Raw genomic sequence first — 144,179 nt, forward strand, 5'->3', positions numbered from 1 at the left:
CGCGGGGCCCGAGGGCAGGGGCCAGCGGGGCGGGCGAGGGGCTCCCGGCCCGGGGGGACACGGGTCACGGCCACCTGGGCGGCACGTCGCGGTCCGAGGCGCGGTGCCCCGCCGCGGGGGCCCGCGGAGGGCCGGGGCGGCGGCAGGGCCCGGGCGGCGGCTCCGTCCCCGCTACCGGGGCTCTCGGCCAGACTTCCACCTGAATCTGCTGTGACAGCCCAAAGACCGTGTAGGCTGATGGACATCAATTTTTAGTTCATTGCATGCCAAAACTGCCAGTTATGAGGTTAAAAAACATTAATGACTTTCTGGAAATCCATATCGCCAACATCGCCAGGTATTTTTAAAGCAGCTCGTTCTACTCAGTAATTAAAAATAATCTTCTAGCATTTGAGGTCCTCTAGTAATATAAATGTTTCAACTTCAATATTTTTCTAAAGTCACAACAAAATCTTCTTGTCAGAGGTATGGAGAGGATCTTGAAAATACAAATCCAAAGTGCTAAAAAAATTAGAAGGCAAATGAAAGTGACCCCAAAAGGGGTATGAATAGCAAACCCAAAAGCAGATAGCATGGCAGTAGTATAAGCATCATTGCAAACTGGGTCAGGTTTAAACACCAGCAACACTTAATCTTAAAGAACAAGGGTGGCTAAAAGGCTGAAATACACCCCTGCCAAGAAAAGAAGGAAGGAAAAAATCTAGAAGTTGGTCATCATATGGCCAAGTTGTGAACCACATCAGAGAGGTCAGAAGAAACACAATTTAAAGCCAAATTTATGACCTGCAGAGATCTTGCTCCAGTAGGAAACACAGTAGACAAAAGTCTTGCCTAGCACTTGCAAACTTCCATGCCTCACTGATTTTTTGATGCTTTCCTGCAAACAAAGTGTGATAGTAATGCCTGGGGTTTAATTCCAAGGCCCCCACCCTCTTCTTCAGGGTACTTCAAATGCTCAGCTGGACCTGAAAGAAGAGCACTGCTGCAGAACTGCTGCTCCCTCCGTGTCCAGGGGGCACGGGAAGGAGAGGCCCTGCAGGAGGTAAGGTGTGCCAGTCCCAGGGTAAGTCACGTTGGCACAACACAGTCCCCATGGAGTGAAGTCACACAAGGCCTTGCGTTATGACTCTTGTTAACGTAATTCATTCCCTGATTTACTCCCTTGTAGCAAAACTATATCCTGCCCTTTATTCAAGGCTCTTGGCAGTCCCATAAGCGTAGGTGGCATCGAGTGGAATCAACAGAGATGATAATAAAAACTTTTTAATTAAAATAAACCACTGGACTTTGCTTTTGCAGTGAAAATTCAACAAAGGAAATCACTAGTTGGTGTCTATATTCCTCTCTATAGGGTGAAAAACCTAGGGGAGTACTTCACCCGCTTCAGTGAAGATTCTTCTCATGATGCTTTCCCTTGGAGTATGTGGTGATTTATTAGACTATGGAATAGTCAACCAAGGGAATTAGTGAGTTTCTTTGCTCTGAGACGTTAAAAACTAAACTAGTAGAATTCATCAAAAAGTCCCGTTGACAAGAGGGGACAATATGTTTATGCAAGTGGTTCCCTCTCTGTTATCTGTGGTACTATGGGTTTAAAAAGAACGGTGTACAGTAATTCCAGATTTTCATTAAGAAAGCCAAAAGATTTTGCTTTGTGGCTTATTTTTAAAATAGTATATATTCTGTTGTTACTGGCTACTTCTATGGGTATGTGGCCTCATATCTTCTAATTATCTCACATAAAATCTACCAAATTTCATTGTGAAGCTATTCTTTAAAATACTCCCTTTTTAAATTGTACAACAAAAACATTAAAACTCATAATTTTGTTAGACTAAAATGCATCATTTAACTACTGCAGGCACTGTTGGTCTGAAGTGCCTGTTCTTAATCTTCTTTTTGAATTTGCAGTTTCTTTAAGAAAGATTAATAATTGCACAGTTTGACAGGTCATGTTGTAGCTATACAGGGACTATACACATGCATGCACAAGACAGTCGTGCAACTGACCATAACCACTATGTGCTCAAGTAAAACGTACAGACATCTATCCTTACTAAAGGAACTATTTCACTCTCTCAGATAGTAGGAGGAATCAGTGTACATATAGTTTTCCTACGACTTGATGGAAGTTGCACAAATTCCATACAATAAGGTGCAAACAGCTTCTACTAGAAAGGCTGGCATCAAAATGGTCCTATACGGCAAGGTTTGGAACTGGATTCAAGCATTGCTGAAGTTCATGAAACTCCAAATCCTGGTTCATGATCCAAAATCCCCTCCAATGAGAACACCGCATACTTGGCATTTAACCATTGACATACAGGCTTATGGCAAAATACCTGGTTTTCCTAGGTAAGCAATTTGTAATGACTTCTGGCTCTATTCGTTACACACACACAGCATAGACAATACAACAAGGCACGTGTAAAGCACCAAGGTTTTAATTAGTTGGCATACCTTCATCTTCAAAACACAACTCCAAGCCTATTGAGACAATAATATCTCCATTTACTTCACAGACTACTAAAGCGTTAGGTGAAAAAGGGGAAAAATCACAAGAGAAGGAGTCCATTGTCAGCAGAATCACGGTATAAAGAAGAGCTGGGGAGCAAGATGTGGGCTTTACTGTAGATTTCATAGTAATGAGAGGGGCAGGGAGCCGAACAGGGATAAGGGTGTGCTAAATCACATGCAAGGATGGTATCTGCATACTGTCAGCTTCTTCGTTATGGTCAGAGTGATGAACTCATATGCATAGGTTTTAACAACCACTTAACAAACTGGCTATTTAGAATTTCAAGGATCGGTGTAAACATTTACAGTCAATTCAAATTGTACGGTTTTTGTCATCCAGAAAATGATGAGGTTGACCTGTCTGGGAATGAGCAATAGGTCTTGAGTGACATAGCAAACTCCAACATCTGTGTTAAATATTATAATGGTTACAATGCACTCCTCCAGGCTTTATGTTGTTTGGAAAAAGTGACACAAAGTATTCCCCACTGATTTCTGTATCCCAGTCAGAAAAGTATTCTTGTTAATCTGGGGAGAAATCCTAGCTCCAGTGGTATCAGTGTAAATTCATGCAATTGGTTTGGAGCACATTCTATGCATTGTCTTCTCTCTTGATTTTTTTTTTTCCAGTTCTGGTCCCTGTTTCTTAAAGCCAAAGTTTAGCTTTGAAAAAAGCTGCAATTATCCATAGTAAGCTTTGCAGCATGGGCTTCCCCCTTTCTGTTCCCTAATTTTCCAGAGATGTACATCAGCAAGCGGCAAAAAACAGATAGGGGCATATGTATACAAAAACTGTTCAGGAGCTAACCATGCTTGTTCAATAGCAGGCTCACAAAGCAAAACGTATTTGTATGTGCAGAAATGTACAGAACAAATGTAAGACCTAATCCAGCTGAACATTATAAATACTTCCCAATTTCTGTGAAGCAGAAGTTACTCAGTGTCTTTGAAGATATCATCAAGACTTGGCAAGATCGTCAGGGAGGCTGTGTTCCACAGGACGCCGAGTACGTGCACATACTGAAGTGCTTGGGAAACTGCTCGGAATCTTCCAGGATCTGCTTTCTTTTGAAAATCATGCTTTGGGATTCAGTAATCAACTAAATTAGCTCTGCATAGGCTTTTTGTCATTGGAAATCAGCCTTGATGGGGCTTTTCATGATAAATAAAGATTTGGTCATAGTTCAGTCTCAAATTCCTCAGGAGTACTTTAGAGTTCACCCAGTTTTAAAGACTGAATAATTAAAAAAATAAAGTACGGCTTTGTGCTGGTTATTCCCTAACTATGTTAATTGCATGACAAGTTCCAACTCAGATTTTATACAACAGAAACTTTTCATGTTTTTCCACTTGCTGGAGCAAGATTTCATGGGAAAGTTATTTCTTGTTTTCTCTCTGCAACATTTATATTTAAAACTTGCTTTTCTTATTTTTTTTACACTGAGTCTTAACTTCATTTCAGGCCAGACACCCACATGATAGTAAGGCTTTCACAACCTACTGATACGGATTTTCTGCCATCTAGACAACCATTTAAAACCTTATTCTTGACATTTCATTTTTCCAGAGTAACCAAAAGGAGGCACATATTTGATAAGGAAAGGGAATTATTTTACCAATTTAACCAGTAGAAAGAATTATCATGTGCAGATGCCTTACTCATATGCATAAATGGAAGTCCCTCAAATTCCATACAATAGAATAGAAACTACTTCTGCAAAAGTTGGCGTTATCTTTGTGGAGCAGAGCTGCAAAGAGCAAATCTCAGATAGTAAATCCTTTCTGGGAATCCTGCCATAAAAACTTTGAGCAAGAACTTTATTTTATTTAAAATATTCTGAGAGCTGAGCATTAAATGTTCCACAGGCAAGGAATGTATAGCATAGTTTGTTTCCTGCAGATCCAGCAAGCCAAATTCTTTCTCCTATAAGTAACTACCATTCTATCAGTCTTGGTGGAGCTTTGCCTGTATATACAAGAAGCAAATTTTGCTCTGGATGCTTTTCACCATTTTTTTAAAATAAAATGGCTCCTGTTTGAATGCCATGTTAAAGTTTTCAGTAAGCTTTCAAACATCATAAAAATACTGTTTAAAAATACCAGCTAACAGTATTATAGAATCATAGAATCATAGAATCGTTAAGGTTGGAAAGGACCTCTGAGATCATCAAGCCCACCCTGTTAACCTAACTGCCAGGTCCACCTCTAAACCATGTCCCTAAGCACCACATCCACACGTTTTTTGAATACTTCCAGGGACTGTGATTGCACTACTTCCCTGGGCAGCCTGTCCCAATGCCTAACCACTCTCTCTGTGAAGAAATTTTTCCTAATATCTATCTAAATCTCTCTGGCACAACTTGAGGCCGTTTCCTCTTGTCCTATCACTTGTTACTTGGGAGACAAGACGGACCCCCACCTCGCTACAACCTCCTTTCAGGTAGTTGTAGAGAGCCATAAGGTTTCCCCTCAGCCGCCTGTTCTCCAAACTGAACAACCCCAGCTCCCTCAGCCGCTCCTCATAAGACTTGTGCTCCAGACCCTTCACCAGCTTCGTTGTCCTTCTTTGGACACGCTCCAGTACCTCGATGTCCTTCTTGTAGCGAGGGGCCCAAAACTGAACGCAGTACTCAAGGTGCGGTCTCACCAGTGCCGTGTACAGGGGCACTATCACCTCCCTGGTCCTGCTGGCCACATATTGCCCAGTGTTGAATGATGTTTCCAACTGGGATAATTTCAAAGGAAAAAAGATTTTTAATACCTTGTGGAATCAAGCCCCAGTTGATTTATGAATCCACAGATACCTAGCCACTTCACTCCATAAATAAAACGGTCATAGTACCATATTAATACTTTGAACTTTAATCTTTCACCTACCCTTTCTAGTACTCAAGTGTAACAAGTCATTTTAGCTGGAACATATTTATGTTCACACATCACTCAGTTCATATGAAAGTCCAATATGAAATTTTACTTTCATGATCATTTTGGTCTGGTCAAAATAAATTATTGTTTTCTCAACTATGCCTGTGTTCAGTAATATTCAGCTTACCAAAGATCACTGTATTAAACAAAAGCTAAAGACTTTTCTGACTACCGTATTATCTGAAGATACTAACGGGTATTTGAACAATCTTAGCAACTTTCTGTAAGCTTGTACCAAATAAAAGCTTCCTGGTACAAATGGAAGCCATGACTGTCACCCAACTTTCAGAAATGATGCTTATAAAATGTCAATAATTTCACACGAGCAAACAGCATAAAGCCATTCACTGATAAGACAGCACAGAAAACTTATCAATCAAACCTGAGCTAGACTTGCTGTCACAAAAACAGCCAGCATCAAGACAAAGTCTAAATCAGATTTTCAGAGGAAATAGAAATTCTAGCAGCATCTAGAATTGACCTAAATAACTTCAGCGTAAGCAACAAAACACTGCCACCTAGTGAGTCAAAGGAAAACCCAGTAATAAGTCATTTAAATAACTGCATCATCAGTGGCAGCATAAAATTTAACTGGTGTACTCACTTGAGTCTAATTTTTTCAGTTATGGAGCCTCCTGCTCCTTTTTTAAAAATGCACTATTTCAATACATTTTCTTTTAAAACATTTTTCTTTTTCCATATTCAAAATAAGGGTTACATCAGCTTATGCTGTGGGGATCACAGTGCACTCTTTGGTGTGGCCATTGTATAGACCAACCAGTTGGGTTACCTTGCGTGCAGTTTTGACGATCTCACAACCTTGCAAGAACCAACCCTACAATATTTCACTCTACAAATTCAGTTCAGATGTGGGGAAGGGAGGGCCCTACCAAGTGCCAGTTCTACAAGTTTCTCTCTTATACTGTCCTGCAGAATTCAAGAACATGTTTTTCTGAGACAGATAACAAAAAGCCTGGTGACTACTTTTTAAGCAGTCTGAAAGCTCTGTTTATGTGCAGTCTTCCATAACTGAAAGAAACTGTATTTGTTTCAAAGAAAGCATATATGGTTTGTAGAGAAAAGTTTTCTATTGTTTTGTTTTTCAAAACTGGGAGACATACCTTGGCTTTGAATAAATGTATAGCAGCTCTACTGAGTTCAACAAAAGCTGCATCTGCATGGCTGTAGACAGAATGCAACCCTTAAAGTCTAGCATAAATTGTGGTTTCATTTTGTGTGATACTCATCATCTCCTTACAGACACTTGTGCTCACTGCCAGCTCTCAATGTCCTGCACAATTAAACTTCTAGGGACTTAAAAACCCAAATATGAACACCTTAAGTTTGCACAGAAGCCAGTGAGTGGAGGAGACATATTTACATTATGACTATTTGACAACATTTACCAAAGTAGATTTCTCTCCCTTAAAAAAAAAAAGAAGTTATTCCAAACATTGGTTATGTCATTTCACACAAAACTAAATTTGATCTCTTCTTTCCCAGACCGAGGTTGGTCTCTTAGAATGCACTTTAAATACGTAAAAACTCATCAAGAGTAAACCTGCCAACCAGATCTTTCTTCCCTAGAAACTTTTAAAATAAATAGATTCCAAAGGATGGATTCCTTTTAATCAGGCAACAATTACAGTAGGTGCTATTTTCAGACCTGCTGCATTACAGAGTTATCTTTTATGGATGATCTTGCACTTACTGATACGTCTCTCATCAGAGTTGCTATTTTTGTTGCTCTTTCCTCACTGAAACTGCTGATGCTCCTGGCGACACTGCTTTTGAAGCCATTTCCTTTTCTGCTGATGCTACAGATTCTGCTGAGGTAATGTAATTGCTGTGGTCCCTGTTAATGGCCCCGAACGGCTATTTCTCTCGCTAGCCAAAGCGCTCCTATTTTTATTCTCTGGTATTGCACCCACCGGGGCCCTGGAAAAGCCCCGGGGACTGACGGCAGGCAGGCGAGTATCTGACGGCCCGGCGTGACAACAAGCGCCAGCGAGATGACGAGGCGACACCGCGGCGGCAGCCGCCCGCCGCAGCGGGCCCTGAGCCGCGGGCCCTCCCCCGCAGCCCGCACCGCGCCTCCCACCGCCCCCTCCCCCGGCGGCGGGAAGGGGAAGCGCCGGGGGGTCACGGGCTGCCGGCGGCGGGAGGGGGAAGCGCCGGGGGGTCACGGGCTGCCGGCGGTACCCGGCCGAGTTCTCCCCCTTCTCGCCAACGTGACGGGTGCGGAATCGGTGCCAGAGGGGCTCGGGCTGGGGCCCCGCGCGCCGGGGAAGACGCGGAAAAGCTCCCGAAGCCGCCGCCCCCCGGAGATCGGCCCTGCCTCACCGACCCAGGGGGGTCGGAGCGAAGCGGGGAGAGGGAGGGCTCCCCTGCCCCAGCGCCCCGCTGAGGCGCCGCCGCCCGCGGCGGTTGCCGCCCCGCTCTCCTCCCGCGCCGCGGGGCCGAGGCGCGGTGCCTGCCTCCCCCGACCCCCGCCGCGGGGCAGGCACCCGGCGGCGCCGGCAGCTGAGAAGCGGCCCTGCGGGAGCCGAGGGCGGTGCGGAGGGGCGGCGGTGCGCACGGGCTGTCCCGTCCTGGCGGGGGCGCTGCCGCCCCGCCGCCCGCCGGAGCCCCGGCGCCCCCTTCCGCCTCCATTTCCCGGCGTGCGGCGCGGGAGCGGGGCAGGAAGTCTCGTGCGCCTGAGTCAGGGGAGGAGGGGGAGGCGCTGCCGGGCGCTGGCGATGGCGCTGGAGACCCTCTCCCCGGACTGGGAGTTCGACCGCCTCGACGACGGCTCGCAGAGTGAGCGCAGGGGAGGGCAGCGCAGGGCGGGGGGGGCGGGCGGGCCAGCGCGGGGCGAGCGGGGCCGCGGCCGTAAGCGCCACAGAGCGGGGGGAGGCGCGGGCTGAGGAGACCCCGGTCCCCTCCCGGCCCCGGTCCCCTCCCGGCCCCGCTCGCCGCTGCACCCTCGCCGGGAACGGGAGGAAGGAAGGGGGGGAGGAGGAGGAGGAGGAAGAGGAGGAAGAAGCAGCAGCAGCCGTGGGAGCTGAGCGAGGTCACCCTCCCCGGCTCCCCTCCCGGAGCCTGCCCTGCGCGGGGAGCCGGGCGCTCGCCGCGCCCCTTCCCCCGGCCGAGTGCTGCTCCTCCTCCGGCCAGGCCTGCGCGGGTGGGCTGTCGCCGTGACCTTTTTCCTCCCACCACCCGCTCCGTAGTTGTCGGAGGTTGTCTGGGGTGGGAGAGTGGCTCTTCCGACCCTTTATCCTTCGCCCCCTCTGGGGAGCCGCCTCCGGTGCCCCCGGCGTGGGAGGCAGGCGGCGGGCGGGCGGGCGGGCGGGCTTGCCTGTCTTTCCTTGCACGAACCGGGCAGGAGGAACAGATGCTTGTGGTGGGGATGGTGTTTCTTTCCTTCCCGATCGTTTCCCGTGGCTCACAAATGTTTGCAGTAGCTTCCTCGGTTAGCCAGAGCAGTCACACCGAGATAAGTTAGCTGTGTGCAGCTTCTGTTGGTAAAGCCTTTCTGGCGTGGCGTTGGGCCGTCACTTGCGGTTTCACCTTCAAAAAAAATAATTAAAGAAGACCTTGTGACGCTTAAGTCTTTGATAGTGGGTTTGTGTGCCCGTCGAAATCCACGTTTTTCTCAGCCTGTGGAGGTGACCTACTTTCTAAACAGGGAACGTATATATGGTTGTCACGTTGTAACACACACTGTAAATTGAACTGTGCCAAGTTACACCAGGTGTTGCTGTGAAAATATGTCACTTGTGGACCAACTGTTTCACATATAATGTTATCCCAAGGGATGATACTGTTTGTGCCATATTCATTTAATCTGGATTTCAGTGGAAACTGAAGCTGTCCTGAGCCGAGGTTTTTACCCCTTCTCTAGCTGCAGAATGGAAAACGTAGCTCTTACTCAAAATGCCAAATCTCCACTAGTTTGACCGTGACGTGAAGTGCAGCTGGGAGAACTTCACATGACATAGTATGCTCCCTTCCCACCATCTTGGCGATGAACAAACAGGCTGATCTTCCGTTGAGAACAGCACGCAACGTTCCCCTAGAGAAAAGCCAAAGAAAAACCCTGTGACTTGAAAAACAGTTTTTGTTGTTGTTGCCTACTTTCACTTTCTGCCTATATCACTAACGTTTAGCAATTATAATGTTCTCAACTGAGAACAGAAGTCACTAAGTAAGTGGTTTGTTGCTTCTCTGTCCTGGATACTTAAGGAAATAGCACTTGCAAATCCTGCTGTGGCAGTAAGTCCATCGAATATTGATATTGCTGATTTTATGAAAGAAGATAATCTTAGGTTGGGGCATCTGTACTGCTGAGTAGATCTCTTACATTGTTCCAATTGTTACGCTTTCATTTTATCACCTGAGGAGGAACTAAATCAACCTTTATTGTCAACAGATTATACCTTATGAAGTATGTCTGCTGCTCTGAAGAAAAAGAAAATATCTGCTTTCCGTGATTTCTTTTTCTTTCTCTGTGTGAGCCAGTTTATTTAGGAAAATTTTTCTGCATCTTAAAAAGCTTGCCCCATCTCCTAGTCTTTTTTTATCAGTTCAACACTGTCTGTCTCTGGCTAGCTAATAGCTTTCATTCTCTCGTCTCTCTAAAATAGTAAGAAAATTTTCAAACCTGTCTCTTATTTAATATATGATCAATACAAGGTGGCAAATTGATGGCTAGCAATAGTTAAGTATTTGGAAATATTTAATATCGGTTATGTTGAGCTATACGTTGTTCAAATCCATCATTTGGCTGCTGGAAAGGTGACAGTTTGTGGGTCTCTAGCAGAGTGCTGCTGCAAGATTTTGTTTGAGAAATGCTGCCTGTTTCATAGGGAATTGATTTGAACAGCAGTGCCAATTTCCTATTCTTGTATGACTTGGAAGCTGCTTCTGTTCTTCCTTTAAAGCCCCAGTATCTCTGTCAGTTTCTCTGCTCTTAGTTTGTCTTTTGTGCAAATGGAGAAGATGGGATTGGGGGAATACCGCAGCATCTGTCTGTAATAATAAGTCTCCATACTCCAGATTTTCTAGCAGTGAAGTACTGATGCTGACATGGTGGCTAGTTAAAGTCCGTTCTGCAGGGCTCTGCATCCATCAGTGTTTTACTGGTTTTCTGCAGCAAGAGCTTCCAGAAGATGCACTGGAAAGAACCTGAAAGATGAGATGAATTTGATGGAATAGAATAATATGATGATACAACTCAAGGGCTGCGCATCAGTGTCTGGAGTGCATACTGCTGATGGAGAGTTTTTTGTTCACTTGCTTATCTGTTTACATGACATTCAGTCTCCTTATTCTGACAGTGCCTGTGCGCTGTCTAGGCTGCAGGTACGGGTAGAACCCAATGGCACTAATGCAGAAGTTAGGGTGGGAGAGTTTACCGTGCTTCTTGGATAGGTTTTGCAGTCCATGTGTCCTTATGGTTGACATTGCTGCTGCCTTCAGACTGGTAGCTTAGAATTAGTTCAGGACTTCACTGCAGTCGTTTCTCCTTCTCGGTCTCAACCTTCCTGTGCATAGTCCTTCTCATCTTTTCCTTATTAATTTGTCCTTATTCATTCCTTCCCTTATGCCTGGTGCAGTGTCTCAGTCAAGTATTTTCTTTCTCAAAAAAATGTCCAAGTGATAATTGATTCAGGAGTGCTCTCCCACTGAAGTAGCCATCAACTACCATTTGGCTCAGTTATTGGCACGTGCACGAGTAGGAGATTAAACATGCAGAATAAAAGACTGTAAGTTTTTAAACTTTCTAGAGCAGCCTACTTGCTGAAATGTGAAAAGGGCATGTATGAAGCTATGTGAGAGTTGAATTCTTGTTTAGGAAAAGTTCAGTTGTTCAGCTGACTTACATTCTCTAACTTTTTTAGATAAACCTATTTTCAACAAATAGCAGAAGATCACAAGCTATTGGATTTGTTATCTAATTATGGGGAAGACACTTTAGTCTTCACATGAAAAAGGGTTATACTTCCTTTTGGAGCTTAGAAGCCTTGAGCTGTAATCATTCACTCCGTAGTTCAGATTATGCAACTAAGTCAATAACTGTATATAATGGGGGGGGGAAGGAATGTCTTCTTGTGGGAAGAAAAACGATCAGGATAGGGTGAATGCAACTTTTGTGGACCAATTGTCTTTAGACTTACTTTGCTAATTAATGCCAGTATTCTTGGTGTTTGACCAGCTGAATGTTACCTTTTGAACATAATCACCTACTTGCCCCTAGCAGTAACAGGACAGCTGTGCATTTCAGTGTCCGGGTGCTAAGCAGAAGAAAAGTTCTGCTTGAAGATGGTGAATTTGCAAGTAGGGGGAATGACTGAAAGGCAAAAACTTCCCCTGTGATGCCCAAATGATGCACTGAGAGGTAGCAGGGAGAGAGTGGAAGGGGGATTGCTGCGAACACAACTGCTACTTAGGGCGAAATGATTAGACTCATTGCCTCAAAGTTCTAATATAATTGCATATGTACTGGTTCAGCCGATGGGTAGAATCACCTGCCGTGTTACGATTTCTACAGTTGTTTCTTTGCTCAGCATCTTGATGTGATTGTTAGGCTTGTTAAGATCTTAGTTTGAAAATATATGTAAATTTAAAAAATAATTTTCTGCAAACCTCTTACATGTTTGCTCTTCTTTAAGTAGTATTTGGATTTCTTTAAAACTGCCACTGAGTTGTATGATTGTTTTTAAACAAATAAGAACTTTGTATTAAAGATGCAGTTGTATTAAAGAAAAAGGCTGCAGCAAAATGAGGAATACAGTACTACAAGCTAAATAGCAACAGTTAAATATTTTATATAACATTTTTCATATCGCGGTTTACTGAACAGTCTATAAAACTGTACAAATGTTATCAATTCTCAGAAATTCATGCTGAAGTGCAGTTGAAGAATTATGGAAAATTTCTTGAGGAATATACATCTCAGCTGAAGAGAATTGAAGATGCTTTGGATGACTCTGTTGGAGATGTTTGGGACTTCAGTCTTGATCCCATTGCATTAAAGGTCTTCATATATTTAATATGCATTGCAACTGTTATTTTCCTAGTTCCTCCTTCCCTTCAAAACCTGAGAAGGAAAAGCTTGATGCATTCGTGCTCTTAGAATTTTTACTTTTGTGTTTGAGAAACCTATCCAATACTATTTTAATTATCAAGTAATTAATAAATTGGTGCATATGATAAGAGAAGATGTTTTCATATTATTCTTTTCCAGTCTTCTGGATTCTAGTGCAAGTTAAGTGAATTTATCATTCCTCATGTGTTGGGAAGCTTAATTCCAGCAAACTTCTTCCATGTGGGTGTTGGTGTTTTTATCTGGGGGTTGGGGTTTCAGAAGAGCTCGCTAATACTTGTATAACTGCAGAGCAAACTGTGTGTGTGTATTTGTACTCGTGTTTTGACTTAATGGCCTTGGTACAGTATTTTCTGTCCTCCAGAGGTGTCTGTTTCCTTGGTCATGAGTTCTCTGTCCTCTGTGGAGCATTATTTTTTTTCCTCTTCACTGAATTTGCAGACATCATTTAAAAACGCTTTTGTTACCATATGGAACTTGTCTGTGCTGAAGATGCACTCTTAAGTAATCACCTGTCTGAATAATTTGAATAAGTTATGTGTAGGGCCCACACAGTGCTGGATGTATATAAAATGGTCAATATCATGGCTGACTTCAGTACAAAATGTCAGTGCCTGCATACAGAAACTGACTATGCATCCTATTTCCTGCATTTGGGATTCTTAATTAGTGTTTCAGGTTTCCTGAGCTGTTTTTTCTACATACACCATAATGACCATGCTTATGCTTTCCAGTTTTTGTAAGTAAATTGTTGTAAATGCTATATCGTATAGCTAGTTATTTGCCTTTCTGCCTGGAGTGAAAGGAAAGGTATTTCCATGTAAACGTGAAAAGCGAAGGTTTCCTGCAGTGTAGGTTGCTAGCAATGTGCAGTTACTGCTCTTTTACTACTTACCTTATTTGAGATTAAACTGGGGAAAAAAAATTACTTAGCTAGTTGGATAAATGTATTTTTGATGAATATTTTCTAAAGTTGTTTGTTTGTTGTTTTTGTTTTGTGGTTTTGTTTTTGTTTTTTTTTGGTTGTTTTTTTTTTTTTTAACTTTAGCTTTTGCCATATGAACAGTCCTCCCTACTAGAGCTCATAAAAACAGAAAACAAGGTAAGCACTTTATGCTTAAAAGAAAAAAAAAATATGAAAGAGTTATTCTAGCTAAAACCAAGCTCTCTAAACGTGAATCTGTTCGTAATCTGTGTGGTTTTTTTCCCCTTTGAGTCTAGGTTCTAAACAAAGTAATAACTGTGTATGCTGCCCTTTGCTGTGAAATCAAGAAGTTGAAATATGAGGTAAATTCAGCTGTCTCTTATTACTGTATATGAAAATGTTTGCAGATTGGCAAGCTGATATACAAATGTACTCTTTAGCAGTAAAGAAACAAGATATAATGTCTAAATGATTTTTATAGCATGATTACATATATCCTACTTATTAAAAAACAAATTTCTGCTTTTGTTGTTAGGCAGAAACTAAATTTTATAATGGCCTCTTGTTTTATGGAGAAGGAGGTAAGTAGCTCCCTTTACTGTAAAAGTTTGTAGTTTTACATTATTGTTTCAGGTTATGTTAAATGCTACAGTAAGTGTAATTTTATAATACAGATATCTGTTTTCTCTGTATCTTTGACTGATGAACACCAAATAATGGACTTTGAGGTTATAGGAATATATATTAGTGTCTTGTGACTGTCCTGAGTTAGCTTAAAATAACAGCAAGATTTATCTTCTACATTAACAGGAAGTTTTGTTGCAACCTTATTTACATCAGAAGTAGGGAGTATGGGCTGTAGAGATTGTATTTAATGTATAACATGTAGAAACCTGAGCTTATATACTGTAGCAGCTGTTTTTCAAAGTATGGCATTGAAAAGGTGTTTTTCATATGTGAACACATCCTAAACCAACTTATTTCCTATTGGGACTAGTTTTTACACTCGTTGTAGTAAAATGGTAAATCTGTAATTTGATAGTAATAAAACAATGAAACCATTAATAAATCACTTGGACCAAGTCCTGCCTACTAAGTCAATTCAATTGACAAATCATGAGACACTGCTTTAGGTGAAAGCTGCTTTTTGTCTTGGGAGTTAAACTGGTAACTCCTCTGGAGGGTTGGTCTTAAGCTTCCATCTTAAAGGATGCTAGTCTTGGAATAAGCACAGATCTTGGTCCTGAGGACTGAATATATTAATGAGTTGATTTAGAGACATATCATCTAACTGTGTTTTCTATTTCAGAAATTTGAGAGAAAGGGAAAAGTAGTAAAAAGGACTTTTTTTTTTTAAAGCTTTTCAAGAGCCTTGACTGTGACAGAAGTATCGGGGAATGTGAAATCTTTGAGATAGGGACTGTTTATCATTCTTTTATGTGCTATATAAGATGACTATCATGGTTCAGTTAAGGAACATGAAAAAGTGGTGGGGTTTTTTTGTTTGGTGTGTGTGGTTGTTTTTTTGGTTTTGGTTTGTTTTTTTTTTTTTTCCTCCTTCCTTAGCAGATTCTCACTTCTTATTAGACATGGTTTTAAATCTCTTAAAAGAAAGTAATATGCTGCCAAAATGGTACTAGGGGATCCCTCAAAACTTCTTCATGTCTCTAGCACGAAAAAAGTCAGACTGTTGCAGATTAGCATGTTACAGCAGCAGGTTGTTCCTGATGGGTGTTCTGCAGGGAATGCTTGAGAATGGCAGCAACTGAGAGGTCGGCCTTCGGTGGGTTAGGTGGGGTTGCAGAAGCGGGACGTACACTAAACAGGGTAAAGGTTACATAAAAGGTGTAAAGGGGAGGTGTGCAATATTTAGAATCGTGTCCCGGAGCTCCATCTTACAGTAGTACGGACACTACTTTAGTCTCTGGTGACTGCTCTAAAATAACATATTTTATGAAGCAGTAAGACCTGCATTTCTTATGCAGGTAAACCTGCAATTGTAAGCCATTTTTGCTCAAAGTGGCCCAATAGAAAAATCTCAAGTCTAGAGCATTAGTCTGTCATCACATTAAAAAGACTGTATTTTGTCAGGTAGTATTGCAACTGCTTCAGCTGACTGAAACAATTTGGCATTGGTGATGTAATTATTGTATTTCATAGTATCTTCTTAGTGTACTTTGTCATACAGGTAATGCTTTGAAGCTATGGTGATAAGCGGGTTCTTTTGTGCAGGATGATATGGAGAAAAAAGAAAATCAATTTCTTGAGGAAATTGTATGCTATGCAGCTTTCTCTTCTGATTAATGATGTAGTATATTCTTTCAGTAAATAACTATCAAGGATGTTCCTTGCAATATAAATACCTAGTGCTTTCATACAAACCTTTTAAAATGGAAACTTTTCTATTAAGTTACATAATATATATGCCTTTAAAGAATTACAGTTTGTATTCTTTACTTTCTTTCAGGTGATGGAGACTTTTTTTTTCCCGCTTTGTGTCTAACTTATAAACAATGTAATTTTTAATGACAAAGAAACTTCAAAAATAAGTCCAGCTTAGGAAAGCAAAATTTTTAGGGCTTCATCAGTTTTTCTTATAATAGTGTGCTCCACTTGTATGACAAACAAATAGCTTGGAGGGCAAGCTTCAATGTTAATTTAACAGGTCTAACACAGGCTTTTGAAAGTAGTGACAAATGTTTGTCTTTCAAGCCACAGATTCCAGCATGGTGGAGGGAGATTGCCAAATACAGATGGGACGATTTGTTTCGTTCTTGCAGGTAGGGTATGTGGGTTTTTTGGTGGTGTTTTTTTTTTTTTTTTTTTTGACAGCAATTATAATCTTAATTTTACTTGCAAAGTGGATTTAACAGTCTGCAGTATCCTGCTTGCATCTTGCTGAAAGGCATTGCAGACATTTGGTACATTACTATGTTTTGCCTGCAGACCTGTCACAACCAGCTGATGTATCACACATTGTTTTGTTTTTTTTATACTTGTCTAAAACTCTGGAAGTCTAATGAGAGAAGAAATTACAGTTTGTGTAATCAATTGTTCAAAGAAATCAGAATTTACTTAAGAAAATTTCAGTAAGAGAAGATTAATTGAGATTGTTTCGTTTGACGGTAAAGTTAGATGTCTATTTTTATGGTTTTGATTAGCAAGTTTTAGTTGTCATTGAACGTTGGAAAGGTATTAATTGTTCATACGTCTTTTTTTAGCTGATAGAAGAAACCAAAATTAAAGCATGTACCTGGAAAAAAATTGCTTGTGCCTCACTCAAACTTTCAGGGAAGAACACTCATTTCTTATACAGTTTGGTTGTTTTCAGGGTCCTTTGCATGAAAACAGGATCTGTGTTTCTTCTGAGGATTTCCTGTGTTGTTGGGTTTCAGTCTACTATGGAATTTTCTTATCTTCAGTATAGCTTAAGTGACTGTCCTGTTCCCAAAAATATTTCTGTTTTTATGCAGTATTGCTTGTAATGAAATATCTGTGTTGAAGTAGAGAATATACAGGAAACTTCCAGAATGTTTAAGCAAATTCTGGTTTAACAAAGGTTAAAATTCCTGTTCTTGCTGCGTACTAGCATGGTGGTAGTCATTTACGGAGTCGTAACAGGTTGAATGCTATAGGAAGTTGTTTCTCAACCTCTTTTACCATGCCCAAGTGCAGTTAATTGTTAGGATATCTTGGGGTTTTTTTTCCCTGTTTTTCAAGTTTTTTGTCCTATCAACTTTGTCAGTTTCTTCCTTCATCCTCTATTTCTTTCTGAGCAGATATTTGAGAGCCCTTTTAGTGGTTCTGAAATGGGGCTACTGTACACTTGTATTTTTCCAGTCGTCTCCTGCCCCCCCCCCCCCCCCCCCCCCCCCCCCTTCCCTGCCAGGATGCTCTTGTCCAGGTGGAAGTTGAGAGCAGGGTGACTGGCTGTCTGGATGTCTATGTGCATTGCAAACCCACTCTGTAGAATAAGTTTCTGTTTATTTATGGGGTATATGCTGACATGGATATTTATAGGGTAAACGCGACACAAAAAATAGAGCAGTATTGCATGTGAGCCCACTTTGTACGTAAGCTACGATGGCCTGTTGATTGTTGAGCAGCTTGGGAAAGAAGGGAGATGCAGGATGTTGCCCCAAAGGGGAGGTTACTGTGTGAACAGGGGTGTGCGTTGCTTTGGATAAAGCTATGAGGAAAACTTTTTCCTTACTGAGTTTGTTCTTTTTCAACTGTTGTGTTCCCCTGAATCCACTCAGTGGTAGTCTATATCCATAGACTGGGAAATGCTATTCTGGTCAATGTTATAAGCATATCTCCAAGGGCGGTGTGAAAATATTAATGAGGATGACAAAAGAGCTGAAATGTTGCTTTCATAGAGCTAATGTCCACATATTGGTTTATTGGCTCTTCTGAGTTCAGGATTTCTTGATTAACTAGATGTAATAGCCTCGAATTTGCTATGTCAAAACATTTTTTTAAACAGTTATCAAAATAATGCTGTGAAACACTGGTTAGGTACTCTTGATCTTGCAGTAGACAGTGTATTTGAAGAATTCTGATAAAATGATAATCTCGTCTGTATTATGTAGCTGCTAATATGCATATGCTGTTAAATTGGACTATTTCCTGGAAGTTCTAAAGAGGCAGCTGGTGCCCCTTCCCCAGGAAACATGATCTCCATTGTCTGTTAATCCATTCCCTTGGAATCTGTTGCCTTGTTTCAGCTGCATTTGATAGAGCAATACAAGTGTAAGAAGTAACAGCACTTTTGTGTTTTGTGAAAATCGGTGACTAATAGACGGCAGAAGCCCAAATAAGATCTATTTTTGATGGAGAGGAAGACAGAATTCAGCTGTTAGCCAGTCTTCTGGCAGGAACGGCAGGCTGGCTGGTTAGCCAGTGTGGGCTGTCTGCTATGAAGCCATCTGTGTACTGACTGGCTAGACTCATCACACGTTGACTTTTCCCTGATGGGATTATAGGGTGTGTTAATGAGCAAATATTATTGCAGTTAAGGGAAACTCAGATTCATTTACCCTATTGCTCAAGGAATGCCTTCTTAAAATCCATCGTATAAACTAAGATAGTCCTTTACGTGGTCAGAGTTCATCTGTTCTTACTCATTTTGTACTATGTAACTGAGCTCAAGTTCTGCTGTAGTCAAACATACCTCTCGAAGACATCGTCTAGTTTTTTGAAAGCAGTTTTCTGTGGCTAATCACTCTTAGAGTAGGTACAGGCTTCTGTGTTAATTTCCAATTTGAATTCAGCTATCACCAGCTCCCAGAGTGTGACTCTTGAATCTAGTGGGAAAATGCCCAGCCTTTGCTATCAGGGATATTTTCTCTGAAGGTACTTGGGCACTGTTGTCAAGTCACTTCTTATTGTCTTTGATAAATTGAACTCTTGAAAACTTTTACAGCAAGGTATTTAAAGTATATTGAACCCATTATGGTGACTCTTTTCTGTACCTTCTTTAAAGAATCAATATCCTTTTAAAAATGTGGCCCTGGGTATCAATTCTGGCATATGGCTTTGACACTCTAGGTACTAAAATACAAGTGTGAAATCATTTCTGTTTTCCTTATTATGCTTTTCAGTAACTTTTTAGCTTAGTCCCAGGTCCCTTTTTGGAGCTGTTAGTTACTAGGATGATGTTTTCCATCCTGCTTTGCGTCTGTCCACTGACTTGGATTAGGAATATAGTTGGAGCTTGGGCTGCAAGTTCAGTGGTTTATGTTCGATGTTTTGGAAGTAATGGCAATTTGTGTATGAGGAGGGTCTATACATATATGCATTTTATTTTCTTGTATTTCAGGAGCTGTCTTGCTTTGTTACCCGATGTTACGAAGTGGTGGTGAATGTAGTGCATCAGTTGGCTGTTCTCTATACCAGCAACAAGTAATTATTCCCTAAAATGCTATATTGTTTTTATGTAGTTAAACAAGTATGTAAAATATGAATGTTCTGCCTAAGGCATGGTCATTTTTGGAACATTATCTAGAGATACAGAGAGTGCTTTGCTGTGTAAGTTTGGGCTTCATAAGCCATTATGAAAGTGAATTTGTTTTATTTTCAGAAAAGGCAGTGCTTTTATATAATGAGATGCAAGAATTATAATTTTTTGCCATTTTTTGATAGAATTGGTGCTTCAGAGGCACTTAGTCTTTATGATTAAGAGATTGTCTTATTACTCTTTCATCCTTGCTTTGTTTGAGAGAGAGATTCCTTCTGTTGACTGATAGTGGATGCCACTAGCTTCAGAAGCTTAAAAATCAGATCACTTTTATAGTCTAATGTTTTAAATATGTTAATCTTCGTATATATTCCTCACAGAACAACCATGGTTTTAACGCCTGAAGTTGAGCTTCGTAAGGGCTGTTGGGTTTAGCTCCTCTGAAAACTCTGAGGAGAGTTTAGCTCTGAATAGAATTGCTGGGTTTAGCTCTAAATGTAACTGCAGGGCTCTTGATTCCTCTCTCTCCCCCTGCCCTGCCCCGCTCCAGACAGGATAGCATCATTCTCAGTTTTATTTGTTGTCTTACACTGCAGCACAAGGTAGACTTCCTGTGTGGTGCTGAACGAGCAAGGCTGGATGTGTGGCTTGCACATGGCTTGATTAAATGTGTAAAGCGATTTTGTACTTTTGGGCCACAAGGCTGTATGTATCAAGGCTACTTGCTGTTAGCATAACTGAATTGGGAATTGCTGATATACAGGTGCACTGAATGCAGTCAGTGGTTTGAACCAGTCACATGCTGTACATTTAAAAATGCAATATTAAATTTGATCATAGCACACAGATTTCGCATAGTGTATACTTTTAATCAGATTTTGAGAATTCTTTTGTTTTCTGAAGTTATTATGTTAATGAAGAAAAATGTACCCCAGGAAACAAAGAACACACTGTGATACAGAATTGATAAATATGCTCTGTTCCAAGGATTAAAAAGGCATTAAAATATTTATTTTGTTTACAGGAATGCACCTAAAATTATAGAGACGTCTGGAGTTCATTTTCAGGTGGGAATGACTTGGAGCACCTTTTGCTTATGTTAATATATGTGTGTCTTGATCATTAATCCTGAGAAAAGCAGCAAGAAAGTGAATTTCAAGTACAACTTTCAATCTGGAATGTCCTTTAAAGGTTTTATTTTGTTAATCAACTTTTTCTGGCCTTTATGTAGAAAGAGCTGGTATCTCCATGTCTGTCATAGTCTAGCTTTCCCAGCTGAAAGGTGTTCGCACACTCCTTTATTGTGTGCAGTATGTGCTTCTGCATGTAGACAATTTTGAAAATCCTACCTTCAATATCAGATTAGATCAGTGAACTTAAAGCTGTGCCTGTACACAAACTAATGTTCCTTTTGTCACTACAAAACATACTAAATCTTTAAGCTACCAAATGAAGAAATCTCCAGTTTAACTCTCTAGCTGATGTCTTGTTGGCTAATAATATATTGAAAGGAACTGAAATTTTACTTTCCACACATGACTGTAGTAAACTTCCAATAACTACAGTCCTTTTTGTTTTAAACAGGCAATGTACGAGCATCTGGGAGAGTTGCTCACAGTCTTAATCACTCTCGATGAAATAATTGACAATCATGCCACTCTGAAAGATCACTGGACCATGTATAAGAGGTGTGTCTTTGAAGGTGTGAAACATACTCCCACAACATAAAAAAATAAAGTGTGTGTCTTTGTTCCAAGAAAGTCAGTGTGGGAACATGGATTTTGGTAGCCCTGAGAGTTTTCCAGAAACCTCAATGAAGAGCAGGGCTAAGCTCCCACTTTGTCCTTCTAACAGCACCAGTAAGTTTTTAAAGTGCTGAATGTTACATATAAAATATGTGGTAAGCATCTTGACAAACAGAGTTAGGGTTAGTGGAGTTTAAAATACATTCAATAAGAAATCTAATTTTGCACAGAACTGATTTAAGACTATCCATATTCATCATGGAGGTGGGCATACAGATTTAAGTAAGAACACTATCTTAAGTAAAAGATGAATAGTCGACAATTATAAAGGTAGTTAAATTAGTGGAATAACTACTCTGTTTCATTGAGAACCTGAATAAATGGGCGTTACTCAAATGCAAATGGCTTATACAGACCCTAGTGGGTTTGTGGGTTTTGTTTTTTGTTGGTTGTTTTTTTTTTTTTTTTTTTAATTTTGGAGTTGCTGCTGGGCACAGATGTGGGCAATTAAAATCTATTATCAAAATAGTACAGGATATGATAACACTGTTGGTGTGTTTTAATTGTGTTGTATCTATGTGTTCCACACCTAATCCTTACAGGCTGCTAAAATCTGTCCATCACAACCCTTCTAAGTTTGGGATTCAAGAAGATAAACTGAAGCCATTTGAAAAGCTGCTGTTAAAACTGGAATGCCAGTTACTTGATGGGATGATATTTCAGGTAGTGAAATTAATGTTCCCCAGTATGATAGGGGAAACTATTACATTAAAGCAAGACTCTTTTTAGAATGTTTTGTTTGTTTTTATTTTGTTTTGTTCTGGATACAGTGATGTATAAATTTGGCTCTTGCATCTGTGCATGGGAAAAAAAAAAAGGCTCTATTGTAAGATCCTTCATTGCTCTTCTCATGTGCTAGAACTGTGCCAGGCTTTGAATGGTAGCAGTTAATGCTTACTGTTTTGCAGAATTAAAGAAATGCAGACAACTTGGCATTAAGACTGTATTATCAGTGAGTCCGGTTCTCACCAGAAATTTTAATAGTGGTCAGGCTTACATAGCATAGGCCCACTTTATTTTAGCTGCAGGTTAAAGTCTCCTCAGTCGTCTTGAAAATATGTTAAGTGTGACCTCTTGTTATATATTTTGTCTCCTTCCTAGTATTGGAGACAGGTAGCTGTCATGGGGTACCACTTCAGTGGTGCATACTCCTGAAACATGCAAGTGTACAGGTGGATGAGAAGGATTATTACTTTTTCAATGCAGTTAATTTAAATGTCTTCATACAAGAAGCCATCTTGTTTTAGCAAAGTGTGTATTTGAGACACTGAAATCAGGTGTTGTGGCATAGTGGGCAGAGGATAGCGTTGCTGAATCTGGTCACAGCAGAGTCAATTGGTCAGGACTGTTACTCAGTTCTTACTGTTACATCCTAAATGGCATAGGGAAGAAGGTTTTGTTCTGTAAAAGCCTCCAAAAGGGAAATTGTAAATAAATAATTAAACACAATTTTTCTTATTCTTTCAAAGGACATTGCTACCAGCTATCCATTTTTAATCTTTATTCCTCTAATGTTGCTTTAGTACAAAGACTTCATTATATGTTTGGAGCATTGGTAGGATTTGTCTGGTATTCATTCAGGATGTTTCCCCTCCTGTCCTGTCAACGCCCCTTCCTAACAAAAATACATTAAATATATTCTTAAGTACAATTCCATTAAAGACTATTCTCATATCTTTAGAAAATCTGAAGTGTGTCTTTTTTTTTTTTTTTACTGTTGTGTGCGTTTTGGTAATTTTTTTTTTTTTTTTTTTTTAAACAGCCACCAGTGGTGTGGGGGCTTTATGCTACAAGTTCATGAACCACATCCTACAAGCGACTTGCATAATAACTTTGTTTAGTTAGTGAACAGTTAGTAATATATTATAATTATGCAAATATGCATCTAGTTTCTTATCGCTAGCACATCATGTGGTTTCTTTAAAAATGCCTCTTAACAGAAATGTTAAGTAAATAAAAATTTTTTGAATGTTAGGTATAAGAGAGGTTTTTAATGTTTTCTGTTATACTAAATGTAAGTATACTTAAAATCTGTATGTTGTGAAGTCTAAGACTAACTTCACGTTAGTGCTATATGACATAAATCAATGTGTTCTTGTGGTATTCTTCTCTTGCAAAATCAGTATTCTTTTAAGGTTCAAAATTCATGGCATTATCATTATGCCTTTTTTTTTTTTTTCCCCTTTTTGCTCAGGCCTGTATAGAGCAACAATTTGATTCTGTGAATGGTGGAGTGTCAGTGTCGAAGAACAGCACGTTTGCTGAAGAATTTGCTTATACTCTTCGCACGAGTTTTGCAAATGTTGAAGCCAAACTTGGTAATGCAAGCTCATGATTCTCCTGCCAGCTTCACTGTCTCTAAAATTGTTTGTATTGTTTGTCTGGGAGTAGACTTCAAAAAAGGATTTTTTTGGTGTATTTGTGCAGGTGAACCTTCAGAAATTGACCAGAGAGATAAATATGTGGGCATCTGTGGCCTCTTTGTACTGCATTTTCAAATTTTTCGGACCATAGACAAGAAATTTTACAAGTCATTGTTGGATGTCTGTAAAAAGGTGAATGCTTTATTCTTTTGTCAATAATTAAGAGGGGAAAAATATTTGTTTATGCAGTAGATAATTTTCTTAGTTGTGTAGCAACTTGGGAAAAGAAAACCCACAATTTACCAAAGCAAGTCAAAAAGCAGAACTAAGATTTTTCTACTTTTTATAATCTCCCCCGCCGCATTTTCTTTTAAAGATGCTCCCAAAAACCTGTCCACTCACTTAACAGCAAGGTAAAATAACTTGAAATTACTATTAAAATGTTTCTTCTCAAGCTTAATGTCTCACTCATAACTCAAACAATTTTTTGTCCTCAGTATTGTGGGACTGAATAAATGCTTTGGGTTTTGACTTTGGCTATAAACATGTATCTTGAAAGACCTCTAAATCCAAAGGTGATTGGGGCTTTTTCATATCAGGTGGTATTAAGAAATTATTAAATTCTCTAATACTGTTTAGAATCACTGAGAGTGGTAATAACTTTGCCTGTGGTGTCCTTAGTGAACTTCTAGGGAAGAAACCTTTTTTAATGTGAACGTAATACTTTGTAGAAACTAGTTGTGCAGAAAAAAACTGAATTGCATGTTATGGTTCAAAAGAGACATAAGAAACATGCGTGGTGGCATAGTATTTGTTGTAGTTATTTACGTTTATTGCTAATTGTAGTATTCCCCCCCCTCCCCTTTTTTTTTCTCCCCCCCCAGGTACCAGCCATCACATTAACTGCTAACATTATCTGGTTTGCTGACAACTTTCTGATTCATAAGATACCAGCTGCTGCCAAACTTTTGGACAAGAAAAGTATTCAAACAGTTAAAATGCAAAGGGAGAACTTTCTACAGCAGAAGGCACAGTCACTTACCAAGTATGCTTCCTAAATATTGCTTCATGATGATGTTTGGGAAACAGTTTATGAACATGTGCGTTTCTTCATTCAGCGTACTAGCATGTTGTGTAGTGTTGCTCAGTGGTGATAAACAACTTTTCCATTTCACTGCATCAATATGTGTGTGTTAGCGTTGCTGAAAAAGTGTTGGTCAAAATGAAGCTTTTTTTCATGTCATGCTTTGAGAAAAATGTGTATTATGTCACCAAAAGAAGAAAGTTCCTGGCAGTTCTAAATATTTGATTGTTTCAGTTATTTCTACTTCCATACTTTCAACTTCTGTTTTTTTTAAACTAGTGTCTAGTAACCTGAGCTGCTTTGTTTTCTATTAGGGCTCTCTGCTTTCTATGTGTTTATGGAGGTAAGTCACTGGTAGGCTTATGGAGGGCTTTTTCTCTGCTTGGTGATGATACTTTCTTTGCAAGCATTTCTTTCTTCATGACTGTTGTAATTGTTTGTTTAATGGTCTTTGAAATTAGATATATTTGAAAAGGCTTCTCTTCTGTGCTCTGCATGTAGTTTGCAGGTCACTTCCTTCTCTAAGTGCTTTCTAAAATACATTTAAAGATGAGACGGAATATTCTTTTAGTTGTGAGTCTTATGACCAAGTGGGCTGCACTGCATAGAGAGATAACAGGGCTAAGATTTATGTTTATGTTGCAGACCAAAACAAGAAGGTGGAAAATGGGGTTTGTGGAATAGAAGTAAAAACTTAGATTTTGCAGGTTGTCTTCCAACCCTGTGTGCAGGCTGGCAGGACTGGGTTGGAGGGAGGGGGGGAAAAGCAACTCCATGTCTACGTGATCCTCTGGCAGATTATTTTCACTGCTGCCCTGTTTCTGTTTCAATCCGCCTCTTCCTGGTTTACAACCTACATCCACAGGAAGAGTCAAGAGCTCTGACTAAATTCTTTCCTGGGCTTTAATTCCTGGATGGAGCATAATTGCACTGCTGCTTTGCTTTTTTGGTCTTGGGCAGTGGTACAAGTGATGTCTTGCAGCTCTTAAGATTAAGAAAAGGTTAAAAAAATGATCCGGGTATTCACAGACATTTTGAGGATATTGTAACATGATGCAGATTTTACTTCTGCTGATTTGAATTCTGCCAATAACTTTCTTGCCTTTTTACAAGTTCTTGCATTGCCTTTTATAATTGGACTGTTGCCTCTAAATGTTGAGTACTCTTTAAAGTGTAATTTTTTTATGTCATAATCAATGACCTGAATGCATTTCCACTATAACTGCTATAATAAGTAGTATTGCAGTGTCACAGTTCTGTAGCATGGAATAAATAGAAGTTTTAAAAGTGAACTCTACTTAAACATTTAATTACAACTGGTATAATCCAAGCAGATTAACTTCTGGAGAATTATGTTATTTAAGAGCGGTCTAGTTGGGCATTGATGTAATGACAAGGTTTTTGGTTTATTTATTTATATATATATATATTGACTCTTTGGAGTATGTTTGCACAGATATAATTGCAGACTAATCCCTACCAATACAGAATTAAAATGTAAATAAGTATGAGGTTTTCATACTTTTGGGAATGGAGAGTTATTACTTTGAGGACTGAAGATTTAACATATTTCCCTTGGAAGAATTTAAGCTTTGGAAAGGAAAGAAAAGAAAATCCTCATACTCTTCTTATTTGAAGTAAGGAACATTGTTTGTTTGTTTCCTTCTCCAGAGATATGCAGTCATATTACGTTTTTGTGAGCTCGTGGATGACAAAAATGGAGTCTATCTTGTCAAAGGAGCAACGCGTGGATAAGTTTGCAGAAGATCTTTCTAACCGCTGCAATGTCTTCATCCAGGTATGCAGTCTTTTAATGTGGTGATAAAGCAAATGATGCAGCAAACTGATGTTTTGGTGCAAGTTGTTGAACAATAAAAGAAATCACAGAGGTTCTGTGATCATCAGTGTGTTATTTTACAATGTGAGAATTCTAAAACTTTCAATGTCCAGTAAGTACTCTTTTAAGTAAATCTGTAAAAGGTACTTCTATAAGGTGTGTGGGGGAAGCAAATCTGACTAAAATATTCAGTGGCTAAAATTTTGAATTTTTCTCTTAGGAAATCAAGAAAGCTTCATTTCCTCTGTAGTAAAGGTTTTGGGTTTTTTCCTTTTGAGTCAGTCATGATTAGACTGAACCAGTGTCTTAATTTAGTTTTATTTAGCACAGTACATGCTTCCAGTAAAGGTTTTGTGTTGTTTCATTGTGCTTTGCCTAGTGATGGTACTTTGCAAGAATCTTACTGCGTTCCGAGGCAGCTGGTTTTCTTTTGGCCTACTAACAGCATGTAGTCTTAATGTAAGATGCATCTTATTTCTGAATTTATTTTTTGCTAGTTTTGATATGTATCTATCTGCCTGACAGAAATCTGATGAGAATAGGTGTTTTGACGGAAGCATGATCCTGAATCTGCCATATCTAAAGACATACACGTACTAGGATCTGTGGGTTTTGTATTTGAATTATTCGCAGTGGACTTATGTAAATTTTGCTCTGTAGCAAATTGAGGTTTCTAGACCACTTGCTGTCTTTTCCTGGTCTCTTTTTTTTTATTGTTACTACTTTTCCTTTGAAATAAGTTGAATAACATTTTTGTCATGCCGTATGTAATCAACATTGTATTTAAAAGCTTAGCATACATTGATTTAGAAACTATTGCTTTTTTTACTGTGGAATGGACAGTTGTATTTAGACAGTGTAGAACTGTGTAAATACTGTCAGTGTATTTATTCCACGGAATCTGGAAGTTTTAGTTATTTTTTGTGATAGGCTGTTTTTTGGGGGATGGGAGTTGTTTGGTGGGTTGGTTTACAATAGGTCTGAAATTATTAGACCTGTGAGGCTGTGCAGTTAGTTAATTCACTGACCTATGTTTACTTTGAATGGCTCTAGAAGAGGATAATGATCAGGTGATGTGATGACTTGCAGGCAGTTTCATAATGTCTGCTCAATAAAAGGGTCTCATTCAGCTTTGGGATCTCAGGTTTGCTTATAAGGTGGAGTGGTAGGTTCTCTAGTGCGAAGAGGCAAAAGTTAGTAGTCATGTATGAAAGAAAACAGAGAGGACTTATTTGATTGATATGTTGTGAAAAGATTAATTTTCCCCCCCCTTTACTCATTTTATTTTTAGGGTTTTCTTTATGCATACAGTCTTAGCACCATCATTAAAACTACAATGAATCTCTACATGTCAATGCAAAAACCTATGACCAAAACATCGGTGAAAGCTTTATGCAGACTTGTAGAACTTCTGAAGGTAGGTGACTGGATGAAAACTGATCAAACACCACATATTCAACCTCCCCACCCCCCAAAAAACCCGCCAAACCCCCACAACTGAGTGGGGACATGTTTTTGCATGGATTCTTGTTCACGACTTGATTTGGTTATAGAACAGGAGATTTGGGAGGGTAGAACTGATCTGTTTAACTTCTAACCACCTTCCTTAGTTGGTATCACAAAATGATTGAGGTTGGAAGGGACCTCTGGAGGTCATCTGATCCAGCCTCCCTCTGCTGGCCACCTCGAGCCGGTTGCCCAGGACTGTGTCCAGATGCCTTTTAAATATCTCCAAGGATGGAGACTCCACAACCTCCCTGGGCAACCAGCCTGTGCCAGTGCTTGGTCACCCTCACAGTAAGAAAGTGTTTCCTGATGTTCAGAGGGAACCTCCTGTGTTTCAGTTTGTGCCCATTGCCCCTTGTCCTGTCACTGGGCACCACTGAAAAGAGCCTGGCTCAGTCATCTTTGCATCCTCCCTTCAGGTATTTATATACATTGATGAGTTCCCCCCTCCATGGCTGGACTCTCTCCAGTATGTTCATGTCTCTCTTGTACTGAGGAGCCCAGAACTGGACACAGCATGCCAGGTGTGGCCTTACCAGTGCTGAGTAGAGTGGAAGGATCACCTCCCTCAACCTGCTGGCAATACTTTGTCAAATGCAGCCAAAGTTACCATTAGCCTTCTTTGTGGCAAGGGCACACTGCTGGCTCACGTTCAACTTGGTGTCCACTAGGACCCCTAGGTCCTTTTCTGCCAAGCTGCTTACCAGCTGGATGGCTCCCAGTATACATTGGTGTATGGGGTTGTTCCTTCCCAGGTGCAGGACTTTGCACTTCTCCTGGTACTTTTTCCAAAAGGAAAATACTCTGTTTTGAGATAACTTCAGAAAGCGATGTTGAACAGAGCTGAATTATTTAAAAAAAAACACACCCAAAAAACCAACAGAACTTACATCACAGTCTTGAAACTTTTTTACACTCCTGAATGATTTGATTTTCTCAGTTTCTAAGGGTTAATTGCAAATGCTACTTACAGTACATTACAAAGTGAAGAGAGTCTGTATTTGCAGTGTAGATGAGTCCGCCAGCATAAAGCCAAATTCTAAAGGCACCAGTGTCATTAACTACATGAACTATTGTGTTTTGGGATTGTCTTTAGGCAATAGAACACATGTTCTACCGAAGAAGTATGGTTGTGGCAGATTCTGTGACGCACATTACTCAACATCTGCAATATCAGGCTCTTCACTCTATTTCTGTAGCCAAGGTATGTAATCCAAGTTCTGATAATTAATCTTCCTAGCTAAGTGTTTAAAAAAAGCCCTTCATTTTAAATTAAAGTATTTTTCTTACTTTTGCAAAATCTGTAGTGTTGTTCTATCATAATTGACAGATATATAAGCCTTCCAGTAGGTCAGAGCTTTGCCCTAGAAACTGTACAGCATAGATAGCTATCTATTTTTGACCAAGAATGGGTCCTCTCTTCCTCTAAACTGCTGCACCTCCTGTCATGTTCCTCTAGTGTTCTTTTTAGTTTTTATTTCTAGTGATTTTCACAAACTGACCTTTTCTTACCTCTTTTCTGATGCACATTCTTAAAGCAATCTGTTATAGCTCTAAGCAAACAGGCTGTTATTTAAATCTTTGTCTGGTTGGCAAAATAGCAGTGGTTAATACATGATGGCTTATAGGAGTCTAATGCGGGCATAAATTCACTCTTTGTGGGGTAAAATGGCTTTTGATGGTGAGACACTGTAGTATCTACATATTATATCTTTCTATAAACAAGATCAGTTTACTACACGTTGCTTATCAAATCTTGAATTTCTGAATTCAGGGCAAATGGGAAAATGAGATTTTTAGTATACCTGTTCTGATTTATTAGTGATTGTTTTATTCTTTCATCACATTCAGTAGCAGAATTACAAAGGAGATATGCTACTGCTATCAGTGCAGCTATTAAATTTTCCTTTTAATTTTTTTTTTGTTGTTTTGACCGTGCTTATGTAAATGGATTACAATTTTAACAGTAGACTTTTGTATTTTGGAAGTTTGACATGTTTGAAATTTGGCTGTAATCTCAATTTATATATCTGGTGTCTCCATATTTTCTAGAATAAGCAAAAAAAAAAAGTTGTACTTCTAAAAAGCTGATATATACACACACGCATATATATACATACATATATATGTGTCAGGAGTAGCATGAACTGAAGAAGTTCCAAGCTTCAAAGCTACGAAGAAAAACTATGTATCTTCAAACAAACAGTTCACATATATTTAGATAACTTTCATAACCTTTCCCAATGATATTTGCAATTACATTACAAATTATTTTCAAACACATAAAAATATGCTGAGACTTGTGTATTGAGTGCATATCCAAGAGAACACATCTGTGAACAATTCTTTGTATTTTGACTGCTTTCAGAAAAGGTGTAAGAGGCAAATGCTGGTAAATAGAAGAGTTCATTAGTACTAACCTCTTTTTGTCTGCTCCACGTAGTAACAAAGTGGTGTAGGGTCTAAGGCATATACCTAAGATAGCTTTAGCATATAAGGTTAGGAGCTTCATGTCGAACATACTTTCTTAGAATTGGAAAAGGTTTTCTTTAACTCTTTCATGAAACTGTACCTCCTCTGAGTTACGCTGCTACTCACAAATACACCTGTGACTTCAATTTCTTAGCCAGAAGACTTGGTTCCCTTCATTCGTTCATGCAAATGTTTTTGCAGTTAATCTTTCTGATAAATTAGGATTTGTAGAAAATTGCAAGTCACCATTATTACTGTGTTTATACGTCTTCTGGCTCTTTGGCTGTAAACTAGATTTTGTTACCAACAACAGGGAGTCACTGATTAAAAAATAACTTAAAAAATTTAAATTACATGTACCTTAGAACTAAAACTGGCATGCAGTCACATGCAGCTTGCACAGTATTTGTATACCTGACCCGTGTTCATGCTGACCTGTGCATATTCCAAGTGTATCGATAGGTAGCACCACTGAATGGACAGAGTAAGTGAATCTGGATTTGGTTAGCTCTGTTCGCAAACCGTAATTTGTTTGCAGAAATACTAAATTTATGAGAAGTCCATAAGCTTTCGAAAAAAGAGGTAAGCTATCGCTTTTGGGCTTAGGTAACTTTTCTCTGAATTTCTCTGTCTCTCTATCATCAAGAAAAGAGTAATTTCTGATAAAAAGTACAGTGAGCAACGCCTGGATGTCCTCTCTGCTTTGGTGTTGGCTGAGAACACCCTCAATGGGCCAAGTACAAAACAGAGGCGACTAATTGTTTCCCTTGCACTGAGTGTGGGAACACAGATGGTAAGTGCCATGATTGTTCCAGACCTTTACTCATTTGGTGCAGTATCTTATAAAGAAATATAATCTTGTCTTTTTTTTTTTTTTTTTTATTTGCACAGAAAACTTTTAAAGATGAAGAACTCATTCCTCTTCAGTTAGTTCTGAAAAAACTAGATTTGATCAGTGAACTTATAGAGCGGTAAGCAGTGGCACATGATATATAGAAGGCAGTGTAGTGTCACTTGGGAAGCTGGATCTTCACTGTGCGAATTGCAAAATCTGGTAGCTGCATGCTGGTGGTGATTTTTGCATGTATGGTAGACCAAGGATAGACAGAAAGAATTCCAGAGCTAAGCCTGAAGCTTGCTGCTCTTGGGGCAAGTCATGTTTTCCGTAACTGTTGCCAATTAGGTAATCCACTTCTCTGATTGTTTAGAAGTTCTGTCACTTTCTTGGATGGCTAGGCTTTGTGTTAAGCTAAAGTCTTCCTCTTAACCCAAACCCAGAAATTATGAGTTAATACCAGTCTGTTTGGGAGATCAGGCTGTGACACCATGTTTTACTGCTGCTGTAGTTTAGTGGGCACTCAATTTCTATAATGTTGGCCATCTGGAAGCCAGGTGAATATCTGGGTTCCATGCATACTTTATGGAGAGAGACAAACACCTTCAGTGGATGACTCATGGGATAAATTCCTGCGATAAGTGGTGTGCACAGGTTGTATCAGGAGAGGCCTGTTTCTGGTTTTTGACTTACAGGAGAAACTTAGAATATGTGTTTGAGCCTATAGTATAGGCTACTAATTGCATGCAATAAGAAAATGGTTATTTAGGATTTTGCTGTAATGTACGGTTTAATTCTTTTGGAGGCTGAGTAAACTTTTCTTCTGAAGCAGGTACCTTCTGTTTTTAAATAGCCTGGTGGAAAACAAGGGGAAAAAAAAGTTCTTCATTCAAGAACTTTCTTTTGAAGGACAACACATCTGGGACATTAAAGTAACCATGTAAAACTTAGGCTTGAAATGCAGTTGTCTTTAGTTTAAACACACTAAAATAAATATCACTGTGTTTAGAAGAATGGCTTCTTCCAATTCTGTGTCTAATAAGTAATCTTGTATTCTAGAGTTCGAGTACAATGTGACTGTTGTTTCTTATACTGGCATCGAGCAGTCTTTCCAATCTATTTAGATGATGTGTATGAAAACGCTGTTGATTCTGCTAGACTGCATGTAAGTAATCATGTTAGTAACTTAGTTTAACAAGCCACTGTAGTGGGAGGGATTCAGAGGAGGAGAGGATAAAGCTTAGACTGAAACTCTTAAGGAAAAAGCTCAAAAAAAAAAAAAAAAAGTAAAACCCAGGCAAGAGTTACTACTGAGGCAGAAAATTCTTCTCAATCTGAAGGATATAAAACCAGTCTTTCTTCTAAATCTAAGTATATCTATTAGATTGCTCTAAAAATCTCAGGTTGCTGTTGTTAACTCTGGGTCTCTGTCTCTTTGCTCCTTTCTTCATTCATTCTAATTTGAGATTAACACCTTTTGCTAGACTTGAACATTAAAAGTCTTTGTTCCACATTGTGGTTATGTATTTCTAAAGCACATATCACTGTGTTCAGTGATGCTGTGTGGGATAGTTGACCTGTAGCTTTTTCCACCCCCCATTCCTCCTCCCTTCTTTGAAGTGTCAAATATTTGCTGCAGAAGTGCTTTGGCATACTAATCCTGATAAAAATCAATCATCTATTCCAGTATTGTGCATGCCATGGTCAATTACAGTACTAAAATGATTATAGTGCAAATAATTTCAGATTAAATAGCTAATAATCATGATCTTCCAGTAAATGGATCAGTAGCAACTAAATACTTCAGATGAATACATTAAGGACAGGAAACTTCAGTAGGGTTTATGAAGTCTATTTTTAATAGAAGTGGGAAGACTAACAATTTTGACTTGTTTGTTAGCTTTGAACACTATTTGAGATGCTGTTGACATGTCTGTCAATCCGTTGGTTAAGCATAATGGTTTCTTTTTTCAGTATATGTTTAGTGCACTACGGGACTGTGTACCTGCTATGATGCATGCAAGACACTTGGAATCTTACGAGGTGCTTCTGGAATGCTATGACAAAGAAATCATGGAAGTGCTCAATGAGGTAATTTGTTGTGAATGGAAATTAAAGGCAGTGCTATGATTGGAATATCTTAGAGGGCAGCATCTATTGTACCAAACCTGATATGATCTATGAAAATAGCACAGAGACCTTTGAGATTGGTGTGAAGTATTTTAATAAATAAGAAAGCGTTCACTGATGATTTTGGTTATTTAAGACCTGTTGTTAATGGTATCTGTGTTGGCTGGGAGCATGACAATGCTGCACTCTAAATTACATAAGTTGGCAAAACTTCAGTTACAGATTTGACTATGCAGACAGAGGAGTGTTCTTTGTCAGATTAGCTTCTGCTTGTACGAATGCCTAAAATAAGTACTACCGTTCTTAGTATGTATGCATGGTTTTTAGTAGTGAAGGCTCTGTAAATGTAAGTGGCCTCTTCAGTGAATTATTACCTAGAATTACAAAAGGATGTTTGACAGAAAGAAAATGTGAATTCAGATTTCCCAAGTCCTAGGTTTTAACCTTTGAACCACTCTTTTTGTTTGACTAGTTCAAAATCAAACATTACATATTCTGCAGAAAATCAGGCCAAATTGCTTATTGAAAGACTCTTCCTCACTGAGTTAGGTCTTACTGTTATCTAGGTAGATAGCCCCAAGCCCAGTTCCCCTTAAGATGAGAAGTGAGAATACTTAAGTTTAAATTGTGTTAAACTCCTATGCGGAAATTTTAATCGTGTACAGAATGGCATTATGTGGCTAAACCCTTACCTTTCCTTTTCTGAGCTGTGTAGCTTTTTCTTGCTATTGTGTACTAGAACAAGAACACAGGAATTAAATACCCTTCTGGTTCCCAAGTATTGATTCACTTTGACTTGTGTGGCCCTGCTAAAGCAAAGCTGTCTTCACTAGTTTAATCAGTCTTTTATGCATCTCTGGAGAGAGATGTTAGTTCTGCTAACAGAGCATTGTAAGCGGACACTGAATGTGACTTTTTTTTTTTTTTTTTTTTTTTAACTTCCCTGAATAGCACTTGCTGGACAAATTATGTAAAGAGATAGAAAAGGACCTGCGCTTATCAGTTCATACGCACCTAAAGCTGGATGACAGAAATCCGTTCAGAGTTGGTATGAAGGATCTAGCTCACTTCTTCTTTCTGAACCCGATACGTTTTTTCAATCGATTCATTGACATAAAAGGTGAGGAGTTATACATTTTCTTGATTCCATTACTTTCATCTTTGTTACACTTTGGCTTAGTATATCTTTTCACTTCTTTCCACACTTCCCTAACTAAATAGGTAGTAGTATTATTTTAGTTCATCCTCTTATGTGTTTACAGCTTATGTAACTCACTATTTGGACAAGACCTTCTACAACTTAACGACTGTAGCTCTTCATGACTGGGCCACCTACAGTGAAATGAGAAACCTAGCAACTCAACGCTATGGTTTAAGTATGACTGAAGCACATCTTCCCAGCCAGACTCTGGAACAGGTACAGTGCCCACAGGATATCATTTGTTCCATTGCACTGTCATACTAGCTAGCTATTCGAAGGACTGAGGTGTTAAAGTACCCAAGATTAGCGAACTGTTTGGAAAAAAATGACCTTTAATTTCTAGTTGACTTCTGAGACAGGATCTCTGTCTACCTTTGGAGATGAACACCGATATCAGTTAATTTCATGTTGGACTTGTAGCATTCATTTTTTAACATAAGATTTAATAAAATTAAATTGGGCGTACAAAGTCAGAGAATGTTTTCTTGAAAATTCAGTATCAGCAATTTGGCAAGCAATACATCTGGAATACAACTGTCACAAGTCTGGAATGACCTTTGGTGAGTCTCTTCCCTGGTTTATTGCTTGCTTCTCAGCAGTTTCTGCTTAGCGATCATCAAGAGAAACTGTTTCACAGGCTGCACGTCGAGGACTTTGGGACATCCGTGCTTAGCTTAATAGGAGAGTGACTTTGAGCCTCCTAGAAACTGCTAAATGTGGTTACATATGGAGTAAAGTTACAGTTTCATCAAGTTAGTGGTGAAGGCATTCACTGTTATAGGGTTGGTGCAAAATAAATACAACTTGCATATTTCTGAAGACTTTTCTTCAAGAGTTTTAGTATCTTGGATATTTTTAGCAGTTAGCTTCATTCCCTCATTTTGGTTAGCACATTGGTGAAAGCTCTTAGAAATACAGCCTCTTTTTTTTCTAATGTTCATGATGGCTATGTTTTCCTCAGTTGAAAGAGGGCATAGAACTAAGAACTCTAGCTGCTTCTTAGTACAAAAGTGCTGTGGATTAGTTTCTATTTCTAGCTTTGGCTTTCTATTGGCAATATTTGGCCATCACGTTGTTCTAAAGAATTAAATCATTTCACAACATTGGTTTCATACCATTCATTCAGATATGAGCTTTACTTCAAAACAAAGACAACTCCCACTTCATTCCCACCCTGGCCCCAGCAAAATCCTGATAAAATCCTTGGGACAACTGGAAATAGAGTGTATAGATTAAACAGCATCCTCTCTATGCACAGTGATACTAAAGTGACTCCGCCAAGCAAAACAATTGTAAAACTTATATTGTAAACACAAAACTTCAGTCTTCTAGACAGGTTGGGCAAAAGGACATCAAAAAGTAGCTAGTTGCTTATGTCTCTGTAGAAATCTGTGTTTCTGTGGAAATCTCTAAGGCAAGATTCCATTTTCTGGGATCTGAGAACAGCCAAATCTCTTTTTTTTTTTTTTTTTTTTTTTTTTTTTTTTTTTTTTTTTAATTGGGGCTTGTGGAATAGATTGGAGGATTCCTTACTTTCAGGGGAAGTTGGAAAAAACTAGGCAGATGTGTAAATGTTGAAATGTGAGCTGAGCTGCATTCTTCTCTAAGCATTATCTTACAGACACTGAACAAAAATTGTTAAGAGATTCTTCATTTTGCAAAGCGAAAACATTGCTTTCTAAAATGCTTCGAAATAACTATAGAAATAGTATGCGTTCACCTTAGTGGTTAGGCACGACAGTAGTTTTTGAGAATTTTTGTCATAATAATTCTCAATAGATAATATTGTTTCAGGGTCTGGATGTTTTGGAAATCATGAGAAATATTCATGTTTTTGTATCCCGCTACCTCTACAATCTGAATAATCAGGTAAGGTGTATCCCATACTTTTTCCTGGATTTGGCTCTGATTTGAAGGGCTTAAGAAATGCAGAGTAGTATACATGTAAGAAAAACCCAAGCTGAACATACATAATAAAAAGCTGTAAAATAGCTATTGTTGCTCTAGAAAAACATCTTTGGGGATGCTGTAGATAGGTCTCAGAGAATGTTCTCTAACCATATTTCGAGTATGGTGTGCCAGTAGGATCACTCCATGTCAAATATTCCACTGAAGCTAGGAGAAGGCAGCAAGGATAATTGGCTGCTACATAAGGACATACTAAGTACGTGATTTTTCAGCTTGAAAAAGGGTATCTGAATATGGTTTATTAGAGAGATGAAGCAGTGAATGACATGGAGAAGATGTACAGGGAACAACCCTTTGTGGTTTCTTGCAGCGTGAGAATGAGGGGCCCACTACAGAAATGAGCAGCTTCCTTAAAGAAAAGCAAGTACTTTTTCTCATGGCACATAATTCAGTAGTGGAACTCATTGCCATGGTATATAGTGGGGCCGAAAGTACAAACGGGTGCCAAAAGAGTTTAGACCACTTAATGTAGGATATAGTCTCAATAAATATGAGAGTTTGGGTACAACATCTGCCTTGGACTTGTTGAATTACCGCTTTGCGGAAATCAGAAGAACCTACCAGGTAAAGTTTATTGTATGCATGCTGTATTTTCTTGTTTTTTTCCCTAATCAGCAGTTATTAGCTGCTCTCAGAAATAGGATATGGGCTACCTAGATTGGTAATTTATCACAGAATCAGTTTTGGGTAAATAACTTTATTTTTCCTTCCCCGCCTCCCAGATCTTCATTGAAAGAACAAGTAATAACAAACACTTGAACACTATCAATATCCGACATATTGCTAATTCAATTCGAACTCATGGAACAGGAATCATGAACACAACAGTGAGTATCTTTTGCACTGTTGTTGGATTTTTTTTTTTTTTTTAATAGTGCACAAAAGCCTTCAAACTCTTACATCTCCTAATGGTTTATTTGGGTGTGCAGTTTTAATAATGCAATAATAATGTTCTGTGCGTATTAATAAACCAAATCGGTTCTTGGACATGACACAAATCAATATCACAGTCTCTTGGGAGTTATGCCACTTCGAGTTGTTACATACAAGTTAATGAAGAGATCTAAAAACATATCAAAGAAGACAGAGATGTTCTGGTGGGACTCTGAATTTCAGTAAAGATAAATAATACTTATCAAACTAATATAGTAAAATATTGATTTCTAAGCTGCCTGCATAAATTAACATGTTCTAAGTTTCTCCTTATTGACACTTAGTAGACAGATACTTTTGCTGCAGTTAAAGCAAATCTTGAAGAAATGCAATGTTAATTTAAGTTCCTCTTGCAATCGTTAAGCTTAAGAAACATCAGCTTTTCAATTTGTGAAATAAAAGCTACAGACCTCTGATCATTTATTGGAAGACTGTGACTTCTTACTGCAATGCTTTTAATGATGTCTGTAGTGTAGGCGGTCATTTTAACCAGCTGAAGGCATTTACCTCTTTGCAAGGCAGATAAGGGCACTTCCTGTGGCATGCCTACTGCAGCAGGAATTTATCATTGTGGTTCTCAGGTTTGGATACAGTACCAAGGGTATTTTCAGGTTGGTGCTTTCCAATCTGCTGCTCAACTTCTTTCTACCTCTTTGCTGTTTTCTTTTTCCCATTCTTCTGGCCCTATCAAAAAAAAAAAAAAAAGGAACTTGCTGAAATATTGAACTTGCTCTCAAGTCATTACTTGAAAAGTGGAAAGTATTAGAAAAATAAGGTTTTCATGCTTTCTTGCACTATTGGAAATAACTTCTCTTGCACTATTGTTCTGAGAATGATTTTCTTGTTACTGGAATAGTTAATCTTGGGGACTTCAGTTAAAAAAAATGCTGTTATTCGCATTATTTACTGATGATGTAGATTTATTCACTTCAGGTTGTGAGTAAAGTTGTTTATGTAGACATGAGAAGTAGTTGAGATGTGTAGGGTAGAAGTGTGCTTCTGCCTTACGGGAGAGTGTTATAGAAAACTTTGAGGAAGTGAAAGGGTGTGTCAGGAGGTTATGCAGATTCCACAGCTTAACTGAGCAAGTTGAGCTTGTTTGCCCTTTTCAAATTGAAATGTTTGTAGTGCTTCAAAAGGACAGTTCTAGGATATTCTGGACATAAACTAATGGCTGTGTAGGGCAGGTCATCAAACTGAACTAGCTAACTTGTCCCTTGGTCCCTCTGCCCTTCCTGGAAGAGAGTAGGCCTTTCAGGAGAAGGGTTTTCTTTATTCTTTTAAACCAGTGAAATTAAAAAGATAAGTTGAGAATAACAAATGGGAGTAAACTGAGTAGAAGGTTCCATTTTTGGAAGTTACATCATCATAAATACAAGTTACTCTGGAATCTACTGAAAATGGGTTGCAATGCTTGTTACTTTGCTACCTTTCTTGATTTGACTATTTTTTTTTTTCTTCTAGGTAAACTTCACTTACCAATTTTTGAGGAAAAAGTTTTACATTTTTAGCCAGTTCATGTATGATGAACATATCAAATCCAGACTTATCAAAGACATCAGATTCTTCAGGGAAGTCAAGGATCAAAATGATCACAAGGTATAGTAATTTTTGAAGGATTGAGAGTAACTGGCTAAAAGAAGTGCTACTTTCATGTGACTGAAGGTGCACCAAATCATAAGATTTCTATTATTTAAATGTGTATCTCCAGACCAAATAACAGCTTTTGTCCTAGCAAAATGCAGTATTACAAATGTCGGTGTTCAGGATGGCTTTGTTTCATTCTGGCTGCTCTGTAAATATGTGATTGACTAAAATCATTCTCTCGGTGACCTGAAAACGATAATTTGATGGAGTCACGGTCTATTGGAGGTTCTAAACTTATGGTCCAAAACGTGCCTAACAGTTGTTGTCAGTTTTTAATAATAAGATTATTCAAATTGAATCCAAAGTGATGTGAATATGTAGCACTTACTCCAGTACGTCAAGATTTGGAGACTAGAGTCTGATTTTTCCATGCTGGAAAATTGATTTCTCAAAAACGTGAGACACAGTGTATTTAGTAAAATAGGCTGCCAGCTTCTTGTATGTCGAGTACTTATTTCTTTTAGGAATACCTTCTTGTTCACAGTAAGACTTCTGTTTCACTTTTCAGCTTGCAGAAGTGACTTAGCAAAATGACTTTTGCAAACTAATATAGATAGGCAGGTGTATAATTTATTAAAAAAAAAAATGTGAATAGAATTGTATTGACATGATGAAAGCTTTTTTTTTTAAGGGTAGGTAATTATTCTGACAAATTATTCTAACATATTTTTCTAGTACCCCTTTGAAAGAGCAGATAAATTCAACCGCGGCATCAGAAAACTTGGGATAACCCCGGATGGCCAGAGCTATCTTGACCAGTTCAGACAACTCATAAGTCAAATTGGTATGAAATGCTATCTAAGACAATGTTATAAATGGTATTAAATGGAAGAGGGCTTCATAGTCTAGTAACTGAACGCTTAGCTCAGGCTAAAACTAGATTTAACTCTAGTCAGATGGAAAATACTTCAGTTGTATCCCATTTGAAATAAATAATCTCATCCAGATACTCAGAAATGGCCCTTGTATGTCTTAATCTAAAATATAGCTACAGCTTACATAGATGCCTGTTGCCTTTTAAGCTCGTCTTTTCTTTATGTCATGGAAGTGACTTTGAGTGTATTTCCCAGTAAAAAAATAGTACTCTCTTAAGTTCATGTATTTCAGAAAAGGGCCATATATCCAGCTGCACTAACTTTGAGTGATACGTGACATTACAATGGTGTTTTCAGCCATTGACGCTGTAGATGCACAGGGCTGCCCTGAACTTGCAAGTATTTAATGTGTCCAGTAAAAAGAGTTTGTACTATTTGGCCTGTATGCTCTCATTAAAGTGAACACAGCCTTGCTAGGTGATGCATTTGTGTTTTATTTCTCTACGTAGACTTTTGATACTGGGATTCAACGTAACTTTTTTAACTTGGCTTTCAGAACAGCTTCTTTGCCAAAACCGTATGGCAACTTTAATGTACGTTTTGGAGCTTATAGGAGTTATGAAAAGGATGTGTGTGTATATATTTAAATAATTATAAATTACTTCCTTGTTTTTTCTTTTTTTTTTTTTTTTTTAAAGGCAATGCTATGGGTTATGTACGAATGATAAGATCTGGTGGACTTCACTGCTGTAGTAGTGCAATTAGGTACTTCCACAAATATTTCATTTTTCTGTTTGTTCCTTCTCATTCCTTTGCTCCCTATTAATGCTGATATTCCCTAGGTTCTTACCCATCCCCCATAAATTTTGATTAAAAAGGTCCATTTTTATGCCTTCATTGAAGTGGATTTATCAAAAACAGTGCTGGAATTCAGAACCGTACAATCATTGCCATAGAACACCAAAAATCAAACAAATTCTATGGAAAAATACTGCAAAAGTGTTAATAGAATGTACATCTAAGTCATTGGTCCTTAATTAAGTGACTAATTCCTGATGTTAATCACTTCAAGAGGGTGCATTAAGGAAAAACAGTACAAGCCTTGAGGAAGTTGGGGAAAAACATTTCTTTAATACTTCTTTCTATATGGATGATTGTGTTTATGTAAGGTCATTAAAATGTAGTGACTTTTACATACAAAGAAATATTTTGTTTTCTTTCAAATATTAGTAAACTTATAGTTATCAAGTGCAGCAAGTGCTAGAGAGAGGAGATGGTATGATGGAACTTTTAAGTATGTAGTTCAAGCCCAGAAGACTATAAATTAACTAAATTATAAATTATGGTCGATACTTCAGTGAACATAGACAGTTGAACATAATACTAACAAACAGGAAGTTTTCAGGTTTGTTCCTGATCTGGAAGATATCGTTAACTTTGAAGAGCTCGTGAAAGAAGAAGGACTCTCGGAAGAAACACAAAAAGCAGCAAGGTACCCTAACAGCATGCTTTTGAGGTCTGGGGCAGGGATGGGATGAGAGAATTGTAATTTTAAAGTTGTAAATGCAGCTGTTAATCGCATTTTTGTGTGTGCGTGTGTTAAAAGTTCAACTGATTTTTTACACAAAAATATTTGCTCTTCTTAACAGCAGAGAGAATAGAAGCAGTTGTTTTAAAAATGCTGAATGCGAAGTGGCATTTCAGGAAGTTCAGACTGAACGTTAGGAAAAGGTTCTTCGCTGAGAGGGTGGGCAGTGACTGGAACAGGCTCCCCAGGGAAGTGGTCACGGCACCAAGCCTGTTAGAGTTCGAGGAGCATCTGGAAAATGCTCTTAGTCATGTGGTTTAGTTTTAGGTAGTCCTGCAAGGAGTGGGGAGTTGGACTCGATGATCCTTATGGATCCCTTCTGACTTGAGATGTTCTGTGGTTCTATGATTGGTACTAATAGACAGTTAGAACCTGGTTTCTTGATAAAATCCTTGTGGTTTAAAGGCTAACAAGCTTTCCTCCGACGTGTCTGACATCTACTTTTAGAATGTTCAGGGCCTTAGGAGAGTATTTATAACCCTTTTTTGAGGCAATTAGATCAAGAAACATGATTCAAGGTGGCTGTAGAGGTAGGGTGTAGTCTTGGACGCTCTAGTCCAAATACTGGATTGTAGGTGCAGCCAAAGAGTGAAGAGAGGGTTGTTACCTTGAAGGGTAAGCAAGGAAACTTCTAACAGAAACTAGGTAACACATTGCCTATCTTTTGCAGGCAGTTGGACTCTGTCCTCAGTGACCTCACGCGTAACTTTGCAGAAGGAACGGAGTACTTCAAAATGCTTGTGGATGTATTTGCTCCTGAATTCCGCAGTCCAAAGAACATGCATTTGCGGAACTTCTATATAATTGTTCCCCCACTGGTTAGTATTTGCACTGTGTGTACCAGTACTTATTTTAAAAAATTGATCAGATCAGGTTTGTGTTTAAATATTTTGTGTTAGGCTGTTGGTTATCATATTCTACTTTCTTCCCTGATCATGAGTGGGATTTCTTTGAGCGTGGCTTTGCTGATAGTTGTCCAAAGCCGTGTTTTTCTTTGTTTGTATCAATTCATTAAAAATTTCTTCTCCTCCTGTTTGAATCAAATTTGGAGAAGCCAAGATGAAAAAGGAGGAGTTGGAGCAGCAAGGGTGAAGGGAGTTGAAAACCATGTTCTTCAGCACTTTCATGTGTGTGCTCTTTCCACACCACATTAGCTATCTTAAGGTTCTTTTAATGTCATGATCTAATGCAGTACAACTGGGGCATTCCCTATTGCAAGTGGACCTGCTTTTTCTTTGTTTAGAAAGAGTCCAGCTGAATTGAGGAGATGCACACTTGAGTGCGGCATTCTGGGCATTTGGAAACAGTTCAGTTTGAAGGCCTAAATGATCTAAACAGGTTAATGTGTAGCATCCCATTTTAAAAACTAATTTTGGAATGTCAATGAGCCAGAAACTTAAGACTGTGAGAGGACAGGTATGGTGATAGAAGTGAGGGGAAGTAAAGGCTCATGACAAATACTTTTGTTCTTTTTCCTTCCCATTTGTGGAGTTTTTTTCTGATAAATACAGTTTCAGGAATATACCATCCATTTTAGTTTTAAAAAGGCATTTCGATATAGTTAAATTTGAAACTGTCATAGGTTTTTGAGAAGTTGTTAATGTACACACACTTCCATAGTTTTTCACTCTTTCAGACCCTCAATTTTGTAGAGCATTCAATCAGTTGCAAAGAGAAATTGAATAAGAAGAACAAAAGTGGAGCAGCTTTCACTGATGATGGATTTGCCATGGGTAAGTTTTAGCACACTGACTAGCCTTTGGGTAAGCCAACATAAAGGATATTTGCAAGAAAAGGTTTTTTTATATTTTGTGTGTTCCCATAATTAAAGATTCCATAATTTTAAATTTGGGTTGTCTTGGCTTCAGCACAGTGGATTTGAGGGCTATTGTGTTCAGAATCTCCTAAGCAAGGAATAGCTGAGTATGGGAGCAGACAGTTTTGTCGTATGTTGGTGCTCCCCAATTTCTTTCAAAGCTTGTGGATCTCAGCAGATGAGAAGGTATGCAAGTCTTTGGATAAGTTCTGAAGTTTTCAAAAATTAAGCTTGTGCTTTATTATGACTTCTTCCTGTTTAAATTGCAATTTAAATTCTATTTGTGTGGAAATTATCAACTTAGGCTGATCCATTGAAGACATTCACAAAACGTTTTACAAATAACATCTTGACTTTGGTACATGGTTTGTTAATGACTCTAGGTGTGGCTTACATTCTGAAGCTTTTGGATCAGTACCAGGAGTTTGATTCTCTGCACTGGTTCCAGTCTGTTAGAGAGAAGTATGTGAAGGAAATAAGAGCGGTAGCCAAGCAACAGAATGTGCAGTCCACTAATCAAGATGAAAAACTGCTACAAACTATGAACCTTACCCACAAGCGACTGGAAGTTTGTCTACAGGTATAGCATGGGTCTAGTTACCTGTTCTGTATTGAGTGCCGCACTTACCTGTCACAATTCAGGTATTTGTTTTCTGATGGAGCTCTTCAAGAGCAAAAAACGTAGAGCGTTGTCTACAGAGCAATGCAAAAAGAGTATAGGACTTGAGGTGTGTGATCTGAAGGGGATGTTGTAAGTGTTCGTGGTATTTGAGTGAGGCAGGAACTTGACCTGGTTGATTGGAAGTCTTTGTCCCATGGAGTTTGAAATCTAATGCAACTAAAATGCTTAAATAGGAGAGAATAACTTTTTGGTTAAAGTTCTTACAGCAAAGATTTTACATAACACTGTGAACCCTCAGAATTGCTTGGGTGTTAACTCCGAGCTGCTAAGTTGAATGATGCACTAGCTGTCAAATAGAGGGAAGATGCATTTGAATTTTGAAGCACAGCAGTTCAGGTTTCCTCGGTGGTGTAAATGCTTTCTCTCTCTGCTCTTGATTTGAGGAGGCTTTGGGACAAATCAGTAGTTGGCTATTTGTAAATAACCCATGATTACATTCTGTAAAAGCACATTGGTTGTTGAAAGAGATAAAGCCCTGTATGTCCTTATGACTCCCACGAGTGTGCACTCTGTTTGGTCCTCTGTTGTTAAAAAATCCACGTCACACGTTGTTCAAAAACCGATCAGGCTTGTGGTCATTTAAATTATTGGCTTGCGTGATTTTCCATGGGCAAGTTGCTCCAAATTCTCCCTGCTGCTACAAACCTCATTTTTAGCCTCAGTGGACTAGAAACAGATTTATTGCACTGATGCTGCTTTGCTTAAATTACCCTTTAAAGTTTTTGGCTGACATTTGCTTTGTAAAATGCATGTGAATAAGGTAAGAATGGAGGAAGATTTTTTTCAAAAGCATTTAAGTGATTTAGATATTGAAATCTAGTTGCCTTAGATGCTTCTGAAAAATCCCATTTATATCTGTCTACAAATTCATTCTTGTGATATACTGACACTCCGCTATCTTTTTCCTTAGGAATTTGAACTCCTTTATTTCTCACTAAGTAGTGCAAGAATTTTTTTCAGAGCAGATAAAACTGCAGCAGAAGAAAACCAGGAAAAGAAAGAAAAAGAAGGTGAGTGAATGCTGTACATAGAACGTTTTGGCTCATGACAGTGTGCCTTAGTAGGGAAAGCACATTTTTCTTTTTTCCATAGCTGCTTTCTTGCTAGTGGGTTGCTGCAGTATTCCAGAAAGAGTTTTATGGGGTCAAGGGTGATGGAGGAGTCAAGAACAGCTAACAGAGGCCTTCTTTGGAATGAGTGTATTTCAAGCAGGGCTTCTCAGGGGATGGGAGGGGGAATGACCAAAAAAGATGACCACCACCACAAAAAAAAACAACCAACCCAAAAAAATCTGGGACAGGGAGAATTGCATACTTGCAGTAATATTAAATTCAGTACGTTCGGCATCATACTTACCCTCTCAATTACGAATTTTGACAGTGACAGCCTTTTCTGCACAACCTTAGCTGGTGTGAAATAAACTGGTGTTTTTCATCTGTTGTTTCCCAGCTGCTCTTCAACGTATGTAGGCAGATGATGCAGATAATATACGTGACTTTCAGATGTTTATGATATGTTTTGGTCTACCATTGAATTATATTCAAAGGATAAGATCTTAATTTGTGGTATGGTCTCTTGACTAGGTAACATGGATATTTTGTGTTTTATATTTGGGCTTATATATTCTCCCTCATGAATTCTGGAGGATTCTCTTGGGTATGGGAAAGTTCTTTTCAAAGAAATGAAAATGCTCCCAAGGGTTAAGATATAGAAGTGCAATTCAGTCAGAAGTTACTTAGGAACTCAGGTAGCAGTATATTAAAAATGGAATTGGTAAATAATTTTCCACTGTAGTTCTGACAAAGGCACAAGTGACCTGTGAGATTACAGTCACTGGAGCCAAAGATCATTTTTCTTCTGCACTAGGAAAACAGTTCACAAAGAAAGAAGTCTTTTAACATGAATTTCTATTTGATCATATTCAGTGAAGTTGCTCAAATAATTGTTCAACTCAAAAAAAACCCCAAAACAAAAACAAAAAACCAAACCAACCAAAAAACCAACCACAGGCATTGTGGTGAGTAAGAACAGACATATTACCTTGGCTTCTTTAGGAGAGCGTTCTGTAGAACATCAGTTAATTATATTTTAGATTAAAAATTCACTGCTGTCCCCTGAAAAATGTGTTTTGTGGTGAGACAAGCTTGAAATGCATACCAGGGTGAAAAGCTTTGAACATGGTGGTATCTTTGCCTTCTACCGTAATATTTGGACTTGGACTCTGCAAAATGTGTGAGCGTGTGTATGTAATCTTTACGCAAGTTCTACTGATGGCAGAAACCTCTAACCCCAAATACAGATTTCTTTATAGGGCCAGGACCCTTTGTGCTGCAAGGTCAGTTTGCATATGCTAATCATGGTATACTGTATCAAGTGTATTATGACATCAGCATAATATATATGCTAAGACTTTGTTTTTACTGCCTTGAATAAAATGTTAAGCATGAGCCATGTCTTTATTTTTTATTTTTGTAGAAGAATCTGTTAAAGCAAGCAACGGAGAGCTTACCAACTCTACGCCTGCAGACCCTGTTGTGAAATGATATGGCTGGTATGGGTGATGATTACTTACTCAAATAATCCGTGTTCTTGTCGTTATCAGTAACACTCTGTAGGGGTAAAAGCTCTAGATTTGATTTACTTGCTCTGTTAAACCCAAGAGAAAATGTACAGTAGTATACTAGCATTCAGCGAGGCTAGGTCTGTGCTTGTTTATATTTCCCGTAGAAACTCCTATTTTTCAGGAGTTTATATTATTTACAGCACTTTCTTTAGATTGAAAATAATTATGTAAAATGTTGACCTTGGAGGTAGTTATTTTAAAGTACAGATGTGCAGATAAAAAAAAAAATCTTACTAATTTTTAGATGCATTCTTGCATCTCTAACATAGCATTTAAAAAAAAACCAAAAAACTGACTCATAGGCCATTGGTCTAAGATTTGAACTGGTGCATCTCTTCAACCAGAAAAAAAAATTGAATCAAGATATTGTGCATATCTATTGTCCAAAAAATAATTCAGACATGTTCTTATGCAGTCCTGTTGTATTTAATGCAGTCACAGATTACACTGTAGGTGTAACAGTGTATGTTGTGAATGTATGTTAAAGCTATTACACAAAATGGAAATCCTTATGAATGTTTTGTTCCACAAACCCTTACTATTACTATAGATAGTATTTGCACTGTGGGAACTTAGGATCCTGTCAGGCATTTATTTTCCCCTGCTGTTTTTTCCCCCATATCAGAGAATGGGAAAACCAGAAAAGTTAATATAATAAATTACTTCTCATTTCGTACCGAAGGTCTGATTTGCATCTACAGAAGTAAGGAAATCCAGAGCCAAGACAGAACCACAATCAGCTCTTCCTTTTATGACCAGACACTGTGTGGTGGGTGTCTGTAACTATTAAGTGATCTTACACTTCATGAATATGTTGTGCCTAATTGCAAGTTTCAGCCTCAATTCTGTACTTCCTAGCCTTTGTAGGTCTGTTGTACCGTCTGTGTTGTTCATACAGTCTTACATGCCTGATTTATTAAAAAGAATTGCACTGCAGGCTTCAGAAGCTGCTGAACACTGTGAGGACTCTGTATAAATACAACATCTGTTAATGCCTGCGAGTAGAGGTTCTAGACTGTGCAAGTGTTACTCAGATTCCGAACTTAAGTAAGTAGCTAGACTTAGCTTAAAAGTAAACACTGCTTTCATTAAAAGATATAGTTGTGTTTTAATCTCCCAGAACATAAAACATTCTAGGTCTTACTAACTAGAATAAACTACTCTAGTCAGTCCAATTGAGAATTACTTTTTGGGGGTTTTTTTTGGCACTCTTAGCTGTATTTTTAGACCATACTTGCGAGCTTCTTTCATCTCTTCTAATTACAAAAAAGGTAATGTTATAATGGTTCAAATTGTTCCACCCACCCTCGCGTCACTGGTTAAGACAATTCCTGACGTACTTGTGATTTGCCCTTTCCTGCCAGTCACTTCAACATTCAGAAAGCTAGGACAAATGTTTTGTTGCAACTGGAAAGACCACGCTGACAGGAAAGTCTTTTCGTTGGTTCTGAAAACAGGACACAGAAGCTTCGTGGACTGTTTAAATCAGCTGGGCTCATGAAAGTTTTTATTTTTAATTCATTATAACTGCAGAGACTGCCCTAAAGAATGCTGCATTACTTGATTTCTGGTTTTGCTTTTTTATTTTGATACAGGATTGGGTTGGTTTTTTTTCGTAATTAGCGTACACTTTCTTTTTTGACCAAATTGTGCCCGCACTGAACACTCAGTAGCGTTGCTGAGATCAGCATTCTTGCTGCCGCTGCTTATTTCCATACTGTTGCAATTTTGCAATTGCAGTGTACATATTTCCATATTCCTATCTATCTCATCTAAAGTCATGGAAGTTCTTGGCTTGGAGTGGCCAAGCGCTACCTTTCCTTCTCCCACAGCCACTGCAGAATCACCTATGGGTGGTGTTCGTTTCCCCCAGGACGGAGCGGCTAGGTAGCTATGTACAGTCAAGACATTACCCGCGCTCTAACAAAATCTGCACTTGTATTTTCCCTTCTCCCATTTTTTTGGAAAGACACTATCTCGGATAGGTAATACTTTGCAGTTGAACATAAATGGAACTGTGCATTTCCTTAATGTATGGTGTTTAACATTCATGTGGTTCTGGTGATGGAAATTCTACAGGAAAGACATAAGCCTATTTTTATAGAACCCCATTTAATCTGGGAGACCTGAATGTATACTATATGTGGCAAAAATATATACGTACACACAAGTATGTACAGTGATAATAGAGCTATTCTTGCTAATACAGGATTGTAGTTTCTATTTCCTTCTTTCTTTTTGTCACGTAGCAGCATATACATGCAGAAAGCTTTCCTCATCTGAAATACAAGGTGGGTCCTGGGTTTGGATGTCACGCGCTCCTCTGTGTCAGTGAGAGTCACGTTAAATCCTTTTTTCCCCTGCAAGGATCTGAAAGGGGTGCAGGATTCTTGCTGTGGTGCTACTACTGTTTTCATTGCTTTTGCCCTCCTGTTCCGATTATAGGAACAAAATGGACCCTAACTGGTTGTCTGGAGGTGAGACGATGGAGCCAGAACAAAAAATCCCCCAAACTAAACCGAGCGTGCTCACTCAGAATTCCCAGAGGTGGTAAAAGGAAGGTGAGGAGGCTGAGTTTGCTGCAGAGACATGAAATGATCTCTAGGGTTTTTTTCCTTCACGTCAGGGGCAGAACAGGCTGAAGGCCAGGCTCTCTCCTTGAGAAGGCAGGTGCCACCGCTGCCCTCGTGTTCAGCCTTGTGACCAAGGCCGTTACGTGCAGATGCGGTAGCAGCCGCTCTGCCAGAGGCCTTGCAGCCTGCTTCTGACGGGGTGCGCTGCCCTTTTGTGCCAGCCGCCACCGGGCCGCCTTGCCCTGCCTCCCCGCAGCGTCCTGCGCGGGGGAGCAGAGCACGGCTGCCGCCTCCCTCCCTCCCTCTCAGCCCCCCAGCTCAAAAGGGGTTTGCGTTGGCTGCGGGTAAGCGACGGCCCCAGCAGCACCCAGCTGTGGTGGCTTCACTGGGAAGTGAACTGCTGCTGCCGCAGGGTCCTAACGTGGTCTGTAATCAGAAGTAAATTTGAGTTTTCATCTGATGTCCATCAAAAACAGCTGTTTTCAGCTTCTCAGGTACAAAGGACCAAATGTAATACTTAATGTTTCCTAACTCAGTGTACAAAAGGGTGTTTTGTTACCTCAGTCTCTTTGGTTTGTGGGTAGAGAACATTTATGTACATAAAACTGTGTTAATAAATGTCATTTTGAGAACCTCATTCTTAGTGTCTTCAGTAACATCAGCTCAGTACGTTTTAACTTTTTTAATAAGACAGCTTAAACTTTTATTTATGAAGACGTGTTTGTGTCAGTTACTAACAGTTCTTTTCCATGGTTCTTTTAAACATTCAACAACCAGCTAAATTGAATTTATTCCATGTCCAATGTTTGCAACTGGGACCTTTCAGCTGCTGTAGCACAGATTCTGCTTACAGAAAATCTAGGTTTCTAGTAAGTGTTTGAGAAGAGTTAAATTCCAGGAATTTCAGCCATTTGTTCCAGTTATCTTAATACAAGCTATACCACAGATTACCTCCCCCCCACCCCCCAACTACTGTTTATCTTGTTTATTTTTTGTTTGTTCTTGCAAATTACCGTTTCTCATGTTTTCAGATTAAACTAGAAGGGAAAAAATCTGAACTTATTAACCAAATATATCTAGTGCCTAATTTCAGGAATGTACTATGAGACTAGTCAATACATTGTAGACTTAAAATCTAGCATTTTATTGCTCAGTTTTTTAAAACCAAAAGATTGCTGGTAGACGTAGCTGTTGCATGTCACTGTAATGTTAAAAATACAAAGAATTCTTATTATAAAAGTACTTATTTGTCCTATAATTATCATCTCTGGCAACTTAACTTTTAAGTAACCTAACCATAGAAAAACTGCACACAACTAACATGCCACATTCATTGACTACTTCTGATGTTTGCATGTCAGTGGTATTTAGAATAATAAATCAAGGAGGTACATTATGTCCATTATTTAATTACAGAATGTGTGAGTGCGGTCCCCATGAAGGTAAGAGTAGGCACTTAGATTTGTTTTGTAAGCTTATTCTAGATGCAATATAAAAATAGATTATATTAATAGGAAAAATTTAGTGTTTAACAAATCGTTTTGTAAATAGGCTAGCACGAAAGATAAATCTTGTTACACTTAGACTAGACTAAAAATAACTTCATCTGAAAATAAAGTAAATAGTGCATTTTTAACCTTCATTCAGATGCACATAATCATGCAAACTATGAAAACTGACTATGGTAGGAAGTTTGAGGCCTGGTATTTGTTAAAGGAGCTGACAGCTTACCACTTGCACTCCTTTCAGTGGAACTGTAGGCTGCTCACCCTGTAAATCTGAAGAAATGACATTAACCCTTTGTGGCTGGCAGCCGTGCTGTCCCACCTACCAGCAGCAAGGGGCTAAGGCTGAAACATTCCTGAAGATTGTCAGCTTCCCAGACACTCCTGTACACTACACATTCACAAACGCAAAAAGCCTCAAAGGCCCAGTCCTGCTCTTGTTCCGTTGTAAAGCCAGAGGAAACTCCACGGCAAAGAGGCCGTGCTCTCCCTGGCGGGAAGGCAGAAGCTGGCCTCGTGTGTCCGCAGATGACTGAAAACCAGAGATTCTTGCAAAACGACTCCCTGCTTTTCCTGCTCCCACACAGGCTACAGGAAACGGGAGGGTTTTATGCTTCTGACTCCTCCCCTTCTTCATGTATGGTTCCATCCTCTTCTGACTGATCGTTCAGAAGCATGAACTTCCCATCATTTGTTAACGGCACAGACTTCATTAGCTGAGCTAGTGCTTCTGGGTCCTGAAGGGGAGGGGAAAAAAAAAAAAAAAAGAAAGAGTTGAGCCAGCTGCAGCAATCTTGGAGGAGCACACAGTTTAACCAGTACTTCTTGTTAAAGTTTTGCGAGTTTTGGGTTTTTTTATGACAACTTTTAGTCTAAAGGTTTGAAACATAAATAATCCGGTTTGGTTCAGGAAAGCCACCCTCTGGATATATATTAGAAAAAAAAAAAAAGGTCATTCATTTTGAGCCTTTATTTTGCTGTTCTTATCTGGCATCGATGTAATTACTGAAAAACAAGGAGAAAAATAACTAAGTTATTTATTTGCTATGCCTGTGCTTATTGCCTGTGACTAAAAGCTCATTCCCCCAACTTGTTCCGAAATCTTAGCAGCAAAAATATACAGCAAATATTAATGTATTAGCGTCACATCTTTATATAGATAAATTTATCTGCAAGGGGCTAGGTAACTTTGCCATTGGTTATAAGGGGAAAAACACTGTGGTTTTCCTCTCTAAGGGAGGAAGGAATAAGAGTTTCTAAAAGTGAAACAGCAATGCGTGTGATTTACACTTCATCCCAAGTAGTTTGTTTGGTTTTTTTTTTGAAAGCTTTGCTCACAGCTTCCTTTCAAACATGAACAACTAGATTTGTATAGTTCCGAATTTGATTTAGGGTGGCAAATTTTATCTCAAATCAAGCTACTGCAAAGTCAAACTGAATTTATTTTTGTATGAGCTACCTAGGGGCTGTGTTAAATGATGTCTGTGAAACTTTGGCATTAGGGAGAGTGGCAGTTCTTTTTTCTTTGCATACCAGAGGTACCTGGACAGTGCAACCAAAACCAGAATATGATGTATCTCAACACAGACACGGGGAATGAAACAAACTTACCTTCTGTGCCTCAATGATCTCTTTTCCCAAGCTAATGGCATAGCAAATCTAAAAAAAGAAGTGTATGTAAAGTTCAGTTTGGGGTTTTTTTGTTCCTTAATTGGGACTAAAACACAGACGTGTCAATGCAAACTTAGTCTTAAATACAGGTCTAAAAGCAGAGGTGTAATGGCAATTCAGCATGCTAACTACATAAAAATAAAACTATCTTGGATTCAGCTTCAAAACTCACTTAGGCTGGTAAGTCTTTGTACTCAACTCAGTTTTATTCACCAAACTTTATTTCCAAACCTAGGGGATCTTTTCCAGTGCATGCAAGAGTGTTACTGTTTTTTAAGCCAAAAATTCTCCAGCACATTCCTTATTTCTAACAGTCTGTTATTATCACATGCAGCAAGCACCCAAGTGGTGTTAACACAGCATGGCTCTCATCTGTGAAAGCTTTACAGATGTACATGTCTCAACATAGCTGGCATTCATTTTTGTTAGTGCTGGTGTTAGACACGCACGCTCTCCCCTCTCTCTTAATGATGTTGATATTAGCAATCACATCCTTTCCTCCTTCTTTTACATGCTGCTGCATTATCTTTTTAGACAGAAGCCATCAAAGGCTTGCATGTTAAGGCATGTTTTCTTGGCCAGAAAGTGAGCTGCTCTTGCTTCTGTAAGCACTGTTTCCCAGATGCATAAGCCAAGAAGCTTAAGACCTGTTTTCTAAATAAAGTATTTTCTTAAATGTTATGCAAACCTTTTCCCCTTCTGTGTTGCTCTCAAAAATATATGCACTCATGGAGTCTTCTCCCAGAGTCTCACTGAGATGGACCACAAAGCCAATCAGTCGCCTGTTATCCTGATGAGCAGCAAACTGTGTCACATTGGCGAGTTCAAACTGGATAAGTATAATAAAGAATTTATTGTTTTTAACCAGCATATGGTTAGCTTGGTCAAGAGTTCAAGTTCATGTGACTGAGTATTCAATGCTGTGGTCAAAAGCCAGATTCAAAACAAAAGTTACTTACACTTGTTCGTGTAACTTGCGTTTGAGGATCTATTAACCTGCAATTATGTGTAGGGGGAAAAAAAAGTACATTATTTCAGAGTGATTCCTAGTAATTTCAAGGAGCTTTATAATAGTAAGGCAATCACTACAGCAGTTTTACAGATGAGGAAACATATGCACAGAATCAAATGCTTTATTTGTGATTTCAGGTCAGTCGATGGCAAAGTTCAACTCTAGACCCTGACTCTCAGCTGCTTGACATGCGTAGGTCCTAGTATCTTTCTGAATCACTAATTTGATAAGCATCCTGAGTGCACGGGCTAATACACTAATACGCATATGGACATAAAGTCCAGCTAAAGTGAACATCTCATATCAACATATTCTACAGTGCCAATACTGACAACAGGAGAGCGATGGCTCTCCCGCCGTTACTACATGTAAGGAAAGAGAATCTTCCAATGCATTTTTTTTTTGCATCTTTTTCTGTGTCTTTGCAGGGCTTTATAGCCCCACTGCATCCCCGAAATTTTGGTAGGATGTTCTTACAACTTAGTCAGGAGGAGGATTTCTAGGTACTACAGAGTAAGAAAAGAGACATTTTTACTAAGTAAAGTGAATCTTGGGATCTTGCTCCCTCAAAGGGCGTATTTCTTGGAAAAACAAAACTGAAAATACTTTACTAATCACAAGTTGTATGAAGAGAACAGAATGTTGACAAGTTGAAGGTTTTACAGTACCTCAGGTTCTTGCTGGTGACCATGAGATGGGACTCAGTCATACGGAATATGTTGTGAATGGCGCGAGCAGCCAACACTTGTCTCATAGCTTCATAAATCACCTCACTTGTGGCATCTGACTGAACAGCCATAGATCCTAAAAACCGAACTACGAACATCTGCTGCAAGAGTGAATCTGGAAGATAAAAGGCGTGACTTCCTTCACTGTGCTACCTGATTTTCCAGTAGCTGAAGTTATCAGTGAAATGATTTTTTCCACTTTGGAAATTCAACACTAAACCTGGGGGTGGTGACGGAGGGGGTGGAGACTTCCTGCTATGAGCCAGGCTGTGCTCTGACCCAGTTTTAAACAGTGTTGAACTGGCAGTTTAAGCCAGGAATGGGGGGGAGAAGGGGGGGGGGGGGGGGGGGGGGAACAACAAACCACACAAAAACCCACCACAATTGCTTGGAAGCTTTAACAGTGTAACTGGTCCTTTATGCCTTATTTGATTGGCTAGTAAAATTCACTTGTCTATCTTATTATCAGGTGCACATAAACTGTGATAAGTTTATGATTGTGCACAAGCCTTGGCTTCCATTGAATTAACTCTTATCATTAAGCCTTGTACCTTCCTTGCTTTCTTCTGTGTCGCTCTGACCTTCCATGCAGCTGGTTCCAGTGAGGTTTTCATTAAATGCTTCCTTGCCCATGGACTATCACCATAAGACTCCTATTTACAACTAAGTAGCCATTAGGCAACAAAGCCACCATTTGATCAGGCTCCCTTTATGGCTAGTGGTGAGCAAGGTAAAGCAGGATGACTCCTGCTGAACGTGACTGTTCAAAGGCCAGAACAGCTGTGTCTGCGTTGCACAAGACACCACAAAGATCGTTCAGCATCAGCTTGAGCTGAGCTACGCGCATCCACTTGTGCGGACTGAGACGCAGGGCAGTCACCTAAGCACTGTCCTCTCTTCTGCGTGCTGCAGCGGAGCAGGCGGCTGCTGCTGCTGCCGCTGCTGCCGCCAGCGCGGAGGCGCCTGCTTGTCGCAGCTACTCTGCAGTCGGGCAGCTTGCAACCATCCTGCCTCACAACGGGACAGCACAGGCAAGCGAGAGTGTTCAGATCAGTAGGTTCTGCTTTGGTTCTGCGAGTATTTTTCTGACAGGGGCTGCGGGTTCCAGGCAGCGGTTGTAGCTGGCACAGAGGAAGAGGAGAACAGCCAGGGTCTGAGCCCTGCGCGTGCTGGCAGAGGAAAGTCAGGACTGCTGACTTTTACTGGCACGTCACTGGGAGGAGGGAACGGCGGCAGCAGTAAGAAACTCTCCCTCTGTTGAAAGGGACACGTTGCTGCTGCTAGCTGCATGCTGGGCCTCTCTGAGATTTAGATTGTGGATTTCAGAGTACATGTGCATAAGAAATGGCTAGTAAGCAGCCTCAAACTTGAGCAGAATTACAATACAGTCCCATCAAACCCTTTCTAAAGAAGTCAACAGCTACTTTTAAAAAAAAAAAAAAAAAAAAGAAAAAGCATGAAAGACAAAAACCAAGCAAACCATATCTTTTTGCCTTTAAAAATGTGAAATAAACCTAATTTGGAATACAGCTTGGGCTGTCAGGGAAAAAGGTGTTTGTTTTCACAGGTAGGGATGTCTAAAAGACTGGCTTCTAAAAGGCAACTACCTTCAACCGTACTATGGATCTGTTAGCACTGCTCCATGGTGTCAGGTGCTTTCATTAAGAGACACTGGATAGCTGACAGCTGAATGAGGCCTAAAATCATAACTAATTTTATCTGGAAAAATGAAGCACTAACCTTCCTCCTCATCTTTGCTGCTGTCTTCAGTTTCCCCAAATGGGTTTGCACGTCTATGAAATAAGAATAAAAACTCTAATTACAGATTCTGGTTACCACGCACACATGCTGCAATACCTAATTTTCTCCCCTGAAGTCACTCTGTTAAAGTGATCGCTCACTGCCTCTGGCCATACCTGCCACCTCTGTTCTGGTCCAGGAATTCTGTGGCGGGCAGTACAATATCAAATTGAATCGGTGTTCCAGGAGCAATGAGTTGTGTGGAGTCTTCAATGCCAGCTGATTCACTGGAAATTATTTTATTATTTTCCATATTCTTTACATTCTGGCTAAAGTGAAAATGGAAAAAAATGTTTCAATCAATCAAGAACACTCTATGATTGCTCTGGAAGGGAGACAAGATTATTCAAAAAATCCAGAGTAGGACTGAACCAGTATATATAAACATAAATAAGAGTATTTTCCTATTTACCTATTACTGAGCACTCTAATAAAATCTCCATTATATTTTTTTGTACCAAAAATTATTTAGGAAAAAAGTAAATGCTGGTATATTAAACCTGAGTGCAGAGCAGACTTTCAGCCATAGGTTGCTGTTTGCCTCCCTGCCCTCCAGTGGCCATATTTACAGCCACATTACCAGTTCAAACAGCAGAGACCTGGACTTGTGCCTACAGGTGTCAATACCAATCCTGACATCTTTTTTAAGATCTTACTTGGCCACAGGCTTGTTACAATGTGATAGTTAAGAAGAAGTGCTACACACTGGCTCAGATTTCTTCCTGCACCTTTTCTCAAAAAGAATGAAATGCTAAGTTTCCTACAGCACAGCACCCTTCTATTTCTGGAAAGTTTTCTGGTTGCATACAGATGTAAAAGTGACTTGGGAGATTAGTTGTCAATGAAATAGCTATTTCCTTTGCCCAGTGAAATAGATGACAATACTCTTCTATTTATAAATCTGTAATCGAAGTGAAACAGCTGTACTGTGAATAAAATTAGAAAGAAATGGACTGGCATTCCCCATGGCTATAGGGAATCTTTGGAATCTGTAAGCAATCATAATAAAGGGAATCATAAATCATAGTAAAGGCACTGGCCTGAGCAGCAGAAGACCTGGAAAAGGTTTGAATTTCTAGAAGTATCTGAATAAGAAATTACAATATTCTGACAAAACTTGCAGAGAAGTCTCTTCATGTTGAAGTCAGTGTGACACAAACTTGCCCTATTTTATTTATCACACTGCTTCTCAAAGCAGGATTTCAGTCCAGCACTGGGCTTGAAAGCCAACTCTGATGATGAAGTCTGAAGAATTCCCACTGAGCAAGATGCTAGGATCATGTGGACACAAAGAAACGATACAGAAAATACATATTTTGAATATAAGCATATCCTAGAGCATTATTAACACTATTTGAAGGTGGGGAGCTTTATTGATTGACCTATATGAGCACAAGAGAACCACAGTAATTATTCTGACAGCTGTGTAAGGCACATTCCTGTGACAGACTGACAGGAACTGCTTGAGGTAATATGCAGGAATATACTTACTTCAGTGTATACCGGGGACTCTGCTGTATTACCCACATTACAAATCATTCCCTTATGGCAAAGCACTTAGAAGTAAAGCATTGTGTTTGTTTCTGAAGAAACAGCAAAATCCCAATGGCAACTGCAAGGAGCTTCAAAGCTGTGATGTGGAACAATAAGCGTTACCCTCAACACTTAGCATCTCTTAACGGCTTTTTGTAGGAAACGTCAGAAGGAATTTGCTGGAACACGCAGGCTTGCAAAGCCAGGGCCTAGACAGGGCTTTGTCCCAGGTGACTGCTGCCCTGTAAAAAAGAGCACGACTGAGTGCACAGTCTCTGGTCCGTGCAAGTGAGAATGGTACCTGGGGTGGTGAACTTCATGTTTTTTCCCAAAGCTGGTAACGGGCGTCACTGCTTGTAGGGCTGTCTGATTTAACTTGATTGCAGCTGCCTATGAAAACAAGACAGAACAACTCCTTTCTACACATACTTTACATGGCCACGTAAAGCACAACGGGAAAGCAAGCTGGAAGGAACAAACTGAAAGATGGAAACAAGCTCCCACCTCTGGATTGTCAGTGAGATAGATCTGTCTGGAGATGTTGTTGATGGCACAAATCCACTGGAAGGGAAACATGAAATTGAACTCTTCAAGCTCACTTGTATACAAGAATAACAACATTAAGAAAATATTTTTACCTCCTCATATTCTTTCTTGCTTTCTGCTTGAAGGGTTATACCCCTAAAATATAAACATAGTGTATCAGTGCTAGCAGCGGACACCAGGACTGTTTGACTCCAGGTCTTACAATAACATCACCAAGCTTTGTATCTATTAACCATCAAAGGAACAAAAATCATGAATAAGCTGCAACTAAGAGATATCGCATGTGCAGTTCAGGCAGCTGTGGGGGAGGATGGGAAGGAACATGCTTTTAATTTGGAAACACCCTTCTGGAAACCCAGAAAGGCTTACTATTACAGCAAGCATGTTTTACACGAAACAGCATCTGAAAGGGTAGGCGTGACTGGCTGTCCTCAACTAAAACCTGTCTCATACGCTTTGCCTGTAGGAGTAGTGATCTGAAAGCAGTATCTTCTGTCTTCACAGTCTACAGCCATAACAGAGCAGTTGTCCAGGTCCTGAATCAATCCTCCAGCTACTGCTCCCCTTGGCTGACACATCAAGTTGCCACCTTGAGTGAAGAAATACAGTCTTTCCCAAGTTGTAGTCACCAGACCTGTTTTGCTGAAGATGCAGTGATAAAGACTCATTACTATTTAGAAATGACTCCAAACATATACGAAACTGCAAACATATCCCGATGCTAATCTGAACTTTATGTTCAACCCCGGATTTTTTTTTATGATGAGTCTCTGTTAAGAAGTAAAAGCAGGACCTATTCCTAGCAGAGACTAATCCTTAATGAAAGCTCAAGAATTAAACTAATTCCAAACATCCCACGTTAAAAACATTCTCTGCAGTACCTCCTAGTTAAGGAATAAAAGAATTATTGGTATTGAGTAACTGACATAAAATACTATTAAGCTGGATGGAAAAAAAAAAAAAAAAGTATTTTCAAGCTGAAGAGCAGCATGAGCAATTTCAGTACAAAGAATCATCATTAAAAAAAGTATCTTCTGCAAGTAGTTTCTCAGAGTCCATCTTCCCCCTAGCTATGGAGTCCTATTATATTGCAACCCAGCTCTTAGAATGCTACAAGAAATTAATAAATGTCCACTCACAAAAAAAAAAAAATTACTAGTCAAATAGAAATAAACTGGTATTTAATGAATCACATGAGCAGGGTTACTATATGCCACCAATATACATAGCTCCTACGGAAGCTGATGAAAGATTTTATTTGGAAAATCTGCAGAAGTAATGTATGGTATACATTCAAAGTTATGCACTTGCATTGTCCATAAAGCTTTTAGTTATGTAAAGGAGGTCGTTTATGAAAACACCTATTAACTACAAAATACAGCTGTTTATTTTTGTAAACACTGTGTTTTCATTACCCCTAAGAACTGGGAACAATCTGAACCCAGCCCCATCAGTTTCTAGTTTTTAGCCACCTGAATGCAGGAAATCATCCCTGTAGGTGAATCCAACCAGAAGTAAATTTCTGTTCTCAAGAAAACAGTCTCAAATGCCTCTAATTTGGTTTAAGCTTCTGAAACACATTTCCAAAGATGACAAAGATACCTAGGAGCTGAAAAGTACAGCTACCACAGTGATTCAGGAGCCTCAAACATCATTACCTGAGGAGTCTTATGACCTTAGCAAAAAACAAAAGTACCAACTCGTCAGCAACTAAACAAACCAGTGGGTAGCAACAGTCTTCTTACTTTCTAAGATTAAGGTAGCCAGCCTTCTGGATGAGATTTCTATTGATAGCAGGTGAAGTTACATCAGAATCTGGGGTGTAAACAGATTCATTAACGGCAATTAAGTCCTGCTGGGATACCCTCATTTTTTCAGCTTCAGCATCCAACTCTCCCTGTATGCTGGGGGAGGGGGGGGAAAAAAAACAACACAAGAACAAACCCAAAGCCATCATTAGTCAATTTATACCAGGACATAGCTAACATCTGTAACCCACAGTGAACACAAACACCACTTGAGAGTATATTGGAGAGTAGTGCAAGATAAAGTTTATTTTTAGAATAGACTTTATAGGAAATATAATGTAAGCCTACACGTCCAAGGCTTTCTCTAAGGACTAGATAAATTGGTGCAGTTAGGAAAGAATGGAAGGAAGAGGCATACAATGGGGAACTGCTCCCAGAAAATGTCATCTGAGCCTAAACAGACAAGATGCATATGCTCTGAAGGTAATAGCCATATTTTCCTTAAACCATTGTTATCTTTGGCAGGCTGGCAGCAAAAGCACAGCCAGGATTTCCCCTTGCTCTTTATATTGAAAGCCCAGCTTGAAGATGTTACTCTCAATATGTCTCATACAGTAGCTATGCTTTCTTTTTTGCAATTTGTACTAAATGTAGTTATCTTCTTTCCTCAAGCAGTATAGAGAGATAATCATCAGAATTATGAGATGGTTCTGTAAACCCGAAACAAGCACACATGAGAAACTTTTTTGAGAGTGAAGAGTTAAGTTTTTTGAGAGACAGCTTATAAATCCATGTTTGTATGAATTTATGCTGCTGAACATATATAGATGTTGCTCTAGTATAGCAGCACAGTTCAAAGCTGGCTTCACTATATATCTCTTAGCTTTCACAGAACTTTGTCTTATTCCTGCAACATGTGGGAATTCCTGCATGTTAAGACCACGTTTAATAGGAGCTGGCCAACCCATAGGAGCAGATGACACCAAATTGGGAAGACTGACATATACGGTAGGGTGAAAGCCTGCTGTTCAGAGGGACCTTGACATGCTCCAGAAATGGGCAGACAGGAACCTCATGAAGTTCAGCAAAGACAAATACAAAGTCCTGCCTGGGATGGAATAACCCCGTGCAGCTGTAAAGGATGGGAGGCATCTGGATAGAAAGCACCTTTCAGCAAAGGACCTGGGGGTCCTAAAGGACAAGTTGAACATGAGCCAGCACCATGCCCTTGTGGCAAAAAAAGGACAGTCACATCCTGGGCTGCATGAGCAAGAGTATAGCCAGAGGGTCAAAGGAAGTAATTATTCCCATCTGTTCAGCACTTGTGAGACTCCAACAGGAGTCTCGTGTCTAGTTTTGGTGCCCCAGCACACAAAAGGCAGAAACGAAGTCAACTGAAGAGCCACCAAGATGGCTAGGGGGCCAGCGCATGTGACATGAGAAGCAGCTGCAAGACCTGTTTTTCAGCCTCATGAAATGAAGGCTAAGGGGGGGGCGGAAATCTTACTGCTAGCTTAACTACCTGATGGGAGGGTACATGGCAGATGGAGCTAGACCCTTCTTGGAGGTGCACAGTGAGGAGAGACAATGGACACAAGCTGTAACCAGATACCCTCTGTGCCGTGTGTGAGAGAGGGACAGAGAGAGAGAGAGATGCTCAAAATTGGACTGGACACAGTGCTGAGCACTCTGCTCTAACTGACCCTGCTGTCAGCAGGAGAGTGGACTAGATGACCTCTCGAGGTCCATACTGCAGCAGCTGTTCTTTGACTTTCAGAGAAACAATATTAGCAAATATTTTATTTCTTTATTAACTTTTCCAAACTTGAGTTGTTGTTAACTGTGTCCAGGGTACTAGGAAAACTCATGAGGTGGGAACATAAGAATACTTGTCATTGCATACCTTAGAAAGTCATTAATACCTGCACCTATGCAATCAGCAACTTTCTCCCTACTTCCCGCCCAAGTGGTTAAACCTTTTGGAGAACACGAGCACATAACACAGGCTGCACACAGCAGGACCAGAGATCCATGTAGTCCACTATCCTGTCTCTGACAGTGGCAAAAACCTGCGGAAAAGTACAAGCCAAGTACATATGATTCCTCTCCTGTTCTCCTCCCCAGTCTATTGTAGAAGTTGGTGATATCCTGTAACTGTTGAAGTAATATAGAGATACAGTGCTGCATTTAAGTCAGCACTGCACAGTATCTGACTGGCCAGATGAAGAGTCATAACTCTTGCATCATGGTGTTAGTCTGTTTTATGTTAGCTTATTTCCAGCTTTTCTGCATCTTTAGAAAGCTGAGACTTCCTAAGCTCCCACATCACCTCCAAAATGAGACCAGCTGTGTGCATCTTACCACCTAGCCAAGTCATATGAGAGGCTGAGTTATAAAGGCTGAGTAATATCATCAGATCTGAATTAAATTAGACCATATTTTGCAAGCTAGTGCCTTTCAACATTATCATTAAATGTCAAAATAAGAATAATTTAAATTTTGAAATAAAATAAATTTAATTTTTTTTTTAATTTAAAATAAAATTTTGAAATAAAATGGAACAGTCCTGCCGGTTTTTACATAAGAACTACTTCAATGAATCTTTTGATCAGTCATTTTTGTTGCACCACAAATTGCTTCCAACAAAACTGCCCTGGCATTTTCATGGTTCCCAAGACTGGATTCCTCTTCCTATGGCATGTTTCTCTTCTCTCCAAAGTAGGAAGGAGAGAAAAGCTGACAATTCTGAAATTATATGCATTTGTGGCAATAAGACCAATTGGTTACTGAAGAATATCTTACTGATCTGTCCTCTCTTAGGTGTTTTTACACTGTTAGCAATATTCACTGTATAAATGAAAATACTTTTAAATATGAAGACTCAGTTTCACAATCAGTGTAAATAGATGCAAAACTGCATCACTGCTGAAATTCTGAAACTGCACAATGGGTGCCATCGGCTTTGTTGGTCCAAGAAAACAAATCTGACACATAAAAAGCTTTTAGCCTGATTAGCAAGAAGATCTGACTCACTGAGGCCTTGTGATCCCCAGCACTAAAGGAGGAAAGGAGTAGGCAGCACAGTTTTCAGCGGCTGTGCAATCTTAAGTCATGAAACCATGTTCTGTGTCAGTAATTGTTAAGCTGCACAAATGTCATTCAGAATTTTGCAAGCTCCTCTCTTGGTTTTTCCAAAGACGTCACACTCCTGTACTAGTTACATTTGAGTTGTACTTTCAAGCGTTGCTGTGTGACAGACTTAAAACAGAAAAAACAGACTCAGCAAGCCAACTGAGCAGCCTATTTTTGCTTCCATTTACTACTGTGTACTATCCAGAATTCAAATCCATCTGACTTCGGAAAACAAGGGCTTATTCTATGGTGAGGATCCAATGGCAGGATCCTCACTGTGCCTCTAAGACACAAGCAAGGTGCTCTAGCCTTATTAAATAAGGGGCACTATTTCAAGGGAGTTTAAAATCTGTCCTCCAGTCTGTACAAATGCTATGTAGACTGTCGAGGGATTTATTTCAGAAGTGAGTGAAAAAGATATATAAAAAACTATAGAAGTACAGGAAGTAAAGAATCATTTAGTGAAAGAATCTACTATACAGAGAGATCACATATAACGCTGTTCTCAAATTAACAAGTATGTGTTATTTAAAATGCCACCAGAGTCAGAATAAGTAATTCAGAATAAGTAATGATTTGGATACAGTCCAATATGAAAGGTATGAAGCAATAAAGTGAAGGACTCAGTTTAGTGTTCCAGATGATTTAAAAGAAATGATTACTGTTCTCTCTAATATGATTACATTTTAAATGTAAAGTTTACATTTACAGGGACTTAATTATAAAGAAAATGTCAACCTTCACGGGGGGGGGGAGGGGGGTGGGTGAGAAAAAATAATCATAAAATTAGGAGTACAAAAAGTGAGGCACTTTATTGAAATAAGGACTTAGCCAAAGCAGATTGAACTCAGTGGACTGACACAGCCTATAGTGGATGCAATGAATATGTTCTCTACGGAGAGAAGTTTTGTTTGCCTTGTGTAGCTACAACATTGAACGCTATAGGCCCCAAATCGTTATTTGAGAGGTTAATGGGTTTTGTTACACTATTATTACAGAAGACCCAGCAAGTATAAATACCTCTAATTCAGAATGCACTTTAGCTCTATTATATTAATTCTATTAACGCATTTCAAGCCCAGATTCCATGCTTTCTGTCCATGAAGAGACACAGGGATGTAAGAAAGCATGTGAACACTTTGCAGTATATAGTTCATGGCTATACTGTAAAAATACTCTCTGCAGTGCACTGACAGCGTTTTCCTTTACATGTACAGACATACCGCCTTTCCAACTCCTGCTTTAACAAAATATGCCCAACAATGCAATGCAAGCATGGAAGGATTCTCATGAGAAAGAAACAGAGGCACTCTTTGTTACGTGCTGAAGGTTACAGTGCTAAAATACTGCGTTACCTTTGAACCATGTCTGAAACAGATGACAAAAAGCTGTCCATTCTTTTGGAAAACATCTCTGCTCCTTTCTTAAAAAAGTTGATCTGAAAAGCAAAAAAAAACAACAATAAAAAAACCACGAAACAACACTGGAAGTTATTTTGGCTTTGGCAGACAAGTAACAGATTGTGGGGACTGTGTTAAGAGCGATCCCATTATGACTGATACTTTTGGCTGGTGATCAAACACATGGGTCAAAACAGCTGCGTTGCCTTTCTTTGTACTTCTCACTTTTGCAACTTCCAACTTTTTCACACACCCTTTTACACACACACAAGCTAGTGGCTGCTGACAGGTATGTTTCCAATGAACTTGCTAAATGACTGACATAAGGGAACAGGTAGCCTTCTCCCATACTAGCACTGTGCAGAATTGGGTCTAGTGGTGTTATGAGCCACTGCGTGCAATGCCACCATATCAAAATGAATGGGACACAAATCATCCTTTAGAATTCGTAGTCCAACTTGGACTACCAACTCCAACCTGGAAATTTTTAAACTGCTATAGCAAAGTCAGTCAAGAAAGTGATGAACTGTAGCTGTGCTAGCAGAAGCCTCCAAGGCAATCAGTTATATCAACTACAGATTTACCCTGGATTTTGTTCTACTGAAGGAGCTAAAAAAAGCTTCTAAGGCCAAAATGCACCTTTTGTGACAGAAGATGAATTCACTTAGCTGGTATGGCTCAGCAGGCACACAACAGCCGCAAAGTACTCGGTGTAGACTTGACCTTGGATTACCTGCTGTGGGGCACACAGTCATTGTTAGGACCTACTGGTAACTGTGTGAAACATGGACACAGCTAGCAAGTGTGTGCAATTAATTAGCTTAAAAAAAAAAAAAAATAAAAAAATCAGTGAACTACTCCGGAAAGAGATGTAAAAGCAAATTCTAGGCTATTAAGCAACTTACTAGCTATTTCATCCAATTTTACTTGCAATTCCACTCCTTTTCCCGAACCTTGGGATGTGGGATTCCTCTTACCTGTAACTCAGATTTCTCCAACCATGCTATTGACCACAGACTCCCTTTTACAGACAAAGGAAAGAAAGCACACTCTCTTCAAGAATGATTCACCTATTCTATTTCAGAAGCCTACTTCAGGAGGTAAGAGCTCTAAATTCCACTGATGACAGACTGACACACGTAGCTTAGATGTTGATGTCAGTTTTCAGTCAAATAAACCCTGTATTAGCCACTACTTCTTCCAAAAAATCCTTATGACCTGCTCATTTGTTGGAAACGTGAAATATGAGGCACATGTTTTGAGTAATTAATAAAGAAAATGTATACTTGGGCTGAAGGGCGGTTCACAGTATTTAACTATCAATATCAACTGACTTCTGGCTACTCAGTCATGAGTAGCTAATGACATGACAACCTAGGACTTTCCTGTATGAAGCACTGATATATGGCAGTTTTGCCCAAAAAAATACAGGGAAAAAGTTCTGTTTGGCTTCCAGTTAAGGAAACCAATGCAGTTCTTTCACTTCATAGAAATACAGCAGAGAAGCAGTGTGAACCCCCATGGTGGGTAAAGTGATTGAATTCTCATTTATTACCTATTTTATATGGGGCACGTGATCTGCAAAAGACACATGGCAATGGAGATGATGATCCACACTACATCTCAAACAGAGCACTGTATCCATTTTTTCCTGTTTTCACAGCCCAATTCTCATTTTCCCAACGCTTTCTTTCATCAATGTTGAAGCACAACAGACTCTTAAAATGGGTGGTAATGGGAATCAAGTGCTGTGAAAATAATAGTTTGTTGATCCTCCTGACATCCTGGAGAGTCAGATTATCCGTATTACTACCGCATTTTACAGACTTGAGAAATGCTCTATCAAATTGCTGGCAGAATAAAGGTTAGGAAGAGAATTTGCCAGCTTTATGCTCAATCCACTCTACTGTTCTGTCCTTCCAGTTCTCCAGTGCATGCTCTGTTCCCTATCGTGTACACTCCTCATCAGTATGCTGAACATTATGTGCTAGGAAGGGAACTGCTACGTAGGAGAGTTTGTGCAGGCAGAGTAAACAGTGGAAGTAAATGCTGCTGCACTGATAGTTTAGCCGTGAAAAAACTAACCCCAGGCTGATTTTGCACATAAGTGCATTGGATTTTTTTATCATTGGTGTCTTTCCTGAATATCTAATCATTCAAGTATCTGCCACAAACAAAATCAGTTGTTATAATCTAGGCAAGCTGAACAAAAATTCCGCCCCCCCCACCATTTGTCAGTTCTCAAAAAAAAAAATCCAGAGCTAAAATGTTTTACTTTTCCTCAGGCCACGTCTAAGTGATATAGATGCTTTGCTGTCCATACCTGTCCTCGTGTATATCCTAGCATGGGTTCCATCATTGCAACTCTCTTCCTATACTGCAGAGCATTCAGGGCACAGTAATATTGCAGAGACGAAAGGTGCTGCTTTCTTCTTGCATTTGCCACTTCTTTTGCCACTTCTGCCTTAAGCTGAATAAAAATTGATAAAGAGGTTGACAAAGTGTTACTGTGCATATGGATACATTTACTGATTATTTTCAAGTTATCTTTAAACAACTCTCATCACAGAACTTCTCCACATTAAAATGAAGGATGAGAAACTAAAAAAGCAAATCCAAACCCCAAAGAAAGGACTTCAAGCCCTTCTGTGGCAAGATACTTAAGCATTTGGGGAGCCCCTGTGACCATAAACTATGTAACTACCACAACTGAAATTCCAGATCTGATCTCAGTGCCAAGAAATTTATTTGCAGCTGAGATCACAACACAAGCCTGCAAGCGCAGAATTCAGAGATGAATAGTTTACAATATGCTGTATCACTCTGTTTGTAATGCATTTCCTTTAAAGGACCATCCTGTAGAACTGATGCGCTCTTAGGATATGGCCAATCATACACTTTTTGGCACACAGGGATATATTTTGGGATAGTAGTCCAGTGGGCAAAGAAGAAACGTAAAACAATCCCACCAGCAGAGTTATGTGTACTGTAAGTGAAATGACAATCCATACAGAGAAATTTAGCAGGAAGGTAGACGCGAAAAAATTGAATGCTTTATAAATAGCAGACACAAGGCTTCGTGACAGTTCACAATGAATTGTACCCAGTTATACAGCATCATCGCATCAGCTGTACAACAGTAGGCCTATACAAATCTATTTATAGCCACTTGGATTGCCTCTGTCTGAACAGTGCCCCTGGATCTGAAGGGCTCTAGTTTAGCACAATACTTGATCACTTGCCTAACTTGGAGAAAACAGGTGAAACTTTGCTGAATTGATGTTTAAAAGCTTTGTGCCTGCTTGGAAACGAAATCGCCAGTACTCCTGAGCTACTGTGAATTTAACTGACGAACTCTCTGAAGTTCGTAAGTGAACAATGATGCAGACAGAACAGCTGATAAAAACTTTTCCTTTTCCTTTTCACGTTCATTACCTTTTCATTTTCTTTCCTTTTCGGTAACCTGCTATACTTTGCCATGGACACGTCATGTTCTGTAGACAAGGAATATTATTTTTTTTAGAAATGTGATGTGTGTGTGCATAGATTAAAAATGTCTTCTTGTGATATAACAGGTGCACACCATTAGAAACAAACAAAACAGGGAAACATACCATTGCTAGCAAGGCCAAACAGATCCTTCAACGTGCTTACTTCTGGAAAAGAGAAATCAAATATTCAAAGTAAAAACAGCTGTAAACACTTTGTTCAACTGAGACCATTTATGGCACATTTAATGCCTAAGTCATTCTAATCCTTTCAAAGCAGAGATGCATAAGTTATGCCTGTCTTGAAAATGATAAACCAGATCAGCTGCTAGAGAAATGAATAGGCGGATAGCAAATTAAGGGTTGAGTGAGTTTATTTGATTGAGCAAGTTATCCCTATGAAAAAGATTCCTTATCTGCCAGTGTAATTTCCCAGAGAAGCACCATTTCAGTGTGCTTGTTACGACAAAAGGCCCACGACTATCATAAAAGATCAGCAGTTCTGAACAACTTCCCGACAATGCTTACGCAATACCAAGAAATCTAAGTCCCAGAGACATATGAACTAAGCCCCTTTCCTGTACATGAATCTTCATCAACATGGAACATTTTTTACTAAGTTTCTCTGTGAAAAGAACTATATATCTAACACATCTGACTGCCGGCTACGATGCTTACATAACAAACACTGGCCATGAGTTTCTGATGCAGGTAGAAGGAAGAGAAAGTAAACAGGCGACTCAACTTTCACAAGTGTTGGCCACAAGGCACTCTCAGTGTCCATACGAAAGTATGCTGCAACTGGCACAACCCTTCTCAAAAAACTACAGAGAAAGCACATTCACAAGAGCAAACATTATGCAACCGTGAAAAGATTAAGGGGAAATTGTATGATGTCATCATGGTCTCTGATTATTTGTAACAACCTACACATTAATCAGCTTCATGCCACCTTTTTCTCCCCAAAACGCTTCCTCGTGACTCTAATGCAGAAAGACAGTAATTCTTCCCAGGTGTGACTAATTTGTATCTAGAGGCTTCTGTATTCAATACATACACATAGCAAGACCAAAAGTAAAAACAAGAACGCAGCAGTTAATCTTCCCTGTTTAATCCTATGATGAAATTTCAATATGGCCAGGCCTCTACTAAAAATGCTGTTCTACAGACTGTGTCAGAGAAAAGTTGAGGTTGTGAGGGATGGATGGATAGAACAAAAGATTTTGACATCCAGGGAAGCTGAAGAACCTTTCATTTTGTGTCATGAAGCAGCTGAGGCTTTTGTTGCAGGCTCCACTTGCATTTTCTTTTTATGTCTTCTTTTATGAACCGCGGGGCAGAATCCATAAGGATGGGAGCAGAATGACTGTATCAGTGAAGCCACATTAAAGAGGTGGGAAAGTGTTTATAAAACCAAGAACTTCCCGTCCAAATACTGCTTTATATTTGACATTATACTCTAAAAAAGGCATCCACTGATGTCTTCAGTTTCAAATGAGATGCTATGATATAAGGAACCTTAACTAGTCACTATTTTGCTGTATTTGTTTTGTCTCCCATCAAAACGATGTCTTTAAAAAGTACATAAACAGGACTGAGCTTAAGTGAGTTGAGAAGTGGGCTTTAAAAAAAAAAAAAAAAAAAAAAGAAAAAGAAGATGTTGCAGTAAAAACTCATGTTTCTGTTGCATGAATAGGTTAGAGCGTCCTTGACCTTGAATATGAACTTCTTTCTTTTGAAATTACACCAAATGTTTGCATTATTGCTCTGCTGTTTAAGCAATGAATTTCCAAGTTTGTGCAATCAGGTTACTTGGAACTACCCTTGGATGGCAAGGATTTAAAGCGGACAGATTCGTTAAAAGGGAGGGAACATACTATGCCTCAGAGTTAATAAAGTCTTCTTGCTCGTGCATTTCAAACAACCCCAAACTTCTGAAGTGGGATAAATACTGTTTGCAAGCCAGATTCACTGCTAAATTTTCCTTCTGTAGGCCATTATTACATCAATGACTTCAGTAAAATTACACTAGTGTAAAAGCAGTGTGACCCAATAAAGAACAAAGCTGTGTATTTTCAAACTTGCACCATATGGTGCATAAAATGTTATGTGGTGAACTTGCACTATTTAAGTCTGAGTAAAAGCATGCACCTGTCAATGAAATTCTGTAGCAGAAAAAAAACCACCAACATAAAAAACTTTTCTGTGAATCATCAAAGAACAAATTATTACATGACATTATGTCTCAGTTTATTACAAAATAAGCAAGAAGGAACACATGAGGAAAATTAAAACTTAAAATAAAATTTACCTGTGAGATCCTTTTCCCGAAATTGTATTATTGGTAGAACCATTGTATCTGCAAGCTGTTTTGCCAGTTCAGAATGAAGAATATTGAGCTGAAACAGAGAACAGAGGAATGCCCTAAGATACAGTGTAAATTAAAAAATAAAAATAACAGCACTCTACAGCTGCTGAAGAAGCACACCTGCCATTTGTGCCCAGCAGACAAAAAAAGGACATTATGTACTTCAGTGTACTTCAGTGCTTAAAATACATTTCTCAAGATATGTGAGACAGATGCAGATTTTCCCCCAAATGCTTAATTCCTGCCTGGTGTTTTCTAACAATCCAAGAACTTGTTAGCTCCCACATACCATATTAGGGCAGTTCACTTGACCATTAATGTTAATGCTTAACCCAACAGGATTTAATCTGTTATTAGCCTTTATTAACCAGTTTTTGTTAGTCTCTACACCACAAGGTTACAGTCCCACCGCCATGACTAGAATCTTTTTCCATTCATGAGTGTTACCTGGGACACAATCACAACAGGGGGCAAACACAATGAAAGGTCCCATTCAATATTTTACCTTCAAAGTAGTTTCCTGTTCCTGTTTTGTGTAAGTGTTTCTCTAAAATTCAGTATATCGAGGCATATTTTAAAGTACTCGTATGACGCTGTTTAGGACGAAGGCAAGGCTCTCATGTCAGCGGTGGCATGCTAAGAATATTAGATGGGTTCAGGTAGGACAACTATCAATCACACTGCTCAAGCACCTGATACTACAAACTAGGAGTGCGCCACACGCTGACATGATACTCTGACCACTTGCTCACGGTACCCTGGAGGCCTCTGGGCGGAGTTATGCAGGTGAGGATGAAGTCAGTATTTCCCATGAGACAGTACAAAACTAAACCAGAACAATTCAATGCCTGTAGAACAGACAACTGAGAAACAGTTACAAGGGGTAGCTAACACACAGAAAAGGATGCTGAGGAATGGAGCAAATTCTTGTGAGGGAAAATGTGACCGACAGAACTGAACAGAGAGGCTTTCAGCTTTCTGCTCCCAAATGGAATGGTTCTCTTGTACCTGGGAAGGAGAAAGGTCTTGTTTTGATTTATTCATAGTTCACATAGACAAGTATAAGACTTGTGACAGTAAATGGTCCTTTCAGGTATCCCCTGAGAGCAGACCTGCAGCAGGAGAAGCCTAAGGGAAAAGTTAACCTTTGGGATTCCTCTCACTACATTGTAAGAGTTACCCACGGGCTCTAAAAATTTTAACTTATTTTTTGCCCCACAACACTCATATCTCCTCTCCTCTCCCAAAAAGTACAGCCTTTTGCCTTCTTAACAAAAGTAGAAAGTAGACTAACAAGAACAACAACACTTTTCTGATGGCACAGCCCTGCTCACAATGGAAAGAGTGATGTGACAAATGATACTTAAGCAATAAGGACCTAGATACTAAGATTATATTGAAATGTTATATGGGCAGGTCTAACAGAAGCATTTAGAAAGGCTCTCAGTATTCAGCAACAACCTACAGAGAGCAGAAGTACTCAGCGCACACAGCTGTAGCACCTAACCTGCCTTCAGCAGGCATTTCTGCAGCCTCCTCCAGACGTCTCTGGATTCTGCGTGATCTCACAGCAACTAAACTGCAACTTTACTAATTCACAGCTGCCCTGCATCCACCCCGGCAGGTTTTCGCTCAAACTGCAGTGTTTAAACCTTAAAAATATAAATGTCATTTTTAAATGGAATTAAATTAAAAATGGCCCCAGCCTAGATGAAACATCCTGTTTCAGTCTCTTTTCTAATTCCCCTAGTTAGGAAGTTCAGCTTTGCTCTGAGGACAGTATGTGGGATGAAGCCACAGAAACAGCTCTAACCATTACAAAAGGATATTATACTTCTTTTCCCCCCAATTACATGATTCTATAAAACCCAGGCACAACCTAGCCTTCAGTGGAAAGGCTCAGAATCAAAATGACAAAGACCAAAAGAAAAACCACCAATATTCTATATTGTAAAAATAGAATATTGGCAATTCAAATTACCTCATCCACAACTTTTGAAAAGTAATGAAGGGTGGATATCACTTCTTCATCTCCTTTACCTAATGCAAAATGCTGAAAATAGAAACACACAGTTAGTCTGTAAATCAATAAAGGTGAGTATAAAATACAACATGTGTTTTACTACAAAGGTAATGAATACTCCTACACAATGCAATAAACGATAAAACTAAATGGAAAAACAGTAACTCATTAATACATACTCTTTTACCCTGCTCCTCTTGTTTTATATGTTGTCCAAAATCCATTCATTTAATTAATACTTATTATACTAATTTTTAAGTCATAGCTATACAATAGGAACAAACTGGTTTGCATCTTCATAAATTTATGAACTCACATTTTGCACTTTTGTTTTTTTATTATTATTTTCAGAAGTGACCTAACTCCCTTGAACATGCTGGGGAATTTTACACCAGCCTTCACATGAAACCAAGTAAAGCCAACGCCCTAAGCACTTCTGAAATCACACTATCTATTTACACAGACTTCTTCACAAGTGCTGAGGTTGAAAAGAAATCAAAGGCATATGTTCAACATACCTGCTTTTCATAGGCAAGGAGCTGCTTCGAAAGCTGTTGTGTGGCAAGACACATTTCATTCTACAAACAAAAGTGACATGTTAATAGAAATAATGAAAGGTCTTTAGCCCTGCTGTTACTACTACTTTGTTACCAGCTTCCTGACTGAATCTGCAACTACTTACACAAACATTCAGTTGTATGTAAACAACCCGTCCCAAAATACCTGCATAGAGAAGCAGTAATAACAGGTACACATCAGACCTAATCAACACACAGTTTGTTTAGCTACTTTGAAAAGAGGTAGGATTTGGGGTTTAGTTTGGGGTTTGGGTTCCCCCCCACCCTCCAAAATAACAAAACTAGAACACCCTCAAACATGTAAGCTGTCATACCAGTGTAAGAATGTTTCATATTGGTTAATCATCTTTCCCCAAAATCTAGAGCAATAAAGAGAACCAGTAGATGTGCCTTTATATAATGCATTTATGCTCAGGGAAAATACTGATGTAATTTCAGTGCTTTAAGTCAACACGGGAGTACAAAACAGCACATAATTCTGTATTCTCATGGCTAAACTGGCCAATGAAAGTACACACATCCTTAAGATGAGCTTATGCAAAGCAAGACTTATAGAGAGGTTGTATAATTTTGCTTGACAGCTGGAAAAAAAAGACAAGCATTTGGATATATCAGTCTTTACTCCATGTATTCTTAACAATAGTATATCAACTCCTCTGTTCCTGATTTGTTAACAATGACTTAAAACTGGAATAAAAGAAAAAGGGGAAGGGGGGAACTGGGATCAGTCGTAACCTGTCAGATCCTTCTCTTCCTCAGTAATGCAGAAAAATAATCACTTTTCATTTAATTTCATTTTAAACCTTAACATAACCTATTCCTCTCTCCAAATACATAAGGTCATAGAAAGTTTGTAGAACTCGGAGCAATCTCTGAACTGCTTTAATAGCACCCTTTATGCTGGGGCTGGTACAGAAAACCATTAAACTGGGACAGAGTTTGTGTGCTCTCTTGTTCTCCCTTGTCATCCTGAGCGCACAGAGCATGGCACAGTCAACTATCTGGGACAGAGATTCTGAAACACCCTTTAGTTTGGCCTGACGCCACCTCTGACATACTGCATTACAGCCTGGTGCTTCTGCACCACCTTGGCATGCCAGGAAGGAGGGTTAATATGGACAGCAAGGCCCAAACTCTTAGCCAGAATCTTAAGTATGCCCAAGCACTCAGAAAGAACAGAGAGACATAGCCACAGCCTAGGTAACAGCAGCTGTGTGTGAACACATGGCAGAAAAAGGTGGGTGAGCTAATTCTGACCAACTTAAAACACTATGGTTATAATACTCACATGTAGCTGAAGATGGGAGAGCAGAGCCCTTCCAAGGTGCAAACAAGGGCTCAGAACTGAGTTAATCTCTGTCCAAACTCAGATCATGTGCACCCCGTGACTATTCTCACCTCACAGTAATGGATTATTCTTGTTTCTTGTCTCAGAGTAACTAGTAATGAACATCACACTTTCATACAATAACAATGCCAAGGATTCACATAAGGTTTGCAGGTTCGTTATGCAGACTGTGTAGTTTTTAATATGAAAAAGCTTTACACAAACACTTGGCATTTAAGTATTTCCTAAGCCAGTGGATGGAAAAGGATGTCGTGCTTTATAGTAAGTTAACAAACCTTGTTAAGGGCTCAGGCAAGGATAGGAATGAGCCTTAACTATCTGCCCCCAGGCTGTAAGAACACCTGAGAGACTTTGCCACCTTCAAAGTGGGAGCTAGCAAGCAATGACTTCATGACAGGAAGGATGAGATTCCTTCTATGTGGACTGATGGGTGGGTGGAGTCCAAAGATAAATTTAAGATTACAAAAAGAAGCAGAGGTTCTCAGAACCTAGGATCTTTTTCATAAACACAACCTCAAAGATAGAGCTGAGTAAGAACTGCAAGAAGACTAAGTCCTCACATAGCAACCGTGATGCCATCTGTCAGTTGTACAGTCGGGTCAGGCTGAGAGAAATCTTTTGAAGAAACTGAGTGATAGAAACATGCCTCTTTTTTTCCCTTTTTGTTTCAGTTCACTTATTCCTGCAAAGTCTGCAACTGTATAGTCTGTTCTGAATTTGTAAAGTAAATGCTTCTGGCTTAAACTTGCTAACACTAAAAGAAGCTTCAGAATAATGGGCTGACACCAAAGGCATCCTATTCCTTTGCGTTAGCCATCATCAAAGCTTCTACCTCTGGTTTTTAAAGACTACCAGATCCTCAATGTCCTCACCCAATATCCAAAGAGTAACAAAGAGCATCATTACTCATCTGTGTGGGACAGTTTGAGGATGGGCAATGCAAAGAGGTGTGCGGAAGAAGCATCTTCCAGTGATCACCACTCCCCAGGAGCAGTCTCCGGTACGTAACAGGGTAATGGGCGAATACATAAACCCTAAGGGTCTTAAAAGGGTGTAAGTTAACAACATCATATCAAGTATATGATCAGGTGACAACAGCCACATACAGACCCCAAGCAGACATTCATGGCATGCTACTCCAGCTACAGAACAAATTGATGGAAGGGCCTGACAAAAAATTTACTTCGGAATTTTGAGCTGATTTTGGGACAACAGTTTCACACATCACTGATATCCCATTGATGCCAGAAGGTCACATTTTTCCATTTATACGCTCGGTTCTTTGTGTCAGAACACCACAAACTTGTTAATCCCTGCCCATGTGGAAGAGTTAATCCAGGGTCCTTCATCCTCCCTCCCAACCTCTGCCAGACTTTGTTCCCATTAGGGGTATAAAATCATTCATTATATCACTAGGGAAAAAACAAACAAGCAAGCAAGCAAACAAAACCGAAACACCCCCCCCCCCCCCCCCCAGCCAAACACCTCCCCCCCCAGCCAAACACCTCCCCCCCCAAACAGTTGTAAACAAATCAAATTAAGCTAGCAAATTGAAACACAGCCACATTACATAAGGAACAGGAAGCAGGCAAAGTGCTCTGCTGACCTAGTGGTAATACTGCATTGCTAAGCACAATAATCTGGGAAAGTTTGATTTAATCCTCCTCCCATTTCTTCCTAATCAGCCTTCTCTCCCCGCCCTCCCCTGTACTAATCAGTCTCAAGACTTAAGTTACTTGCATTGCTTCAGTTGACAGATCCACTAAATCCAGGCAAATTATTTTAACAGGTTTTAATCTATTTCCAAGACATTTTCCCATGGAATACAACAACATTCACTTCTTCCATCCTGAAGTGACCAAAATTCAGCATGCCACAGCAAAAGAAAAGCTACTATACAATCCTGACTGCCTGCTCACATTTCTCCCACATTACTTTGACATTTCAGAATTCATCAAGCACTTTTGGAGCGGCAGAGCTATTGACGAGATGATGTTATCAGGCAGAAACCCAATAAAATCCTAAACAGAAATCCACGTATTCTAAATGAAGGCAAAATTAACCAGTACTGGGCAAATACTCGCAAATACATTCATTTTCATTAGATGATTTTACTTAGCAGGGAAAACATCACTGCAGCATTAACGTAAAATAGTATACTAGAAGGAAAGAAGAAAGGATGGTACGCAAATAGGTATCAAGCAATCAGTTATTATTACAGATGTGCTGACTTGTTTTTCTTTTTTAACCTTGGCTGGCATGCTAGGGCATGCTAGCCCTAGGAAAAGGTTTTTATAAAGTTCACTAACACCAGTTCACATTGATAAGGAAATGGAAGTGATGTCTTGAACCTAGCATTAATCTACCAGAAATGAAAAAAACAACTGATTAAAAAACATTGCTTAATTCTCAAGTTATTTCAGTACCTCACCCTGCCTTCAAATAAGTCAGTAAGAAAATGTCCAACTGTTATTTACATTCTAGTGCCAGAGCAAAGGCATGTGATTTTTCTGGGTTGATTCCACCTTCTTCATTATCACCTTTATTTACCAAGCTGTTCATATCATTGGAAGAGTATGATTTTTCTGTAACCCGTTTGTAATAAAATCTCCATGCTGTTAACCATTTACCAGTGACACAGCCCATCCCTTTTTAGGGTCTCTTTTTGTATTTTTCCAAATTAAACTCTGAGGGCTAATACATTGAAGTCAGAAGATATTTCTATAGACAGTCATCTCCAGACTCCAGATTTGAGGGCATGTAAAGGATTAAGTCGAGCTATAAATTAACTTCTGAAGACAGAGAGCTATTCCAGCATGTCCAATTCCAATCCCAATATAATGAAGCTTTCTGCAAAGCTACTTTCCTACTCCAGCTAAAGCTGGCATTTTTAAAAGTGTTCAAGTAACCAGCACACAGAACTGCCAAAGGCTTCTTCATGTAAACAAGCAAGATACTGGTAAAGGTATTTATTCATGCACCCTGTACGTGCAGAATGACATGTAATAAAATTTGGCTTACATCTGGGAAAGCTTAATGCCTTATAAATGACGGAAAAAAACCAGATAGGTGGTTGAAGGAGGAGGTCCATGAGGCAGTTGCAGCCTTCTCATCTTTTCAGAACTAGCAAACAGATTTACCTTCAAAACCAAACACAGCACAGAAAGAACTGTGTCTTGATACAATAGTTTTATGCAGCTCTGTCTACATGTGCATGTCATCTTCCTACAAAATAAGAGTTCTCCAGCAATCCAGTAAATGTTACAGTCCTACAGGCTTAGGTTTGCATATTAAATAGCTTGGAAACATGAAGCCAAGGGTGAGAGAAGCTAAGCCTCACCAGGGTGCTCAGGCTGCCCAGCACTTTACAAGATGAGGCTAACACATGGCTTGCCCTGCTGCTGATTCACAGCGTGGCATCCAGTCCTCACAAATGTCAACAGTTCAGCAAAGGATCATCTAATGGCTTCAAAACATAGAAGACACTAGTCAAAACTCTGCTGTAAAACAGCAAAAGCAGCTACAGTAGGATGGTTAGTTCAGTAGGGAAAGACTCATCAGTTTCTTCCAAAACAATTACTATCAGCAGTGCATCCATACATTTCTGCCTCCTTGTAGCACTCAAATCTCCAGATCCTGCTTAGTGCAATGTTAACCTGCTTCCAGGCATGGTGACAACTCCAACCTCATAGGCGGTATTAAAAACAACTCCCATGGCTTTGTAAATACATTAGTTCTCATATGATAATGCTCTGCTTACATCTGTTAGCAACATATGGTGAATATACCTCAGGAAGTGCAGAGGTGTATGATGCAAACTGACAATGAAGGTGGAACAATAACGTATACGGTGTTTCACAGAAGTCAGTGCTGACAACAATTTATTGCAAGTGTTTGTCCTATTTAATACTCTATTGAACCTTCTCTATGTGGAACTGAAAGTTTACAAAACACTAAGTTAAAGTTTATTGTTTCAAAAGGTGTTGGGAAAAAAGCCTTATGGTTTGAAAAGGCAACACAATTGCTCCCTCAGACATGAAAAGACAGCAATCTAAAGAAAAACTGCATCAGTGCTTACTTGTTAATTTAGCAAGAACTAATTTAAGAATTCTGAACACTTGGGGTTAGCTATGCAACATTAATAAATACAAAAATCTATGCATGCCCTAGAGAGCTTGACACCTATCTACTGAGTGATACCCTAGTGAAGTCAATACATAGGAAAATGAAACAAGCAGCACTGTTGAAAAATGCAGACATGAGGTGTCATGAATTTGGGGAGAGAAATAACACTGGTATAAAGCACTACCTAAAATAGCCGTCCTGTTACCATGTAATGTGGTACATATAACCCAAGACTATTCCATAATTGTCAAGAGTTTCCTTAACAGCCTGGACATAAAAAAGCAGTGAGCCCCAGAGGTTGCTGCTGCTTTGCCCGTGTGACTCTGGAATCACAAGACGACTGCTCAGAGACACAGATGCTGAACAGAATTACACTTCACAATTCCCATGCTGCTCTCTCTCTGGATATATTGATAAAGGCAACATGGGTTTCTTTTTATTCCCTTTCTGCCATCACTGCTCCTAGTATCTAGACAGATTTGTCAGGAATAATGAGATAAAATCTCTTTCCAATGACAAAACAACTGCATCTTACTTTCCTCTAACCTGCTTAACTGTTTATCCCTTCTAATAGTCAGTAGAGACACAATAGTCTCCTGAGTTTCTAAATGGCATTCTGTTTCAAGTGAAGATCACAGCTGAGCCATTTCTGTAGCATGATGAAGAACTCGAGATGACAGTAAAGCTCTGAAAACAATTTACTATGGCAGTGGGAAGTCAGGAATGTAAACTGGGCACACCTTACTCATACACCATTGCAAGAGCCTCAGCACGCAACTTAAGTAAATGAAGTTTTCTAACAGTCCCTGGTTGCTGCATTACATATTGCTCGGGTAATAAAATGTCCAGAATGATGAACACAACATTCACAGAAATCAGACAGGAGTAATGCCAGATGCATCATCAGGGCTTGCTTGCAAGGAGGAAGAACTACAAGAACAACTCTATAAGGAAGATTTCCTCTGTAAGACGACCACTAACATGATAACTACCTCAGGGTACCACAGCACAGATGGGAGAACTACAGCAGGAAGTACAATATGTACTCACACGGATATGGTTTATTTGATGAAGAAATATAAAAACGCTTCACTATATTTACACACATGGGCTTGCCAGATCAACCAAACCTCACTCCTCGAGCATGGCTCATACAGTTGGTTCCTGTGACTTCTCCTTATTCACGGCATCATACACTGCATCTGCCTTGTAGCATCGCAGTCTCTTTTTCACTGAAGAACTCCATGTGCAAAATACACATCTGGTGTGGGTGCCCACAGAGGTGAGAGCACTGTCCTGATCCTGCACAGCAACCAGGGGCTTGTCACGCATTGAAGGCCTTGCACCCAAAGGCAATCTGCTAGCAATACATCACCCAGCTGCAGCCGAGTGTTATGGGCCCTTCCATATCAAGTGGCTCCACGTGCCTAGGCAGTGTATCCACTGCAACACCCTGCAACGCCTCCATCCCGCGACAGGATGCTGCAGACCCCTCCTTCCACTCTCGGGACAAGAGCAGTTTCAAGGCATTTCAAACATCATTTACTGGGTGCATTCGTTGGGATGGGCCTCATCCCAACAACTGCCCTACTGTCATTAGAAAAGCTAAAGGCATGCAAAATGAAGTCCTGCTTAAATACATATAAGTCTGAAAAGTTTAGTACCCAGCACCTAGCAGAAATCTGTAGCTTAAGGGGAGAAAAAAAAGGAGTGTTCAAAAAGATTCCTACTTTTCTAAGTGTTTTAAAAAAACACGGGCAAATGTTTCTATCTTTCTCACATTCTTTTCAAATGCACTGATCCAAGTGTTTAGAGCAGCTTGAGCTGTCAATTTACAAACTTACTGCTGCTCTGCACACAAAGGAGTGTTTTGGGACAAATATATGCATATATCCACATGGATAATTAACAGCTTGCAGTTGGGACTAATTGCTACTCCCCTGAGACTTTGCATTACATCCATTCAGAACCATCAACTATAGTTATTTGATCACAACCTACAGTGGTTTCAATTACATGAAAATCTGAGTTTTCATCAGAAGAAACACCAAACTTCTAGTAAACTTCTCCAGAAAATCTTGAAAATATGGCTGAGACACACCTCGGAAATTATAAAGTTCAGAATGTAGTTAGGAAGAAAACAAGATTTACATTTTTAAAACTGTCCTAACTGTTTTGAAGGGGCATAAACTCTCATTTTTCAATACTGTGGACTGGTACAACCCACTGCCGTTTTGTCTGACTGCCCTGACTGTGATTCCAGCCATTTTTATGGCTGTGCAAACAGAACTTGTGTCATTGCTTCAAAGTAGGTCAGTAACTGTAATTCCTACTTTACAGAGAAGGAAATCAGAGCAGGGGATGACAACGACTTTGCAAAGACAAAATTTAAGTCAGGAAAATAAAAAGGCAAATTCAGAACCTGGCTTCTCACTACTCTCAATTTTACACTGTACTAAATCTCATTCCCTTTCAAAATGAAAAGTGTTGGTAGCACTTCCTAGTATGCCACTAGTGAGGCCCAGACAATGTGTCTCCTAACAACGCATCAGCAAAAGTTGATTTTCTCTCAAGTTGTGATTAGGCAGCAAAGAAATATTACACACAGATTTTTCTTAACTGTTCATTCACGTTTAGTGAGCAATTCAGCATTACACTTCTCTTTCTATGGCAACTGCAATCATGAAGTTTTGCAATATGCCTCTCAAAAACTAAGGGTGAGTTCAGTCAGAAAGCATGTCTTCCTTTGAAATATTCAGGAGCAGTTCCTTGAAAGGATACACTGACATTTGCAAAGCTCAGTAAAACTAGTCAGAAATCAATGTTAGCCTATAAAACACTAACATTCTCTTGGGAATTAACCACCATATATAGCTGAATTCATAATTTCCATTGATTTTTATTTAAAAAACAGAATTCTGCCCCAATTTTAGTGTGTTCGTTTAGGTCTCAGGCAAAAATAGCAAGACTTTTTAAAGCGTATATAGAATAAAAACCACAAAAAGTTTTGGTTTTTTTTTCCACTTACATAATTAATATGATCTACTTATGCTTTCTTGTTACTGCAATGTCATTTTTTTTGCCACTACTGGATCCCAAGAACACAAACCCAAACTGAAGTCACAACACACAGTGATTCCCAAGAAATTAAATGGCAGAAGGAGCAACACTAAGAACACTAACTGTTGAGCCAATGACCTTGGTAAAGTCCCTAACACTGGCCACTAAACCTGAATTTTCCTAAGTCAATGGTAGTGTAGGGTGCCCTCCTCCACATCCTTACAAGGCTTGACTTTAAACTGCTATGCACCTGCCATCTCAAAATGGCATCAAACATCTGATGAGGTATTTCAAGGAACATATCCAATATTCACAAGTGACTGAATATTTAGATCAAACTAAAGCAGGAAATGTACAGGAAGAAAGTGGCCAAGAAGTGCTGGGAAAATGAAGTAGACTCAGTTGTACTGCAAAGTACAGATGGGTAAATGCGCTGAGACAGTGAGAAGAAAGAGGAAATGTCATAACTGTGGGGCAACAGAAATGGAGAAGGCTAAAAACTGAGATGGAAAGGAACAGGCAAACAAAAGCAGACAAAGCATTTTTTCATGAATCACAGGCCAGAGTAATTGCTTCCTAAAATGCCATCCTAAAAAGGCATCAGCCAGGCAAAGGGACATGTAGTCCACAAGCTGGACACTTAATAATCAAGCCATATTTATCCTCTGATTTCCTTCTTTCACCTATTTCAATCCTACCTGCTCTTTGGTCTCAGATTTCTACCATCCCACGTGCCCACACTTGCTACTCTTAAAGCTCAGTGACGCTGCCAAAACGCCCATCACTGACTTTCAGTGCTGATTTCATGTCACCTCTCCAGCCCCTGGCTATGTGCTGCATTGTTTTCTAAGTATCTGAGCTGTGCTCTAAGGCTCCGATTGCTCTGCATTTGCACAGGATCCAGGACATGAAGACTCTGAAGCTCTTCAAAGCTGGATCTTCCACATATAGGTAGCTAGATCCTTGGCAGACGGCTCTTTCTTCCAAGTCACACTATCTGTCACCCAAAAGAGCAACCCCACCAAATGGACATACACTTGCAGTAGTTTTATAGCTGAACTGATTCCTGATAACATGAGAATCAGGCACTCAGTCTTCCAGTAAATTCAAAATACCCCCATTCTCCTCATCTCTCTGTGTCCTCTGATTTACTCATTTAAGAATAGAAAAGCTGTTGTTTCTAAGGAACTCCGGTATGTAACCTACATAAATACTTGCAAACATTCCATGAGATACTGTGTATGTCTTTAAAGACCTAGATATGGTATTTTGAAATATCTAGTTTTATGCACATGGGAATCCTAGCTTCACTGAAAATCAGTCAGATTTATAATAATATTTTCCAAAGCACTGGATATGATTTACCTTACAATTTTTACTTTCAAAGGGATTTAGTCATCTAGATCATGAAAGTGTTTAGAAAGGGTTATTTTTTCTCTGCTCCCGCTCCCGTATTTCTCACACTGACTACTTTAGGTACTCAGCTTCAGTGCAACTCAAAGCGTACATTCTCTCTGTAATCAATGGACATAGACAGTTCCTTCCAAATGGTGAATCTCAGCATCTAAGATGCCTAAAAAGTCAGTGTGAATACCTATCTGTGTATTGTGTCTACGTTTAGGCAAGCGGTTTTGTCAAGGCTGGCCTTCCAATGTACCATAAAGCAAGGACATACCACGATTTTTCTTTTATTAATTGTTTGGAGATAGACAAATCAGGTAAGGTTTTTTTCATGCGTATGACTTCTCTGAACATCAAGGCAGGAAGGAGCCGAGATATCAGATGCAAAACACCCACAATTCCTCTTAAACCACAAGAGGTGCAGGTACTTGGCAACTTTCATGTAAATAACAGCATCATAATAGCAATTTATCTTCTACTGCACATTGAACAAAAGAAACACAAATGAAAAGTTACCTGAGCACCATAGACTCGTTGCATTGCCTGAAGCAACTGGTTTGTATATTCAGTAAGGGTTCCTGCATCTTCTTCAAATACACTGAGCAAAGACCGAGTCTTCAATAAAAGAAAAAAAGCAAATGATTTTAGTCCCAAGTGAAAATATTAAGAAGATTCATAAATGACTGTAAATAGATGGTAGCAAAAAATACAAATCATTTCAGAAATAATAAGCCTTTGGCTTTGCATGACTCTGTTTATTCAGAATCTCAAAACATGTAGAAAATGGTCCTTCTATTATGGATAGGTAAACTGAGGCTTAAGGAAGCAAAGTGATAAAATGCTGTGGCCAAATCCTGACTCCCAGTCTCTTGCTCTAACTAATAGACATTTCTTCCAATATAATCAGGAATGTAAAAAATCCTGAATATCTGCCGGCTGACTACAGTAATCCAAACCACGTTAAGGACTCTGCGTCAAACACCACTGCTTGCTCACTTTACTTCTCTAATGTCAGACTACATTAAAAGCACCCCTTTCCATGAGATAATTTACAGAGTATTATTCACTCTCAACTGTCTTGAGCAACTCTTAAAGGGCCACTGCCAAAGCTAGCTGACGTAATGGGACCAAACAACTGAGTGTTCATCTACAACAACAGGCGGAGAAGTATACACCCACTGAGAGATACCCTGTACTTTCTCCATTCTGCTAGCTCATCCTTGTCAGCAAATGGGCGGAAAAAAGAGCGTAATGACTCGTGTTATCTTAAAGACACGAATTCCTTTGGTTTGTTTTGGTGGAATCATCAGGAACAAAGAATTATGTTGCTGACGCAGCTCCTGAGATGGGAAACAAAGATATCTCAGTATAATGCCGAGCTCCAGAATTTGCTAGATCAAGACAATAATGAAAGAGGGAAGGGCTGTCCCTTTAACAAAGTCATGATCCGTCCTGACTCTTAACTCTGGTAAATCCAATCTATTTGATGCTAACTAGCAATGTCTTGCCATCTGTACAGCTAATTTATATGACATTAATTTGTTTCATCTGCTTACATGAGGGGCACGCATAAACTCCAGTACTTCCATAATCCTTTCATAGTCCTGTAACAGAGCAAGTGCTTTATCTATCCTCATATTACAGAAATCTCTAAGGTACCTGAATTATTGAGGTTCAAATCTAGGAAATTTATTTCAAAGCTTTAAGATAGTTTTAAGTTGTTCCGCTGTTTTAACAGAAGGCACATGTACTTCCCCAAGGCATTTATTCTTCTCTGCAAAACTCTCTGCCCAGACTTTATGTTTGTCCCGAAAAACTCAAAATCAGCATCCTTCAAGAACCCTGGCGTAAGATGAACTATCATTTCATCTCTGCCGAGAAGTACCTAAGCCAGAAATTAGTGTTGCTTAGCAGTTAAAGTACATGACTTGGGAGTCAGTCCTCGGGTTCTGCTCTAGACATTGCACGGGAGTACTTCCATACTTTGAGTAACAATAAAGCTCTCAACATTTCAGTCTGCTAATGTGCTAAGCTGCTACAATACTTCCTACCTTAGAGACGCTGGCACTCAATGCATTTGGGAAACTAGTTTGAGATCTTAGCATGTTAAGGAGATACGTAATACAACACACTGTTTTCAAATAAAGAGAACATAAAAACCAAAGAATGGCAAGAAGGTCAAGTCAATGAAATGGATACCGAGAACCCAAACTTACAAAGGATCTTTGTGCAGAACTTCCCTACAAGGACAGTGGCATGATTTTGAGAGTTTTCCACACTAAGCTATTATTTCAGTAATTGAAAACATACTGCTTTTCAAAAATATCTGGGTTTAAATGTTTTATCCTCAGTGATGCATTAAAACAAGCAGAACTAATGTCAACAAACTACCTTCTAGCTATACAGTGCTCATCTTCCTTCTTTTGTGTTACAACAGCACATGAAATGCACAGGGTATGAAGATGGTTAAAAAATATATCTAGGGAAGGCAAAAATGATAATACTTGACACAATGTTTATCAAGACAAATCTCAAGCCAAGACCAAGAAATTATAAAGAAATTGCCTGAAATAGGCTACAAATCACACATTTCTGCATGCTGGAAAAGGTTTCCAAACACAGGAATGTCAGCTACATTCCTAAATCTTACTGAATTTTTGCAGGTTCAGTTTTTCAGATGTCTAAATATGGGTTCAGGTAGAACAGCTCTGGGAAATAATTTCTGAAAGTCTTGGCCTCAGTTATTAACACATTGTTAAAAAGAATATAAACAATAAATGATTCAAGCAAGTTTGGAAGTTATTCTTGGAACCTTTTATATTTAAGAACACCATTTTAAATCACGGCAACAAAATACCAGCATGTGTATATTTTCATTGTTACTGTTTTGACAAATTCTGGAATAGCAGCTAATGCTGCTGAAATATATCAGTAATCCAAATATTAAGTTAACAGTTAGGAGGCTTCATTAATAGCACCATTATCTTGGCTTCTGGAAACATAGGAAAAAAAAAATTTCTACTTTTATGTACGTATTTCCCTTGGTTTTAACATGACCGCTTACGTAAATTTCTCTCCTGTTTTGTGGCCAAACACTTCAAAATTAAGACATTTCTTATGGCCTTTTTCAGCCAGTGCTTGGAGACAAATCAAGACAAAAGTACTATATGGCTGGGGAGAGAGAAATCAAGTTTCAGAAAACTGATGAAGAAATAACTTTGGCCTAATTCTCTTCTGTCTGGCACGTAATTTACATACTTCACGCAGTTTATACAAAGTGAGGTTACAGCCTCATTTTACCATCCCTTTGCATTGCTGTAAGTGATTGCACAGGGCAGAGGAGAATCAGGTCACTTTATGCAGGAGTAAATGATCCCATAAGCTGCTACGCTGTAAATTCTGTGGGACAGAAACTGTCTTTTTGCTTTGATTTTGTAGCACCCAGCTCACAGAGGGACCCTGTTGCACTGTGAATCTAAAGCTCTTCCCAAGAAAAAATAAAAATATAAAAGACTGAAAAAAAAAAACCCATTTCCTTGCATGAAAAATAGCTTTTAGCAACACTGGGCCATTATAAAAATTAAACAACGCCCCTCCCTCCCAAAGCTGTAGGACTTGAACAAAAAGTAATGACCAAATAAAGCCAAAACATCCTGCAAATACTTGGGTTTATGCACAGCCTGGTAATTCCAGTAATCGCAAAGACGACGTTAACAGCCTTCATTTCAGGTCAGAAGAAAGATGAAGACCTCCAAATTCAATTCAGTGCACTGTTCAGCTGCTTTCAGTCAGTGTTACATTTTTAATCATTGAAGAAGTGTTGACTGAAGAGGTAAATGAGTTCGCTTATCCGTGTCAAGTTCTTCAGCTCCAGAATGCAGTGGGGAGGTCAATACTAAAAACGTTAATAACTGCTCATAATAAATCTAGCACATTCTGGTAAACTGTGGAATATAGAACAGTTCAGGCTGGCAAGGAACTCCGCAGGTCACCTTGTCCAAACCCCTGCTCAAGGAAGGGCTGACTCTAACATTACGTCAGGTTACTCAACACTTCTTCCAGTCGAGTTTTGAAAATCTCCAAGGATGGAGGTTCCACATACACCATATCAAACAGATGATGAAAATCATTCTTATTAGGATGGGATTTCATGGAATCACAGCAAAATGGGATAAGAAGAGGTGATCAGGATGAGCCCTGAGACTCATTAAGTCCTGACAGGTGCATGTCCAATCATTCCTTCAAAATGTCTCATGACAGACTCCGTGACACCTTTCAGCAGTCTGCTCCACAGCTTACCTATTCATTCCTCCTTCTGATCCATCAGCAGATGAGTTAGGATTACAACACAGGGCTACCTGGGAGGAGGATCCATGCCGATCCACCCTGCCCTCCCTTCTTCTCTCCCTGCTTCACCAACTACTGTTGTATCTCTGTCTGAACCACGCTTTGTCCTCAAGTGCACCTTCCCCACTCCTCTGTGAAATTTCCACTCTTTCTCTTTCCCCTTAGTTCTCTTTTCCACCCAAACTTCCCTCCTTCCATCCTCCTTTCCCAGCTCTCGAGGCCTCACACCTCTCTGCCCCCTGAAAACATCACGACATGGCGTGTTGTTTGCTGTGGGGTTTCCACAGTCCTCAGGGGTCACTTCTGCAGCTGTGTCGCATCGTGGCTCCCAGCACTGGGGCACAGGGCGCTGCACTGGGCTGGGGGTAGCACATGTTCTCCCCTGCCTGCAGGGGCTGGGAAGGAAAGGGCAGCAACCGCCTGTCCTCGTTTCTCAGACTCTTTCAGAAGGAGGTCACCTTTGGTGGGATCCACCTCCCCACACCTACCCTCATGGGAAGCCCCTGTATCTGAACTAGCGCCCCTTGGGATCCCTCGCCAGAGCAGGAGGAGCAGGCATGCTGGCAGTGACATTCCCTCAGCCCACTGCTGTCACCGCGGCCAGGTGACTCACAGCACATCAGCCTCCCTTGCCCTCGGGGACCTCGGAGGAAGCCAGGGCACCAAGCCGTGCCCACCTGTCCTTCCCCAACACACCTCACCTCTTCAGGACAGCCCTTACAGCCAGCCAGCGCACACCCCGATGGGACAGCGTGAGGAAAGCCAAAGGAGGGGTTACTCTGAGAGAGGTGAGGAGAAAGGGCGCCGTGCCTCGGTCTCCTCACACCCTGCTCCCCCGCGCGGGGAGGCCCCCGGAGCAGACACAGCCTGTTTTTCCCTGACAGATGCCCCGCAGGAGGCCAAAGCCTTCCCCCGGCGCCACACGGCTGCCGTTTACCCCCTCACAGCATCCCTGCTCCCCGACGGCCCCGACAGGCCGAGCCGCCCTGACCCACTTCTCCGCCCGTCGGGAGCCCGCCCTGCCGCCCCGCCGCCCTGCCCTCCCGCACCGCCTGCTGACACCCCTCTCCCCGCCGCGGGGCGGCTGCTCCCCGGCCCTCCCGAGGTGTCAAGCCCCCGCCGCCCCGGCCGGACCCAGCGGGCTGCCCGCCGGCACCGCCAGCGTCAGACCGGCGGGCGGCCGGGCTCTCCCCCGGCAGCGGCCGCGGCGCGGCTGCGCCCCCCGCCCCAGCTTCGCTCCTGGCAGCGGGCCGTTACCTGCGGGCTGTCCTGCAAAGCCTCTTCCAGGAGGAGTTTATCGACGGCGGGCATGTTGGCGCTGCGGCGCGGTGAGGGGCAGGGAGCTGGCTGCGCGGCGGCGGACGCCCGCTGGCACGCCCCGGCGGCGGGGCTCGGCAGCGTCCCTCCCCGCGGGGGCGGCCGCGGCTCTCCGCGGGCAGCGGGGCACGGCGCGCTGGCTCCCCTGGCGCGGTGGGGGCGGCAGCCCGGGGCCGCTCACTCCTCCCAGTTCCCGTCCGCCGGAGGAAGCGAGTCACGGGGAGGCCGGCGGCAGGCGGGGGGTGGCGGCTTCCTGCCGCCATTAACTCCCCGGGCCTGGCCTGCGCCGCGGCGGCCTCGCCTGTGGGGGTGAGGCCCCAGACGGAGGGCGGCCGCTCACCTCCTCCCCAGCTGCGGGCAGCAGGGGCTGGAATGGCTTCCCGCAGCCCCGCTCTTGGCTCCATCCCCTGGGCAGTAGGGGATGCAGCGGGGACTATGGGATCCCCCCGCAGCTGAGGGAGATCTCCCGGGCTGGGAGGGTGCGTGGGTGTGATGGAAATGAGGGGAAGATGGCATGCTCCAGCCGAGGCTTGTGGGGCTTGGGGACCTCCAGCTGTGGTCCTCGGGGCGTCCCGGCTCTCCTCAGGGCATCGCGGGGCTGGGGGCTGCCAGCAGGGTCAGCAGCTTGCCGGAGCCCCGGGTAGCTCAGAGAAGCACCCCAGGGCCTCGGCCATTTTCTAGGGCCAGTGCAGCTGCTGGCTAAGATAGGCCTGCTTACGAGTGGCCCTCACTTGTGGCATCTGCATTTGTTCTTGTTTATGGACAGCTCTGCAAGGAAAACTGGGGGACCACAGAGTGCTCCAGGGAGGTCAGTCCCCACTCAGCCATATCCCTGCACTTGGGGCGTTAGAAGGGATGCGTTTACCGGGCCGTAGTATACAAAGCCATGTTTCTGTTGCCATCTCACTGCTGTCTCAATTGCGTTGGATAACTTCAGCATTTGGACATTAATTCAGGTGCTTAGTTGAACAAAGCTAATGCTTTCAAAGTAAGCAGAGTCTTGCTTGATCCATGAGTATTTCATGATGTTCACGTTTTTGAAGGGTGTCCACTGCTTCTGGATGCCTCAGTTTCTTGAAAAGTCCAGAGTTACTGATCTGCAGATCAGTTGCTCTGTGCTTGATAGGCAAAACCGAAATCCCATTTAAGAAAAAAACATTTCTGAAGAGTTTAGGAACAGTCCTGTCAATTAAACAGAATATGCAAACAAAAATATTGCTTGTAAAATGATAAGATGTTATCATCTTAGAAGAAATTTCACGGTCTTTAGGTAACTCATGTTGCTGCCCTCTTTTAAAAGAAGAAGAATATTTTTAAAAAAATGCAGCTTCAGTTGTAGAAGAACTCCAAACATTAGCATTAGCCTGCTTTGCCTTTATGGTAGGTGCCTGCTCTTTGCATCTAAATGCCAGTGGATTTTTCCACTTCTGTCATTCTTAAACAATAGTGAACATTTTATATGGCAAGAAAGGTGATTGCTAATAAAGATTATTTTGCTGATTAAAAGACTGTACACAAGCAGGTGGCCTTAGGAAGGTTTTGCAGATCAGCTGGATGATTGTTTGCTTTAATTATGTATGAGAAATGATCATTGAACCCTGTAATTTTGGCCAAGATATTTCTGCGAGTCTGACATTGATTGGTATTGCTTCTGAAGCTCATGATAGGACCTTTAACCCAATGTGCCAAGCCTGCTTTGGTATGACTCTGCTCCACTGGTCCCGAAGCTGGACTCCCTGTTCCCAGTACTTGAGTAAGAACAGCGTTCTCACGTTCAGTCCACTTTTCCTGCCTGAATAAAGACCATAATAAAAATCAGTAGCTAATACCAAAAATACCAAGTATGACAGTATATATTTACATAATGAGAAAACAAAAATAGATATGGCTTTATCATAATAATGTTGTTTCAGAGAATTTTAGAAGGGTGGAAGGAGGTCAGATAATTTTTTGCCTACAGAATATGCAGTAAGGCACTAGTTACGCATTAGACTTAAGAATCTATGACCACTTCTGAGCCAATTTTGTCAGTCTGTGTTAAAGTCTTCTTTTTCTTTCTTCAGAGATTTTGAAAACATTATTTGAAATTCACTGAGGAAGAGAAGACCAGATTTTCTGTATCTGTTAAAGTAGCTTCAGGGCATTTTTGAGTGTTTCCCAAATACTTCTGTTACAACTCTGTCCTTTCCCTCTCTAGTCTTGAAATAGTTCAGCAACAGCTCTTACCCATTGGGTTGAAGTATTTCCTTCACCAAGAAAACACTGGTGTGGTTTGTGTTTTTATTTCACATTGTCTTCCCTCCCAAGAGGTATAACCTTTAAAGTCTTATCTTGTTCCTTTTGATAGCTTTGTTTAGTCTAAGGTTCAAATGTGGAAGCCTGTTGTCACTCCAAACTTGAGGACGGCTATTTCCAGAACAGGTTCTACAAGTTTTATTTAAATAAAACAAAAAGCACTTCAGAAACTACTGAAGGCTGATGCTTTTACCGTCTGTCATTCTTCTTTGCATCATTCCTTACACAGCTACAAACTTGGTGGATTGCTTATTTATAGTGACCAAAACATTTTTATTGAACTTTCCCACTACCACTTCCCAGGTGGTTTTGAATTTAAAAAAAAATCTTGCCTATTAATAATTGAAATTACCTTTTCCTTGGATTACTGATAATTGCAATTAATTTCCCAGTCACGTAGTTTTATTAGGTCTCAAGAATTATTCTTCAGTCTTGGTAACTCCAAATAACGTTCCTAAAATAATTAGAATAACCCGTGTGGTACTACCACCAAACATTTCAACAATTTATTTATACAACAGTCGTGATACTGTAAAAAAATTAGGTACCTTTGTATATAGGCAGACCTTTGGGTAGGGAATGTCAGCCTTTGACACGAGAAGACGCCACCTCTGGGTGTCGTGGGTGTCCGTGCAGGCAGCAGTGCTGCAGCGCCGGGCGGCATGCTTCTGGGGCACTCTGCGCTACCTGCGCTGCGTATGGTACCCAAGCCAGCTTCCTCAGAGCTGTCTCAGTAGCTTTACATTGCACAGTATTTTATCCCCTTCTGGAAGAGAAGTGGCATGGCATTTATCTTGTCGTGTGGCCCAGGAGCTGCTCACTGCACTGGGCAGTGCTAGCAGCAGACTACCAACACTTCAGCTCCTGTCTTCTAAATCTGGGTATTGAGTGCAATGCTCTCTTACTACAAAAAGTCTTGCTAGTGAAAAGCACTCTCATAGCTGTTCTTCAAAGTCAAATTTAATGGGAACGTTGTACATATGGGAAGAGAATTGGGAAACAGCACAGTACCTAGAATCAATCACCTGAATGTTTAAAAAGCCTGTCATGGCAGTATGAACTGAGCTGGAGAACACTTCCAGTAAGCAGTCCAATTAATTTTTATGTGCATATTCTGTAACCTACAAATGACTTGATTATGTTAAGATAAATGCCTCTTAGAACGTGAAAACTTAAGGTAAAAACCCTGGAATGGCCAAAATGAAATTGATACATACTGCTTATAAAACTAATAAGAATTAATAGTATCAAATAAAATCAATAAATAATTGAGCATTGAGTATGAGGCAATTCATTACATGAACTAATTGTACTGTTTCTAAGAAAAGATGGTGCTTCCTTCTAGCAAAAGCCTGAATGTAGCCCAAAAATTGCATAGCTGAGAGAATGAACAATTTTAAAGGAAAGAAGAAGAAAGTTTGGATTGATCTGTAAGCTCAAGGTTTGTCTGCTATATAAATCTCTTGGCAACGTGATGTAAAATCTTCCAGTACTGCTGCGGTTTCGCAGAAATTAGTGCATCTTCAAACCTGAACTTGGGGTTTTACATGTGACAGTCTTGTTCCTGTTTGAGGCTGGTCAGGAATAGCCCTTGGTAACCAGCCAGTCAAGTGTGGTCCTCCCCAGACTGCCTCTGCTCATGGGACAGAAGGGACCACAGCGTGAGACGGCAGCTGGGCACTGTGCCTTCTGCGCGACTTGGGGGTCTCAGTGCCGTGCTTCCAGGTTTGCCCAAGTGCTTTTCCACCGAACCGCCCAGCGCCAGCTCGGGGCTGGAAGCAGCAGTGCTGAACCTGGATGGTGCTGTGCAGGAGTTAATAAGCTTTAATTGGCCTGTTTGGAAACAAGGCAGCTGTTGTGCATCCTTAGCATAATTTATTTCCAAATTTGATAATCCACCCAGAATTAATGGAGTGCTGACTATAATTATTTTTTCTGGTTAGACTAGTTACAGAGTAAGTCATATTGCATTGTGTTTTCTTTCTCATATGTTCCATTATAACTTTAAAGAACACATTGCGTTATACTTCCTTTTTGGCTTCATACCTTATACTTTACAAGAAATTTCTGAGCAGTAGCATGCTAGTCACATGTTTGCAAAGTCAGCTGAGTCTATTTATGCATTTAACACAGTGTCTAATATTCTTCTTTGCACTCGGTGACAAAGAAATCTTTGACCTACAAATTACTTTTAGAGGTGTAATAATTTACCCTAAGTTGTGCAACTGTCCTGCATAAAAATAAAGGGTATATTAAATGATAGTGGCAATAAATCACTTCAAATGAATTCTTTACAAGTGAAAGATTTGAAAAAGAATCTCACTATGCTCATTACCAGAAGCATCCCAAAATAATTTTTTTAATAGAATCTGAATAAATTACTGGTTAAAGTAATAATAGGGCATCTAATGTACAGGAGAACTCTTGGACACATAGAGAAGGAGTATCTTGTGATTTTGTGTGTGACCCACAAGATAATACCAGGCTGAAATAAAATTCCATTGAAATTATTAATTGCCATGTAACCAAGATCTCATGCTCTTTGTTTTAATGTAAAACACATGGCTTTGTTTATTTCCATTAAACACATTAGTAATATGCCAGAATGGATATGTACAGATGTACTGGCTAGTGGGATGGATCGAATTAAAATCTCTTTGAAGGTGAAGGGTGTAACTGCCATCTTTAATTTCATGTAATTTAAGGACAATTAGGTTCCCACATGTAACCAAGTACAGCAGCAGCCTCCATCCAGATCCAGAATAAGAATATGGTTTCAAAAGCTGGAGTCTCTGGTGACACTGCCGGCTAGAGGTATTGCCACCACTTCCCCCATGCCTGCCTCTGCCCTGCGGTGTGTGGCCTCTGGCGGCGTTGGCACGACTCTGTCTTTACGGGGGAGCCTGCCTGATGAAGGGCATCTGATTTAACAGTTTGCCTTTGCTTTGCAAGGAACGGGAGCAAGCAGAGAATGGGTGGTTTGTTGGTAGGGAGAAGTGTTGAAATATTTTAAGCTAATATTAGTACCTTTCATCCACAGTTTTTGCAGTGCTTGGGCAAATGCTAACATACAGGCTCCTTTCTCCTTTTAGCTGTTCTTTTGTAATGTATGTTGCTACCTAACATAGCAGCCACTTCTCCTATTTGAGGTGATGGTCCAATGGAGTTGGGGGGTATCTGAGGTGTAGTGAAAAATCGTACTGTGAAATACAAGAAGTGACAGAAAGAATAATACAAGTGCTTTGTCAAAGAAATGTGCATGTGGTATGATTCTGCAGACTAAAATAAGAGACATCTAATGCCTGGCATATAATTGCTTTATGAAATGCTAATAAGTAACCTGTTAGGTATAAAGGTTACCAGAGGTCAGAATACCATGTTGCAAATGCAGGTTCGATCTGCATGTAGGACTGTCAATTTAGTGTCAGAGGCAACACTTACTCAGAGCCCTTCTTTTATAGTCTTTAAAATACAACATTAATACAAATATCTGAAGTAAATGCACTTAATGTTGTCACTGTGTCTAAAGCCAGCTTTTGACCTAATTTTTTTGTCATGAGATCACCTGAACCAACCAGGCCCTGCACTCCTGTGTTTCCTTCTGAACAACATAACTGAAAAGTTCATGTTGTCTTAACTCTGATCACTCCCTTTGATTCACCTTCCCTTGGCATCTTTCTATGGCTGCTTAGGCTAGAAAAGCTGAACGATAAGGTCGGAACGCTTATCTATAGCAGAACATATCCTAAGGCCTATTAGAAGTCCACAAAAGTCTGCTGGCATTATTATATCCCTTTTGGCCTTCCTGCTTGCTGTTTGGGCTCTTTTTGTTCTGCGTACATAGTGCAGCACGAGGGGGTCCTGGTCCGTAACTGAGGCTACTGCAGACGACAGAGGCCCCAAACGGCTCTCCTGGGTGCTTCCCCCTCGAACGGAGCCTGCCCGCGCTGCCCGAGGCAAAGGCAGAGCAGGACGTGGTGATGCAACAGGGTGTCATTTTGTGTTTTTAGAGAGACAGCAGAAAACCCAGAGGATGATACAGAAAGCAATAAGGAAACTCTAGGCAGCACCCCAATGGGCACTGATACCGCAGTCTGTTTCCTGAAGGGGAGTGTCTCCTCCGGGCAGGCTGCCGAGGCAGCGTACCGACCACGCGTACACAAGCAAGTGCTGGCATACCAGGAAAATACACTGCTGCATTGCTGCCCAGGCAGAAGGTTTGGACACCCCCAGTCTAGCTCAGCAGGAACCATCTCACTGAGCTCTGTGTTCCTCCACAGTGCTCAGATGCTTCCAGCTTCGCGAGATCAGACGTTTCCAATTTTTCTTCCTGTGACGGCCACTTAGAAGTTCTGCTGTCTGGAGAAAGCCAAATACTGGAAACCCTTTCCTGTCATATGACTGGACCTACAGTTGCAAATGCAGGGCTTGCCAGAAAGCCAGAATTGCGCAGCATGTGCACGGAGACGCTCCATCCAGCATTGCTGCTGATGGCAGGATCGCCACCCTGGCTTGCTGGTGGCTTGCTTTTGTGGGGGCCAGTCAGGAGTACAAGGGGAACAGAGTTGAATGATTATAGTGGAGGTTGCAAACCGTGTATTGTTATTGCTTTTCATAGCATTGTAGCTCTTAGTCTTGTCAGAGATGTGCTGGTCTTACAACATGGGTAAGAGCACACCCCTAGGAAGGCTGCAGAGCATGGCCCCTAGGAAGGCTGGCAGCAGGGCCAGACTGCCGCTGTTAGCAAAATAACTCTTCCAGTTGGCAAACCTTTCTCAGTTTTTTTTCCCAGGATAAAGGCCACCGTAAGCAAGGTACAAGCAAGGTGAATTATCTCACCAGGCCGCGGGCAGCTTGCTGGCTGTAAACTCCCCACCTTATGTGACTGTTTGAGCACCTCACATCAACTTCCCCAGAGTTTGCCGTGCAGCAGAGAAGCTGCCCTGCCCTTTTGCTTTGCACCGTGAGATCTGTGATGCAGGCAGGTGTTCTGTAACACCTGTAACAATGCCGTATGTTACCTGTGCACTTGACTACCTGGCTTCAGTCCTACAAACATAGAAACCTGTGTTTAGCCTGTCAAATTCCTGGAGATTAATCAGGCATATAAATGTTGGCTGGATTAGTAAATAGTTTTCCAGTTCTTTCAAATTCATTTATGGTAACACATTACTTATCTTTGTTTTTCTTTCACATTTTAAGAACAGAACATTTAGTTCAAGGGTCACATACAGTCATTATCTTTAAATACTCTATAAACCTAAGTGCTGACAATATCCTAGGTCAGCAAGCATCTGTCTTTGTGAAAACCATGAAGCATGCAGACAACATGTACAGCAGACAGAGTCAATAGGACTTAATAATATACATCAGTTTTTCTTAGAGGGGACCAATGGTTCCTAGTTAGTTTTTCACCCTCTCAAATCAAACCTGTATGAAATAGCAAAAATAAAAAAGCCCCAAGCAGAACAGCAATTCATATCTGTGACTGGGAGAACGGAAAATGTTCCCATCAGCATTTAAACTACCTTAATTGCTTTGAAAGAAATCTATGACAAAAGAAGAGTCCGCAGACATTTTCAGCCCTTGCCTGAACAGAACTGCTTGTGTATACAGTACTTCAGAGGTCTTGTTACATTTGATTTACACTGTGTCGTAGCATTGCCAAATGGAGCAATGTTCAGTACTTTGAAAACTAAATCAAGAAAGAGCGGCTTAGTTTCAAATAAGCGCTCTGGTTATTGTTAGGTTTGAGTCCAGATGTCTTCTCATTTACACTGTCGTACATTTGTATTGGTGCTGCTGGCATGTGTGGTTTCACTGTGTCACAGCCTCCTGGGGCAGGTTTGCTGCGAGGGGCTACCTGGGCTGTCATCTCCCCATCAGTGCTTCCCTGAGTGACATGTGCTTCTTGTTACGAGACGAGAGAGAGTTTGGTTTTGCTGGAAAAGGACTAGTCCTTATCATTGTGGAGGAAAAAAGCAAACGCAAGTCTTCAAAACCTAAATGCTCACTAATCATAAATCAAAGAAGTAAATCTCCACAGCAATTATTTTAAGCTAAGTTCATAATTTTTACGCAATCCCATGCATTTTGAGAGCCCCAAGACATGATTTTTGGACACGTTTACAGATGCAAATACTAGTAAACAAAATACTAGTGTTTTGGGAGTAATTCTGGGAATATATTGAGGAACAGCTGGTCTTGGGTTTTGGCGCGTTGCCTCCATTATGTTGTTAAGCCTGGAATGAATGAAACTAGGTAAAGTGTTTTAATGCAGAGATTCCCAAACTCCGTCTGTTTCTGTGTCTGTCTGTACCCTTTGCCTCTGCTTGTGGATCCAGAAGCTGACTCCATGTTAGAAGAAGGGTGAATTGCTTCATCTTTACTAATATAAATGAGAGGAGATTGTCACCTTTATATAGGTGCTAAAAGGATGTCTCCTATGAGAACTTTATGTAACTACACATATGCTTACGGTTTGTTTTATTTCATGTGGTGTACAAATATTCTGCTCTTACAAGTATTTCAGATTATGTATACAAAAGCCTTCTCTAAGTGCTTAAAAATTACTAGTATTTTATCTGTTAAAAATCACATTCTGATTAAAATTCAGTGTTAAAAACATACTTTTGCTCTTTGTCAGTCAATGCAAAATAATGTAATTGGCATACGTGGGTGTCTTTTGAATAACACACACTGCTTCCATGTTGCTAATTGTATGAACAACTTCTGTGTACCATATGCCTAATATGACAGAAGTTTCAATTAATCAAAATGATTAGCATCCTGTTGTATTAAATGCATGTTTAGATAAAGAGGTGTTGTTTTGATGGACATAGAGTTTTTCTCTATTTAACCTGGCTGGTATTTGCTGAAGCAGAATTCCATTTTTTTCAATAAAATGGCACATACAAGTTACCAAAGTCCCACCCAGTGTGAATTATATATACCCTAACAAAGTTTTCAAAAGATAATCAGAGGTGGATAAATACACAGATTTGGTAAAGAGATTTTTTGTCATGAGGATGTATCTCCTGTTTCTACAATCTGCAGGTACTCCGCATACAAAAACAAGGCAGTGACTGTGCTATTTGGCTTCATTACCAATATAAGGCAAAAGCAATTACTATGTGTGGAAAACTGTAATGAGAATCTATCTCAACAATAGAGGAAGAATTTACATCTGAAAAAGCGCATGAAAATGAAAAGAAAATAAAGCAGGGATACCATCTTCCCATGATATTGGGCAAATAGGAGTCTTGTGTGCAGAAGGACCTCTTGAAATGAAAGTGTGGGACTCTGAGAGGCAGACCAGTATATCGTGCAGAGGACCATCTCCTGAAAGGCATGCCTTTTCTCGTATGCAATTTTGAGGCAAGGGAAGTTTTCTCTCAGGGATCTAGATCGGGTTGTCTTACACTACTTGAGTACTAGTTTAGGCTTATCAAATGGTGCAGGTGTGTGTTAAGTACGCATCAGTGGGATTACGCATATGCCTGAAGTGAAGCACATAGAATCATAGAATCATAGAATAGTTTAGGTTGGAAGGGACCTCTGGAGGTCATCTAGTCCAATCCTGTGCACAAAGCAGGTTGAATACCGTTATTTCAAACCAATCTGTAATTTGGATAGCCCTTTACTCTTCATTTAAAAACTATCATCTGAGGGAGGGTGGTCTCCCTAGAGAAAAAGGGCAGTGGGCTAAGGGTTTCTGTTCTCTCCCCACATTTCTGCAAATTGTAGTGACTTTCACTGAACATTTCACATGCTTTGTTTTGAAGGGATGCACTGCTGCACTGGCATCTCAGTGACATCTCAGCATAAAGGTCCTTTCTCTAGCATTTTGCCATTTTTTGTCTTTTCATTTTTGTGATCCCTTTGTAAAAGCTGATTTAGCGGCGTCTTGCAAATTAATTTATGTAGTGAGAGACAGGAAAGAGATTACTCTGTCTGCATAGCATATTAAAAGAAGAGAGTAAGACACTTTTCTCCTCTGGAACAGAGCTTCAGGAGACTGTTTGTGATCAGCGATAGTAAAATGAAGGTTGAGTGACCTCAGAGGTAGGAAGCACTGTTATGTATCTCCTGTATTTTTATAAGACCTCTGATAGAAGGATCTAATACAGCATATATATCAACCTTTTGAGCACAGAAAGGATTCCAAACTGTTTCTGAATATACAGTGTAAGCATTTGTCCATTTGTTATTTTCAAGGGCATCTACCTTGGATTGTAGCAGCAAATGCACCAACACTAAGCCAAGCATCTTTTTCAAATGGAAGGGAGGGGAATTAAGGAAAATGTGCCCATGAATTTAGAATTTTATTAATTAAAAGTTACTGGGATCCTCCATTTGCATCTGGAAAGGGAAAAGGTGAGGTAGTTACCTAACTAATTCTGGAGAAATAAGACATGGAAGGTCAGAATTTGCATTTGGGTAAAGGTCTCCAGGGAGGTTTTCTTGTTTTCCTCTGCCTTTCCCAGGGAGGACTCACTGATGTCTCAAATGTAACCATTTCTTGAAAGCTGGTAATACACTCTCCTAGGCCTGAACATGCTGCAGATGTTGGAACTGTATTTCACTGCCACCGATATGAATGCAGCTGTTTAAGGAGACTGAGAAAATATACCTTCTAAATAAGCTTTGAGGTTGATACAGTGATCCTCACTCAGACAGGTATCCCATGAGCTTGGAGAATGCTTGGTTACACGACCCAAAACTGAATCATCCTTATGGCTCTGAACGAAAAATCTTGCAGGGAGTGGGTAATAGCTGAGCTCAGGAGCAAATTCTTCAAAAGCTCTGTGCAGGTCTGTGCGCTAAAATCTAGACGTTTTTAGGAACAGGTGTGACACTGATGTGAACATACTAGTGTTGAATTATGACTTATTTCTTCCCCATGAAAGTTTTACTTCACTTCAAAGTGAAGAGTTTAAGTATTATTTTTAAGTCAGCTTCCACAGACCATTATAAAACAATATGTTCTACTCGATTTTGTGTTTTAAATTGAAGGAGTCATCATTTTGATTTAAAAGAAATACTCATGTCAAGTTTTCCACTGTCACTGCAAGAAGAAAGGCAAATCATTTTTCCTCGTCTTTTAAGTTCTTGTAGTTTGATTCTGTTCTCTGCTGTGTTGCCGTGATAAATAATGTCGTGTGGATGATCTCAGGCTAGCTGGTAGCTGGCCCATCCGTGGGCTGCTCACTTCAGCGGTGGGCTCAAAGTGAGGCAAGAACGGCTCAGGGGTCAGCGGAGTGTGGGGTTGGTGCTGAGAAGCTCCCACAGCGCGTGTGGGGCTCCCAGGCAGCCAGAAAAAGGAAGATGGGGAGATTGTATAGAAAGCTCTTTATCCACATTTTCTCATTGCTAACAAGGAGTGCAAGGGGGGGACGCTGCATGGGTTACAATAAGTCTATGATGGACAAAGCAGTTTGGCTGCTCCCTCCGTGCAGGGTCCCTGCACTGCTTCTTGTATAAGCTTGCTATTACTAGTAGAATTTAGTCTCTAGAATGTTTTTTTTTTTTTTAAATCCTTTCACAGAAAATCTCTTTCAAAGTATTTTAACTACCTATTGATACAGCTGCCAGGAAATGACAGCTTACCATCACTGCTGCTAACTAAAGGTTAGGGTAGGGGATACGGCATATTGATCCTTTGCTGTTTATTCTACTATGAAGAACAAAAATCACGAATGGCGTGAAGCGGGGGACTGATTCTTCAGTGTTTATCCTGATACAAGGAATACACCATCAACAGCTGAAGCGGGCAGGAGCCAGGCTCAACGCAAGTGAAAGGAGGTTCTTCAAATCACATGTGGCTGAGAAGGGGAACACAGGATGCTTTGGGTGCCAAGGGCTTACATGGGTTTAAGGGCGGGCAGGACAGGTTCATAGAAGAGAAGTGTGTTAAGGGTTGCTAAATATATAGCAACCATGTCTGTCTCAGGAAGACTATGATCTGCAAATGCTGGAAGATGGGAGAGTTTTGGGGGAACATACCATATAAGTTTCCTCTGTTCTTTCAGCTGCTATCAGAGACAGGATCCTGAGCAGCTGGATCTTTGCTTTGACCTGATAGAGCTTTTTTATGTTCTTGTTAGGCACATCTTTTTTTTTTAATAGTAATCCTATCCCACTGCTTCTTACTTTGGCTTCTCTGTTATCTCACCCATCAGCTATTTCTTGTCTTTCTGACTGCCATTAAAGATGGAAATTCATTATATGTCCAGGTGGTACCTTGCACAGTTGGGGTCAGACTGGTGTGATCATCAAGTGCTATCACAATATAAGCATTACTAAGAAACACTATAGAAACATGCAGGATTGTAGGGTTTTTTTTCTTTTTGGTGCCTTATGGGGTTTGTTATAATTGTCATTTGGCTTCTGTTCCCCAACTTAAGTTTATTAACACTTTTTGTTAAGAATGCAGTGGGTTTTCTGAAATTGCTCAAAGCAATGCAGAGATCTTCTTTGTATATAAAATTCTGAATCATTTCCCACTGCCGTGTAGTGGGCACCTTTGACGGTTGTGGAATCATGATAGCTTTTACTAATAAGTTCTTGATCTGTTTTTTCCCCCCTCTTTATATCAATGAAAATAATTGAGTATCTTGATACATTAGGCTTTGTTTACTGACATGTAAAAGCAAACAACCCCCAGTTGACCCAGGAGTGCTCTGGTCCATGGTAGACTGGGGTTGGGACTAATGAATTTTTCAAGCAGAATCATCCTTGCAGGTTTACTGGGAAATTAGGGTGTAACTGGCTGACCTTTGGTGGCTAAACGATCACAACCACCATCTATGCAGCACCATGATATTTGAACAACTCAGTAAAAACTACTAGCCCAGGTTGCTAGCTATGAAACAACAGTGCTGTAGCAAGACTGTAAAGCTGTCCAGGGAGAAACAGTACACAGTAGCCTGAAAACACTGGAATTTGAACTTGAAAACACTGGAATTGAGAATCCACCATGAACAAGGTGGTTGCATTGTTTAACTCTGACAACGGATTTGTAGTGCAACTCTTGAAGTGGGAAAGTTTTGTCTAAATTGAATTCCTGTTGTAGATTTGGTTAGGAAAAAATTAATCTCAGGAAGCTAACTACTGATGAAGAACAGCCTTCTTTTTTTCAGGACATTGGTGGTTGTGAGAACATCCATATCTAAAAGACATTCTTCAAAAGAAAATACCCAGAAGATGGTAATTAGCACTATATTTTTTCTATACTTGCATGAGCTGAGATACAAGCCTTTGGAAGCAAGTGTTTTGTTAGAAGAAAACATGGGTGAATAAGGTTTCTATATGGATGCCTGGATTAAAAAGAACTTGGGAAAGTATACATTCTTGTAGAAATAAGGGCTGTTTCCTAATACCCAGAAGTAACTATGGGATTTAAAAATCCTTCTCCATAGACCTGCATACCAGCTTGACAGACAGATTGTTTGGATTTCAAACACTCAGACTAACAAAAATGTCCAAAAAGAGAAAATCACTGGAATTTCAGATTTGGATAATCCCGTTAACTAACCTGTTTTCCCAGCTGGGTAAATTTTAGGTTGATTTAGGGAAAGAATAACAAAGTCCTTTCTCACTGAACCTTCTGAAATACTTATAGAAGCTCACATCCATACATCTCCCGATCTTCCTCAAAGGAGACGGAGTACGCAGGGTGCATGACAGCAGACACTGAAAATGCGTTGATGCAGGGAACATATGCTGCTCTGAGGACTCCATTCCTTTAATGTAAAGCATTCATTTAATTAACTTGCTTATGCGACTGTAGTACGCTACCAGTTATTTTTAGTAATAAGGTGAAATGCTCAGTTTGTGTAGAACACAGGTAAAGTTGAAACTAAAGTGTGTCTTCTCATTTGAAATAGAAGGCACCTACAATACAGCTGCCAAGAGAGAAAGTTTGCCTCGGGGCCCTTCTTTTAAAAGGTTCAGGAGGGGCTGACTCATTACAATCCCAGATGGTATATAGAGGAATATATCACATTCCCTTTGTCCTAAGTCCCCTGGAACAGCTACTAACTCCAGCTTTGGGTGGGTGTGCTGGAAGTTTCTTGCCTTATTGAACCCAACGCAGCCCTTAGTTCGTGCACACCGGCTGCTCAGCTTGTGTACGACACACTAACCTTGTAAGACGAGTGAGAGAGCTTAGAAGGAAGTGACAGCATCCTTCTGTCATACGTAGTACTACTGCAGGTTTCTGAACCAGTCTCATATCTTCTCCTTGTGGCCAGGGTAATGGCTCGGTGTGAAGGCATCTCCAGGGGATTTTTGACTCCCAGCTGCCTCTTCTAATGTGTGAGGAGATGGCTTGGTTTCTGTGCTCACTGCAACTGCTTCCTCCCAGGTAAGTTATATATTAAAACCATGTTCATAGATTATTCCACAGCATGGCAAGGCTATGGTCAGTGCGGGTCACTGGCATTTTTTGTTTGTTTTTGTATTATAAGACCGTATGGTATCTTAAAGCAGCATGTCTTTCAGCCTTGCTTTCGGTGCACCCTTTCTTCCTTCTTAACTCTGCTGTTAAGAATTCACTTTGGGCTGATGCTTGGCACTTGAAAGCTCAGCCTGAGGATTTGTTTTTCTATATGCGATTTTCAGAAAATTGGCCATCAAAAAGAGGTGGCTGTGAACCTTTGTAAGATTTTTTTCTGAAGCAAAACGCCCTCAGTCGCGCTGCCTGTGTGCTTGGGGGCTGCTGGTGGTGAAGGAGGTGCGTAGCCATGCATATGTGCCCGTTAGCCCTGCCTTATTGCATTTTGAACTCATTGTTCAGGTTCAGGCAATTTGTCAGGAAGGTATAGGCAAAGACCCTGAAAATACTGACTTTCTATAAATGTCATGAAAATAAGTGGCCGGCCAGAGGAAGCAGATCCTACAAACGCTCACCCTGCTCTGAGGTGTGCTCACTGCTGGTTAGACGTCAGTGAGCCCGTGCAGGTGTGCCTCCCCAGGGCATAAATCCATAGGAGACTGGACATGGTTGACTCGGCTGCTTATGGAGCTGCTTGTTTTTAATATGTGCTTTTTGGGAAGTCTGTAAGAGAACTGTGATGTCTTTCTTTCCTTTCTCTGAACAGACTGAAAGATCAGGCAGCAGCATTTTATATCTGATCCTTTTGTAGTAAAGACGGTTATCAGTCATATGCAACCGTGATGCTCGTACACCAGTAAAACCATCATGTCTTATATGACACCCCTAAAACGTCTTTCTGAGCCCTTAAACAGATTTGTTGTAGCAGTAGTATCTAGCTAGCTGGAGTGTTTGTGGTTGCATCCAGTTGTATCCGCTGGGTCACTTGAGAGGACTGAGCAAGAGTAAGCCATCAAGGCTTGGAAGTATTTTACTTCTCTGTGTGGAAGAAAGGTTCAGGCTAGCAGAAAATAAGTCAAATTCTTTTTGGGGAATGATACAAATAAATAAAAAAAGATTGCTTGCAGACTTTGTAAACTCAGCTTGCGCATTTCTCAGCGCTGTTGACATTAATTGGGAAAAGTGAATCTGTAGCTTTTATCAACCCAGTGGGTCTTCAGTTTCACCATCATGTTTCCGTAAGAAGGTAAATACTGAAAGCAAGCAATAAATATTTGCTTAAAGTAGCGAACTGGATGTTATTGATAGCAGATGTAGGGGTCGCAGCCTGGACCTGTGGTGACAAAGGTTTCCCCCGCGGTGGATGAGGGGTGTCCCAAAGCTGAGCGAAGCGCGGGAGGCAAGGGGCTTCTTCGGTGCCCGGGAAGCTCCCAGCTTGCTGCCTGCCTGTGGGGTCCCTAGGGGTCCCTGTGCCTGTGTTGAGCCGTACCTCGGCTTAACAGCTGCGGCCCGGGGGCACTAGGGGAAAGCCGGCGAAGGTCGGGGCGGCTTTCCCGGGGATGGACGGGGGTGCAGCGAGGGGCCGGGGCGGGGGCCGGGCGGCGGCGCTCGGGGCCGGCGGTTTCCCGGGCGATGGGTGGGGAGAGGAGGAGGAGGAGGAGGAAGAGGAGGAGGAGGAGGGGTCCCCGCGGCTTTATCTCCCACCCAGCTCCGCCCGCCGCCGGCTGCCTCCCGTCGCCGCTCCGCTCCGCACCGCTCCGCACCGCTCCGCTCCGCACGGCCGGGCGCAGCGGCGGGCAGGGCAGCGCCCATGGGCTGCGGCAACTCCAAGGCCAGCGGCGCGGGCGGGCGAGGTAGGGCGGCGGCGGCGGCGGGGCCGGGCCGGGCCGGGCCGGGCGAGCGGCGGCGAGAGCATCCCCGCGGGCGGCCCCGCCGGGGGGCGGCGGGTCGGGGGGCGGCGGCGGGCACACACCCGCCCCCGGTGGGGCTGCATCCCCCCGCCTTGGGGGATGCCCCTCCGAGGCGCGCTCCTGCGAGAGCATCTTCCTTCCCCGAGGCTGATCCGCTTGCCCGGGGAAGAGAGGGTGCTGAGGCTCGCCGGGGGACACCGGAGGCTTTCTGGTGCCCGGGCTGTCGTTAGGGTCACCGCCTCCGACAGTAGCCGTCCGAGGCACGGCGAGCCCAGGCCAGGAGCTGGACGTAAGGATCCCGCCGGGGGTGTAAGCTCCATCCTCTTTGCTTCCCTATAAGGCCACGAATGCCACTTCTGAAGTGAATTTGTGCCACTTCTTCTCCTCTGCTTGCCAGAGAAGTTGGAGGATATTACAAGATTGAGGTTTCTTGCATATTAATGTGTACCGCTGGCTGGTGTGTCCAGCTGGCTCCCTTATTTGTTCATGGTTGTTTTCAAAAGAGATAAGATCGGGGAAGATGGTGCTGTTGTGCTCTTCCTCCCCGCAGAAAAGGAAATTATATGGAAATTGATAAGTGGACCGTCACCGTATAATTGTAAATATGAGCATTTCTCAGTCATTTTTCATCCTAACTGCACTTGGCAAACGTTGCCACCTGTTTCCGTACCTGTACTAAGCCTTTCAGATACATTTGCTAGCTTCATAACCTCTTGAGAATGCACTGCAAAATAGCGGTTGGACCAGTTGGAATCACGGCGTCTCCATCTCTCACCGCTTTGACTTACTTTACCCAGAGCTTCAGTGGTGCCTCCAGTGGTGCTAGTCCTGATTTGCAGAACTGGGCATATCTTTGAGCGTGAATGATGATGACTTCTCCAAGTTGTATGTCTGTGTGTATGTTTGTGTGGTGTGTTGCTGGTTTTCCCACTAAACCCTGCACTTCACACTCACAGGGGAAGGGGGAGGCTTTTCTGCCATTATTGCTTACTCAATTTCTGTTAAATGATTATAAATTATGTTTTAGGTATGTGTATCTATCAGAGGCCTCTCTCATCCATAAAGAATGCACTGTATGAATTTGCTTGAACTTTCCGCGCTCTCATCAGAGCTGTCCTGTTTGCACACATTCATTCTCTCCCATTAGTTGATTCCTGCATTGCTGTGACTGGAAGTTGTTTCAGTATATGACCAGTGTAGCTTCATACTTCTGGGGTGATGCTTGTTCACATCCCATTTCTGTTTGCTGGGTAAAAGCACGAGAGCACGTATCAGAGAAGTTCAGAGGAACATTTTGAGTTGATTATTAGTCCCTTTGTGGTAGCTTCTCAATTAATGTTGAACTGGCCATCCTGTGGAACTTGTACCAGGACACAAATGGGTAAATGTCAAATAGACTAACTCTGACAGCGGTAGTATTTAGTGAATTATGTTGAACTAAAAGTATGTTTGTTTAAATAAATGTGTCCACTGTTGCATTAAAGGCAGCTGTTTTCAACAGGTTTTGGCTTGTACAGTCATACATTATTTTTACTGAAGGTACGGCCCTTTCAGTAGTTTAACTTACCTGTACTGTTATTCATAATACATTTGAACCTGCATTTTGTGGCAGCCTTTTGCATACTCTTTAGAAACAGTCCACAGATCTCCAATGGCTTAGCGCAGGTAAAAAACAGCAATGCTGTGTAAAACACATAATTAGTGTAATGGAATTATTACTGTTGCCCTGATAGACCTTTCCAAAGCAAATACAGCTCTGAAAGGTCCAGTTCTCTTCTCACTTTCACCACTGTCAGTCAGGAATAACTCTATGCAGTCTGTAGTGTTATAATAACAAACAACTGGTAATAAAAGTAGGAAGTCACATGTCTACTATTTATTTTTTTCTGTTTAGCATTCCTTACAAAGTGTGTCTAATAAAAATAAATTTTTTTTATGTAGGGGAAGGAGAAGAAATACCATTTTTAATCAGAATTCTAGAGCACTTAAGGAAAGTGTAACTCTCAATGTTTTCCTGAAAGATGTGAATACTGTGTAAATACAAATTAATTTTGTGGCTTGCACAGCATGACTACATCTTTCATGCTAAAGTTATGACTATTCTACAGTCAGTAACGTCAAAGCTAGAGGTACATAACATATAATTAACCTTAACACTCTCTGTCATATTATATGACTAAGGATAATATTGTAGCATACTTCACAGAATACATTAGACGTGTTATGCTAGTCCCCATTTTCTTACTCTGGTAAAATTTCTATTGTTGCCTAACTTGAATTTTCCTAAGCAGACGTATATGTAATGATAGTTCAGCTAATGATATTATCTTCTGTTGCACGGCTGGAATGACATCAGAGGAGCTATCAGCCCTATGGTCTGCAAGATCTAAACTAATAGGCATGATCTAGAATAACATTTCTGTCTGTGGTGCAGTACTCCAGAACACCAATAAAACTCACAGAGTTTAAATTTTCCTTCCAGGGCATCAGACACTGGCGAAAGGCTCCTCAGTTGAGAAATGACAGCTTCTGTTATCCGAGTAAACTGATGGATACACATCCTTCTTAAATCACCCAGCTGTTTTATGTATTAACTAGGGATTATATTTATTTTTTAAACTTCCCATTACCCATAGGAAGTTTTATTACCAAATTGCTATTTTCCCCATGTTTTGTTAGCTGGCTTTACGTATCCTTCTTTCATGTTATTCCCTGGCGTTCTAGAAGCTCCAAAATAGTTCTTCTTTTTTGGTCTTTTAAAAATATGCCCTTAAACATTAATTTACTTTTTCTTCTGAGTTAAGGCATTTCCCTTCATTCTAGTGTTGCTTCACTAACAATTTTTAACTGCCTCCTCCTTTCTATATCAATTGTAGTAGCAATGACAGCACCTTAAATTATGGTACTCAGTGGAGGCTGGCAGTCTAGCCTTAATTTAAATATACAGAGAAGCTGTTAGTCTGTGGAGAGCTTCAAATACAGCCAAATTATGATGAAGGAGAACTTTCACACCAAGTTTAAACAGATTTATTAACTTCAGGTTTGGTGGAATGCCCAGGAAACCATGCTGCCGTTCTATTTAAAATCCAAATAATTTTTAAAATTAATGTTTGATCAGGTCAAGTCTATGTACAAAGCTGCCACCTGATGAGTTGAAGAAGTAATCAATTTGAAGTAAATTGACATAATTCTGTCCTTGGTTACACTGACGTATAAATAGAATAAGTTCATTGATGTTAAGATTTGGTTCCATACTGCTGTCTTTTGGAGCAGATCAGAAAGGAGCCTACAATAGAAAACTCATTTGTAATCTTAACTGTTGCATGCATGTATGCATAATTTTCAGGGTTTTTATTTGCTTTCTGTAACAATTTGAAGTATTTGCAATAAAATATTGGACGAAAATGTTCATTAAAAATTAATGGAAAAATGTTTCATAGTCTGCCCTAAATTCAGATACTGGCATTTTTTGTATCCATGTTTTTATTCATCTAAGTGGTTGCCTCTCATCCTTTTTATGTTTTTCTGAAGTATTTGTCTTCCATGTTCACTCACGATGCATTTCTCAGCACAGAGGAATATTGTCTGTGGCTATCAATTTCTTTCAACCATCTTTTGCATTTGTCCTGCAATCACTGAAATTCTGCAGGGTCACCAGTAACAAGCTACTGTTGTTTTGAAAGTGCAAAACCCCCTCTCACTGAACAGAAGATGCTTTGAGATATGTTTTTGTCCTTCTTCATTTGTGTCTGTTTAAATGCTATGGGTCTTTTTGAGGGATCACAGCTCCACTACACTAGACAGAATGTTTTTCTTCTGTAATCACTTGGGCTCAGAGCGATGTATGTCTGAATGTGCCTCATTTATTCTGCAGGCTATACTCCTTCTACTCCTCCTGCAGCTCTAAAACGCCAAAATGCACCCATGGTCCTACTACGTAGATGGAGTAAGCAGAGAGGTCATTCAGGACAACTCAGTACAGCCTATTTTTTGTGGATGCAGCCTCCAGTCTGTTGGTGAGGTTAGGCAGGTTTTGGAAAACCAAACCAACATGACCCTATTTAGACTAGATTTGTAGGGTCAAGTGCTGCCTATTTTAGGCCAAGCTGATAGAGTGGGAAAAATGGACAAGCTTTCAAATATGTGAGCCTTTTTTTCAAGTTTTATTTCTAAAACATCACGGCTATGAGAGCACTATGCCTTGCTGCTGTGGCACAGCTATGCCCTGTTTGTGAATTGGTAGTAAACAAGATTCTTTGGCTGAACTTCTGGCAGGAGGAACTTGAGTAGCTATAAAATAATGTGTTGCTCACTAAACATGGAAGAGTTAGAGAAATATGTCAGTGAAGTAACAGGGGTGAGAGTGAATGGATTGGACTTTAAAAACAAACACGTCTGTACAAACTGAGATGTTACTGAGTTCCTTGTGAAATAAAATCTATGTACAAGGAGTGTTCAGGTTTCCTAATGAAGAAAACCTCATGAGTTTTTACATAGTTACGGGACACCTAACTGAAGTGATGTTCATTTGCAAGCTCAGAACTCTTCCAGGAAGAAAACTGCTTTGTGAACTGGAAATACTTTCGGATCTATATTCAGATGCTTTAGTGGTACTCAAGTGAATTTGGACCAAACTCCTTTCACTTTTGCTAGTGAAAATGAGAAATAACACCACTGAAATCAATGGAATCCCATCAATGGAAGTGAGGATAACCTGGTTCTTTGTACTTATAAAAACAATAGAAAACAAACTGTTTATTGTATGTATTTATTTATTACAAATAGTAAATATAACTTAAAAAGTGAATTTGTTTTTATCATACTTAGTTCTCAATGTTTTTGTGTGAGTTGCACTTCGAAATGCTGCAGTGATTTTTCAGCAGTGGTACCCTCTCTAATATTCAAAGGAAACGAGTGCTGCCACGTGTGAATGCTAGTGGCCCATCTCCAGTCCCAAACACAGGTTCATAGCTGTATAGCTCTACATGAATCCCAAATTGATGGGTCTGAGAGACAGCTCCTGTCCCCAGAGTGTGAATGTATGTGTACCATAATGCATTGAAGACAGGTATGGCATTGAACATGGGCATGGCATTGAAGTGTGCCTGGTGATTGACTGGAACTTGAGTATGTCCACTGGGAAATGTAGTGGTACTGCAGGCACACCGTTCTTCTCACTCGGCTAAGGTTTCAGTTTGTGTATTAAACAATTCTTACTTTTGCTATACTTTCTGCAAGGAAGGCATTAGTTTTTCAAATGAGGATTCAAAGCGCTGAGACCTCAGCTCAGACTCAGAAGAGGCTTGGCAAAGGCCTCACAAAGGACCATGAACCTTTTTGGAGGAGAAATTGAGTTTGTTTGCAGTGAGCTTAGGTTGAGAAAATGAGAAAGTTGTGGTGCTGGTGCAGAACAGGCACAGCACAGGAGTGGTTTCTTCTGGAAAAAAAAATAAATCGTGCTAGCTATAGCGATGGAGCTAGGCTTTTCAAAACATACATTGTCTGAGGTGTTGCTGATGCCTAGGCTCTGTCTAGATGTGCAGAGTGGTGCCCTAAAGGCACATAGCTGAGCTGACTCTGGATGAACTAGCCTTGGTAGCAGAAAACGTCTCCCTGCGTCGGCTGAGATCGAGCTTGCATGCAGCGCTGCGATGCCAGCCTTCCACCTGGACACAATTAATTTGGAGAGTTTATATGTAGTACTATGTAGACGTGCCTATAGAGCCAAAAGTCTCAGCTGCCTGGTAGAATAAATTATTAAAGCAAGGAGCTGAGCTTATTGTGCATAGAGCTACTCCCTCCAGCTTAATTAAGAGTTTCTGCTGATACATATAGCTGTACTGAGACTTTGCTGACTCTGGAAGCAATACTAACACAAGAAATGTGTACAATGAAGTCTAGTCAATGTTGTTGCTGGGAAAAGGAAGGATAGTGAAGTCATAGAAATTGGAAGTGATTCTATGTTCAAGAGTTAGCCATAAAGGAAAATGTTTCCTGCCATCCAAACCATCCATTCAGGTAGACAGTGCTGGAAGGCCTTGCAGGACTGTTTCTTCTTCTCTGCATTTAAAATAAGGATGCAGAAGGCATATTCTTACACATCAGAGTGAGACGAAAGATATTTGCTATTTATGGATATTTTTCAGCAGCAAAAATAAAGTTTTTCAAGAAATGAAGTGCTATGGCTGAAAAAAACCCAACCTACCTCCAAACCCATAAAATCTTTAGAGTTGACAACTGTAGTTTCTTCAGAGCGAGCTCAGATAACCTCTTCCAGCTAAGTACTGAGAGGAAGAGGAAAAGAAGTGAAAGGTTTTCTAATGTCTACCCTAGCTTGTGTAATTAACAGAAGGGATAATTTGCTGGTTACTCAGCTGAATGATATACCAGCAATAGCAACATGGCATTAATAACTTGGGAGGAACAGGAAAGAGTTTGTACTTGAGTCAATGTTCGTCTCCCAGCAAGAAGCATCTGAATCACCAAAAAAAAAAATCAATCACTGAGATCAGGCAGCCAGGTGGTAGCTTTTGTCTTTTTGCTTTTTTGTTAAATAGCAAGATGAATTAAGGGGTGGTTGATCTCTTTAGATGTCTGGGGCTTTGGGTGGATTGTGGCCCAATATTTATATTGGTTCTGTCTAGTTGTTTTATAAAACCTTATTTATCTGGCAGGAAGAATGGAGCAGCATTTTACACATGTGGTGCCAAGTCTACAACTGAATCAAATGGTGTGTGCACAAAATAAACAGGCATTCAGGAGTAATGGCTTGGTTAGTTGCGGTGACTTTGTAGCAGACAAAGCCACCAGAAGACTGAGCAAAGTGAAGCATATAAAATTCAGAAAGATCAATTTTATCTTATGTTGCTCTCATCCTGAGTGACTGTAGCTGGGTGCTGGTCCCCAGCAGCATCATTTTCACCCACTGAGAATCTGGCCCAGATCTAAGCGTGATAGACTTAAGGGATAATATAGATAATCATTAGGGATAAACTAGACAATCATGAGAAATCTGTTCTCTGACAATAGAAAATTTCTGTTGCTATTTCTGCATCATTTAGGGCAGAAAGACAGAAAAATGCTTACTGTACTATCGGTTGGTTTAGAGGATTATGCCATTATCTTGTAAACATGCACTTTTTTTTTCATTCTAGGTGCCACAGGGACTACTAAAGATGTGTAAGTACTTACTCTACTCTTTCAAATATTTAACCCTGGACTTGTCCTACTAGCCTTGTACTAGATTTAGTCATACATGATTCATCTGGTTCCTAACATATAATCAACACCACCAGATGTTTATTGTCTTTAGTGACAGCTTCCATCTCCACAAAACAACTTCATGTCTTGTTTACATTTCTACAGATTCCTTCCCTTGTTATTTCTCTAACAGAAATGTCTTTTCTCTGCTTCTGTTGAGAGAGTTGTCTCCCAGAGGTGGTCACGTTGCTTCAGACTACTCTTCCTTGTCACGTACCAGTACACCTTTTTCCGAAGACCATGTCATTGTATGAAGCAATCACAAATTTCCACCAAGCCCTGTGTGAGATTTAAAGAGCCACTGAGGCAAATTTCCCCTCTTTGCAGGAGACCCAGTAACCCATCCAGACTTCCTTTTCAAAGTACCCACCTTCTCTAGATGTTCTCCGCATTGAAGATAGTATCTGTTGGCTCCTCTTTCTCTCCCTTATCTTTGATGCTGAGTAGCAGAGGGCAGCCCTACCCATCCTGTTTTTCTCTAAATGTGGAAGGTCTGAACCTCTATTGTCCTGTCCTGTTGTCTCCTGCCAACTTCTGGTTTTCAGAAAAGCAGCAGCAAAAGATCAGCCTTTCTCAGCCCATTTTTCATTTGCTGATGTAGAAATGTGCAGGAACAGCTTTATTCAGCCATAAATTTATTTTCCTATCAAAGGAAACATTAGAGACGTCCTCCCGAGGTCTTGCCTTCTTCTATTTCATATAATTGGAATTTGCCACTAGAGTTTGAGACTGAGGGACCTGGGAAAGATTTTCATGTTATGCAATAGGAACATTCTTCAGTTTTATTTACTTCATTTAGAATAACTACTCTAATTAGACAGAGGAATCCTGGTGTAGAAATGAGGAGTGTCAACTCAGATAAACAAGAGGAGAGAAGAGCTTAACAACAGGCTTGTCCTTGCTATTACAGAGCACGGCTGAGAGCTAACGACAGGTCTCACTTGGCAGATGAACACTGGTGTCACAGATATTCTTGAGATCTATGTTACCCCTGCAGTCTCTTTTCTAGGTTTGCAGTGTCAGACAATAAATGAATTACAGAAGACAAGCTTATGAGGTACCTCTTCTTGACACAGCCTGCAGCATCCATGCCCTCAGCACTTCTATATATACAAACTCACTGTTTTTAATTTATATTAGGGCCTTTTTTTGTTGTTCAATTTAGATAATTTGAGTGACTGACTTAAAACTGCATCTCTCTCTTTGCTCTTCGATAGTTTTAAATTTCAAAATTGCAAGCACTATTAAATTATGAATTTAGTAGGCATGTTTCTGTGCTTAAAGGTAGAGTATATGTAAAACTGTGTTTATGTGTGTGTAAGCATTTGTAGGACCAGGCTTTAGGAGTTAAACTGGGAACATCCTACTTGTTAGTGTTGGATCATCTGTCATGTTTCAAAAAAGTATCAGAATAACTTAGAAAAAACTTAACTACTAGTGCAGACTTCAACAAAGGGAAAGGGTCAACCCTGGAACCATTACTCATTCAGATAAGTACAGTAGAGCCAGCCGAACAACCTGTGTGAGTAATAGTGTGGTTGAGCCTTCTTGTCAGCCAGCAGAAACACAGATCTGTTAATGAGGAACGGCAGTGGTGACCCGAAAAGTCCTAAATCAATCGTCCTCACATTCAACAGCAGATTTTTACAAAGGGAGTAAAATACCAGAAAAACTATTTTAGTTTCACGGAAATGAACAGATTTATGTTAACTAACATTATAGATTCACACAAGCTTTTATTTTACACCTTTTCACTTTTATCAGCTAAAGATTAAAAAAAAAATTCTCTTTAAAAAACACGCAGGTTTTTTGCCATTAAATTTCAGTTGTATCGACTCTGGTCCAGAAAAGTATTTAGCGTGTCCTTACTTACATTATACTTTTTGATACAGAATACGGTTATTCTAACTAACTCAAGAGATTTCTTATTTCTTGACTGCAACTCATTGCCAAGACACCAGCATGTCCTGGAGTGAGCAGCCGGGTGGAAGGAGAGGGGGCTGGATCCTGCTCTGAGCCCTCCTGGGTGGCTGCAAGGAAGCTGCTTTGCCCTCTGGGCCTTGAGTTTCTCCACCAGTAAGATAGGGATGATGATATGATGATCGTCCTACGCAAAGTGCTGTGAGACTGAGGGCCACGCGGCGACAAGAAGGACGTATAGTCTGGAAACGTAATCTCTCCCTGTGTATTCCAACCCTCAAATCAACGGTGAATCTGTTGGCCAGCTTTAGCCAACACTCCTGCCCCACTAATAAAGAGAAGTACGTCACTGCTAACTGGACAAGCTTAGATATAGGAGGGGTAAAGTATATGCTAGAAAATAATGCGATGCCTGTGATATTCAGAATGTGGCTAAGTGCAGAGGAAGATTAGTAGCAGTAGGAAGGAAAGGACACAGCAGTTCAAGCCTGTTTCAAAATATTGGGAAGAAATCCATCAAATACAAATGACAGGCCCTTGTTCTCAAGAAACGCTGAGAAACTGAGGAGAAGTAATCTGTCACTTGCACAAAGTTTAGTGAATCATTTCTGGTGGGACTACTGAGCATGGCTAGAAAGAGTCTGTATAATGCTCGGCACGAACAGCGTCATAAAAGCTGAGGTAAGAAAAATGTGGATGGAATGAATTACTGCGAATGCCTGTCATTTGATATTTAAAATATTATGTGAAAAGTGCCAGCTTCTTTTACCGTCAAAGGGACATAGGACTGATGGATGTAAAAACTGACAGTTGAACCAAGTATATTTTTCAGACTTAGGAGGGTGATAGGAAGCCTCTTGGAATAGACAAATCCTTACCAAAAGAAACATTTATTTCAGCTGAAAATAGAATGCCGTTATCCACATGCTGTTAAATCTGTCTACCGGCTACAGGACTCCACCTATGCTACCTGCTGAAAAAGGTGCTCTCAGTTCCTCTGCAGTAGATGTCAACAACATCTGAGGGAAGATGCAGCGACACAGCAGCAGATCAGTACAAAGCACATTGGACTGCTATGTTCCTTTTGCCGTCTATTCCTGGTGCAGAAAAGCTTATCTTACCTTGCTCTTCCTGGAGGACTCTGTAAATGCAGATATTTAAAGATATTTTTTATGCTAGGTTTTTCCTTCATCCCTGACATAAGAAGAAGCTAAAGACGCATTGGAGGTAGAGAGGGAGAGAGAAAGGATGTGCTGGACTCCCGTATCGCCATGTCCTCTCTTTGAGTCTGGGAAATATGGCAATGGGAGCACTGCCGAAAGCAAAGGAGCTCCTTTACATTCTCATTTCCACACGGTCCAGTGTGGCCATTGCAGCCCTGATCCCCAGAGCCACCCATGGTCACCCAGCCTAGGCACAGAAGCAGCACCTGCCGCAATGGCTTAGCTGGCACCTGCACATTTGAACATGTGAAATTAGTGGACGCCTTTCAAAATGGGGCCTTAAGCTACAGTGTGTGAAGGCAAGAGGTATGTGAATGTGCGTAATGCATAAACTGGAGCAGCAGTCCTTCCCGTGCTGCTTAGAAAGGAGTCCCCAGAAGGGGGTGGAAAATGGCTTCTTCCTTAAGTGCCATCACCAGAATTTTTCTTTCTTTTCCCTCTCACACTTCCACGTTCCTCCTGTCTCTGCTCACCTCCTCTTTCCCAGCAGGACTACAACAGATTGCACCTGGTCATCACCCAGCCCAAGAGCCGTATCCTGTACAATCCCAGATTATATTTGCTGTTGTGGGTTTAAGGGAAAAGGTATTGCAAAATTAGACTTTGATCTGTAGCTATTAAGAGGAAAGGAAGAAAGCAAAATGTTTAAAAAAACCTAGTCTGCTTAATCATAGACCGGGATAATTTGTTTTAGTGAGAGAATGACAGTAATGGTCCAGTGATGCCCCATTGCAAAACATTTCTAGAACAGAAGAAAATATAGCCCTGTTGCACAGTAGAGGCTTTTTTTTTTTTTTTAAACATTGACTGTAATTTCCTGTTGGACAATATTGATTATTATTCTTACAACTCCATTTTAGAGGCTTTGAGCTGCACATGAAGTTGCCAGTGCTTTTAAAGGATTATTTTCTTTGGATAATGCTTAATCTGGATTATAGAAAATGTTTCCAATTGTATGAGAAAATCAATCCTGTGACACATTCGGTTGGTTCAACGGAAATGATTGTTTGTGATCTTTTGGCACCCAGAGTCCCTTTCTTAAAGTGTTTTCATTTTTTTTGCTAAAAATACAGGGCTCATTACTACCCACTGGCTTTCCGCTTTCTTCAGCTGGAATTGGCCCACACTAGGACAGAGCAGCTTCACAGTCCTCAAGGAAAGTTATCTCTGCATTTTTCTGGCCGCATGTGTGAGGACTGCAAGGTGGCTTAGGCTACATGGGGTCAGAGGAGATGGGAGATGCCTTCTGAAATGGCACTAGCTCCTCCAGGGAGGAGTGGCAGGAGTGCCAGAGAATGAGGAGTTTATTGCTCCATCTCTGTTGAGTGGTAAGATGTAGGCAAAGACAGCAGACGAGGAGGCTCCCCCCACTCAGTCCTATGCCTCGTGTAAATATCATTTAGCAAAACTCCAGCATACTTAAATTTACCCCAGACCTCTACTATTAAAAGGACTCGTGTACCCTTATTCACTACAGTGATGCAGAAAGGATAGTTTGTCATGTTCTGCCACTTAGAGAGCAGATAAGTGTAAGATAATTTCCAACTTGTAACAGTATTTTTAAGGCATTTGCTACCCTCCCAGGAGAGTGGTGACTGAGGTTTAAGTGGGATTTTCTTGCATTTAAAGCTGCATCTTGCTATGAGCTCTCTGCACTTTGGGCCAAAATGCCATTTACTTTGGGGGTCAGTAATGGCATACAGCCCTGATGATTAAACAGTAGGTACATCTACCTCTCAGAATAAATAAATTACAATAAGAAATGTCATATATTATTGTTAAATATCATAGTTCAGAAATGCCTTTCAAGGCTACAGAATGAATTTATCCCTAATACTGGGTAAAGGCCAGTTCTCAGTTTTATTGCCTGGGGAGCAGATCAGAAATTCATGGATCAGCTCATGATGGGGAGTATCTTTGCATTGCTCCTGTAGTCCAGGCAATTGGTCCTTCAATGGGAATATTCAGGTCAGGATATCTGGGTGAACAGCCTGTGCATGAGCATTTCCACAGCAGAGCCCTCCTTGGGTCGTGGTGCCCCCTTCGCTGTTGGCAGCCTTCCCCGGGCACCGCTGTGGCCGTATCTCATGGCTCCCTGAGCAGCTACGGCACGGGACTCATTCTCAGGCAGGTGTCACAGTTGCCCCCAGCTGTAGGAAAGGGGTGAAGGATGTCTGTGGATTTAACAGCACTCAAGTTACCTTGCCTCTGTTCTTATTGCTAGGTTGGTAGGTTGCAGACTAAGCTAAAATGCAGCTGCTGCCCCGATCCATACCCGGCCATGCAAGCAGAGCTCAAAGTCCAAATATTTAATCAAAGGTGTGTGAGTGGTTTGCATGAAGACTGACGCTGGGGTGCAGAGACTGCAGTGCAGGCTCTGTACCCTCAGGGAGTAAGAATAAAATGTTTATTTTTTCTGTACTACATTTGCCTTCACATTGATGCCGATTACTTTACCCCCTGCCCCGATTCAGCTACACTGGGCAGTATTTCAGTGGGGGGAGTCAAACTGCAGTGACTCCCTATTGACCTACAGATTGACCTGTGATTTTACCTTAAAGGTAAAAGGGAAGTAATTGCCCATTTATAAAGGATTAGTAACAGTTATTTGGTTGGCAAACAACTCTGACTTCAGGAATTGCAGTACCTCATTTTATGGAGAGGCTCTGTAACATCTTTCGGCACAGCTGCTGTGAAAGTTTATCTTTCTTTGTCCTTGTTCCCATGCCAGCATGGACTCTCAGTCCCTTCTGGTCCTCTTTTGGTGGAACAGCAGCCCAGACTCATTCCTGTTATGTGCAGAGTCTTCATGTTCCTGTTATGTATGGAGCAGTGTGGGGACTCACTCAGGAAAAGTGTTAATTTACCGGTTTCAGCTCCCAAACCTACTTTCAGGCATCATTGGCAGGGGTCATGAAGACTAAGTTGCATCTATTCTCAATCCTTTTCTTTCTTCTGTACATTAGATTGGAAAATTGTCACTCTTTTTGTGCTTGTGTGAATACTTTATTGAATTGTGGATGACCTGAATTAAACTGCCATCAGTATTAATCCCTTTCTTCCATTGCTCCTGAATCTACCCAGATGGTGATGGCGTATCTGAAAGAAACAATCTGCTAACGTGCTTTATATCTTTTGATGTTACAGAGCAGAAGAATCCGTATCAGATGATGACAAAAGGAGGTAGGTGGTCTACCAGGACTGGCTTTCTTTGCAATAGGCTGCAGAGAGCTCTGCCGCCAGATGTACCTCCTTCCTTTCCTTCCTCCTAATTCCCACCAACACCACCAAAGCAGAGAAAAAGAAAAAAAAGAAAAGAGAGGAGGAAGTCTCACACAGAGCCCAGTATTGATGAGTGCCCCTACCCCATTAGTGAGTTGAAGAGGGGGGAACTTTGTGGCAAGAGCAGCACATTATATTACAGCTGTAGGTGATCTCCTTGATAAGGGCCAGTGACCTCTGCCTTCAGCCCAGCCCCACCACAGAAGATGGCATTAGCACCTGTGGGAGCTCTCTGCTGGGCTGGAAATCAAAGGAAATGTGACTCTATCATCAAACAAATCAGAAATCAACGCAGAGCCCTGGGGGCTGGAGGAGGCATGATTCATTTGGCACCTAACAGGGCAGAGCAGCGTAATGGGAGTCTTGGCAGGTAGCTCCAGGCAGAGCAGAGGCCCTTAAGGACCCAGTTTTTCACCTCCTTGCATCAGTCCCTGCTTTTCATACAGGCCTCGGAGCCAGAAAATATGCTCTGCAAGGCCATGAAGGGGAGAGGGTTGGGCTGTGAAAGTACTTAACACCCTCGTGCTCCTTTCTACTCACAGTTTTCTCCAAGCATGGCCCTAAGCAGGGGGATGCAGGTCCTATTTATTAACGAGGAGAGGTCAAAGTGCTGTTTAATTGGTGTGTGTTGTTTGAAGGGAGGTGCTTCAGCGGTCCCAGTGTTGAACATTACTATCAGATTGGCTCTGTCCTCAGTTGTATATATTCGGTGTCTCAAAGAAGCTGGGCCAGTGGGGTTTATTGTCACAACACAGTTGGGATTTAATGAAAAATATTAGGAACTTGAGTGAAAAATAGCTCCTTTCACAGGCTTGGGTCCCACTTAAGAGTAACAGCTAACCTCAAGTGGTTTTTGCATGGCACTGTATTAGCAAGCACATGGCACTTAATATGCACTTTTACCATAGCCATGGGAAAGTAGGGCTCCTCTGAGGATGCTTGTGCAGAGCTGTCCTCCTCTCTGACCATCCATGGTCTTTGTAATGCTGCTGCCTGATGTCAACATTATAGGGAGAAGTGTTACAATTAAGCTCTGATGTCTCTTTAATTGTTTCTTTAAATCAGGAACTATGGTGGCGTGTATGTTGGCCTGCCCTCGGACGCGGCTGCCATGGTTTCCAGTCAGACGAAAGCTGCACCGAAAGGTATTGGAAGGTTGTGTATTGCATTTCTCCTGCTCTCTCAGTTTAATTTTACTTAGCAGGATGTATTTCCTTTAAAAATCGATTATTATTTCAGACAGACTGGCTAGCCTTGGAGCCTCTTAAGGCAGTGGGGCTATTTATAATCATTGAAGTGATTGTTCCCGTTTATTTAAATTTTAACACACTTACTTTTGCAGAAGGATCCTAGAGCAGATGCTGACAATGTGGTACATTGTCTTCTGAACAGCTTCTCCACGCTCTGAGTGCTCTGCGAATTCAAAGAAAACAAAACCCTGTTAGGAGTAAGAGGCTGTGATAGATGCAGAGCCTCAGCACTATTTTTAGTTTTGAAGGTGTTTACTTGCACTGTGGTGAATTCCAGTAATAACAGTTAGTAAGTGCTTGCTTTCAGGTTTATTTCTGTTCTTAATATGAAACCCAGTGCAAACTGTTTCTTTTCCATGTGATGTTTTCGAACGGTGGGAAAAAGCATTAGGTTTATAGGTACTTAATAAACAAGTCATAAACATATATTTATGAAATCATGTAATAATTGTTTAGATTTAATACAACAAAATGCTGCTGTCACGTACGTACACCACAGAGTTTAGTCACTGACTGGTGCTTCCAAAATTTGCTGCAGAACAAAAAAATGAAGAAAAATAACACTATTAACCATAATAATAGTGGCTGGTTTTGGAACAGTAGTACCTTTGTGGCATGTGTTTTTTTTTTTAAATGGTGCTCTAAATTAGTGATATGTTGCAATGTTTTAACCATCTTTACCTTTTTTTCCTAATTAAGATTAGAAGGAAATAAACACATCAAGATCCAAACAGCTGGAGGTACAGTATGTCTTAATTAATGTTATGTGCTTGGCATGTATTCGTTGAACAGAAACAAGGTGGCAGTGCTCCCCGTGCTGCTGTCGGGTAGTCTGGGAATCACCCAGTTACTTCTCCAGCTGCAGCATAACTCTTCTAAAGGCTGGACCAGGGGCCAGTTATCAGCGGTGCAGATGTAAATTTAAAAGAGGGTAAAGTAACTTTCTTGGTGAGAAGTGAGAAGCAAGGAAACTCCGTATTACTCCATTTGGGAATGAATAAAAAGCAAATACCCTTGTATCTACCTTCAACCACACCACAGCTAATCTTGCAGCAGTACTAAGACCTCCCATGAGAGGTGAAGTGCATCAACAGTGTGTAAACCAGCATCTGTAGAGACAAAGCTTTTCCCAGGAACAAGTAGTTTGCAGTTAGACAACATATTCTCTGTTTTGGGGAGGACCTTGAGGACCAAAGTGAGGCACCCACTAAGTAAATTACTGGAGCTTTCCTCTTGTTATGGGAGAATCTGTGGGGCTTCGTTCTCCACCGGCCAGAATAGGACAGTGAAAATTTATAGGCTCTGTTCCTGACTTGAGTTTCAACTAACTAACTAACTAAAGAAGTCCTTTACAAGTTCGTGTCTGAAGAAAAGTAAAACAAGCTAAGTTTCCATTCAGAATTTGAACTGAATAAATGTTGACAGATTTCAAAAGAGAACAGTTTTGGTATCTAGCCAGTGGGGGGGTCGGAGCTGCCAATGTTTTCCGTAGGAAGTAGAACCCTTCCCTAATTTAGGTGAAGAGCCAGAAACAGTTCTGGCTGGTCCCAGTGCTGGATGCAGGTCCAGTAGAGCAGAACACACATACACTGATTATATACAGGGAGACCTGCAGTTGGTCATCACATCTGATTTCAGTAACCTGGCTGAGATGTCTAAGCTAGGAACACCGTCACCCTTGACCTGGGCAAGACTGAATCACCTTCTTAAATTGCAGCTTTCCATCTGTGGTTGATGACCAGAGCCTGGGTTAATTAGGTCCTTGTCTAGGTGCTTTAGTTAAATGCTTGAGGTTGAGTAGAATCAATCACTTGACATTTTTGATGTTCAAAATAGTTGAAAGTGCACTTTGCATTCATTGGTGCAAGATAAGGGCTTGGCTGCTGGCTCAGGCTAAAGAACACTTAGACAGATGAGCACCTTTAAATCTGCAAAAGGTCCTCTGAGCTCCACAAGTTTATGGGTGTGTGTCTGGAGGGCATGACCACAAATCTCTCAGCTTCTAACCATGACCTAGTTTGCTGGTTTACGTATAGAGTGTTACTGTATTGCTTTACCAATATTGCTTTACCAGTCCAGCTAAGTCTGGTTTTCCCTTTCTTTTTTTGAACAGTCTTCTACTAAGACCACTTGCCAGTGCTTTAGAGAGAGTTGTCTTTCTGCTGAAGATTTTTATATTTACGTAGCCTTCTGGAGAGCAAGAGAGATCAGAGCACCAAAAAATCTAAACTGTTGCCAGTTCCAACTACGGGTAAAGCTTAAAGTACGGCGTTGAGTCAGTTTCCTATGATGGTTGCATTATGGAAACCTCCTGCAGTTCTTCAGTGAAAAGTGAAATTAATGAACTCATGGTGGATGTTTCTGCACAAGAGCTAACTTTGATGATCTGCAACTTATTTCTCTGTGGCCATATTGCAGATTTCATCAGCTATCAGCTACGCTTCGTATATTTTCTCCAACAATTTTTGATAGATTTTATATAGAAAACCATTACTACTGTCCAATGAATAGTTCTTATGGTAGGTTCCTATAAATTATTAATTTACTTAAGAGTAATATATTTGACAGGTTTGCATCTTTTTGGTAATATTGCAAATTTTAATATTTTTGCTGTGAAAACTTAAGAATAGGATGAAATAAGCATAAGACCATCGGGTTCTTTATAATTACTATCGTCACTTTTATACAGTGAGACAAATGTTAGTGGTTAATTTTCACCTTTTAAGAAGATATTGCTCAAGGAAATTTATTTAAATAAGAACAGTGTACTTCATCGTAATATTTATATGTCTGGTTTTATTTTCTTCAGCTTTATCTCTTTTATAAAGCATTACATGGAAAAAAATACTAATGAACCAAACTATTATGTTATGTCTTCCGTTCTGTGTAATATTATCATAACATTTCCTCGCATAAGGATGAAGTGATAGTATTTTCAGAGATAGCAGGACCAAACTCCAGTGCTGCATCCTCCTGAACTGTAGAGGATTTTTGATCACTGTTAAGAGTTTTGTATCCCTGACTCATCTCTAAGCATCTCCAGTATGGCAAATTGTAACAGAATGAGTGTTATTATTACTTTAGCAAATTTTTGCATTAAGTAATGGATGGGAGGTTTTAAAATTCATTAAGTTTATAGCAACTTTAGGTTTCCCATAGAACATAAACCAGATTGTACATTTCCATAGGGCTGAACAAGTATTTAAATTAAAGCCTTTTGCATAATTCTTTAGTCAAACTTTTTGTAATAGGACACGATATGCCATACAATTCAAACAAACAAATAAACAAAAAAAAACCCAACCCACACCACATTAATATATTACTGTACATTAATGATCACTTTTAAAATTAAAAGAAAAAAAGCAAAACAGAAAATTTGGACATGAAGTGAAACACTGTGAACCATGAAATTACTGCCCATTTCATCGATATCTATTTAAGACCAATGAACAACCATTGACTATGAGTTCCAGAAACCTGCAGCTCTGGCTTTAAAATAAGTGGTAGTTTGTTTGGTGGGAGGCTTGTAAAAAGAAGTATTTAAAACTATTCCTTGCTTGTCCTTGTTTAAGTATTTGTGACATTATTTACTGCTATTCTCTAGAAATTGGCTACTTCGGTTATCAACAATTTAGGCTTCCAGCTCCTGAAGACAAATATACATCTCATGCTTGACCTCTTCAACCTCGAACCAAGATGAAATAAGCTTGAAGATTAAGAGGTTGTGTTAAAATATCTGAGTATGAATGAATGTCTGTAGATTACATCTGCAGAGTCTTGTTCTTGTATACCAAGCTGATGAGAACTCAAATGGCAGTGAGTAATAAACATGCAGGTTTGCTTTCCGCCTGCTTCTCGTAGCATAAGGGTGTAGTTTCCACATCACATGTTCCACAGATGGTCTAAATGGTTTGCACAGCACAAGTTTATCTAGTACAAAGCAATTAGGCCCGTGCCTGACCTGATCACGACTGCCCTTCCCAAAGCAGAAAAAACACGAGTCATCTTAGGATACATCGTAGTTCAGCTAGTGCTTGAAAAGCCAACAACAAATGTCAGTAATCTCCCCAATTATATGTCCACTTCTATCCTTCAGTTGCTGGGAAGAACCATCAAAAAGGTGGACAGGGCTCAATTCGAACATCACTTGTTCAGCTACTGACATCTGAACCCTCATGTGTGGGCTGAGGAAAGGAGGAGGTGATCTTTAATGAATAGCTCCTAGCAGCTGGTGGTGGGACAGTTGCAAAGGGTACTTTTTCTTGTTTTACGTCATTGCTTAATTTTTCCTGTGCAGTGCTGCAGAGAAGTGTGGAGCACTTTGCAGAATTGGCCTCTTAGTGATTCATCCTCTGAATGTGTGGGAGGTATGGTGGTTTCTTAATATTTTTGTTCCTCTGCATCTTTTAATCTCAAAAGCTTACAGATCAACTGACAAATGTTTCAGTATCATGGGCTGAAGCCTCTGCAATAGATATACATTCATTTATGCCATGCAGGCCTGTATCCATCAAACCAAAGTGCTAGGGCCATGCCCTTGTCTTAGATTTGCAGACTCTTGTCTTTTGTTTTCCCAAGGACCCACAGATCTAGAAACTGTGTGACAGGACACTGTATTCAGTCTTGGCCATATTCCACTTAGGGAACTGATTTTCTGCTCATTAAAATTCCTCTATGGTGAGCAGAATTTCTTAAGCTTTTGTTAATAAAAGCACGTGATATTTCATGGAGAAATGAGTATATCTGCTCTTTCAAAACTTACAATCTATGGATATTTGTGTTAGGAGGAGGAACACAAAAAAACCCCTATATGCCAGCTGCCAGCTGTGCATTTGATGGCATCCTTGGAGGATATTTAGGCACTCAAATGATGAGTGAGAATGTGAGAATTGAGAACAGAACACAAGGAGCCATTGAACGGCAGAGTTATTATTAAGAGACATACTTTGGTTTTGTCAAAACATCTTAAATTACCATTTGTAAAGAAGAAACATTGAAACATTGGGGCTGTGATACCATTTCCTTTGCAGTTGTCACTCTTTCTCCAGCCAGAGCTGAGAAGACAGTGAAAATAGTTTAGCAAACACAGTGGATTCAGGCTTAATAATCTCAGAATCTCTGATTTGGGATTTTTTGACAGCTCAGAAATATTATGCTTGAATTCACATAACTCAGAGAATTGAATCTTGAAAAATTCTGGAGTATCAAAGCCTAGGATTGAAACTACAGTTTGTGATGAGCTGACAAACAATCCAAATACCTTGTTGGGTTTCAAATTTTGTTCTAGTTGTACAAACTATTTCATCTCGAAGACAGCTGCTCCTTTGAATTACACTGATGAGACAGTGCATTTATTTTGCTTTCTTCTTAATGCAGAACCTGGAGCTCGGTTGTAAGGACCCAGCTTCTCGATATCTGGGTGGTTGAGACAGAGTTACTGCCCATCTCGTGTGTGCCATCCACATCACGGTGTAGTTCAGAGGATGTGACATAGCTTTAAATCTCTGTGTCGCTCAGGGGTTATATCTGTCACTAAGAGGGTTGCAGAAGACCTGGTAAAGCCCGGTGTAAGCTCAGTTAGGACTTCATTCACTAGAATTGAAATCCTCTCATAGCAAAGAGTCCACACAAGGCTGAAGCTGCAGAAAAACATAAAGGTGAACTTTGTCTCTAACGAACACAAAGGCAAAGTACTAATTTACTTCATTTCATCCTGCATATCTAGCAGAGGAGTCTCTGCTGTATCGGACTATGGTTGAAATGGCATCGCTAGCTTATTGTTCCCCGTCACCCACACAAGTCTAGTGATTCTCAATAATCGTGCTTCCCAAGCAGTCGGTGAGTCACTGCTGATCTGTTTTCTGCAAAGTAGACCTCTGTTTCGTTCCCATGGTGATCAGAAGTGACAATTATTACAGACTGCTACTACAGTTCCTCAGTTGCATGTACCCACTAAAAGAAGCTCTTATCTGGCTATAGTTTATTGGAGTTTTGCAGTGCATCCTCATCACTTCCTATTGACAGCAATTTGAACACTTCAAGTGAATTGGCTTTGTGGAGAACATGCTGGAGGAGGGTGATTTATGGAGTATTTTTGTTTTGCCATGTATTTAGAAAAAGACCAAGAAAATAATAGCTCTGTAAACTTTCCATAGAGCAATGGTGTGCCAGTATGGCAGGAAATCTTTTGAGGCTGGGCTAAATGATTCAACCTTTGTTTTAACAACAAATGTGCACAGAACTTAGATTTATCATAATAGGAGCGATTTCATTTTGCACGATCCGACAATTTTTACTGTAACCCTAGGGTTTTCAAACATAGGAGTATTTTGCAGACAGCAGAAGCCTGCTGGTGGGTGCTTAGAATGGCTGTCACCCTTGTTGTGGGAACTTCTGTGTAGTGGGCACTTTTCTGGTCATTATTAAAATACCTATAGGTGAAGATAGGACCCTGTTTGTGAAACAGATCATTCCATGAAGGACAGTGAAACTCTCCTGAGCTTAACTGTACTAAGCAAAGAATTAGAAAGATACCATGGGATGGAGCCTGGATGAAAGGGACTTCGTGTGCCACAAAGGAGGAAATATGTAGGAGAATGAGGATTATAGTATTATGCAGTAAAGACAGATGCAGAAGGAGGTTAAGAACGGAAAATGACGTAAAAAAGGAAATAGTTTAATTAAGTATCTGCTCCATTTCTCTGTGATTCTAATTTCTTGAAAACAGAGCAAGAAGTAGACCACTGACAAATCGTTTTAAGACTGAAGAGAAATGGGGATTGGCTTATCGGTTCATTCCAACCCTCAGATATCTGAGATTGCAAACCTTTTGGGAAACAACTTATCTCATGTTTCTTTGCTTAATGCCCAGTGTAATGAGCCCATGAACCTTATATGTCCTTTGGGGTGTTACCAGGATGTATAAATAGCCTGCCTTCTCTCCCCAAATTTGTGTTGGTGTTCCCTTTGTTTATGTCTCTCTATGCAGACTGAAACTTCTAATTACTTTGGAAGTTTGCATCACGCTTGAAAAACAATTTAGTAGACTGAGAAAATACACAAGATATATAAAAATCATTAACAGGCATAGTACAAGGAAAGAGTATAGAACATGTGAAAAGGAAGCAAGAGCTTAATCTGAAAATCAGAGTAGAGTGAGAACCAAAGCTTTGGTTTACTTATGCCATCTATTTTACATTTCTCATAACTAATGGATCACTGTGCAAGTGATTGGTTTGGATCACAGCACCCTTATCGGTGCTCTGGGAATCAGCAGTCCACTTACTTACAGAGTTTTGTTTATGGTCTTTGATTCCTATGTTATAGGGGATGGCAGTAATGTGAAATACTAAATTCCACCCTTAGCTTTCATTGCCCACTTTTTATGTTGGCCAAATCTCAGTGTTGTCTGCAGGATGGCTTCAGCTCCATAAAAGCTGAGCTCACTGGATTCTTACGATGAGACTATGATTCAGAGTGACATGTTAATTGGAGGCAGGTCATATTCAATAGCTGTTTTGTGGGGGATACCAGACTGCAGGAAAATGTAAGACTGTTTATTGGAGTTAGGGAGGTATTCAAACTTTGGAGACAGTCCACATTGCGTCACTACCAAACCCTACTTGACAGAACACAAACATAACACCACATGCATGAATAAATAAAATCAGGGAGGTAATGCACACCTTTCAGCTTATATCTAATGTATTTATAGTTATATATTACTGGCCACTGACTGTAACTCTGAGCTGTGAATATTTTCCCACAGCTAGGCTTGCATTCCCAAAATGATATTGCTGTAAGGAAAAATCTTGGAAGGATTCCCACTACCTGGTTTGTCCATAGGAGCCTTACATGCTTTTGGGAAATCAGCCAACAGATTTTCTTTAAAATTAAAAGATTTAATTAGATCTTAATGTATAAATAGTATCAACTTGAGCAAGCTCCAAGTATCTGGTTATTATAACAATGTACTTCATCTTTGAAGTCTCACAAGAAACCAGTTGCCTACTTCTTTTTCCTCTTCCAAATTGTGGGTTACTTTAATAAATAAATGATTAAATTCTTTTACTGTTCTATCAAAGGAACTGTTTTGGATCATCAGATAAAAACAAACCATTTTTGACAGGGAATTAATTTGTAATAAGGAAACTGTGCCAGCCAGGGGAGATGGAGCTTCTATAAATTCCAAATTCTTTTTAATAGTATGAATAGTGGTTGGAGAACTTACACAGCACTGTTAAAGGGTCTTTGTTCAAGACATCATTGCTTGTGTAACAATCGCTTCTTGGGAAACCCAAGATTTCCAGTGAAAAGAACCCTGAAAATCACTACTTGGAAAATAATTTTTGATTTCTGATAATAATTTGCCAAGAGCAGCATTACATTTTTCCCTTCGAATTTCAAGAGGAAGCCAATTTCTCATCTGAACCAATAAGGTAAACAATTGACCTCTCCTTGCCTGCAAACAATTGCCAGCAATTCTCATTCAGAGGTACAGGAAAAAAGATAAATGGTATCGACTAGCTCTACCATAGGGACATACATGTTCATACACTTGAAATTAATCCCATTCTTTAACAAATTCGGCTAGATTAAACTAGATTTCATGTTTCCTCCTTTCAGGTATCTTTATGGAAACATGATATTATTCCTTCATTTTTTCCTGTTGGCTGAAATAATCACTGGCAAAAATATTTCTTCTGTATTTGTTGTAAGAACGGTACTTCATTATAATTTTCAAAACTTCTTGCACTATTTCCTGTTTTTATCTCGAATACAGCCTCTGGCATAAAACTCTGCCACAGACTAGGTTTTACCTAAAGGGCTAGGCTCACACCTTTGCCCAGGTGAGCACTCCAAGTAGGTGCTACTGAAGAACATTTTATCCTAACCACTTTGCTACTCAGCTGTTTTTTTCAGCTTCAGTTGAAACATGAATAATGTTGCCTGATTGTTCTCTAGGAGGAGTGTTTACTACACATACAACTGTATCATCTTGGAATTCGGACTGGCATGGTTGTAGGAGTCTTCCATTCCTCGGTGCAGGGTCTTGAAAACTCATCTTACCTCCTGCATGATACCTCCTTCAGAAATGTCTGTGGACAAGAAGCTTTGTGCTACAAAGTTGGAAGGCACAAAATGATGCGAAAGTGTCTCCACTGCATTCCAGTTTGAGCAGCGATGTGCAAAAAAAAGAGTAAACATTACTGGTAAATTAGTTGGAGAGGTGACTTTGCAACATTGCACAGTCTCTTTGGAGCGGCTTGAAATGATGACAAAAGGAGCAAGATAATAAGGAATCAGGTCCTGTGATTCAATATCATAAATGCCTGTATTAGACATTATAAATTATAGCGGTATCCCTTGTACTGTCATTGCAGTTGCCACAAAGTAGTTGCAGTGTGGTAATAATTTCACCTGCACACCTCCGTAGATAGTAAGGGAAATTACTTCCAGTTGACAGTGGCTGACCATTTGACCCATAAATTTTCTTGCCTTGGTCATGAGGTCTGGCTGATGTGCACAGAGTGTAGCTCATCATAATCTGAAAACTCCCACTTTGCAACCTGCTGGTTTTGCCACGCGGCTCTGCAGCACACCTCCATGGTGTCTGCTGGTGTAAATAGTCAAAGTGGTTTGATGAACCAGCTAGTTCACTGGTGAGGCAGAAGGACACCTCCATGACATACTGCCTCTCTTGATCCCACTGTCTTTTTGGTGTTCTGGCTGAGGTATGGTGGCTTCACACCCACGGAGGGATCAACCATATATTATCAGTGATCCTCCCCAGGCCAGTTGTACCATGCCATACCCCGCCAGTGACAGCAGACCAGTACAAACAACACCGCTCTGCTGGAGAGGCTGGCCTTGTCTTTGGCTGGCTGAAGTCTTACATAGTGCTGGGATTTGTTTTTCTGCTTCCCTCGCTCTCTTAGCAGCAAAACCCAAGTGACTGCACTGAGTTTCCTTTTATGTGCCTCCTGAACAAGCCTTACGTTCAAAGCTGTGCTGGTGACAATCAAATTAATCACTGTCCCGTTGGCAGCTGCACGTCGAACTCTCCCAGCAGCCTCAGAGGCGGCAGGCTGTAGCCTGGGATGTCGGAATAAATCCTTGTCCAAAGTAGGTCAGCAAACCGTGCCTGGCCTCGAGAAACAGCTTTGATCAGAGACAGCAAATTTCTCAATATTGCTGGCAATCGTTTCTTTCAAATGTCTTTCGTGGGAAAGAATCCTACAGACCCGGATAGCAACGCCGGTTCCCTGAAGCCTGAAACCTCTGGCAGAACTTGACAGAAAAGATGTTCTGAAGAGAGAGAATTCCAAAGGCTTGTTAAAAAAAACCCTAAAAATGCATAAGGAATCCTTTGTAAGGAGCCTTGATACACCTCTGCTGCTCTCATTTCTGTTAACATTCAATTGATTGTTCCTTAAAAGCCACAAATGTCTTAAGTTTTGATTTCATAGTATCTCTACATATAATTTTAGCAGTTAAATATTTACCTTTTTTCAAAACACTTATTTCAAATTTTGAAAGAAGTTACTCTGTGTCTATTATCCTCATTTCCAGGGAATTGCCCAAATTAATTAATCAATCACTTCAAAGCTTGTGGTTATTTATTTTTCACTTTAAGGTTTAGTTTTAATAGATGGACTCAAGTGTTGGTATTAAAATGAGGCGTTATCTCATTTTACAAAATATTTAGCAATGACAGTGCTAACTACTACTTGTCACTTTGCACTGCTTGTGACAAAGTTATCGTTTATGGACGTAACTTAAAAATCAAATTATTTTGAATAACTTTGCTTCTTATGGAGCTTTTAGGTCAAGTCTGAAAGGTAATAGAGTCTGTAAAAACATTGTCTCTGGGCTACTTCAGATTGTCTGCTAAGCCATAAAAATATGTCTCTGAGGCTTTTTCTATAATGAAATCCATGCTGTTGTCCAGTTTCAAGGTGATTCATTATAGCTCTGTTCTAGTTTCTCTACAGATGCTACTATTATTCTGCAATGAAAAAGGGCAACCGGCCATTTCTGGGTGCTCTATAAAGTCTTCAAAGCAAGATAGCTTAAAATAAATGTTTGCATCCTGCTGTTTTCTTATGACCTCCAATGCACTTTGGGCATTACTAAACTATAAATAAGATGAAAAAATTCACTCTCTCATGCTCAAAAACCTAAAATAACCGAACATTAAAAAATTAAAGAATGATAAAATTAAGCTGCTTCATACATTTTTATTATGACACATTTTTTGACAATGTGATCAAATATTTTTTTTTCACAAGGTACATGCTAAAATAGACTAACGTAATTAGCTATGTATGAAAAAATATATTTTCCCTTGAAATTTTGCAAATATTTGTTTATTCATTTTATCATTGTTTTATTACAGCTTTGAGCCAATTTGTTGCCCAGGAATATGCTTTCCTGTACTGCCTGTGCAAGTTCGATAATAAAAATGTAATTTTTTCTCTTTTCTCTTATTTTTGAGCTACTGAAAGCTGGCTCTCAGTTACCCAAAGATGGTCTTATTGCCAAGGGCAACATGTGCTAAGGATTGTCAGTTGCCATCTAAAATTCAAAATAAAAATGTCAAGCCTTCAGCTTGATGAATCTCAAATTATTTTGTTTTGCCTTTACTGTAATTTACTGGGAACTCAAAAGTTTTCATCGTGCTGCTGAATGGATTAAAATAGACTTTAAAAGAATGAGCAGGCTGGTACCCTTACTGCTTCACAAAAGCTAGTGTAGGTACATCAAGGGATAAGAGGCATCTGAAAAGAAAGCCCAGAGCCTGCCTTTGGGTGGACAGTCACTCTTCAGCAGCGTGATGTGAAAATGTAAAGTTTTCCTAACCACCCAGATGACAAGCCTGAAAAAACAGTTAATCACTCGTTTATTCTCTCTGTGTCTTTTAATTTTATTTGTGGTGGTGGTGGTGTTATTACTTAAAGCTAGCTACCTGTGGAAGAAAGCCAAAAGTACACAACTGCTATTTTTCAGAGGGTTCTGTGTTTGCCTGGTTGGTTTTGATTTTTATTGTTTATCTGATTTCGGAGCTAAAAATAGACACAAGGGGCTGGGAATCAGAAACTCCAGCCTTCCTTATGCCACAGGCTTGTTAGTCTTGGCTGAATCACTTAGGTGGAATCCTTCAAAAACAGTTTTTAGACTTGAATGCTCCAGGAAAGGGCTTTTGTTCTAATGATGTCTGGGTACTCCTTCTCCAGGGAAGGCCAAGAGGAGTTTGTAGTGGTGAGCATCTTTCTGAGGCTCTTGGGACCACCATCGAGGCTGGGTGACACGGTGAGGAGCCGGCACATCACCGGCAGGCAGTCTAGCAAGGGGCTGGATCTCCCTCTCTGCCCTCTCCCTCCTTTCTGCCATGTCACAGAAGTTTCTCTGCCCGAGAAACACAGCCCCAAGGTGTTTTACATCAGCTGGAGAACAAGGATTTAGCACCTCTTAGGTGTGCGATAACAGAAAGCGTCTTGCTAGGATTATCTACATTTTTTGCAAAATGATCACTCTTTTGGCAAGCAGAAAACCCATCAGAATTTGTGATTTGTGACTCTTGCCCCAAAGCCTGACCTTTAAGCCCTGACCTGTGACCTCTGACCCCTGGTCCTGAATCTGACTCTGACACCTGACCTTTGGACCCCTGACCTTTGACCCCAGCCCCTGAGTTTTGACCCCCCAACCCCTGACCTTTGACCCTGACCCCAACATCTGACTTTTTACCTCAGTCCATGGCCTCTGTCCCATGACACCTGACTGTAACCCTGACCGTGACCGTAACCCCTGAGCCCTGACCCTGACACCTCTCCAGCCTCCTGAAGAGAACATACTCGATCAGAAAGACAGCAGTGGTACCTTAGATGAGAACACCATGGACAGGGGTTTTTTTTTCATAGCAGTGCACCTATCTGAACTGTTTGTACATGATTTCCTTAACTTATTTTATTACTGAACACACAGATATGCCTTGAAGACACCAGTAATTCCAAAAGCATTGTAGTTACAGATCAGTTCAATGTCGTATCACAGATGACCTAGGACTCTGCTTTTAGGTGATCTTCTCCAGGACATGGGATTGAGCTATAACTCAAGAACCAATACCTACACTGCTTTTGACCAGTGGAGTTATGATCACCCATAGAAGCCCATATTCAGTCAAGCAACTGCACAGGCACCAATTGATTCCAATGACAGTAAGTGCCGTTTAATGTTTTAAACTTCAGGCCTTCTGAAAAAACAAGATTTGCTTCTCAACTACATGATGCATATACTAAAAAGCCAAACCACAGCAAATTTTGCCTGTGGTACAGTAAGAAAGAGAAACGCAGCCCCAAGGTGTTTTACATCAGCTGGAGAACAAGGATTTAGCACCTCTTAGGTGTGCGATAACAGAAGGCGAAGGAGGGGGGTTCAGAGGTGACCAGAAAAGCAAGAGCGTGTTAGTGATGTTGATGAATTGTTGTTTGTTGAAATGCTGCTCCCTGCACTTCTTCAGTGGAAATTACTGTTTTCTGGATGCAGAAACAATCAGTTGCTTAACTTCATTACAAATGCTGAAAAACATTACTCATGTTAGCAAAACACCTCTTTGTTCTGTGTTTTTTTCTCTTTAAAAGCCTCAGAACTTGTTACTGTTTCCAGTAATAGCTTGGAAATGAGATTTATTTATTTTCTAAGTAGGAAAAACAAATAATATCGGATTTCATCCCCTGCTCAAATGCAACAGCATGGATCCTCCTGTGAATTCTCCCATCACGTTCACAGCTCCGTCGGGGTCGGAGCAGCAGGCACAGCAAACCGTGCGAGCTGACCCGCGGCTCTGGGCGTGCGGGGGCGCTGAGTTGTGGTCAGCGCTTTTTCGGCTCGGGGGGGGATGTCTGTGTCTGTGTTTCTCTTCATGTGACAGCGTTCATTCCAACAGTGCCCACTTTCTGGGTTGAACAGCCGCCAATGCACCTGTACAGAAAGCCCTGGCAGCAGCACGCTTGCCTGTTTTTTTCTGTGGCTTTTAGCAAAAATCCAAACCTTGCAAGGACTCAGAGTGAATTTTTCACATGCTGAGATCTGACTGTATAAACAGCTATTTTTTGTCTCGCTTGAGAGTGTCACTTTCCCCCATGCTAGATGTACTTCCTAGTGATATCTGTGTCTGAGCACGTGCGTCTCTTCTGACTCTAAGGGCTCTAAGGGCAAGTATTAAACTCGTCACTGCTCCCAAACTCTTTGGACAGACCGGACGGCTCTGCAGAGGTCCAGCCTGAGAAAAACCAGAGTGTCACAAAGAATCCTGATTCAACCTCGTTTTGCCCAAGAAAACGTGTGAATTTTGTGACCAACTTTTGTTCAGAAGAAGAGGTTTAATTTGGACAAAAGGCTTGTTTGCTCTCCACTGTGACTGGGGAAAGGATCAATGGTAGAGGTAGGTTAGAGGTACTTCAGTGTTTCCCTTATGTCCAGCCCGGGATCACTGTGGTCCTCAATTTAGCATTAGAGGTTTTCCTCCTCGCATTCACACCCTCCAGCTGATAAAGTTGCAGGGGTCACTGCTGCAAGGGAGGCACCAGCTCTTGCTTGTCTCGGGGACCTGGCGATGCTTGATGAGGTGGTGGGGCTGGGCTTTCCGCGGGCACTGGGAGCAGTCCCCTCTCCAGGGCCCCAACTCCCCTGCTGCGTGCAGCTGCAGTCTGGGGCAGGAGGGGTGGCAAAGATAGGAGAGATCCCAGCATGGTCCCACAAAAGCCGAGGTGAGGGTAAGAGCAAGAGTCACAAGGCTCTTGCCAGGAAGACATGGAAATCTTACCTTCTCCTGGACTTGGCCTGTGTGGCACCTCCTCCAGGGAATGGCTGGGAAACATGAGAAACACTCAAATCTCCAGGGGTATCTCCTGAAACCAGCAGTTAGGGGAAAACTGAAGAGTTTTTCTGGGACGTGTAGAAATCATGCAAGGCCTGAGGTGCTTGAAAGGGAAGCATCTTATTCAGCGACCAGCTCTGACTGTAACTGCACAACTGACAGCAAGTAATGGTGGGCACCTGTGAGGCTGGCCCACCTGAAGACCACTGTAGATGCTCAGGGCTGATGGGCAGTAGAGTGAGAAAGGTCTAGGGGCTCCTGCCTTGCCTCAGGACACCACTGAAGTGCTAAAATGTGGAAAACCAAATAGGCAGTGGGACCAAAGGCTGTCCAGATGGAGCAGAAGTCCTGCTGGGAGGAAGTTAGAGACCTGGTCCTGCTTGTGACGGGAGCCAAGAGGGGACGAAGACTGAGAACAAGTGAATAAAGCCCTTGGGGCGAGAAAGGAGGGTTGGACCGTTTGTCTTCTGTGTGCGTACGTGTAAGGGAGGCAGCCCAGCAGCATGTTGGAGCTGTATTAAAGGGCGACTATTTCTATATGGTGAAAACTGCTTTTGATCTCTCCTGCTGAGCATGCAATGGTCGGAAGGCGATTGTGCACGTATGTACGCTGCGTCCGGTTGCCTCTTCGACACAAGCATTACTTTACTTGGTAAACGTAAGAAAGGGATTATTCCAGTCTAGGTATGCTGTTCTGGCCCGACAAAACAAAAGCAAAAACCAAACCCCAGGAAACCCCCAGAAAAGGCAGGATGGCGCTGCGAGGGCCCCCGCCCGCACACGCGTCGCTTCCCCACCAGAGAGCAGCGTTGCTCCAGCAGCGAGCGCGGCCTCTGCGGCGCGGGCTGCCGGCCGCGGCGCTGGCAGCTCCGCGGGGCTGCTGGGGTCAAGGGGCAGCGGGGCTGCTGGTGGAGGGGAGACGCCTAATGCGAGGCACTTGGGCCTGACCATCAGAGCTGCAGGTCACCTACCAATGGGACTGAGCTCAGCTGGGGCCTGGGCCACTGATACTGGCATCATCTGCTGCCTCCAATTAAGGCTCCTGATGGAGGTAACCTGACAAAAGGGAGCCCTGTTTAAAAGGCTGGCCAGCAGAAGTCTCTGAGAGCATCTGGTTAGGCAGGGGTGAGTCTGAACTGGACCTGATTTAAGCCGGCTGCTGATCCCACAGGCTGTGAACTGGCAAAGTTACTTCTCCCAAGGGGCCAGTGAGGTATGTTCAGTGTACAGTCAATGTTTCCTTTACAGCCCAGCTTTCCCTCTCCTCCAGCCGCTGAAATGTCAGGCAGAGGCAATTTTTTGCTGTGGAGAGCAAAGCAAGAGCTGTCTCCTCGGGCAGCAGCGGTCCCTTTGAAGCAGCCCTGCTACGGTCAGAGGGTGGTCAGCCTGAAGGGCTGGGCAACTGCTTTTCTGCTGCATGGCCCACTGGTGAGACATGCACTGGGGCCCAGTTACCCACCACAGTCAGAAGCAACACCAAAAAAGACCCAAGGGCACTAGTGGCTCTTAAGGGCTCTGACGGGCTTCACCTGGGCTCCCCACCCACTCCATGTGCTTGGGAGCCTGTTTCAGGCCAGCCCAGGTCCCCAGTCTTGTCCCTGCTGCCGTGGCAGCCCTGTGTGGCTCCCTGGCAGGGTGCTGTTTCTGGCCAGCCTGTGTCCTGCTGATGTCTGCATGGTAGGTCTCCCTGCTGGCTTGTTGGGGCTTCTCTGATGATGTTTCTCTGGGTTTTTTTCAGCTCTGAAGTCTCTGCACTAGTTACGCCTGCTGAAACGTGAACCTTCTGCCAGTGGGGAAGGGATAAAAATAATGTCATTGTCCTCCCCTTGTGCGCGGACCTGAGCGCTATTTAGGAATCGGTCCGGTTCCAAAGTGGCACTTTCATTTTAGGGCTCTGCGGTCCTTGGTACAACCAAGCGATGAGACAGGCTGTAGTGTTTCGGATGGGAGCTAGTGCTTTTGTTGCTCTGTCTTACCTTGTAGCAGCAATTTCTTGGGAAATGTGCTGGCATGCCAGAACCGCTGGGTTCATTAATCAGGCTGGAAGCAAGGTAGCAGAGCATGGAGAAAAACAGATGTGCTCGTGAGTGCGATGTTTTTGCGGCAGACCCGTTTTTGCCTGCTGGAAGATAGAGAGGTTACAAATCAATGTAAGCTGTCATGTGCTTGGTGCTGTAGACACCTCCCTGCTATTAGCTAGCATGCGTTGCCAGCTCATTTCTTATGGACAGTTACTTAAGGCTCATTCTTCATTTGGGCTAGGTTTGAAATGGCATCTTGAAGCTAGGAAATGGCAGCCTCGGCTCTCTGACCCACTCAGCTCTCCTTGGTAGCCCAAGGAGCGATCCTCCTTCTGACACTTCCCATCACCTCTGACATCTGGTTATTTCCGTTGGTTTTGCATGTATATTCAGCGGTATTAGGAAAAATAAATATGCCACCAGGAGAATTCCATGCTCCCAAACAGAAAAAGAACGACCATAAATATTTGGGGTGATACTTCCATAGTAATAACGAAAAGAATCGCAGAAAGCAGTTCTTTCTGCATCAGCACAGACTGAGTGCAAAGTATATCATTTGTCTTGGCCTGTTTTAAAGCTATCGAGGGGAATGGATGACCAGGCTTACAGAGCTTCGCTGCGTGTATTTCGGTGCAGGGAGAGCCGTGTCACTGCAAAGCCTTCCCGAGCACCTCAGATGCATTTCAGGATCCTGCGCTGCCAGTCACAGGCTTTACTCCAGCTGCTCTTGGGAGTGATTTACGCGTACCGAGTGCTACGCATCCCGGGGCACTTGAAAGAATTGCCATGACTCACTCGCATCACTCCATCAGTCGTCACGCTGTGCAGGGCTTGACTTAAAGTGCGTTTTCAATGCATCAAGACACGCAGAAGTTCAACACAAACAACGCTGCTAGAGGAAAACAAGGAAAACGCCATGGACTGGGTCCTCTGCTGGGCTGAGACAAAGAGAATGACAGACGTTGGCTGTGCTGCCCAGCGATGCGTTGGAGGATTAGATGCCTTTGATTACGCGTACCTATGCAGGATGGATAACGCTAGGCAACGTTACCCGGCAGATGAATAAATGAGTCCTTTTTCTGAAGAAGAGTGGGTGAAAGGTGGTCACCCATACTAAAGGCCAAGCCTGGGAGAAAGATGAGATTTTCCCATTTGTGAGAATGTGGACGCTGTAAGCCTGGTTTCGCACACGTAGAGTCGCGTTGTGATGGCTGGGATGACGCATGCGTTACTTGAGTACAGGGAGAGGTGAACTCTGCCTGCGTTTGCCGTGCACACGAGTGGTCGGTTTCTCTGGGGAGCAGAGTAGTTGAGGGGATGCCCAGCCTCCTCTGAGTTTGTGCTTCCATGGTTTTTTGCTTTCTAATAAGGTGCAAAACCTGCTTGGAGCTTTTCTTGGGTCTGGGACATTAGTAATGGCTGTGTCCCGTGTAGATGCCTACTGTCTAACGAAGGAAGGGCTTCTACTACAGCTTCAGAGGGACAACAGGGACGAAGGATTAAGAAGGTCTTTCCCCTCTGCTAACCTATGATATGGTCACCAAAGACTTGATTCTTGGACTTCAAAGGCTTCTTTTTTTTCCCGGTAAGAAATGTGGAAATTAAATGCGTTTGTTCTACAACAGTCTTGAGGGAAATAGGAAAGGCTCTGTGCCTAGTGACTGAGCCTGTACCATGTCAGCTACTCCACTCTTTAAAATCTCATTGAGATAATAGCTCCAGTGTCACGACAGTGATAATGCCTCTGCTGACAGGCTGTACACTGGAGCAGTAGCGCAGTTTTAACTACTGGAATTTGGAATTCCTGCTGAGATCCACTGGTCATACCCCGGGCTAGGTCCCTACATCTTCCTGCCATTTGGCCGACGTGCTGTCCTCCTTCTGCCAATGCTGTGACTGTAGGAATGGAGCACTTTTACTCTTGAAATAGCTGGGACCTGTTGCAAAGCCCATTAAAACTGATGCAGGGTTTGTTTTTTTTTTTTGGATTTCACTAGGTTTGGCTCAAGCCCTCGGCAACATTGCTCTTGCTCAACGTGAAACTTGGAAGCAACCTTGGGTAAACAAGCCAGGCTAATATTGTAGAAGATAATCATAACTGCTTGAAGAACAAGATAAGGTGTGAGACGGCAAGTGAGTAAAAAAGTAACAATCATTATTTTCAAAAGCTATACCCAAAATTATCCAGGCTACCTCAGGCTTGGTTTGACTTTGGTGAAATAGATACCTAATTTTATATGTGTATGTGGGCTTCACGCTAAAATTCATGAACGAGCGCCAAATTTCAGCTCTGAGAGGGAGGCTTTCAGCTTGCAGCAAAACCCAGCTCAGCTTGATTCATAGGCAAGGTAGCTGCCAAGAGCAGAAGTTGCCCCATGGCCTCATTTGCTAATTCCAAACTCCTGGAGAGCCGAGCCTGATGCTAAGGCAGAGATGGAAGTGGCTGTAGGGCAGCGCTGCTTGGCCAGGAGACGGATGGTCCTTCCCAGCAGCAGATCTTGCCCTCGCTCCTTCCAGTCCCTCTGACTTTCCATCGTGCTGTTCCTTTACCCCTTGCCGTGTTCCCTGCTGCTGTGTAAATGTCGTCTGGCCCCATCCTTGAGGTGATGGAGTCTGATGTTGCCTACGCTTCTGAGAGGTCTGGAGCTGCTGCAGACGGAAATGGACGGTCTCCAGCCTCAGCCATGGTGGCTTTAGCGGTTCTGCTCTGGTGTGCTCTTCTCAGGGGTCACTGACAAGTAGGCTTCTAAATGAGTTTGAAACTTTTGTGCTAAATGCACTTCAAATAAAGCAAAGGCATTAGCAGTTGATGCTACTTCCTGCAAGCAGCTGGTCCTTGTCTCCTTCAGAGATGGGATCCCAAAGCAGCCATGTGAGAATGGCCAGAGCCATTCCTGTGTTGGTGTTGATCTGCAGAATATTGTGAGCACGCTAGACTGGAACTAAAATGCCAAAAGTTTGGTAAAGGGGGACCACCCTGAATTCCAACAACAACCACCGCTTTGAATAAAATCTTGGCTTTTCAAAAGCTCCTTGGCTGCTGCCTAGCGTTGTGCGACCCTTTCAGTAAAGAAAGCGCTCGCGCTGTCTTTCAATCGTCAAGTGTGTGTTGTATTTTTATGAAGAGGTCTTTAAAATCTGCAGTCTGCTGACTGGGAGAGACTCAGGGTCATGAAAGAGCATTTAGCATAAAACCTAGGGAAATGAATTCACTAGAGTGCCAGTGAGTGATGTAATTTTGCTGATATTAAATTAAGGCTTGATTAATAGGCCCAGCCTTTTTCTGAATCATTGTGCTCTTATTTGGGGTTTTTGTGGGGGGGAGAATAATTCTCCTGTGTTTGTGGACGTGCAATTGTGCTTGTTGCATTTGCTGCCCGTTTTCCAAGTTGGACTGGTCTTCACCGTGACTTTTGCAAATTAAGCTGCTGCGGCATTTTACAATCTGCAGACCAGATTCAGCCTTCGTGAAATGAACTGCTACTTTGCAGAAGGCAGCAAAGTTGTGCTGAGTCTGACCTTGCTTCTCTGTCTGTAGATCCAATTGGTTTTGAGGCTGCTGTGCTACTGAGCCAGAGGGACATATGAGAAACCCTCCTTCTCCTCTGTATGTGGGAGGGTGTTGCCACCGTGATGTCTTAGCAGGCAGAGCTCTCAGTATTTAACCTTTGAAGGGTAAAACGTTCTGAAATGTAATAAGGAAGAATCAGGATCACGGTTCCTCCCTTTGTTCTTGCAGGCGCTTGTTCAAGAAATTGAACGCAGGGAAGCAGTTTTAAAAGAGGTAAAGAAAGACAGAGAAGTAGATGATAACGAAGTATGAAATACTGGCACCAATGTGGTCTAACGGGCTGTAGCTTTAGGCAAAAGTGTCTTTATTAAAAATTATTTCTTCCCTCCTCCTGGACTGCTGTTCAGACACTGCTGACTTTGGTATGCAGCCTGTGCACGAGAGAGCACTTGCTCGTGAGAACCATTCCAATTATTGGGACCAAGCTGTTCCATGCAAGAAAGGGCTGGAGAATCGCTCTCTATGTACGTTAACTTAGACTGGACATGAAATAGCTAAGCAAGCTCTCCAAAAGGCTGAAACTGTAGCAAAACTTTGCTCTTCAGGAGCCTGGTCCAAAGCCCATGGAAGACAACTGTAGCGGCTTCACTGACTTCCATGACCTTTGGATCGCACTCCGAGTTCTGTGCTGAAGCTGGTATGTTTTTTCTTTTATTTACTTGTGGTTTTGTGCTACTGTTTCTATGCAAAAGCAACTGTTAGATTTCTGAAAAAGACAACTTGGGCAATTAAAATGAGTGAAACTTTGCTGTGAATAAATTGCCAATAGAAACGTGCTAATGACACCCGGGGACTGTCTCTTAATAGGGACTAATTAATGGGCCTAATTTGACACCACAAAGGGAACATCACAGCTCTTTGTGCTCTGACACAAGTTAAATGTTAACGAGTCCCCAGAGGTGTTTGAGTTAGGGTTCCAATTAATGTAACCACATGTATGGTTTAGCCGTATGCATATACCTAAGCCATACTCAAGGCTTGTGAATCTTGCTACCTTTACTTGTCTGTTGCGACAAGATATTGGTGCTCTGAAATGTCACCCCTAGTATTTTACTATTTGAGACCTGTACAGTACCGGAGGAAGAGTCCCATCGTACTTCTGAAAATATCTTGTCTGTTATGAACTCCCTGCACGATGACGGAGACATCCCCAGACTTTGCCTGCTACATCCCAGGAGCAGAACTGTTTCAACTGGTCTACGTGAACGATCACCAGAGCTGCAGAGTCCTCTGGGCCATGTCCGCACAAGTTAATCCCCGATCAGGTGTGCTGAGCAGCATGGCACAGAGATTTCTGTTCCACAAATACAGCGTTGTAGGCCCAGGCTAGCACGCCTGGGCAGCACTGTGTTGCAGGGTACAGATTTACCCAGCCTATGCAAGCAAAGGCATCTACCTCCATCTTGTGGGTCCCTGCAGGTGGTAGATATGTCCTCAAGTCAAAGAGTGCAACTCTGTGTTAAACTCTGTTCAGGTACAGACCCCACTCCAAAGTGCTTACAGTCAGTGTGGCCGTTAGCTTGATTCGAGATGTAGCTGGACATTGCTGCTGTCTCAAATCAGGTCTTTGCATGATGCTCTCCCTCAGAACTAGTCCAGAAGGAACTGGGGATACTTTGCAAGAAATTCCGATGTCAATTGGCACCTCTTCCGTCCTGTTGGTGTGGGACCAGTTCCAAACAGGCTGCTGGTGGCTTCCTGAAGGTCTCTCCATTCAAGGACTGTGTCAATAAAACCAGCTCTGTGCAGCTCTGAGGCCAAAGCTAGGTTTCAGGCATGCCCAAGTTGAGGCTGGATCAGCAGTGTAACAAGAACATTGCATTATACAGCATTTCTACAACAGCCTTGACTTGCTTGTCCCTACTCCCTAGAAGGCGGTCACTGCTCTTCTTCTCCCCCACCTTCTTGGCAACAGAGGGATCGCTTCATACGTGTGTCTCTGGCCTCATGCACACACCTGATGTGCTCAGCAGTGGTTACACCTCCCGTGTTCCCCAAACCAGTACAGCAGAGCGACTCCCAGGAGCTGGCCCAGAAATTGCTTGACTTGAGGGAATCCAGCTGTGCAGTGAAAACGAAGCACCCAAAGGCTGGTGCAAGGCATGGGTCTGTCCAAGCCCCTAGAACTGGACACCCCCTTGGTTCCTCTGTGGACATCAGGTATGCGAGAGCTCAGACCAGCACATGGGGTGCTAAGTTTGGCATTGCAGGCAGTCCAGTAGAAGCCAAAAGCTTTCTTCTGTAGCCTGATGTTTCAGGATTTGGAACGAAGAGGGAGGAAGAGAGGGCTAGAATAAAAGCAAACCCGAATACCTCCCCAAAACTGTTGTCTGCACCGCAGAACTCACCAAGTGGCTCTTTCATCCTTACAGATTCTCCTCTTTGCCTCGAGACTGGCTGATTTGCTGATCCGTGCCGGTACCTTTGCTAATGCTTCCTGGTTCCCGGAGAGGCACATCTGGGCTATGTGGTACCCCACGCGGAAGGGGAAGAGCACTGACGAGGCTCTGTTTTTCTCCTGTGTTGTTCAGTGATCACAGCTTTGGGAATATGGATAGACACCTGAGTTGGGGCCCAGATAAGGTAGACTTGTCTTTTTAGACATCCTCGAGATGTGGCTCAGCTAATCAGCCACCGTCTTCCCCTTTGAATATTTCCCTGTCTGAATACTAGAAACGCCATAGCTACAATCAAGGGATACCTTTTCTTTCAAATTTCAAAGCCTTTAATTCCCATCTCCATCTTCCCTTTGTTGTTTGGTTTGAAATGGATCCTCTCAAGCTGTCGGACGGGAAGGCTGCCCAAAAGGCTGTGACGTACGTGGAATTGATCTTTTAACAGTTGGTCCAGGTGGCTGTGGCGATGTGTCCGTGACCGCTTTGGCTTTCCTGAAGCTGGGCATTGGGCAAGCAGATACGTGTCAGTAGATTCAACTTGTTCAGATCTCGGGACCGGTCTTTTTGGAAAGAAACGGCAAGCAGGAGTTACTGTGATGGTGGTCATCAGCAACCACAAATGTTATGAAAGCAAAGCTGACAAATTGGGAGAGAATGCAGAGGGCAGCAGTAAAAATAAGAGAAGCTTTCATAATTAAAACCAGTAGATTTGAGGTAGAGAGCGCTGTGAGTTTTCCCCTATCGATAAGAAGCCAGAAGCGAGAGAGACGTGTCTGTAAATATCTCTCTCTCTCTGAAGGGAAGTTATAAAAAATATAAGGATTGGTTCAAGATAATGCTAATTTTGCAGCCCTTCAATTGACTGTGTATCGTGGGGTTGTTAAGAGAACGACACACATTGCCTGTCTTTAAGCGTGAAGTGAGCAAGCTGATCCCTCTGGGCTCTTAAAACGTTAGGGGCAAAGGGGTCCCAAGAGAGGGAGAGCTGACGCTCCTGAATGATTCCGGTGCTGGATCAGTCTCTCGGAGCAACCTGTCTTACTGAAGGGGCAGATGGCAACCAGTTTGCTGAGCACAGAGCTGAGCGTTGGAAGTTAGGTGGTGATGCACACACTGCTTTCCTCTCTGTTCAGGTGGCTCGGCACGCAGTCAGCTCCTGCTTCCCTGCATGAGCTCAGAGCTTCACTGCGTTTGGGAAACAACACAAGACGGAGCAGCTTGGCTGGCCAGCATTGAAGGTTGCTCTCCATGGGGGCTCTGAAGTCTTTCAAAGTATTCAGCTTCAAAAAGGGTAGGCTAGATTCGTTTTTGGAATCATACATGTCCTAAAAAGTGTGGCTCGATTGCTGTTGATGCCTCTACGCACCCGGCTTCCTTCTGTTTTGCCTGGTGTAGACATTGTGAGTTTAGCT

The 144,179-nt window shown here is 41.1% G+C and overlaps 3 protein-coding genes across 11 annotated transcripts; 2 read left to right on the forward strand and 1 right to left on the reverse strand.

Moving 5' to 3' along the window:
* The first annotated feature begins 8,127 nt into the window (after positions 1 to 8,127).
* Positions 8,128 to 49,958, forward strand: WASHC4 (WASH complex subunit 4). Of its 7 annotated transcripts, none has more exons than XM_082309353.1 (34): positions 8,128 to 8,241; positions 12,321 to 12,460; positions 13,578 to 13,631; positions 13,751 to 13,816; positions 13,990 to 14,035; positions 16,167 to 16,234; positions 19,276 to 19,358; positions 20,438 to 20,480; positions 20,998 to 21,101; positions 21,761 to 21,881; positions 23,413 to 23,536; positions 23,646 to 23,773; positions 24,466 to 24,626; positions 26,337 to 26,463; positions 27,794 to 27,919; positions 29,105 to 29,212; positions 31,127 to 31,273; positions 31,372 to 31,451; positions 32,375 to 32,480; positions 33,290 to 33,406; positions 34,397 to 34,565; positions 34,708 to 34,862; positions 36,441 to 36,515; positions 37,337 to 37,441; positions 39,012 to 39,146; positions 39,870 to 39,978; positions 40,708 to 40,774; positions 41,415 to 41,501; positions 42,268 to 42,415; positions 43,234 to 43,330; positions 43,797 to 43,993; positions 45,006 to 45,105; positions 46,571 to 46,646; positions 47,401 to 49,958. In XM_082309353.1, the coding sequence occupies exons 1-33, from the start codon at positions 8,181 to 8,183 to the stop codon at positions 46,636 to 46,638; spliced, it is 3,522 nt and encodes a 1,173-aa protein (XP_082165479.1). In that variant the 5' UTR covers positions 8,128 to 8,180; the 3' UTR covers positions 46,639 to 46,646; positions 47,401 to 49,958. The 7 variants fall into 7 exon arrangements, 6 of the variants coding, with proteins under 6 accessions (XP_082165479.1, XP_082165480.1, XP_082165478.1 ...); XM_082309354.1 differs by having other exon boundaries at positions 49,164 to 49,958; XM_082309352.1 differs by having other exon boundaries at positions 46,571 to 49,958.
* A 309-nt stretch (positions 49,959 to 50,267) lies between these two features.
* APPL2 (adaptor protein, phosphotyrosine interacting with PH domain and leucine zipper 2) lies at positions 50,268 to 88,466 on the reverse strand. 2 transcript variants are annotated; one of them, XM_082309358.1, is made up of 21 exons: positions 88,362 to 88,466; positions 83,274 to 83,372; positions 72,764 to 72,823; positions 72,204 to 72,275; positions 70,166 to 70,253; positions 67,981 to 68,022; positions 67,802 to 67,860; positions 66,690 to 66,836; positions 64,322 to 64,404; positions 59,832 to 59,990; positions 58,540 to 58,728; positions 58,179 to 58,221; positions 58,045 to 58,101; positions 57,842 to 57,930; positions 56,124 to 56,276; positions 55,948 to 56,000; positions 54,148 to 54,322; positions 53,427 to 53,463; positions 53,156 to 53,296; positions 52,408 to 52,455; positions 50,269 to 51,533 (listed from the first exon to the last, which is right to left on the reverse strand). In XM_082309358.1, the coding sequence occupies exons 1-21, from the start codon at positions 88,413 to 88,415 to the stop codon at positions 51,405 to 51,407; spliced, it is 1,977 nt and encodes a 658-aa protein (XP_082165484.1). In that variant the 5' UTR covers positions 88,416 to 88,466; the 3' UTR covers positions 50,269 to 51,404. The 2 variants fall into 2 exon arrangements, with proteins under 2 accessions (XP_082165485.1, XP_082165484.1); XM_082309359.1 differs by lacking the exon at positions 83,274 to 83,372 and having other exon boundaries at positions 50,268 to 51,533; positions 88,362 to 88,451.
* Positions 88,467 to 104,863: 16,397 nt separating this feature from the next.
* LOC309589927 (overexpressed in colon carcinoma 1 protein homolog) lies at positions 104,864 to 122,173 on the forward strand (the record flags this gene model as incomplete). 2 transcript variants are annotated; one of them, XM_082310646.1, is made up of 6 exons in its annotated part: positions 104,864 to 104,906; positions 112,118 to 112,142; positions 118,514 to 118,549; positions 119,714 to 119,793; positions 120,598 to 120,638; positions 122,012 to 122,173. In XM_082310646.1, the coding sequence occupies 5 exons, from the start codon at positions 104,864 to 104,866 to the stop codon at positions 120,600 to 120,602; spliced, it is 189 nt and encodes a 62-aa protein (XP_082166772.1). The 2 variants fall into 2 exon arrangements, with proteins under 2 accessions (XP_082166772.1, XP_082166773.1); XM_082310647.1 differs by lacking the exon at positions 122,012 to 122,173 and having other exon boundaries at positions 119,714 to 119,808; positions 120,603 to 120,604.
* Positions 122,174 to 144,179: the final 22,006 nt, after the last annotated feature.

This window comes from Platalea leucorodia, assembly GCF_965183815.1.
Source record: "Platalea leucorodia genome assembly, chromosome: 4".
NCBI lineage: Eukaryota > Metazoa > Chordata > Aves > Pelecaniformes > Threskiornithidae > Platalea > Platalea leucorodia.

What these genes read in the sequence shown, in the direction of transcription:
- APPL2 (XM_082309358.1), bottom strand. Translation starts at nt 88,415, where the DNA reads ATGCCCGCCGTCGATAAACTCCTCCTGGAAGAGGCTTTGCAGGACAGC. An exon ending in AAAGGAAAGAAAATGAAAAG is followed by an intron (nt 66,837 to 67,801) that starts GTAATGAACGTG and finishes ATTTTTATTCAG; the next exon opens with CTTAAGGCAGAAGTGGCAAA. An exon ending in GCAAGAAAGAATATGAGGAG is followed by an intron (nt 58,102 to 58,178) that starts GTAAAAATATTT and finishes TTTCCCTTCCAG; the next exon opens with TGGATTTGTGCCATCAACAA.
- WASHC4 (XM_082309352.1), top strand. Translation starts at nt 8,181, where the DNA reads ATGGCGCTGGAGACCCTCTCCCCGGACTGGGAGTTCGACCGCCTCGAC. An exon ending in TCGATTCATTGACATAAAAG is followed by an intron (nt 34,566 to 34,707) that starts GTGAGGAGTTAT and finishes ATGTGTTTACAG; the next exon opens with CTTATGTAACTCACTATTTG. An exon ending in ACAACTCATAAGTCAAATTG is followed by an intron (nt 39,979 to 40,707) that starts GTATGAAATGCT and finishes TTTTTTTTAAAG; the next exon opens with GCAATGCTATGGGTTATGTA.